General features: G+C 43.2%; 1 protein-coding gene across 1 annotated transcript; it reads right to left on the bottom strand.

Moving 5' to 3' along the window:
- Positions 1–10,143: 10,143 nt before the first annotated feature.
- Positions 10,144–68,535, bottom strand: LOC106571664 (transmembrane protein 121). The gene is made up of 2 exons (XM_014144978.2): positions 68,035–68,535; positions 10,144–12,240 (listed from the first exon to the last, which is right to left on the bottom strand). Exon 2 carries the CDS (start codon positions 11,470–11,472, stop codon positions 10,507–10,509), a length of 966 nt encoding a protein of 321 aa, XP_014000453.1. The 5' UTR covers positions 11,473–12,240; positions 68,035–68,535; the 3' UTR covers positions 10,144–10,506.
- Between the last annotated feature and the right edge of the window lie 53,361 nt (positions 68,536–121,896).

Genomic DNA, 121,896 nt, shown 5'->3' with positions numbered 1-121,896 from the left:
CAACGTCCACAGTGTAGAGGCGACTCTGGGATGCTAGCCTTCTAGGCAGAGTTGCAAAGAAAAAGCCATATATCAGACTGGTCAATAAAAAGAAAAGATTAAGATAGGCAAAAGAACACAAACACTGGACAGAGGACACTGGACTCTGCCTAGAAGGACAGCATCCCGGAGTCGCCTCTTCACTGTTGACTTTGAGACTGGTGTTTTGCAGGGACTATTTAATGAAGCTGCCAGTTGAGGAATTGTGAGGTGTCTGTTTCTAAAACTAGACACTCTAATGTACTTGTCCTCTTGCTCAGTTGTGCACCGGGGCCTCCCACTCCTCTTTCTATTTTGGTTAGAGCCAATTAGCGCTGTTCTGTGAAGGGAGTAGTATACAGCAGTGTACGAGATCTTCAGTTTCTTGGCAATTTCTCGCATGGAATAGCCTTAATTTCTCAGTACAAGAATAGACTGACGAGTTTCAGAAGAAAGTTCTTTAGAACACAAGCATTTCGCTACAATTGCAATAACATCTGCATGTGACCAATAAAATTAGATTAGATTTTGTGAAGCATTTATTTGGGCTGCAATTTCTGAGGCTGGTAACGCTAATGAATGTATCCTCTGCAGCAGAGGTAACTATTGGTCTTCCATTCCTGTGGCGGTCCTCATGAGAGCCAGTTTCATCATAACACTTGGTTTTTGCGACTGCACTTGAAGAAACTTTCGAAGTTCTTGAAATGTTCCATATTGACTGACCTTCATGTCTTAAAGTAATGATGGACTGTCGTTTTTCTTTGCTTATTTGAGCTGTTCTTGCCATAATATGGACTTGGTCTTTTACCAAATAGGGCTATCTTCTGTATACCACCCCTACCTTGTCACAACACAACTGATTGACTGAAATAATTAAGGAGGAAAGAAATTCCACAAATGAACTTTTAACAAGGCACCTGAAGCTGGTTGAGAGAATGCCAAGAGTGTGCAAAGCTGTCATCAAGCCAAAGGCTGGCTACTTTGAAGAATCTCAAATATTGTAACGGCCGTCGTTCAAATGAGACCAAGGTGCAGCGGAGGATGTGTTCATCCTTAGGAATTTATTAAAGAAAGAACACGTTAGACAAAAACAAGAAACTGACAACCAAACAGTCCTGTCAGGTGCAAACACTAAACAGAAACAATTACCCACAAAACCCAAAGGAAAAACATGCTCCTTATGTGTGACTCCCAATCAGCAACAACGAGCTTCAGCTGTGCCACACACGGCCCAAAACAAAGAAATACAAAACATAGAGAAAGGAACATAGAACGCCCACCCAATGTAACACCCTGGCCTAACCAAAATAAAGAACAAAAAACCCCTCTCTATGGCCAGGGCGTTACAAATATAAAATATATTTTGATTTGTTTAACACTTTTTTGGTTACTACGTGATTCCATATGTGTTATTTCATAGTTTTGATGTCTTCAATATTATTCTACAATGTAGAAAATAGTAAAAAAGTAAAGAAAAACCCTAGAAAGAGTAGGTGTTCTAAAACTTTTGACCGGTAGTGTATAGAAAACCTAGTCAGAGAGTAGAAAAAAAGAATGGATACCTCCAGGTATCTGTTTCACAACATACAGCATATCGTTTTTTGCAGAGGATATGGTTTGAAACTTTCCTCAATCCTGTTTTTTTTGTATTAGATATAAGTTTTGTTTTATATAAATCTTTACATTAATAGAAATTAATCCGTAACAGATTGTAAATTCCATTCCATACTTTACTAAACTGATCAATGCACACCATATAGCCCAGGGGCCTTAGAAATGCCTTCCTAAGAACTCTAAATATGTATTTTCTAAACCTCCACCCCAAACCTTGTTGTTGTAGTATTGTCGTTTTGCGTACAGTATATTGCATATTTAACGCTGTATTATATTAAGTGTTTTGATAGTTTAGGATTTTACTATTTGATAATTGTATGATTGTAAATTGGTTTATAATTCAGTCTATGACCGCGAGAAACCAATGAAACCTAATACTACTACCTGTCCCAGACCTGCTGTTTTCAACTCTCTAGAGACAGCAGGAGCGGTAGAGATACTCTGAATGATTGGCTATGAAAAGCCAACTGACATTTACTCCTGAGGTACTGACCTGTTGCACCCTCGACAACCACTGTGATTATTATTATTTGACCCTGCTGGTCATCTATGAACATTTGAACATCTTGGCCATGTTCTGTTATAATATCCACCTGGCACAGTCAGAAGAGGACTGGCCACCCCGCATAGCCTGGTTCCTCTCTAGGTTTCTTCCTAATTTCTGGCCTTTCTAGGGAGTTTTTCCTAGCCACCGTGCTTCTACACCTGCATTGCTTGCTGTTTGGGGTTTTAGGCTGGGTTTCTGTACAGCACTTTGTGACATCAGCTGATGTAAGAAGGGCTTTATAAATATATTTGATACTACTTCAACTACTAATATAAATGTCAACCCCAATAATTATTTTACAGAGCAGACTTTGAACTATACATTTTTTCTTTGATGTTCAAATAAGGACAGAAGGGTACATTTTCTCTCAGGGACTTAACCGTTCTTCCAATATCTCACTCAGTATTCTGAACAATGCTCTTTCTGGCACCTTCAAGGTCTCTCGACTACCTCCAAAAATTCCTAAGTGTCTCTGGGTCTGAATACTGTTCCATTTAAAATTCCAATTTGACCTTCATGCGCCTTCTAAAACTGTCTGGGAACCTTGCATTTAGATTACATTAAAAAGTTGAGGTCAGTGATTGTGGCACCCATTTTGAAAAGCAGATTTATTAAAGATAGATTAACAGAGACACATACCATATTAATTCTTATTTGTGTTTATGACATTCCAATTTAGGCATTTAGATCCCACATGCAGGGAGAAATTACCATGACACTGAATTAATAGGCTAATAGATCATAGTGCAGTGTGACTCTCCGAGTTCGATTGTATTAGGGCACGTAACAGAAAACGTTTTTAAACTGTCCTGCAACAGAAAACGTGTTCCATGGTTCCTTGAGATGTATATAGGCTTTGGGCTTCGCCCAGGTCACTTCTTAGCCACACCTATAATACAGATGAATAATACAGATTCTTCTGGAAACCAATCTGGAAGCCATCACTACCTGTCCGTTCAGTTTGAAGAACGTTTTGGGGATAAGTGTCGTTCAGTTCAAACCTTTACGCAACTTTGCAAATTTTCATCAATGTTCTTGAACAGACTGAGGTAGGTTTCGGGGTGTGGCTTAAAGCAATGATTAACGTATTCAAAGGGAATGCTGAAAGCTTTCTCCAACCCACAACCTGGGTCTTCCTTTCCTGTGGCGGTCCTCATGAGAGCCAGTTTCATCATAGCGCTTGATGGTTTCTAGATTGACTGACCTTCATGTCTTAAAGTAATGATGGACTGTTGTTTCTCTTTGCTTATTTGAGCTGTTCTTGCCATAATATGGACTTGGTCTTTTACCAAATAGGGCTATATTCTGTATACTTCCTACCTTGTCACAACCCAACTGATTGGCTCAAATGCATTGAGGAAAGAAATTCCACAAATTAACTTAACAAGCCACACCTGTTAATTGAAATGCATTCCAGGTGGTTGAGAGAATGCCAAGAGTGTGCAAAGCTGTCAAGGCAAAGGGTGGCTACTTTGAAGAATGTCAAATATTGTAACGTAGACGCTGGGAGTTGAGAAGCAGGTGGTAAGTTAAATACAACAAAGAACATGGAACGCCACTACATAGGAGTAGCGTCTTGAAGTGAAATACTACTGCCTGGGGAATGAACCTAAGGGTGTGCCAGATAAAGGGAAGGTAATGGAGTCCAGGTGTGCCTCACAATGATGCGCAAGTGCGCGTAATGATTGATGACAGGTGTGTGTAATGGTTGCCAGGACTGGTGATTAGTAAACCGGCAACGTCGAACGCCGGATGGGAGGAGTAGACGTGACAGTAGCCTCCCCTCCGACACATGGCTCCATCTGCAGGACGGACCCGACCAGAGGGATGGCCCCGAGGACGAGGAGCGGGCCGATCCTGGGGGCGAAGATAGAAATCATTGATGATGTTGGGATCCAGAATGTCCTCCACCGGAACTCAATACCGCTCCTCTGGGCCGTGCCCCTCCAAGTCCACCAGGTACTGAAGCCAACCCCCACGACGTTGGGAGTCCAGTAGGGATCTGACGACATAGGCGGACTGACCCTCCGGAGAACGTTGAACGGCCCCACAAACCAGGGGCTCAGCTTCTTGCAGGGCAGGCGGTGTGGGAGGTTTCTGGTAGAGAGCCAGACACGATCCCCAGGATGGAACACAGGGGTTGCACTGCGGTGGCGGTCTGCCTGCTCCTTCTGACGGTGGACGGCGCGCTGGAGTCTCACGTGAGCGTCGCTCCACACGTCTTCTGCACACCTGAACCACTCATCCACCGCAGGAGCTTCGGTCTGGTGTCATAATGCCGGAAGACCTGCTGGAATAGTGCCTCAGCGACCTGGAGAGCAGTAGGCAGACCAGAGAAAAGGATGAAATGACAGGATTTGGAAAATCTATCCACACCCACCAAAATGGTGGTGAACCCGTCAGAGGAGGGGAGATCAGTGACAAAGTCAATGGATAGATGAGACCAGGGACGCTGAGGCACGGGAAGGAGTTTCCTTGCTGGAGCGTGCCGGGGGGATTTGGTTTGAGCACATACGGAACAGGAGTTGAAGTAACGAATAACGTCCTGCGCCAAGGTAGACCACCAATACTACTCAGAGATAGATTGAGGAGTACGAGATATACCTGGTTGTACAGGGACAACAGCCGTGTGCCCAGGTCAGCAGCTGATCCCTTATCCCTTTGGGAACGTAGATGCGCTCATGAGGACAGGTAGTGAGTGTGGGCTCCCTCTCCAGAGCCTGGCGAATGTCCACATCCCAGACCACAGGGGCAACGACTTGAGAGGAAGAGATTGTGGGTGCATTCAGGACAGGATCCTCGCCCGAATCGTAGAGAGGGGCCGGTGCATTGACTGTGGTGGTCAGCGTGAAGTCAAATCTTGTAAAGACAAGTTGCAAAATAAATGTAAACATACATGTATTCAATTATTGCACCCACACTGCTCGCGTGCGCCAACGAGCATCTGCGTTGCCAAGTACTTAAATAGAAGTCAGTTCTAGAATGAGAGATAACTAGAAAGGATTCGGTTGACCATTTTATGTGTGGAATAATTGTCGGAGTAGACGACCTTGTGCATTTCAGGTAGAATAACAAGTCAACGTTTATTTCCCATTTGAATTAGCAAGCAACAGCAAGCTAGCTAAATAGGACAAATTAGCTAGCAACTGCAAGCTAGCTAGCTAAATTGCCATACATGTTTAATGCTTTTTGACCTGTCCCCAAATTAATATAATTGGTTCAGAGTTTGTTTTGATATTTCAACCTACGTGTCGTGATCACGTTTGGTGTGGGGGGACAAAATCTATTTGCACACGATGGTGCACGCCGGTTTGGGTACGGTGTTAGCCACCATTACACACTGTAACAACATTTCTAGGCCATACCAGTCATTTACAATTCAACCAAAGGTGGTGGTAAAATGCCCCCCATGTATTTCTCACGGGGATAATTGTAACAGGCTGCAGGGTTAATTATTACACGGTCTTCAATGGCAAAAATTAGAGGTAATTGAAATCTTCTCTGATTTGAATCTGATATAAAAATATTTTCATGTTATCTTTTAGGCATGTAATATTACCCTAAAACAGAGTAATCAAAAATATACTTTTAGAATTCAAAAGTATGAATATGACTTGAATATGAATATACTTTTTCTAAGGTATTATCTTAGTTGTATTGGCAAACTTGATGTAAAGAAGTGACAGTTTATTTCATTATGTGAATGTGTCTAAATACCATTGCCTTTTAGGTTAAGGGTTCATTGTAACAAATGTTACAATGTACTCCCAATACAAATCTAATCAAAGGCTTGTGAGAAAATATAACAATAACTATACCAATCAAAAGACCACTTCTTACTGATAAAACAATTATTGCCTTTGTTTTTTTAATTAATCATCGTTTATACAACGGGTGGGTCTAATCCTGAATGCGGATTCGTTAAAACCGCATTCCAGCAGGTGTCTATTCCACAAGTTACCACTGGCTAAATCTATGACGTTAAAATGACTATTTACACTGTTCCATCTGACTGCGCAATCCACTGTCTCATCAGCCCATCCAGGCAAGTTATCAACTTGATCGCCACTATAAAAGCATCTAGACATTATCTTTCATTTCTTTTAGACTAACATTTAGTTTTCAACAGCGGGGAGATTTGTATAGACCTTGCTGTCTGTCTCTCCAACATTTGCTACATTATTTTAATATTGAAATTCGACTTCCAGTCCAGCTGTCCCATAGTAATGAACGTGTAGGGGTCGGTAGTGTAGACAAGACAGACAGACAGACAGACAGACAGACAGGCAGGCAGGCAGTCGAAATCATGAATCAGTTGGCATCCTTTTTATGGATATATACAAAGAAATGGAAATGGAAAAAAAGGTAAAAACGAAACAAAGTACAGCTAGTTTGCAGTCTTTCCAGCTTCAGTTTGAAGTTGGCTAGCTCCTCTGAACAACTGTTTCCTGATGAGAGAGTACATTTTATATGCCAGGAGAAATCGCTACTTATTAGCTCATTGTTACGGATGTATCCAAATGTCACTAGAAAACAGCTTAAACAAATGCAGCTACTTTGCCGTTATTCTGTCTGCACTGTTTGACGTGACTGTAAGTTAGCCGTAGTTGGCTAGCTAGCAAGCAAGGGATAAGAATTTTGCCAGCCAGTATGGCAATGGAACATTTAGAATGAACGACTGATACAGAAAGATAAGAATGAAATGGGCATGGTCTAATTATCTGAACAACCAAGTTTAGCTTTCTTAATGAACCAGAAAATCTATAGTTATTTCTGGCTGTCTGTTGATGTTAGCTGGCTAAGTCATTGAACCTGCTTTGTAGTATACTCCTGTGTTTCTATTTTTATTTGTAAGTATTGTACAGTCGCTGGCTAGTATCTCCACTTACAAATAAAAGCCTCACTCTGGGCAAGAAAATATGCTCAACATTGTTGCCACCTCACTAAAACCTCCACTGCTAGGGTGCCCTCTGTTGCAGTTGAAGAAATATATACATTTTAGTCTATTTTTCCATGTTTTGAAAATATATTTTGATGCATTTCATCCATAGCCACTTGTTAGGAACATTTGTCACATCATTCATTTAAAAGTGTTGTGTTTCTGTGAAACCCAGAGGCTGAGAAATTGGCGCTTGAGCTAATCTGACATACCGACCTAGAGAAAGGAACTAATCTTGAGTCATGAACTCCAGCAGTTTCTGCAAGGTTAGACGGAATGTCTGGGCAGAGTTCTAGTAGTGTGCTTTGCATTTTGAGTGAAAATGTATGAAGACGAAAGCCAAGCGGGCACATGGAGTTATTTCATTTGGATGGATAGGACAGAAAGATATGCAGATATTTGATCTGAAAGGTGGGTGAAATGTTTGCTTCAGTATACATTTCTTTAGTGTTATAGTTATGTGTTGTGTCGCTCACGGGGATTTGAGCATTTTTTGATTGGTTTAGGCTACAGAGAAAGGCATTGAAAATGAGAAATGGCTTCTGACTAGGCCTACAGGAAAAGGTGTGTTGTGTTGGGTGAGGTGGTAAAGTCTTGATGTATTTTGAAAACTTTTCGGTGACAGTGTTGTTTATTTCCCTTGTGCGTGTGTTATTACCCTGGTCAAAATATGTGTGCACTATAAAAAGAACAAGGCGTCATTTGGAATAACCCACCCTTTCTCTCAATTTGTTGATGAGGTCTCTAGTGGCAAAAGCGTGAATGACATGTACCCACCAGAGGCAGAGCTCCAGTACCTGTATTTCCATATAGATGGGGCTCCTTCTCACACAGTGGGAAGTGGTATTGGGCTCAGGGCAGCTAGCGTGGCTGGCTAAGTGATTCAAGGGTTTGGGGCGTAGTAGAGCAGAGGATAGACCAGCCGCATGGAGATTGGAGAAACAGCCGAGTCAGCAAGGTTGGTCAACACCTACAACACCCGCACTACAGTAGCTCACCTGAGTCCCCTTATCTCCTCTATGCATGCCGTCCTGAATTAATGTTGTCGAAATTGAATATTTCACAAAGTTATGGATGCAAAATAAATCACAGGTAGGTAGAGATAGAAAGTGCTTTCAAAAACCTTATTACATATGGAGGGAACACAATTAATTTCCTGATGCACAGGCTCTGGTTGATTTGTGAATGAGTCTCGCCCTGCAAGAGTTCTCGCTAAGGTGAGCTCTTGCTGAGGCGGCTACAGGTAATTTATTCCTATTTCCAAGTTTGCCATTTACTTTCTCTCCCCTCTGCCAAGATTTTTTGAAACAATCTTGTCAATCTGTGGTGGTGTTAACATGGTGTTGTGTGTTATTGGAACAACTGTGCCCTGAGCTGGAGACACACTGAGAGCAAGGCTTAGATGTAACAAACCCATATTTATACCTTCTAGTAAGCTGAATGATCTTCACAACAGTATTTCTGGCATGTATCCTCTTTAATCTTAAAGCAACACTGTAAATTTGAAAGGGCACTGCTCATTTTCAAAGAATGGAAGAGAATTGTCATTCTTCCATTTGCTGTCGTCAGGTGCCGCCTTTCTTTTCTTTCTGTAGGTTAAAGGGTACTGTCACTGAGTTCCAGTCAGTTATTGTTGATGGGGTCAAAGGGCCCTGAGGATTCTCCATTGTGTCTTGGAGTGCTGTTACCTGTAGTTGACCTGTGCATGGATCATTCCGGTTACATAATAGTACATTGTTCACATGGCTGAACTCTCTCTGTAATGCCAGGGTTGGCCCATGTAACAATGTTTCCATGGCAACGTCAGAGTTCACATAGCGTTTGAAGTGAGATTTGACAGGGGCCATGGAAGAGTTCAGACAATAGGAGAAAAGATAGAATACAACATGAGGGGGGTTAGAAAAATATGAAAGTGCTATTTGGAAAAAGTGCATTCAGTGGAGTTGTCAATTATTTTTTTTGACATCGGTTTTCTTTAGAAAAACTGAATAGTGAATTAATTAATTTTCTTGTAGACAAAAGTACATTTTGGATCCTTTTTAACCTGGCTTTTTCAAGGTTAAATTCCTCTTCTGTATAATGCTGAGTACTACAACACGTCCTCGGTTATGTAGCCTCCAAGTCAGAGATTGTGGTTTAAGAGAAAGACAAATCTCTCACATTCTTTGGATACTTTTATTAAAACATTACCTGCCTCCAACGTAACGTTTTTGTAAAGAATGTACATAATAATAATATTAATCATATGAATAATACTTTAACACTCACTTCATCAGTTAAGTAGAAATAGTTTGCAGTTTTCAGGTTGGATTGTACATTTATATTTTAACGTTGGTCAACGAGGCCATGTTTGCGCTTCTCTGCATTCTTTGACTTCAAGGCTGTACAGTAAGGGAAATCAACATGATCTTTTTCCCTTCTGTTTCTCTGACATGAACACATCTCTTCTCCCCTTTGCTGTTTCTTTCACACCCACATTTTTTAAGCCACACGCTTACAGTACATCAAAATACAGTTTCACACGAATCCCCCCCATCCGCCCACACACATTTAAGTCACACACACACACACACACACACACACACACACACACACACACACAGACACACAGAGAGTTGGCTGCCTTGAGTGGAGTGTATAGTGCTGAGCTCTGGTGCTTTTTATCAGACATTTGGTCATAAAACATCACACTGACAGAGGCAGCAGGCTCCTTTCTCAGCAGAACTAAGCAGAGGCTAAATTTCACTCTTCTATTGCCACCCATCCCCCCCCCACCACGGCTCAAACAAACCTTCTTATTAACCCTTTCTCCTTCATTTTCTCTCCATCATCTCTTTCTCCACTTCAACTGGAGTGCTTCTTCGGAGCGAGTGGTGTACCTCCGTTTCTAAGGACCACAAAGAATAAAAGCCACGCAATGGACGGTCAAAAAGGGGCATTTGAAAAAAATCCCATATATATATATATATATATATTCAGGGAGGAACACGTTTTCCAATTTACTGTTTCACAACATACGTACATCACTGAGCTGCAGAATATGGAGATTGTCCGATATTATTAATAAAGTTTTAAAACGGTTAATTTAAAAACACAATTCGATACACAATTCAATAAAAACCATGTCAGTTCCTTCTTTTCAGAATCAAGAAAGTGAATCTTTCTCCTTCTCCAACAGACAGTCTAGGCTATAAATATCCCTCTAGTTGTTATATCCACAGTTGTTCACAGTTGTATGACAGGAAGAACAATACAATCCTGTCTTGAAACCCATTTCTCTCTTAACACCAACCTCTCCACGGCTGGATAGATAGAACAAGTCCAACCAGAACTTAGGGTTTTGGTTAGTCACTGATCACAACGGTGGAGTGGCTCATGTGTCTGGCGGTCATGTGTCTATGTCACGAGCTGGCGAGGGTTCGTGGGGCAGGTTGGTGGAGTTGGGCAGGGTCTGCGTGTGCGATGTGTGGCGCGCATGTCCGTGGCACACCGAGTTCTGCTGCAGCTCCAACGCCATGGTGTTCTGCGGTTGAGGGAACTCCTTCACTTGACGCCGGTACTCCAGGAACGTGGACGCCTTCGTAGCGATCGCCACCACGTTCTTGCCCACGAAGATGGTCGAGACTCTACTGTCCTGGAACAGGACCATGTTAACCCCACGGATCAGGATGGTGACCACGTTGATGGTGACTAGGCTGAGGATGGGATAGAGCATCATCTTCTGGGGCGACACGTGCTCCCCTTGCATGGAGATCTCACTGAGCGAGACGCAGGGCAGGATGAGGAGGAGGATGTAGCAGTAGAAAAACATCAGCCCCTCGGCCCAGATGGGCAGTCCGGTCCGCTGAGGCTCCCACAGGTTGGCCTGGATGTCCAGAAGATCCAGAAGATCTAGAGCCACCCAGAAGAGCCTCCCCCGCATGTCCTCCTTCTTCCTGAAGGTCTTCACGTACTCCATGTTGTCCAGAGCCACTAGAACCAAGTAAAGCCCTGGGACGCACACGGACAGTAAAAGAGTCAAGGCTTTCCGGGCCACAGTCTCCAGAGACTTCCTATCCGCCTTGCAGTTCTGGAAGACGAAGTAGAGCTTGATCTCCAGCACAAAGATGTAGAGGAACCAGAGGATCATGGCGTAGCCGCGGCGGGCCGTGCGCACCTCGGCGCCCACCCATACGGCCACGTAGCGCAGCACGATGAGGAAGCAGATGTCCCCGACCAGCACGATGATGCACACGCCGATCTTCCTGGGCCCCTCGTTCTGCTCTACCAGGTAGGCGTCCATGAAGGCCATGCTGGTCATGATGACGATGGTGGTCAGGCACACGTGGCGTTTGTCCGGAGGTGGCAACACCATGGCGAGGACCGGACCCGACCGCCTTCTGGCTCTCACCTCCAGTTCACGGTTTCCGAGTTTAGAAAAAGAACGGGTTCCTGTGGGAACACCAGTGAGTCATACAGTTAATCTATTGAGAGTCAGTCCAGTGAGTAAAAACAGTGAAGTTGTGGGGGGGGGTCGTCAGTCTTTGCAGGGCTGCTGGTAGGTCATTTCTCAGGCCATGCGAACACAGGAACATCATCTCATCACTCAGCGCAGTTCCATTGATCCCCCTCTGCTAGTAAAGCAGGCGCCACAGTGAGGTGCTATATGGCTGACGGTTCATGACTGATACTGGGATGCTAATCCATACACTGAGCGGGAGTGGAAGATACACAGAGGGGTGTGTGAGGGGCATGTATAGGACACAGAGTGCAATGTGAGGTTCTATGGGGTAGAGAAAAGCAGTGTGTTTGTGCTGCTCAGGCCCTCAGTGAGTGTGGAGGCTGAGAGAGATTCTGTTATTCAGTGTGTGGCGGAATCACCCTGTGGGGCAGCACTGGCGAAGGTGGTGCAGTGTGTGTGTGTGGCTCTGTCCATTGGTGCAGTGTATGTGAATGTGAAAGCGAAAGAGGATTCTGCAGTGGCCAGATCCCCAGTAGCCATAAATCACAGAGACAAGGGGGGGGGGTCAGCGGCCCATTGGGCACCGCGTCCAACACCAGCTTCCCCGGAGGGAGGCTCTCACACTGGGCCAGAGACACAACATCCTCTCGCCCCTCTGCCACGTGCCGGCCTCGCCAATGCCTGGGGGAGAGAGAGTGAAAGGTAGAGAGGGGGATGGGGAAAGGGAAAGGGAGAAAGAAAGAGAACTGTCAGTGCAACTGGGCTATATAATGCAGCGCTCATTGCCAAAGACAGCAGGCTGTCCACAAGCTAGAAGCCTGGAAGTGTGTCAGTATGGTTAAGATGTGGTCTTGTTTGTTACAGTGTTGGAAGGGAGGAAGATGCTGCACCACTCAGGATCATTTTAGACCGTCTGTCATCGCTATCTCACTGTGTAATAGGGAGTGCCTGAAGACTTGGTCCAAGTTAAAATAACTTAGAATGGCAGGCAGGGGAGACTGGGGGAAATTGTAACAGGGGGCAAGTGTAACACAAGCTAGAGCGATAAAACTCACACGGTACATACCCATTTAGATTCTCTCTCGTCTAGCATAATTTTCATCACTATATGTTGGCCAAACATTGACATGAATGACATGTGTCAATATTGTTGTCTCTTGCTAGGCATATGAGGTTTTGTCATGGCTGTTGGGTTGGGGGCAATTGTAAAATGACCCTGAGCCAAGCAGCCAAATGATGATGATAACAAGTCATTTGAACTTTAGGATTGTATGAATTATACAGTGCCTTAGGAAAGTATTCAGACCCCTTGACTTTTTCCACATTTTGTTACGTTACAGCCTTATTCTAAAATTGATGAAAGACCTTATTTATGTAAGTATTCAGACCCTTTGCCATGAGACTCGAAAATGAGCTCAGATGCATCCTGTTTCCATTGATCATCCTTGAGATGTTTCTACAACTTGTTTGGAGTCCACCTGTGGTAAATTCAATTGATTGGACATGATTTGGAAAGGCACACACCTGTCTATATAAGTTCCAACAGTTGACAGTGCATGTCAGAGCAAAAACCAAGCCATGAGGTCAAAGGAATTGTCCGTAGAGCCCCGATACAGGATTGTGTTGAGGCACACATCTGGGGAAGGGTACGAAAAAATATCTGCAGTATTGAAGGTCCCCAAGAACACAGTGGCCTCCATCATTCTTAAATGAAAAAGTTTGAAACTACCAAGAGTCTTAGGGCAGGCCGCCCATCCAAACAATTGGGGGAGAAGGGCCTTGGTCAGGGAGGTGACCAAGAACCCGATGGTCACACCGACAGAACTCTAGAGTTCCTCTGTGGAGATGGGAGAACATTCCAGTGAAAGGCACATGACAGCCCGCTTGGAGTTTGGCAAAAGGCACCTAAAGACTCTCAGACCATTAGAAACAAGATTCTCTGGTCTGATGAAACCAAGATGTGACGCTTGGCATTCAGGCCAAAGAGTTCAGTCTGGAGGAAACCTGGCACCATCCCTACGGTAAAGCATGGTGGTGGCAGCATCATGCTGTGGTGATGTTTTTGAGCGGCAGGGACCGTGATACTAGTCAGGATAGATGCAAAGATGAATGGAGCAAAGTACAGCGAGATCCTTGATGAAAATCTGCTCCAGAGAGCTCAGGACCTCAGACTGGGGTGAATGTACACCTTCCAACAGGACAACAACCCCAAGCACACAGCCAAGGCAACGCAGGAGTGGCTTTAGGACAAGTCTCTGAATGTCCCCGAGTGGCCCAGCCAGAGCCCGATCTAACCTCTCTGGAGAGATCTGAAAATAGCTGTGCCACGACGCTCCCCATCTAACCTGACAGAGCTTGAGAGGATCTACAGAGAAGAATAGGAGAACTCCCCAAATACAGGTGTGCCAAGCTTGTAGCGTCATACCCAAGAAGACTCAAGGATGTAATCGCTGCCAAAGGTGCTTCAACAAAGTACTGAGTAAAGGGTCTGAATACTTAGGTAAATGTAATATTTCAGTTAGCTTTGTCATTATGGAATATTGTGTGTAGATTGAGGGAAAAAAAACAATTTATAACATTTTAAAATAAGGCTAACATGTGGAAAAAGTCAAGGGGTCTGAATACTTTCTGAAGGCACTGTACATGAATTATACAAATAATAACTTTAAATAGCCTTGGGGTCCTGTAGAGTGACAAAGAAGTTGTAAACACATATAATCTGGGCGCCATCAGAGAATTCAGATGTTTTGAGAGGAACTGAATGACCATGCAAAATAATGGGTGTTACTATAATTATTGGTTTCATACAAAGACATACTCATATTTCTTTCAAAATCATTACATACGTCTATGATAATAGACAATTCATATTTTTTTTAGTTGCTACATTTGACCCCAGCTACTGCAGCTACCCCTAGCACCGGGGCAAATGTAGCAGACTTCCGGAATTTTCTGATTCAAATCAATACTGTGAGCTGACCGTCTTATGTATAGACATATACATGGTATGAATGATTAGGAGACAGATGTAAGTTTCTTTTTATATATATATATATATATATATATATATATAAAAAGTTACTAGACTAGTTCAAGTGGTCTCTGAGCAAAAGAGTAAAATACAAAAACTGTCACAATTGCCCTCAGTCTCCCCTATCATATTGTGATAAAAGATGATAGCTCGTAATACAACAACTTCATAACTGTTTGGACCTTTGGCCCATTTACCCCTAGATCATTCACAGGATCTGCATTAATACCAAGTGATCAGAAGTGGGTACACAATATCATAGAATAGACTTCTTAATACACACTTTCACAAGTTAAATAGACAGGATATGTCTATCTATGTCCAATATGCCTCCATAGACAGGAGAAAACGTATTTTCTCAATTAAAAACAGAATTCTCAATGCCAGTCAATGAAGTTAGAACATTCAGCCATCCTGCAGAGTGTTACTTGTTATATCAATAATGTATCAAGCTTTCCCTCTGACTCTGTTGAATGATGTTTGAAGGTGTGTGTGGTTTGACCTGCTTAGTATTCATATTGACGTGCACGTTGAGCGCTATGACAGGTGAGGTCACAGGTGCACTCGTCAACCGTCTGCTCCGACATTTACTGCACTTTGTAAAAAAATAATTACGCTGGGCGCTAAACATTACCAGCATGCGCCAGCCACTCGATCTCGCTCGCTTTATCCATAAATAACACACCAGCATATAAATGTTAGAAGGGAGAAGAAACGGAACGGGTTAATTGAGCAGAAATGTCTTCCATTTTAATTGGAGCGTCAGTCGTCACACTGTTACGTTCGACAGTCGTGACGGGTATACAAAATCGAGCACACAGCCATGCAATCTCCATAGACAAGCATTGGCAGTAGAATGGCCTAACTGAAGAGCTCAGTGACTTTCAACGTGGCACCATCATAAGATGCCACCTTTCCAACAAGTCAGTTCGTCAAATTTCTGCCCTGCTAGAGCTGTCCCGGTCAACTGTAAGTGCTGTTATTGTGAAGTGAAAATGTCTAGGAGCAACAACGGCTCAGCCGCAAAGTGGTAGGCCACACAATCTTACAGAATGGGACCACTGAATGCTGAAGCACGTAGCACGTAAAAATCATCTGTCCTCAGTTGCAACACTCACTACCAAGTTCCAAACTGCCCCTGGAAGCAACATCAGCACAATAACTGTTCGTTGGGAGCTTCATGAAATGGGTTTCCATGGCCGAGCAGCTGCACACAAGCTTAAGATCATCATGCGCAATGCCAAGCGTCGGCTGGAGGGGTGTAAAGCACGCTGCCATTGGACTCTGGAACAGTGGAAACACGTTCTCTGGAGTGATGAATCACGCTTCACCATCTTGAAGTCCGAAGGATGAATCTGGGTTTGGCGAAAGCCAGGAGAATGCTACCTGCCCGAACGCATAGTGTCAACTGCAAAGTTTGGTGGAGGAATAATAGTCTGGGGCAGTTTTTCATGGTTTGGGCTAGGTCCCTTAATTCCAGTGAAGGGAAATCTTAAGCTACAGTATACAATAACATTCTAGACGATTCTGCCCTTTCCTGTTTCAGCATGACAATGCCCCCGCACACAAAGTGAGGTCCATAGAGAAATGGTTTGAGTTCAGTGTGGAAGAACCTGACTGGCTTGCACAGAGCACTGACCTCAACCCCATTGAACACCTTTGGGATGAATTGGAACGATGACTGCGAGCCAGGCCTAATCGCCCAACATCAGTCCTGGAACCTCAGTAATGTTCTTGTGCCTGAATGGAATTAAGTCCCTGCAGCAATGTTCTAACATCTAGTGGAAAGCCTTCCCAGAAGAGTGGAGGCTGTTATATCAGCAAAGGGGGGACCAACTCCATATTAATGATATGAGATGCACGACGAGCAGGTGTCCATATACATTTTGTCATGTATTGTATGTAGCGTTTCAATTTCATGTACAATGCAGCATTCAAAATATACCTGACCTACTCTTTAACAAAGTTGTTCAACATTGAAATGATTTGGTCAAGAAAATGAATAGAAGTGCATATACTGTACATATCCTACATTACTCATCCAATAACATTCTGTCTTTGTTTAACACTGCAAGACAGAATATCTCAGCGCTATATTTTGAGACTCAGAGCTGCGTTGGACACAAACGTAGATTGCCACTTGTGAGAGGAAGCTTCAAGCAAATACCATCTGGTGATACAGACAGTACTGTAGTTTCACTTCTGTTTAGGAGAAACACAAGGCCACGCTGCTATGTGCTTTTGAAAATCCGAATGTGTTAATGCTGGAGGGATGTTCAACAAGCAGTATTAACCAACATTGATCTACAAATCATTAGGGACACATTCAGTCAGACAAATGTGTGCTTCCTGAAGCTGACTGCATGCATTGCCATGAAAGGATAAAGCTTACATTTTAAATGAGACATTGCCCCTAAAAGAAATGGAATTATGAAACTATGAAAATCATTTTGTTACTGTATGTACCTGGCCAAGAATATGTTAACACACTGTATTGTGATGATAATTGCCTGTTGAATAGTAGGCCTTCAAGGCTGAAGCTATAGGTGTGGTTGGAGGTGTGACCAACTCACAGGTGCCATCTTGAATTGGGCTGCAAGCCCAATGTTTGGGTGGTCAGTAGTTACCACAGCCACAAAGTCAAAATTGGCTATATAGTAAAAATGTATGAAAACAAAAATGTGCTTTTTGTTAGTGTCTTAATGTTTGTGCTTTTTGTTTGTGTCTTAATTTAAGGTTAGGGTAAGGCATACAGTTAGCAGTGGTAAGGGTTAGGTTTAAATCCATATTTTAAGAAGAGAAAATGTATAAATAGGCTGTGGTTACAAGTAACGACCAATTGTTTGAGGAGAGCCTTGTCACAATGCCTCAATTGTCTAGGCAACGCCAAGCACATTCACATAGAAAACCCCCCAACTAAATGTCCCTTCTCTGTCACGAATGTTGAATACAGGTATTTGAACTTACTCTGCCGATTGTCCGTGGTGTTGGTTCTTCAGCTGGTCGAAATTGTAGACAAAATATCCTCAGGAAAGTATTATTAAACTGACTTTGTGTGTGTGGCAATCAAAATGTTTGCTCATGACCGAAGTACATGCACGCGATGCATGCTTACTAACAGGCGTTGCACCTGAGCCAACTGGCACGCTAAAAACTTTGAGCAGATGAAGGATCAACTGGTAGAGGTAGTTCAAATATAATTTTATTAAACATTCTGGCTTGTAAGGAAAATGTCCTCTATTTTGCAGTGCTTTGTTTCAGACTGTATACCAAGAATTGGTATCAAAGTCTGATTTATTTGGGCAAATGAGAGTCTAGCATTGTTTGCTAAAAATAGTGATTTTAGGCCACTTTTCTCACATATTCCAGACTGCTTTAGTGGAAAATAGACAGAGCTATCCATTTCCATTAGACCTATTGGATTTGTGTTGGATAATTGACTTTATATCTTTGTTTTTAATTGGACCGAAGACCCAAAGACTCAAACAGATGTTCAGGTAGGGCCAAGGTTTTCATTTACATCTTTGGACAGTTGGCTCTGACAGGACTACTCATTTGTTGAACCCCTATGATGTTCCTATCGATAGACTGATATTGCAAAGACCAAGTTCCCTAATCTTTCATTTCTGACAAGTTTGTGGTTTATGAAAGTAACTTTGCCTTGTGTCGAGCCCTATTTCTTGTTAGTTATTTTTGTTTAGAAGAAATCGATAGATACACATGGTAAGAAAATGAAAGGAATGTGGTAGGTTTTGGACAACACAGTGGATAGAAGAAGACTTGTAAGGGCACTGTGCACCTCGTTTGTAATCCTATCGAGTGTTTGAATATTTAAAACCTATTATGTAGAACAGGGCCAAAGTGAGAGATTAAATTCATAAAATGTTGATTAATTGACTGATTAGCTGACGCCTGTGTGTCATTCTCATGCTATAAGGGACAGTGCACCCACATATATATCACATAATCATTTAACTGACATTAATTATAAACTTCGTCAGAGATTTGTTTTCCTAATGAACGGATTAGCGTCTATATGCCTGTGATAACAAGAGCCCGGTTAATTGGACGGTTTGAACCTCTTCAGGAATGAAATGGGGAGAACCGTGAGATGTCATCAATGTTTCAGTGCTACGTAGTGAAGCGAGAACAGAAAATGGTGATACATTTTGGCAGTAATGGATGATTGTTAATCTGCTCTGTCACATTGGCTGCTAAATCGCCTTAGTCTGCAGAAATGTGGAGTGAGGCGTGTGTGGCAGCACTTTGCATATCAATTCTATTAGCACATCCGTAATGTGTAGCTCATCCACTGTAGATCCATCTTGGGGTTTAGTATAGAGTACAATGATCCATTGTGTGGATTGGCAGCCATATTTGGTGTATTATGTCAAAAGTTTGATGAAAAATGCTTGATGAATCACTTTAGGAATTGATATGCAATCAATCACAGTGCCTTCAGAAAGGATTCACACCCCTTGACTTTTTCCACATTTTGTTGTGTTACAGCCAGAATTTAAAATTGATAAAATGAAAACATTTTGTCACTGATTTACACACAATATCCTATAATGTCAAAGTGGAATTATGTTTTTTGAAATTTTTACAAATTAATTAAAAATGAAAAGCTTAAATATCTTGAGTCAAGTATTCAACCCCTTTGTTATGGCAAGCCTAAATAAGTTCAACAGTAAACGTGCTTAACAAGTCACATAATAAGTTGCATGTACTCACTCTGTGTGCAATAATAGTGTTTAACATTATTTTTAAATGACTACCTCATCTCTGTACCCCACACATATGTAAGGTCCCTCAGTCGAGCAGTGAATTTCAAACGGATTCAACCACAAAGACAAGGGAGGTTTTCCTTCCAAAGAAGGGCACCATTTGGTAGATGGGTAAAAAAAATATCCCTTTGAGCATGCTGTAGTTATTAATTACACTTTGGATGGTGTATCAATATGCCCAGTTACTACAAAGATACAGGCATCCTTCCTAACCCAGTTACCGGAGTTCAATGGCTGTGATAGGAGAACGCTGAGGATGGATCAACAACATTGTAGTTACTCCACAATACTAACATAATTGACGGAGTGAAAAGATGGAAGCCTGTACAGAATGAACATATTCCAAAACATGCATACTGTTTGCAACAAGGCATTAAAGAAATACTGCAAAAAATGTGGAAAAGCAATAAACTTTTTGTGCTGAATACAAAGTGTTATGTTAGGGGGCAAATCCAATACAACATATTACTAGGTACCACTCTCCATATTTTCAAGCATAGTGGTGCCTGCATCATATGATGGGTATGCTTGTAATCGTTAAGGACTCAGGAGTTTTTCTGGATGGAAAAGAAACAGAATGGGGCTAAGCAAAGGCAAAATCCTAGAGGAGAACCTGGTTCAGTCTGATTTCCAAATTACGAAGAAAGACATAGCTGTAAACACTGCCAAAGTTTCTTCTACAAAGTTGTAATGATTATCTTTAGGAGAAGTAGAGGAGTCAGGCGCAGGACACAGGGTTCAATGTAAACAAACGTGTTTACTTGAAAAAATCAATAAATCTTCTCCTAGGAAAATACATATTGCGGAGAAACACCTCCGACCACACAAAACAGGAAACAATCACCGACAAGACAAACAGGAAATGCAGAGGTTTAAATAATGAACATAATTAGGGAAAATCAAAAACAGGTGTACACAATAAAGACAAAACCAAACGAACAGTGAAACATCGATCGGTGGCAACTAGTAAGCCGGTGACGTCGACCGCCGAACGCCGCCTGAACAAGGACAGGGGCCGACTATGGCGGGAGTCGTGACAAAAGTTAAACATTTTTGCAATAAATTTTTTAAAATATTGTTTATTTTAATACATTTTTTACCCCTTTTTCTCCCCAATTTCATGGTATCCAATTGGTAGTTACAGTCCTGTCCCATCACTGCAATTCCCATACGGACTCGGGAGAGGAGAAGTTCGAAAGCCGCCCATCCTCCGAAACACAACCCAGCCAAGCCGCACTGCTTCTTGACACAACGCCCGCTTAACCTGGAACCCAGCTTCACCAATGTGTTGGAGGAAATGTACACCTGGCAACCGTGTCTGCGAGAATTGTGCCCGGCCCGCCACAGGAGTCGCTAGTGCGCGATTGGACAGGAACATCCCTGCTGGCCAAACCCTCCCCTAACCCGGACGACGCTCGGGCAATTATGCGCCGCCCCATTGGTCTCCCGGTCGCGGCCAGCTAAGACAGAGCTTGGACTCAAACCAGGATCTCTAGTGGCAGTGCCTTAGACCACTGCAGCACTTGGGAGGCCCTTCTACAAAGTATTGACTTCGGGGTGTAAACTCTATATTTCATTTTCAATTAATGTGCAAAAAAATGGGGAATTAAATGTTGATGGGTGAGAAACAACAATGCAATCCATCTTGAATGCAGGATGTAACACAACAAAATGTGGAATAAGTCAACGGGTATGAATACTTTCTGAGGGCATTGTATCTCTATGCTTATCACATCATCTCTCAGAATGCTTTGTTCTTCATGCAACAACAATACTATGGAACACTATCTATTTTACCCATTCTATTTACACTGAGGAAAACATTCCTAATATTGAGTTGCACCTCCCCCTTTTGCCCTAAAAATAGCCTCAATTAATTGGGCATGGACTTAACAAGGTGTCGAAAGCCTTCCACAGTGATGCTGGCCCATGTTGACGCCAATGCTTTCCACAGTTGTTGCCTGGATGTTCTTTGGGTGGTGGACTATTCTTGATACACACAGGAAACTGTTGAGTGTGAAAAATCCAGCAGAGTTGCAGTTCTTGACACATTCAAACCGGCACGCCTGGCACCTAGTACTATACCTTGTTCAAAGTCACCTAAATCTTTTGTCTCAGCAATTCACCCTCTGAATGCCACACATACACAATCCATGTCTCAGTTCTCTTAAGGCTTAAACATCCTTCTATAACCGGTCTCCTCTCCTTCATCTACACTAATTGAAGTGGATTTATTAACAAGTGACATCAATAAGTGATCATAGCTTTCACCTGGATTCACCTGGTCAGTCTGTCATTGCAAGAGCAGGTGTTCCTAATGTTTTGTACACTCAATGTACATGGCAGCCACAACCTTGTTATCTTGTTGTCGTTCTAGACATCCAGGGTCCTATCTAGACACTTCCTCAGGCCCAGCTATGTATCACACCAATGACAGAGGTCGGGGCAGACAGTGGTAGTAAAGCACCAATTTGTTTCTTTGCCAACTGCTCTACAACACCACTGCCTGGAGAAGGGAAGACAGGACAGGTGTAACAGGTGATGAGGGAGAAGAAGACGACAGAAAGGTTGCAGAGCTTTTATAGTTAGCAATCTAGGTTTATCAAACACAGAACTTCAGGGGTTTAGAAAAGGATTTACAGGTAGCTTATTTGAGGTATTTTTACATTTTCATTTCAGGTTTTTCCTTTCTTGTTGGATTAGTGTGTTCTCCGTTTGCACTTTTCATTACACTTGATTGTGTGGCGTGTACAGTGTGTTAGCTTTGTGCCCAAGGGAATTCAAGTCTTTGAGAACTACTAGGAGTAGTTTCCACAGAAGTAAATGTTTTCTTTTCGTAAAGTTTGTTTGGTGAACTGTTGCCTTGAGATAGACGTGCGTTTGTGGCACCAGCACCTTAGAAACTCCATCCCTCATATCAAAGCTTTGCGTATCTGCCTCTTTACCTGTGGCTCGGTGTCTTCAAAAACGGCGTACTCATTTATCGGAGTCGTGATGTTTATGCTGTTGGGAAGATGTATTGTTATGCATTAAATAACTATCATAGTATGCAGCTTGGCTACACCCGCGAACCAGCTTCCTCCTCCCACTCAAAATACCTCAGGTCGAATATACAGTTTGTTCGCTTCAATGTTTGATTTAATTATGTGGTTTACTACTTTACTTACTTCAATGTCAAAAACACTGCAGTGGGGGGACAGCTTCGATTTGCAGTGACTGAGGAGCTGAGAAGGCGCAGTCCGTTTTGTGAGATACAGTTGAAGTTGGAAGTTTATATACATCTTAGCCAAATACATTTAAACTCAGATTTTCACAATTCCTGACATTTAATCCTAGTAAAAATTCTCTGTCTTAGGTCAGTTAGGATCACCACTTTATTTTAAGAATGTGAAATGTCAGAATAATAGTAGAGAGTGATTTATTTCAGCTTTTATTTCTTTCATCACATTCCCAGTGGGTCAGAAGTTTACGTACACTCAATTCGTATTTGGGAGCATTGCCTTTAAATTCTTTAACTTGGGTCAAATGTTTCGGGTAGCCTTCCACAAGCTTCTCACAATAAGTTGAGTGAATTTTGGCCCATTCCTCCTGACAGAGCTGGTGTAACTGAGTCATGTTTGTAGGCCTCCTTGCTCGCACATGGTTTTTCAGTTCAGCCCACATATTTTCCATAGGAATGAGGTCAGGGCTTTGTGATGGCAACTCCAATACGTTGACTTTGTTGTCCTTAAGCCATTTTTCCACAACTTTGGAAGTATGCTTGGGGTCATTGTCCATTTGGAAGACCCATTTGCGCCCAAGCTTTAACTTCCTGACTGATGTCTTGAGATGTTGCTTCAATATATCCACATAATTTTCCTTCCTCATGATGCCATCTATTTTGTGAAGTGCATCAGTCCCTCCTGCAGCAAAGCACCCTCACAACATGATGCTGCCACCCCGTGCTTCACAGTTGGGATGGTGTTCTTTGGCTTGCAAGCCTCCCCTTTTTTCCTTCAAACATAACGATGGTCATTATGGCCAAACAGTTCTATTTTTGTTTCATCAGACCAGAGGACATTTCTCCAAAAAGTACAATCTTTGTCCCCATGTGCAGTTGTAAACCGTAGTCTGGCTTTTTTATGGCGGTTTTGGAGCAGTGGCTTCTTCCTTGCTGAGCGGCCTTTAAGCTTATGTCGACATAGGACTCGTTTTACTGTGGATATTGATAATTTTGTACCTGTTTCCTCCAGCATCTTCACAATGTCCTTTGCTGTTGTTCTGGGATTGATCTGCACTTTTTGCACCAAACTACATTAATCTCTAGGAGACAGAACGCGTCTCCTTTCTGAGCGGTATGACGGCTGTGTGGTCCATTGGTGTTTATACTTGTGTACTATTATTTGTACAGATGAACATGGTACCTTCAGGTGTTTGGAAATTGCTCCTAAGGATGAACCAGACTTGTGGAGGTCTACAATTTTTTTTCTGAGGTCTTGGTTGATTTCTTTTGATTTTCCCATGATGTCAAGCAAAGAGGCACCGAGTTTGAAGGTAGGCCTTGAAATACATCCACAGGTACACCTTCAATTGACTCAAATTATGTCAATTAGTCTTTCAGAAGCTTCTAAAGCCATGACATTTTCTGGAATTTTCCAAGCTGTTTAAAGGCACAGTCAACTTAGTGTATGTAAACCTCTGACCCCCTGGAATTGTGATACAGTGAAATAATTTGTCTGTAAACAATTGTTGGAAAAATGACTTGTATCATGCACGAAGTAGATGTCCTAACCGACTTGCCAAAACTATAGTTTGTTAACAAGAAATTTGTGGAGTGGTTGAAAAACGAGTTTTAATGACTCCAACATAAGTGTATGTAAACTTCTGACTTCAACTGTATTTACGTCTCGTTGTCTTCATTAGTCTCCAAAATGAGATCCATATGTCGGCCTGGCTCTCCGCCATCGCTATCCCTCCCAGCAGGTGCTTTCTGATTCTGACGTCCTTTTGTGTTTGGGCTGAGCAGGGAACACTGCCAGTTTTGCTGATAGGTGGCAGATTGCCTCAGACCCTCCCAGTGGAACACAGAGGAACTTTGCACACAGCTCTCTCTCTACCCTGTTAATGTCTCATTGAAGGGGAGGAGGATGCTGACAGGGTGGTTATCATTGGATCATGTCTTTCTCACATCCACGTCCATCACTTCCCGATCACATGCTGTAACCACATACACCCCATGTTTTTTTACAGCAGTAAAGCATCATAGTCCAACCACCTTAGTATGTTTGTTATACCACCTGCTGGGGCTAGTCATAAAAGGCCTGAGTAAGAGACCTGGGTTCAAATAGTATGTGAGGGTTTGATTGAGCCTGCCTGTAGTGCCATATCGGGCAGGGGTTTGCACTTTTGGGACTCTTCCATGGGTTCCATTGCACCAGACAAGCTCGGGCAAGCTCAGTGGAACACAGTTAAATTACATCAGAGAAAGCAAATACAATGGGATTACCGATATTGCATTACTGTATGTGTGGTAATCTATTTACTTAACATATGCAAACTGCAGGACTCAGGGCCCTCATGGGCCTAAGCACTGCTCCTAATGCATAATCATTCCAATTGCATATTTATTTATTGGCTTGAAGTGGGTGTGGAAATTGCCTGCTCTCTTTCGTTCCCTCGCATTTTGTTATCATTATTTCAGGCGCATTTGTTTTCAGTCGTTTTCTGCAAAAAACATTCATGCAATTTAATGCGAGGCTTGGGTGTTTCGCGCGAACACAACACCGTGTTCAGCTATTTAGGCACACCTTAAAACCCCATTCTTCTCTCGGTTGCTTTACATTATTAGTGTGGTACTGCGGTATAATTTGGCTATAATTGCTTGGGAGGTTGCGGTGGGGCGGAATAATGAGTAGGACAACCTTTGAGTAAAGAGGCTTGTGGTGTTTGAAGCTGTGGCTACGCTTATTTTACCATCCATTACGGATGATTAAGGTTGATGTTCCCTCTCTAAAGCACTCTGTCATATTGTATGTTCAAAGAACTTGAGTGTTTCAATGCACTCTCCTGTGATCAGGATTCCTGAAGCGTATTCAAGAGCTTTTCTTTAACGATTGTTGAAATAGGATCAAACGTAATTCCCCAATCAAATATATCGAACATGACATGCGTTGGACGTGCAAAAAGACATTTATGTTTAAAGCCCTTCAGAAATCTCTCACTCCAACTCAATCTCAACAGTAAAAACCGGGTGCTTTTCAACTTGACATACGTGTATTTTTCATCAAAATGCTAGAAATGCGTGAAAACCGTCACACGTGGCGCATTCTTTACTCAAGAAGCTAGGGGAAAGAATCTCGGCGAATTACGGCATTAAGAGTCATCATCAAATGGAAAGCCACAGCCCTCTGACATCACATTTCTCCTGACAGTATAAGTCACTCATGCAGGGGAGGAACAAATAGTACTTGTAAGGGCCAAGGTCCTCATACGTACAGAGTGACACTGTGTGGGAGTATTCATAAAGTCCTTCAAAGGAGAGGGGAATTTCAATCTCCTTTGGTACTTTTATTACAGTATGGTTGGAAAGGAGAGAAGAGGAGGATACTTGAAAAAGATTTACATCAACATTTTAACCCACGTAACCCAGGGTAAATGCATATTCCAGTGTCGGCAGAGCTACCACCAGACCCCTTGTAAAGTAAATAGTCCAAACAGCCAACAACAACAACAAAAAACGATTTGAAAGTTCCTTTCTATTGAAGTATCACATGGTATCTTTAAGTTTTACTGGTTAGCTAACACTGGGCCATTTTTTTGCCATGTGTTGATAGGGGGGGGAACCTGCACCCCTCAGCATAGCAGCAAAAAGAGGATGAAGGTTTGGTGCTTCACACAGCAAACAGCGAATAAATATACTGTGGTTATAGTGGTTAGAAATATGCTGTAGTTATTCCAGTTCTTGGAAATGTCTTGTAATGATTCACATCCATCCTTCGTGTCTTAAACTGGTAACAAGCTACTGTATGTAATAAAGCAGCCTACTGCTTAAGTGGAATTCTCCCTCAGTGAGAGTTAGAAACATATTGATTTTGCCTGTGCAAAACATGGCACAGTTCTCTAATGATGATTTGGTGCTCTGATCACCTCAGGCCAGTAGTGATTTTTATCCACTGGTTATGCAGGGGAGATCCACTTAATCTTTGTGTCGATATTTCCCCCCAACTTCCTCTTTGGATGTGCCTTGCCCTCTCTCTCTCTCTCTCTCTCTCTTTCTCTCTTTCTCTCTTTCTCTCTCTTTCTCTCCCTCCTTTCTCTCTTTCCCTCCCCATTTCTTTCTCTTTATTTCAGAGAGTTGCCATTTCTGCTCTTGCCCCACTACGGGAGTGGCGTCTAACTTCATTGTATTCATGTTGCATGGCATTCTTGGTATCATCACTGCCTCACGATATCGACGAAAATTACTCTCAAAAGACGGACACAATCCCCGAGGCCTAGCACAATATAAAATAAAGCAGTAATGGATTTAAATGCTGTAATTATTATCTGTTTAAAAAAGTCCTTATTAAAGTTTTGAGTTTCGTTGTTGCCCCCAGGCCAGACGACTCCCTGTAGTTCCTATCCAAGGTAAACACACACACGCCACACACAGTCTCCCTTTGCCCCCATGGCATGCTTAAGACCAACGTGTAGTGAAGGGTGAAGGGGAGAGAGCAGTCACTTTCATGCACAGGCGCAACGGTGTAGAGGTGGAGTGAAAATAAAGGAGTGGAGAAGAAGATACTGAGGGAGAGAGAAGGAGGGAGGGAGAGATGAAAGAGAGGGAGAGGGAAAAAGAGGGGGGGAGAGAACGATACAGAGAAAGGAGGGAACTACCATGAAAGGGGAGAGGCGCCAATACAGAGAAAACGAGACAGGAAATCTCTCAAACTGATTGAGTGCCAGCCAGACACACAGGGAGAATCATCTAAAGCACAGGTATAATGAACCAGCCTATGTAGCAGTCCCAGGAAGCTTTGTAAAAGAGAACAGAATGAATGTACTTTTTTTCTCCAAGAGACTTCCGCGGAGACCAACAAATGAGACAGTGTGGATATGTCAGACAGGTCTTCCAACCCCTTTGTGTGATTCATAATAATATGTTGGATGTTGTCCTGGGAATAACTCCAAAACAGGAGTTTTGATAAAATGACACTCAACTGTCGCTCTCTCGCTCCCCACGGCGACACCTGCTCTGTACGATAATGAAATGGAAAACAATATTTCACTCAGGTTTAGAGATTCCTGTTTGCACGATGACAAGACACCACCTCATGGTGACTTCCATAGCAACCGGTTTCCGGCGAGGCATGAGAGAAAGAAAGAATGAAGTAAAGTTTGGTAATGTGTGTTGTATGTGTGTCATACAATTCATTCATCCCATGGGAACTGCATCCCCGAACATGCTATTTAAAGAAAATCCAAATATAGCTACACTCTTAGAAAAAGGGGTTATTTGAGGAGGGACAGGGTTTTGCTCTTTTTGGAAGATGAGAGTTCTTTGTTAGGCAACGGGTTCTACCTAGACCATTTTTCATTCTAAGAACCGTTGATGATTCTTTGAAAGCCAAGAAGGAATCTACATAGAGCCCTTCTGCATCTGAATAAACTTTTAGTTTTTTTGTACATTTCTTTTTACCTTCATACGACCAATATACACTGCTCAAAAAAATAAAGGGAACACTAAAATAACACATCCTAGATCTGAATGAATGAAATAATCTTATTAAATACTTTTTTCTTTACATAGTTGAATGTGCTGACAACAAAATCACACAAAAATAATCAATGGAAATCCAATTTATCAACCCATGGAGGTCTGGATTTGGAGTCACACTCAAAATTAAAGTGGAAAACCACACTACAGGCTGATCCAACGTTGATGTAATGTCCTTAAAACAAGTCAAAATGAGGCTCAGTAGTGTGTGTGGCCTCCACGTGCCTGTATGACCTCCCTACAACACCTGGGCATGCTCCTGATGAGGTGGCGGATGGTCTCCTGAGGGATCTCCTCCCAGACCTGGACTAAAGCATCCGCCAACTCCTGGACAGTCTGTGGTGCAACGTGGCGTTGGTGGATGGAGCGAGACATGATGTCCCAGATGCGCTCAATTGGATTCAGGTCTGGGGAACGGGTGGGCCAGTCCATAGCATCAATGCCTTCCTCTTGCAGGAACTGCTGACACACTCCAGCCACATGAGGTCTAGCATTGTCTTGCATTAGGAGGAACCCAGGGCCAACCGCACCAGCATATGGTCTCACAAGGGGTCTGAGGATCTCATCTCGGTACCTAATGGCAGTCAGGCTACCTCTGGCGAGCACATGGAGGGCTGTGCGGCCCCGCAAAGAAATGCCACCCCACACCATGACTGACCCACCGCCAAACCGGTCATGCTGGAGGATGTTGCAGGCAGCAGAACGTTCTCCACGGCGTCTCCAGACTCTGTCACATGTGCTCAGTGTGAACCTGCTTTCATCTGTGAAGAGCACAGGGCGCCAGTGGCAAATTTGCCAATCTTGGTGTTCTCTGGCAAATGCCAAACGTCCTGCACGGTGTTGGGCTGTAAGCACAACCCCTACCTGTGGACGTCGGGCCCTCATACCACCCTCATGGAGTCTGTTTCTGACCATTTGAGCAGACACATGCACATTTGTGGCCTGCTGGAGGTCATTTTGCCGGGCTCTGGCAGTGCTCCTCCTGCTCCTCCTTGCACAAAGGCGGAGGTAGCGGTCCTGCGGCTGGGTTCTTGCCCTCCTACGGCCTCCTCCACGTCACCTGATGTACTGGCCTGTCTCCTGGTAGCGCCTCCATGCTCTGGACACTACGCTGACAGACACAGCAAACCTTCTTGCCACAGCTCGCATTGATGTGCCATCCTGGATGAGCTGCACTACCTGAGCCACTTGTGTGGGTTGTAGACTCCGTCTCATGCTACCACTAGAGTGAAAGCACCGCCAGCATTCAAAAGTGACCAAAACATCAGCCAGGAAGCATAGGAACTGAGAAGTGGTCTGTGGTCACCACCTGCAGAACCGCTCCTTTATTTGGGGTGTCTTGCTAATTGCCTATAATTTCCACCTGTTGTCTATTCCATTTGCACAACAGCATGTGAAATGTATTGTCAATCAGTGTTGCTTCCTAAGTGGACAGTTTGATTTCACAGAAGTGTGATTGACTTGGAGTTACATTGTGTTGTTTAAGTGTTCCCTTTATTTTTTTGAGCAGTGTATTTGACATACAGTGTATTCGGAAATTATTCCGACCCCTTGACTTTTCCCGATTTTGTTACGTTTCAGCCGTATTATGAAATGGATTAAATTAAATTTTTTCCTCATCAATCTACAGACAATACCTTATAATGACAAAATAGGTTTTTATAAATGCTTGCAAATTTATAAATACAAAAATGAAATGCTGTATTTAAATACGTTTTCAGACTTTTTGCTTTGAGACTTGATATTGTGCTCAGATGCGTCCTGTTTCCATTGATCATTCTTGAGATATTTCTACAACCTGATTTTAGTCCACCTGTGGTAAATTCAATTGATTGGACATGATTTGGAAAGGCACACACCTGTCTATATAAGGTCCCACAGTTGACAGTGCATGTCAGAGCAAAAATCAAGCCTTGAGGTCAAAGGAATTGTCTGTAGAGCGCAGAGACATTTTTGCAGCATTGAAGGTCCCCAAGAACACAGTGGCTTCCATCATTCTTAAATGGAATAAGTTTGGAACCACCAAGACTCTTCATAGATCTGGCCAAACTGAGGAATTGGGGGAGAAAGGCCTTGGTCAGGGAGGTGACCAAAAACCAGATGATCACTCTGATAGAGCTCCAGTGTTTATCTGTGGAGATGGGAGAACCTTCCAGAAGGACAACCATCTCTGCAGACAGAAGCTACTCCTCAGTAAAATGCACATGACAGCCCGCTTGGAGTTCGCCAAAAGGCACCTGAAATACTATCAGACCATGCGAAACAAGATTCTCTGGTCTGATGAAACCAAGATTGAACTTCCAAATGGAAGTTTTGTTGCCTGTTCATCCAAGTGCTCCATTCTGACATTCACAAACACCCCCTGGAATCGGCGTTTGAGTGACTACTGCAGTGCTTTTACTAGACTGACTAGGTGACGACTTGTGCTCAGTATACTTTGCAGATGATAGTTGAGTGACAGTACACAAGGAAGGGCAGCACTGAGAGTCACCACTTTCTCCCCCTGAGTAAGGTCGGTGGCCTGGACAAAAAGGGTCCAAAATGTCCACTAGCTCCAATAGCTGGCTCCATTCCCTTGGTGATAAGCAGAGATCCTTGTTTCCCTGGGCCTCAAGTAGAGTATTGAGGCTTTGTTGATTCAGATTGGTGACTGCTTTAACAAGCCGGAGGATGGAATTCCATCTGGTAGACACAGCAGCAGGGATACTACGATTGGCTCCAAACTCAGCTTCAAATGCTTCTTTCAGACCACAGGTAGTATGTAGTAAGCTGCAAAGTTTAGTTACCTTAGCCATCACACTGTTTATGTTTTTTGTTTCCTTCAGTCCTTCTCTAATCACCAGTTGTAATGAATGGGAAAAGCACTGTAAGCGCTGTTGCCTGCAGTTGGTTTGGATAGCTTCTACATCAGCATTGTACTCTTCACCAAATTCTTCCCATAGGCTGGGGTTATCCACATCATCATCATCATCATGGTCATTGCTTGCTTTGGGGAAACAAACTGTGAAGGCCTTTTTCATATTTGCAGCATTATCACATATGATATAATGAAATGTATGTATTATGCCAACATTATCACAGATTACTTCACATGTATGACTGATTCTTTCCCCAGTGTGTGACCCTGCGAATCTATAACAGCTCAACAGAACTGACTCCAGCCTGGGTGTTTTTTTTCTCTTCCATGGCCATGTAATGGGCCGTTACTCTCATGAAGCCCCTCATGGTCCTGTCAGTCCATATATCTACAGTGACAGACACTGATTCTGTCTTCTCTAGGGCACTTTTGATTGTAGCCTCTTTGTTCAGTGTTAAGTCATGCAGGCGCCTGGTCAACGTGGGCCTACTTACTGGTCTATATTTGTCATCTACCACTGACATGAAATGCCTGAAGTGAGGGTTGTCCACTAAGGACATAGGCGGGTTGCAGGAAATGATCAGGTCTTGCAGTGTAGCCTCTGTTATGGCCTTCTGCCTGTGGTGGCCCTGGCTGTACACATGGACACCTGTGGCGGTCAAGAATGAGTCAATGCTGCCCTGTCCTTCTGTCCCTGCGCTGATCACCTTTGCTTTTGCAGAATTCCGTGAACCTGCAGATGAACAACATGTTCGATAGTTATTGCTGACTTGAGATCGAAGTACAAGGACACAAACAAATATATATGGTCTATGAGATTTTTCAGCAGAAATGTCCAAGAAGTTGCATGCTTTGAACTCTCGTTTTATACTACGTTACTTCCTAGGACCAGGCTACAACAGAAAGTACATTAAATCTCAGAGTGGTATGCATGTCGCCGAGATGTAACTTAATAATCTCTGCTAACAAGTAGACATTTCTAGTTAGCTAAAAGATGACACACAAGAAAGATGGCTGGCATCTGCTTAATAGACTACTATTAGTCTAACCACATTGCAACGTTGTTAGCTAGCTAGCCAAACTGACCTTTCGCAGTGAGTTTTCAAACGTTGGATGAAGTTAGATGTAGTTGCTTCAGCATCTTTGTTAATTCCACATGTTTTGCAAAACGGCATTTCCTTTTTTTGCCACTGGCATTACACTGCAGGTTCTTGTAACCAAATGTAATAACGAAAGCCTCACCACCTGAAGACATTATTGCTGATGTACGATTGTTTAGCTGTAGTACTACAGTGACGTACAAATGACGCAGACATTCCAGAATGTTTTTCAGCCTTCTGTATTAAACTACTTTCTCCGTGTTACAATGCCGCCTGTTCCATGTTATCTGACAGCATGCACAACAAAAACGTATCCCAGTACTGACTTGCATTGTTCACAAGTCTCATCTAGAGTCCAAGTCAAATTTCAAGTCAATTGATCATGAGTCTAAGTCAAGTCGCAAGTCCTTTTCTGAGACTCGGACTCGAATTTCCATCTCTGGCTTGTAGTGTTATACCCAAGAAGATTCGAGGCTGTAATCGCTGCCAAAGGTGCTTCAACAAAGTACTGAGTAAAGGGTCTGAATACTTATGTGAATGTGATATTTCATTTATTTTTTTATAAATTAGCAAACATTTCAAAAAAATCTGTTTTGTTTTGTCATTACGAGGTATTGTATGTAGTTTGATGAGGGAAAACATGTATTTAGAATAAGGCTGTAACTTAACAAAATGTGGAAAAAGTCAAGGGGTCTGACTACTTTTAGAATGCACTGTACATGGATTACCTAGAAGCAACAATCATAGCAAAATATCAACATAATTCTTATCAAAACATCATTAGACAAGTAAATGATGTTAACTGAAATAAAAAATAAACAAAAAATACATATTTCAGCAAAATTACAATGTAATATAATGTAAAATGAAAATACTTTTTCCCTTAAGTAATGTGCAGCTTTTACAATCCACATAAGTACTAAAAAGCTGATTTACAATAATTTGATGGAGGTTGACTACCATTTAGTATTTTTTTTTACCACAGCATTCTGTAGCGATACACCATCCCATCTGGTTGGGGTTTAGTGGGACTATCATTTGTTTTTCAACAGGACAATGACCCAACACACCTCCAGGCGCTCCCATTTCAGACGCTTTGGGATGAATTGGACGGCAGAGTGGAGGAAAAGCAGCCAACAAGTGCTCAGCATATGTGGGAACTCCTTCAAGACTGTTGGAAAAGCAATCCAGGTGAAGCTGGTTGAGAGAATGCTAAGTGTGTGCAAAGCTGTCATCAAAGCAATGCGTGGCTACTTTGAAGAATCTCATATCAAATGTATTTTGATTTGTTTAACACTTTTTTGGGGTACTACATGATTCCATGTGTTATTTCATAGTTTTGACGTCTTCACTATTATTTTACAATGTAGAAAATTATAAAAATAAAGAAAAATCCTGAAATGAGTAGGTGTGTCCAAACTTTTGACTGGTTCTGTATGTGATAAAAACGCCAGGGGCAGTACACCAAAATGTTAAATATACTTAATTTTATTGACAGTAAGTGATTCATCCATTGATATTGTGAGAGAATGACCAAAACTTTGGCTTAGTTGCCTTTATTTACTTACCCCACAGCTAGCATTAGCATCGCTGCTAGTGAAACAATGGGAGTGGTAGGGCCTATGGCAGGGTGCTTCAAATATTCATGGCTACTTCCTCAAAGTCAATTCAAACCAAATGTTATAGCAACCACAATACCATAAGATGCACATATAGAATACTGGAGGATATTATGGGAATTCTGGTATTTATAGAACATTTCCCGCAAAATAACTATTTTTCAGAGAATTCGTACGTACAGTTCTACCATGTATTCATACCGCTGACATACTTTTATAAGCTGTTTTGACTGCAGCTAAGCATATATGAAAGGTAATTTAGATTTTGTACACACTCAGGCCTAGTTGTAACCATAGGTGAGTATGTAATCTGCAGGTGATCTGTATCTGGTCAAAATCATGATACAGGTCCCCCTCCACCCTCTGGTAGTATGGATAACTTGTTATCATGTCTCCAGAGAAACCTAGATTCAAAGAAAGGTCCTATCTATGAAATTGCTATTGGTGGAATTAGGTGTTTTTGGCTGGAACTTGATTTTAAAAAAAGTCCATACTGATACGGAAACACTAAACAATGATTTAGATTTATAAAGAACTTGTTTATTGGCAAAGTCATGAAAAACTGGAAGAATTGAATGAACCACCTTTTGGGATATGATTAAAAAAAAAGATTCCTCTGGGGTCATCGGTAGTATGAGGGTTATGTAGTGCCTGAGCATTAGTGTTTATACTTTAACATCAAGAGTTTGAGTAATCTGAAACTGTTAAAAAGATAGCTGTGAGAATGTTTTTATCGGTACCTAGAGTATAGGAATTTTTGTGCATGTATCTGGTATTCCCTTAATCATTTTACATATCCAGTACTGACATAGTTATCTTTGCCATGATCTGTCTTTAAAATTAGTTTTTTTTTTCTGTGATTTTATTGAGCGGAGAGTAGGAGAATAGAAGCGAATCTGAGTGAACAAGCAGCATATTGTATGATACACAGCAAATTGGCAAGTGCTACCTAGGTTTTTTTGTGACTCAGTGGTGTTAAAGAACCCCAGCATTGAGTGTGATTACAGTATGTCATTTGTACTCTGAATACTCAAATCCATGCCATCATTATCATATTTCCCTGCATCCTCTATTGTAGGTTGATTTTCAGAATTGCTTGTTTTAATATCTGTGTTTTTGCATGTACATTGATTGGTTTATTAATCTTATGCTGCACAAAGATAAATAACATACATTTTTACAAACAAATTAAATCTGTTAGTAACGGGTGCAATAAATCCAACTACTGAGATGGTTGTTCCAGTTTGATTACTAAGGACGTCTCAGTCATCTAATCTTTCATACCCTGGCAGTCATTCTAAATGGTGGTTGTGGGTGATTCAAAGATCCAGTTGTTAAATATCTTCACTTTAGCTGGATTCTAATAGGAATGACACATAATTTTGCAAGCCAGTATAATGTGACTTGCAGGCCTGATTTTGGCCAGGTTAGACCACTGTGTTAGGGTATAACTAGGCCCTCAAAGAAAGGACTTATAATATACAGTATGTGATGTATTGTCAGTTACATTTTTTAAATGACTAAATAAAAGGGTTATTGGCAGAACCGTTCATAGAGGGTTATAGGAAGAATCTTTAGACGATGAAAGGGTTATTGGTAGAACCATTTATAGAGGGTTCTATGAAGAAGCCAAAGAACCCAACATGGTTATACTTACCTTTTTTTCTAAGAGTGTAAACACAACTTACAAATCGATACTCTATGTACACTATTCAGTAAAATACATCCTTATCAGTCTATTTTATTCCCCTAAGAGGCAGTTATCTACCACTGAGGCCAAACAAAACAACAGAAGTCTTGTTTGGCATCAGCAAACACAAAATGGCAGCTCAGTGGCAGCTTTCCCCATTGAAAAGAACAGACATCTCCTGCCACTGTATTACACAAACAGATGGTTATTAAAGGGACTTGCAAGGCAATCCCCACAGAGACAGATGCCATGCGCCATCCACAGTCAGGGAGATCCAGCCAGTCTGTCTGGTCTCAATCCCCCCTAGAGGGCACCTAACTGGGGAAGGATCACAGAGGAGTCTTTAACCCACCCACCCCTCCTCCTCACCAGACGAGAGTGCTTGTCAGCTGATCGATTGATGTCTGCGCCTGATAGGCTGGACAGTGTGTAGTCGGTTAAAAGCCAAAGTGATCAATCAACCACCTGCTAACAGCCTCTCCAGAATGAGGACGGATCCCTCCTCTACTCCTCTCCCCCTCTCCTCCTCCAGTACATTGTACTGATCTATACCAGACCTCCCACAGAAGCAAAGTGTGAACGACCGGTGTTCAAACCCAGGTCTCCTGTGCACCTCAAGATTTGGTTAGCCCCCTGAGCTAAAGGCCCTTAGCTTGAGCCAATGTGAGTATTCAGGTCTAATGAAATGGTCACCCTTCATCACACGAATAGAAAGGGAGATGCCAGTTTTTCACAGGTCACTATTACACTATCCCAAAAGGTTCACCATTCATTCTCAACAGTATCTCAACAGTCTTCGCTCTCATCCCAATATGCTCATTTTTAGGGTGTGGGCTAGTCTAATGAACCGATTAAATGCCAAAGTGTAATTGAGAAGGAGGAATTAATCAAAAGAGCATTGGCTGTCGGGCCCTGCCAAAATGGGACTATATCACTCTTGAAGATGTCGTCTCATTTTAGCCGCTGTATTATTAAGACCGCTCATCATTTTCTTGGAAGGAAAGACAGTAGAAAGACACCGTAGTATGCTAGTTCATGTTGGGTCTTTGTAATGGCCTTTGACAGAAACTGGCCTGTATTTAACTGCCTCCCACATACAGTGCCTTCAGAAAGTATTCAGACCCCTTGACTTTTTCCAGATTTTGTTAGGTTACAGCCTTAATATAAAATCGATTAAATCGCTTTTTCCCCTCATCAATCTACACACAATACTCCATAATGACAAAGCAAAAACAGGTCTTTAGAAATGTTGGCTAATTTATTAAAAAAATGTCTGGGCTCTGGCTGGGCTACTCAAGGACATTCAGATACTCCCGAAGCCACTCCTGCGTTGTCTTGGCTGTGTGCTTAGAGTCGTTGTGTGAACCTTCACCCCAGTCTGAGGTCCTGAGAGCTCTGCAGCAGGTTTTCATCAAGGCTCTCTCTGTACTTTGCTCCGTTCATCTTTGCCTCGATCCTGACTAGTTTCCCAGTCCCTGCCGCTGAAAAACATCCCCTCACCATGCTTCACTGTAGGGATGGTGCCAGGTTTCCTCCAATACACTTGGTATTCAGGCCAAATAGTTCAGGCCAAATAGTTCAATCTTGCTTTCTTCAGACCAGATAGTCTTGTTTCTCATGGTCTGAGAGTCTTTCGGTGCCTTTTGGCAAACTCCAAGCGGGCTGTCATGTGCCTTTTACTGAGGAGTGGCCACTCTACATTAAAGGCCTGATTGGTGGAGTGCTGCAGAGATGGTTGTCCTTCATGACGGTTCTCCCATTTCCACAGAGATGGAGCTCTGGAGCTCTGTCAGAGTGACCATCGTGTTCTTGGTCACCTCCCTGACCAAGGCCCCTCTCCCCTGATTGCTCAGTTTGGCCGGGCGGCAAGCTCTAGGAAGAGTCTTGGTGGTTCTGTAAGAATATTTCAAAGATAAATACACAACTCAGAGGACTAAAGGTCAAGAGGGAATGAACGATCAATGGAAATAGCATTTTAAAAAAAATTTATGATCAATGAGTCAGAGACATGGGAGGAATTTGTCTGTACATTGAGCCTGAAACAGGATACTTGTTATTTGGCCATTGGCCCGATTTTACTGCAAGGAATTCTAATTGGTCAACCACAGGCTAGAGTTGGGGGTTATAAATTGCATCCTGTCACTTTGTTCTGTGGATAAAGTCACTGAGGACAGGGGAGAATGAACATCGACCCTCTACTCCCCAGTATGATTCGTTCTCTTTGAATAAACCTATTTTTCTCCCCCTGATTTGCTTTGGGGTCTGTGTCATTGAAGAGTAACATCAACTGCTAACAGTTCCAAACTTCTTCCATTTAAGAATGGAGGCCACTGTGTTCTTGGAGACCTTCAATGCTGCAGAAGTGTTTTGTTACCTTTCCCCAGATCTGTGCCTCAACACAATCCTGTCTCGGCGCTCTACGGACAATTCCTTCAACCTCATGGCTTGGTTTTTGCTCTGACATGCACTGTCAACTGTGGGACCTTATATAGACAGTTGTGTGCCTTTCCAAATCATGTCCAACTAATTGAATTTACCTCAGGTTGACTCCAAGTTGTAGAAACATATCAAGGATTATCAATGGAAACGGAATGCACCTGAGCTCAATTTCAAGTTTCATAGCAAAGGGTCTGAATACTTCTGTAAATATGGTATTTGTTTTTTATTTGTAATACATTTCAACAAAACTGTCTTTGCTTTTTCATTATGGGGTTTTGTGTATAGATTGCTGAGCATTTGTTTTTATTTCATCAATTTTTTAGAATAAGGCTGTTTGGAAAAAGTCAAGGGGTCTGAATACTTTCCAAATGCACTGTAGACACGCAATTTAGTTTTTACCAACTATAAGTTGCGGTCTCTATTTCTCTCTCTGTGTCTATGTCTCTGTCTCTGTCTCTGTCTCTATGAGACACACAGTTACCAACCTATGCCTTTGAATACAAATACCAAAGCCAGCTGTTTCATGTTATTTATCAATGACCTGATTCGAACTGCTTTCTCAAATCAGTAGACAACCAAGTCTCTAGTCTGAAAGAACTGCAGGTCTGCTTTTGAAGGATAGGCAGGGAAGGTGAAGGTGAAACAAAAGCAACGCAACAACTGCAAGAGAAGAAGACGACAAGAGGAAGTAGGAACAGCTGGAGACATCCAATTACTGTAACACTGAGACGCTTGACACGAATCCGCCGTGACACGTTGTGTTGCTTGTTAGTGAACGAACGCATCGTCACAACAGACGGCTTGTGCTAACTAGAATCTAGTATTTTAAGAATGGAATTCTGAACTCCACACATTTTTTGGGGGGCAGGAAAGGAGCAGAAGCAAGGAGGCAGAGTAGAGGGAGCAGAAATGCATAGGGCTCATGCAGGGATCGAACCGGGATCCCTCTGCTGCAAGGGGAAGCAAATGTTTCCGGAGGCGAAAGTGTTACCCACTTGACCAGACTCTGGTTCGAGTCTAACGTTTCTAATGGGATAACAAGGAGCTGTCAATCTATTCCAGATACACTTGTATTGTTATTTATTACAGTTAGTGGAACTTTGTTAATTAAGCATTATCAGGGCTGTTGTAATGTGTGTGTGTGTGTGCGTGTGGTTCAGTAAGTGTGTGTGTGTGTGTGTGTCTGTGTTCATGGGCGTCCATGAACACAGGTTATGACTGTTAATCGATGCTGTGTTGTTCTGTATGTCTTTCCCAAGTCCTAGTCATCTCTCCCCAGGCAGGCTAAGACCTCTCCTGCTATGTTGAGGCCCAAACTGGCTGAGCTCTGGAGAGAGAGGGATTTCAAAGCTGTAACATTAATGGAAGGGGTAGAGAAAGAAACCATAAAGCTGCAATGGATAAAAGGAATCAATAAACGTTCACGCTCACATGTACACACACACACACACACACACACACACACGAACACACCTCTCACATACCTGAGCTTGAATGATGAGTATCCACCAGGGAAAAATGCTCAAATTCTCCAATTTCTCCCCTTGACTGAACCCCCGCTTTCCTCCCTGCTCCCTCATGGCTCTCTTCTCATCAGAGAATGTTTTTTTCTTCGAAAAGACAGATCTGCCCTCAACACCTCAGAGTTCACACTCATTTTCATTCAAACGTCGTCTGCTGAACATTTACTGAACGTTTACTGAATGTCCATATGATGTAGCTCAAGCCTCAAGGTCATTTACCAGATAATGAAGTACAAGTTATAAATCTTCTTAGGGCTAGGGTCCTTTTTTCAGAATTTCCGCCTGACTGACGTGTCCAAAGTTAACTGCCTGTTACTCAGGCCCAGAAGCCAGGATATGCATATAATTGGTACCATTGGATAGACAACACCTTGAAGTTTGTAGAAATATTAACATAATGTATGAGACTATAACACAGTTGATATGGTAGGAGAAAATCCAAAGAAAAACCAACCAGAATTATTTTTTTGTTTTGAGATCCCATGCTCTTACAATGGAAAGCTATGGGTCCTATGCAATTCCAGCTCACAGATTGCAATTCTTATGGCTTCCAGTAGATGTCAAATAGTCTTTGTTCAAGGTTCCAGGCTTGTTGCTTCCAAAATGAGGAAGAATTTTGAGTTTTGGAACTGGGAGTCTGTGGGCGCGCACTTGCTAATTTTATATTTCTATTGAACGTACTTCTTTGAAGTATGAAATATTATAGTTTAATTACATTTTAGGGTACTTGATGATTAAATAGAAACGTAGTTTGACTTGTTTTAACAAAGTTTAGCGGAAGCTTTTTGGATTCCTTTGTCTGCATGTTGAACTCAAATCGATGGCGCCAACGAAACTGACCTTTTGGGATATAAAGAAGGATTTTATCTAACAAAACGACCATGCATGTTGTAGCTGGGACACTTTTGGATTGCAAATCAGAGGAAGATTTTACAAAAGTAAGTGAATATTTAATCGCTATTTGTGATTTTATGAAGCCTGTGCTGGTTGAAAAATATGTTGATGTGGGGCACCGTCCTCAAACAATCGGATGGCATGCTTTCGCTGTAAAGCCTATTGTAAATCGGGCAATGCAGTTTGATTAACAAGACTTTAAGCTTTTAACCGATATAAGACACTTGTATGTACCTAGATGTTTAATATCCATCATTTTTACGAATATATATTTGAATTGCGCGCCCTCCAATTTCACCGGAGATTGTCGACAGGTGTCCCGCTGACGGGACGCCTAGCCCTATAAATTATATATTAATTGTATTTATTTTTTATTTCCCCTTTATTTAACCAGGTAGGCAAGTTGAGAACAAGTTCTCATTTACAATTGTGACCTGGCCAAGATAAAGCAAGCTGTTTGACTCATACAACAACACAGAGTTACACATGGAGTAAAACAAACATACAGTCAATAATATAGTAGAAAAATAAGTCTGTATACACAGTGAGCAAATGAGGTGAGATAAGGGAGGTAAAGGCAAAAAAGGCCATGGTGGCGAAGTAAATACAATATTGCAAGTAAAACACTGGAATGGTAGATTTGCAGTGGAAGAAAGTGCAAAGTAGAAATAGAAATATTGGGGTGAAAAGGAGCCAAATAAATAAATACATAAATACAGTAGGGGAAGAGGGAGTTGTTTGGGCTAAATTATAGATGGGCTATGTACAGGTGCAGTAATCTGTGAGCTGCTCTGACAGCTGGTGCTTAAAGCTAGTGAGGGAGATAAGTGTTTCCAGTTTTAGAGATTTTTGTAGTTCGTTCCAGTCATTGGCAGCAGAGAACTGGAAGGAGAGGCGACCGAAGGAGGAATTGGCTTTGGGGGTGACCATTGAGATATACCTACTGGAGCGGGTGCTACAGGTGGGTGCTGCTATGGTGACCAGCGAGCTGAGATAAGGGGGAACTTTACCTAGCAGGGTCTTGTAGATGACCTGGAGCCAGTGGGTTTGGCGACGAGTATGAATCGAGGGCCAGCCAACGAGAGCGTACAGGTCGCAGTGGTGGGTAGTACCTGTATATGGGGCTTTGGTGACAAAACGGATGGCACTGTCATAGACTGCATCCAATTTATTGAGTAGGGTATTGGAGGCTATTTTGTAAATGACATCGCCGAAGTTGAGGATTGGTAGGATGGTCAATTTTACGAGGGTATGTTTGGCAGCATGAGTGAAAGATGCTTTGTTGTGAAATAGGAAGCCGATTCTAGATTTAACTTTGGATTGGAGATGTTTGATGTGAGTCTGGAAGGAGGGTTTACAGTCTAACCAGACACCTAGGTATTTGTAGTTGTCCACATGTTCTAAGTCAGAACCGTCCAGAGTAGTGATGCTGGACGGGCGGGCAGGTGCAGGCAGCGATCGGTTGAAGAGCATGCATTTAATTTTACTTGTATTTAAGAGCAGCTGGAGGCCACGGAAGGAGAGTTGTATGGCATTGAAGCTCGTCTGGAGAGTAGTTAACACAGTGTCCAAAGAAGGGCCAGAAGTATACAGAATGGTGTCGTCTGCGTAGAGGTGGATCAGAGACTCACCAGCAGCAAGAGCGACATCATTGATGTATACAGAGAAAAGAGTCGGCCCAAGAATTGAACCCTGTGGCACCCCCATAGAGACTGCCAGAGGCCCGGACAACAGGCCCTCCGATTTGACACACTGAACTCTATCAGAGAAGTAGTTGGTGAACCAGGCGAGGCCTGTTGCCCTATCACCAGGTGAATTTAATAATTTGTTACGTACCTTATTGTACCTTACGTACCTTAACAGTTACGTACCTTATTGTGATTGTTTTAAATTAAAATGGTCAACAATAAACAAAAATAGCTTCTTAGCAAAGAGCAGTTTCTCAAGCAAGAATTTTGCTAGGACCGTCTGGGAGTGGGGTGGGGAAAACTGAAAATTAGCTGTTATTGGTAGAGAGGTTTGGAACGCTCTTTCTTATTAGTCTATTAACAAATTTAACGCGTAGTGATGACTCCATCACACCAAAAAAGTATATCTTACACTAAAAGGGCATTATCATAATTTTCACAACATTCTTACAATATTATTACAACCAACCTCTTTAAGTGGCGCTTAGGATTCAGCCCATATAGACAAAAGGGCATTAAATGTATTATAAATTCTGGTGTGATATAACTAGTAATATGACCTAACAGGGGTGGAGGGGACAGACCTGAGGTTGAAAAGTCCAACTGAGCAAACACAACTGTGGGGAAAGTGCATATTCCTTGGTTGCTGGGGCAACCGGTCTCTCGGTAGAACAGTCTTAGCGGTGGGATATGGAAGTGTGGAGTGTGTGTGTGACAGAGAAACAGAGAGAAGGTGTGTGTGTGTGAGAGAGAAACAGAGAGAAGGTGTGTGTGTGTGTGTGTGTGGGCGGGGAGGGAGGGAGGGTGCATAGGTGCGTGTGTCTGTGTGTATGCAAGAGAGTGATTGTGTGTGTGTGTGAGCGAGAGAGCGAGAGAGAGAGAGAGAGAAAACGAGAAAGAGAAAATGTAATAACAAAGACTCCGACTGACCCAGAGACTGTAAACAACGAACCCCCCTCGGTGTAGAGCAAGGATCTAGATCTACCCATGTAACAGTCAACATGCGCTACGTTATCCGTCCTACTCATCCTTCATGTTGAATATACCTCCATCCACTCTCTTATAGATTATTCAAATGATGAGTCCCTCATCTAAGGAATTAGAGTGGTGGACATATAAATTGGCTTCATCTGATAGCACATTCTAGCTGAGCGAATCTCTATGATATACTGACACCTGTGTGTCCTAATGCACTATTACTTCATTCTGAGCTAGGTAGTGCCTGCGTCCCAAATAGTGACCTATTTCCTACATGGTGCACTACTATTGACCCGAGCACTATGGACCCTGGTCAAAAGTAGTACACTAAATAGGGAATACGGTGCCATTTGGGACGTAGGCCAGTGAGAGCAGTGAGAGCTGCATCTGTGTCACCCAGCAAGATTAAAGTCATAAAACCTTGCAGGGAAATGACGTGACATTTCGGCCAAGCAGTAAAACCTCTTGGTCTCGGCTGCTACTCTCTTTCACACTGTACTGTAAATCCGCCGCTAGCAGCAAGAGGTTACAGTCAAGTAGATATTTGCATGGAGTTGAAACATGCTAATGTGAGGTTAGGGGACTGGAGAATTGTGTGTGTGTGTGTGTGTGTGTAGAGAGAGAGACTGTGTAATGCACAGTGAGTATCTGTGTGTGTGCCTCATCCATCAAGTGGAAAAAGAAGAGACAATGAATGACATTGAAAAGCAGCAGCAGATGTATTCTGTAGTACATCACTCACTCATTCTCTCTCTCTGTCCTCCTCTCTCTCGCTCCCTCTCACTTTCTCTCTCTGTTCTCCTCTCCCTATCTGTCTTGCTCGCTCGCTCCCTCTCTCTATCTCCCTGGGACACAGAGGCCGATCACTGATAGCAGATGTCTCTAATTGCCGAGGGGAACTCCGGCCATGTCTCTGTCTCCTCTCCCTCTATCCCTCTCCTTCTGGCCCTGCCAGAAGCTAACGACCCCAGAGCCCCAATCACAGCATCTGCCCATAACTGGCCTTATCTCCCACCTTCAGCATGCCTCTGCAGCCAGCCCCACACTACTAGGGAGGGACAAGGAGAGGGGAGATGGAGGGCGAAGAGTGGGAGGTGGGGGTGGAGGTAGGTACAGGGGAGAGGGGGAGATGGCGAGAAAGTGGGGGATATGGAGGGAGGAACATGGAGTGGAAGAGCAGGGAGATGGAGGGATAGACAGAGTGGAAGAGGAGGGTGAAGGGGGAGATGGAGGGAGAGACATGGAGTAGAGGAGGAGGAGATGGAGGGAGGGCCGTGGAGGGAGATGGAGGGATAGACATGGAGTGGAGGAGGAAGAGCTGGAGGGAGAGACATGGAGTGGAGGAGGAGGAGATGGAGGGAGGGACATGGAGTGGACGAGGAGGAGGGAGATGGAGGAAGTGACATGGAGTGGAAGAGGAGGAGAGAGATGGAGGAAGGGACATGGAGTGGAAGAGAGGGAGATGGAGGGAGAGACATGGGGATGAAGGGGGAGATGGAGGGAGGTTGAAGGGGGGTAAAAATGAGGCAGACTGGCTGGGAGAGGAAGAAGGAAAGATGGAGTTAGGGATTAGGAGCGAGATGGGAGGGACGGGGGGAGGAAGATGGAGGTGCTGGATGGAGAGGGGCAGAGTAGCTGGGAGAGAGCAGGGTTGAGGGACGGGATAATGAAGGAGATAAGTAAGAGTGAGGAGAGGGATCAGTTAGAGAGGAAGTGGGAGGAAGGAAGGTGAAAAACATGATAGAGTGGGATGTGAGCGAGAGAGCGCAGTAAGGAGGAGAGATGGAAAGACACATTGGGAAAGAGAGAGATAGACAAGGAGATACTGAGAAGGAAAAATAGCTAGAGAACTTTGTCACAGAGCGAGAGACAGCCAGTGAGTTAACGAGAGCGAGATAGAGAGATAGAACGATGGAGGTAGGGAACTTAGGAGTCCATCTCCTGTGCACTGCTCCCGCTGTCTGAGCACCTCTTTAAAATCAATTGAAGAAATTACCATGCAGCCAGAGTTCCAGCATTAGGATTTAATAATTTCATCTTCTTCCTCCGGTGCCTTTATCCCCTGGCCTCTCAGTTAATCTCTGCAGCACAGCCCCAGTGAATAATTAACCACGGCAGTGAGCAGCGAGACGATGAGCAACATACACACACACACATTCTATCAGTCACACACACCCACACACGCACGATGAGCAGCGTACACACACACACAGACACACACACACGTGTACACAAAAGCAGGCATTGACGCACACACACATTTAGGAATACACATACACTATCTTTGATGAACACACACACACATACATCTAAGAACACAGACACACACTCTACAGTGCATTATTGATGCGCACACACACGTATTCAGGGATACACATACTATCGTTCACACACAAGCACAGACCGCGGCAGGCACAAATACACACAGTGTACACACACGCGTGCACGCAAACTACTCTTATCGCCCGGCATGGCACACCACACCGTCTCTCTCTGTTTCCTCTCTTTCTCTCTTCTATCTAATTCCCCCTGGCACTTTAGTAGATATCACAGTGGGAGTAAAGGCAGGGGAGGGGAGAGGAGGAGGCGAGGCTTCGTCCTTCACAGCTTCAGATCCCTGCATGACATAGCTGCTGGCTTGGCCTAGGTCTAGAGAGACTTAGCACGCTGGGTCTGGGTCTGACAGAGAGCTGACCTGGTCTGTGTCGTTACTACCAAGGGCTTAGCTTTAAGTTCAACTGTGGGGGAGCCTTTATGTCAAGGCAATAAATACTGCAGACTCAAGTGGCTGTCTTTGGATTGCTCCTGCAATTCAAACCACTTTCAGAGTCAATGCTGACACTCCAGTGGCTGTCTAGCTTCGGCTATCCACTCTCAGAGCCTTTTTGGAATAATCTTATATGGCCATTACACTCTGTTTGGCTAATATGATATCCTACCGTCTAAAGTCCTATTCACACCGGACTTCTACTACTAAATTACTAGGTATATCCCCTGGTATACAAAAACCCTCCACATACTACAGGGTGACACTATTTTGTTTCAAGGTCCTTCCTGCCCGAGAGGAACCAGCGACCTAACTACAAGTAGTGTAAATGAGGCTTAAGATGTGGCTCTCGAGTTAAAGATCTGTCACTCTCATTGAAAACAAGTTTAATAAGCTGTAGATCTGGGTCCGTATTTACAAAGAGGCCACGGACAGAGTGAGCTGAAACTTCACTGCTTGACATGTATGATGAAATCCTGGTTGAGACTGAACAAATGAACAACGAAACAGTACAGCAAGTAAGTGAAAGAAATAGGTTTTACTGGTAATGGGGACATATGTAAATACCAACAAAATAACTTTTTGGTCAGTGTGTGTGTGTGTGTTTCAACTATACTGTACTAAACTGTACTAAAATGCTTAAGGCCGCAAAAATGTTTTTCTTTTCTTTTGGCACGGAAAATATCGGATATTTGTAGTGACCAAAAATGTAATATCGGTGCGTCTCTAATTTTACCAAAATTTGAATTCTGCATGTTAGTGTCTCAGTACTGAAGTAGTCTCACATTAGATATGCAACCTCCTTCCAAACCTATTGATTAATACCAATAATACTCATGAAAGGCCTGTGGAGGACACGTGTAATAACCACCGGACTCCATCTGTTTTGCAGCCTATAAACTGTTGGGCAATTACAATTAGATCCAGTGTGTAGAAGTTATACATTATTCGCATTAGCCCAAGTGTTGACTAATTGTGACCATTAGAATCTTGACACTGCTGGTTAATTTGTGTCCCTGTATATTTATAGTGATAATTTGTTCCTGGGGAAGGCTAGCTCCCAATGAAACATGAGGTGATTATTAGAGGAAGTGAATTTGATGAAGTTGGAGAGGGAGCTAGGTTGGGGTATGGTTGTGTGTGTGTGTGTGTCACGCAGACCACACAGTCCACCACTTCATCCTTCATACAGCAGGTTTGTTACCCGGACAGGGACAGCTAGCTACACAGAAATAGAAGCCCAGCATCATTAAATCCATCAGCGATGGCGTAGGCACTTTGATCTTTGTGTGAAATCCATGATGAGAATACACAGGAATAGCATAATTAGTGTGTGATAGATATGAGGAAATTGGAACATTGATCAGGTAAGCTACAGTGCAGACACAGGTTGCTTCCCAAATGGCAGCCTTCTCCCTATATAGTGCACTCTTAGTTGCCCATGTTTAACCAGAGCCCTTTGGGGAATATGGTGCCATTTGTGACACACACGTGCTGTGAAATGAGAGATGTCAACCTAATAAAACATGGACCAGCTGAACAGAGTCTGCCTTATGATTAACCTCATTGTCACAGCGTCCACAGAAGGTGGCGCCTCTCCCCGGTCGGGCGGTGCTCGGCGGTCGTCGTCGCCGGCCTACTAGCTGCCACCGATCTGTGTTTCTGTGGGTCTATGGGTGAAGTGAAAGTAGATAAGGGTATGACGGTTATGTTTGGGCATTAATTCAGAGTGGTTAAGGTAAGGGTTAAGGTTTTGGACAGGGTTAACACGAAACAAAACAATAGTGCCTAGCACTGGGATTGAACCCATAACCTCGGAGCTGTAGCTCGCGGTTTAAGCCCAGCCTTTATCAACATCCAAGCCGCAATGGTATTGGATGGTAATAGGCATTCATGTTGCCCATAGTGGATGGTATTGAAGGCATCTCCCGACGTCCTGGGGACCTGGACAAACGTCTAATAACGCAGTGGATCTGGTGTGACCTGGCTGAATTGCCACCGCATTTATCTGGCTGGTGGATGAGCTCACCTCAAGATACATCTCTTTAAAGGACACAATGTAGTTTTGTGTACCACCCGACTGATTTCAGATGGAAATGCGAGTTAAAGATCTGTCACTCTCATTGAAAACAAGTTTAATAAGCTGTAGATCTGGGTCCGTATTTACAAAGCGTCTCAGAGTAGAAAATTGGTCGTAAGTGCTGAGAATGGAAACATTTTACTCCTATTCTTATGGGTAAAAATAAAAGCTATGCATGAAGTCTCTTTAGTCATAAGAGTCCTACCTAGTTGACCGATATTTAGGATGTGTCCTAACCAGGTAAGAGTTACCAGCAGGTGTCTTGATAATAGAAAAAGTAGTCAGTGGTTCCTGCACCACATGCAATTGCTTTGGAGTTGTTAAAATAATGTTTTTATATTTCTCTATGATAAATAATGTAGACATACATGCTTTTGAAAATGATTTCACATGAGTCCTATTTCACATGATATGCCTAAATGCTTATAACCACATAGGCTAATAAATAATTATTTAATTAACCTACTGTCAATATCGGATATATGAGAGGCGAAGTCAGGTGCAGGAGAGAAGCGAAATGTAACCAAGCGCACTTTATATTACTTCCAAAATACGAGAGCACGTCATAAATAAAAATGCGCTCAAAACCACGGAACATAACCAAAGTAAAACGCGTAAATCAAACACCACGAAAACATGAAACAATTACACACAAAACATGATGGGAAACAGAGGGTTAAATACAAGTAGATTGATTGGGGAAATGATAACCAGGTGTGTATGGAAACAAGACAAGACAAATGGATAATAGAAAAGTGGAGCGGCGATGGCTAGAAAGCCGGTGACGTCGATCGCGGAACGCCGCCCGAACAAGGAGAGGAGCCGACTTCGGCGGAAGTCGTGACACCTACATCATGTTATTTCAAGTTATCCCTAAGGGGCGCAACATCACATTGTGTAAAACTATTCCTTAAGTGGTCATGCTTATAAGTTATCAGCAAGTGGTTTGATGCCAACTGTGCCAAAGCAATTTAGAGTTGTTAAATGGGAGTGACGAGTGTGTTGATAACGAGTGTGACGAGTGTGTTGATTTGAACAACTATCAGAATTGTGGCAAAAAAATATGCACATCAACATTTTAGCAAATAATTAAGAGTAGGCAAAGTGATTGTGTCAGGCGAAAATGATATCAAACATTTTATCTAGGCATGCACGATATAACAGTAAGCATATTGGAATCGGCTAAAAATGCAAAACATCGTCTATTTTAACGCCGATGTGCAAAACCGATGTAAAAGCTAACGTGCATACCTATATAACGTAAGTAGATGGCGTAATGACGCCATGAAAAATACAGCGCTACACAGAACAAAAGCTGAAAAATACTTCCAACAACTAAACAAGTTCAAGTCGAGCAGTCATTTGAAAGAGTAAGAAAATGTCAGCGAGACAACTCAATGGCGAAATCCTTTAACGCCAAAATAATGGAATTCATTGCCCTTGACAATCAACCGTTCTCTGTCGTGGATGATGTTGGCTTTCGCCAACTGAGCTTCTTGCTATGGGCGTCACTGCTATTAGCTTCACAACTGACATTTGGACCAGCGATGTCAGCCCCATGAGCATGCTGAGTCTTACAGCACAGTGGGTCGATGTGGATTTCGTACTGAGGAAAGCCATATTGCATGCTCAAGAATGTGCTGGTTCTCATACCGCTGCTGCCATTTCAATGGTATTAGAGAACGTGTTTGAAACTTGGAAACATGAACACACTCCTAGCTACATTCAAACAACTGACTCGAGAACTAAGCTCATCAACTGCGTCTGTAGCAGACGTGAAACCCTCTGTCATGGCACTGAAACGCCTGCTCAACAAAACTGCCGATACAGACCGTGGAGTTAGAACTTGCAAAAGTACACTACAAGGGGCTGTGAACATGCAATTCGGTGGCATTCTTTTGAGCCTCTTTACTATGTCGCCACCATGCTCAATGCTAGATACAAGGACCGCTACTTCGATGCAGACAAAGAACAGGGTTTACGTGAACTCTTACAGACACAGCTGGACAAGATGGAAACGGACACAGTGACAGTGCGCACCGAGGGAGAGAGGCCACGGACAGACAGAGCTGAAACTTCACTGCTTGACATGTATGATGAAATCCTGGTTGAGACTGAACAAATGAACAACGAAACAGTACAGCAAGTAAGTGAAAGAAATAGGTTTTGATGATGTTTTACTGGTAATGGGGACATACGTAAATGCCAGCAAAATAACAATTTGGTCAGTGTGTGTGTGTGTGTGTGTGTGTGTGTGTTTCAACTATTTAACTGTACTAAAATGCTTAAAAGGCTGCAACATTTATTTTAATTTTTTTGGCTATTTGTATCGGCCAAAAATGTCATATCGGTGCGTCCCTAAATCTTACCAAAATTTGACAGTCACATTCACCGTGTTTATCTGAAGCGTGCACAGCTGGCGATGCCTCATCACGATTGGTTAATTCACATCATTTGCAACAATGTCAATGAGTGTCATCACTATTTTTCCTTTGCGGTACCTCAAACTGTTGTGATTACCAGCTGAGAAACATTTCGGAGTTGATTTTACTCCTGGCTCAGCGTTTGTCTGAGCAGTGTCTTAACATCATCCTAAAACCTACTCTGAGCTGGGAGGTTTTTTGTTGTTGTTTTAAAACAGGTTTTAACAGGATTCCTAAGAGCTTTTCTGAGCTGCTTTGCGGATACGGGCCTTGTTCTATTAGCAATATTTTTCTATGCTTCTTCTCCGTAAGTGTCATGTTTTTTGTTGTTGTTTTTTTTACTTCCTGTTTTGTACCTCAGCTGAAAATACAATATTTTTGATTATTCAAAAGATATTTCACAGGGGTTTAGAATGTACAATGATTTTCTACAGTACTTGTTGTGTTACATAAATTGAATTCAGACAAACGTTTCAGACACCAGGAAATAGCAGAGCTATTTCTACATATTACGCCTTTAACACAGAGGCTTCTGACATGATTTGGAAAAGACCATCACCAGACAGACCTGCGTTCCAATACTATTTATTCAAGAACTTTAGCTGTTATTGATTTGAGTTTGCCCGGTTGCAATAGAACCAATGGAACAGTTCCACAGGTAATCTGGTACTCCAGACAAACTCAATCAAATGCTCAAAGTATTTAGAGGATATCAAATACTACACTCTTAGAAAAAAGGTAAAACCCTTTTGGGTTCCATGTAGAACATTTTCCACAGAGGGTTCTACATGGAACCCAAAAGGGTTCTCTATGGGGACAGCCGAAGAACCCTTTTGGAACCCTTTTTTCTTAGTGTAGCTATTTCAACACAGGTCTGCCACCAGACTAATACTCTAAAATGTATTTTAAAATGAAAGCTTGTTGTCTGGCTGTTTACAGTTAGTTTTGGACTTCTCTTGGTATTCCTAAGTTCGCTCCGTTCTTCTGCATTGTTAGATATGAAAACTATATGATGTGATGTTACACTCCTATTTTGATCAACAGATCACATTCAGATCACATTCTTCAACAGGCAAGCACAAGACATTCTCCAAACACCCGACAGTGCCATAATCCCAGTTATTTGCAAGAGGAGGTGATGCAAGTACAGAGGACAAAGAGCCGGATGCCTGGTCAGGACCCAGAAAAGGCGAGTGGGAAAGTTGCCGTTACCGTCAATACTACTCGTCAACCTGCAATCATTGGACAATAAACTAGACGGGGTACGATCACGAATATCTTACCAACGGGACATCAAAAACTGTAATATCCTATGTTTCACAGAATCGTGGCTGAACGACGGCATGGATATTCAGCCAGCGGGATATACGCTGCACCGGCAAGATAGAACAGCACACTCCGGTAAGACGAGGGGGGGCGGTCTGTGCATAATTGTAAACAACAACTGGTGCACGAAATCTAAGGAAGTCTCTAGATTTTTCTCGCCTGAAGTAGAGTATATTGTGATAAATTGCAGGCCACACTACTTGCCTAGAGAGTTTTCAGCTATACTTTTCGTGGCTGTTTATTTACCACCACAGACAGATGCCGGCACTAAGACCGCACTCAGGCAACTGTATAAGCAAACAGGAAACTACTCACCCAGAGGCGGCGTTCCTAGTGGCCGGAGACTTTAATGCAGGGAAACTTAAATGAATTCTACCAAATTTCCATCAACATGTTAAATGTGCAACCAGAGGGAAAACAATTCTAGATCACCTGTACTCCACACACAGAGACGTGTACAAAGCTCTCCCTCGTCCTCCATTTGGTAAATCCGACCGCAACTCTATCCTCCTGATTTCTGCTTACAAGCAAAAATTAAAGCAGGAAGCACCAGTGACTCAGTCTATAAAAAAGTGGTCAGATGAAGCAGATACTAAACTACAGGAATGTTTTGCTATCACAGACTGGAACATGTTCCGGGATTCTTCCGATGGCATTGAGGAGTACACCACATCAGTCACTGGCTTTATCAATAAGTGCATCGAGGACATCGTCCCCACAGTGACTGTACGTACATACCCCAACCAGAAGCCATGGATTACAGGCAACATTCACACTGAGCTAAAGGGTAGAGCTGCCGCTTTCAAGGTACGGGACTCTAACCCGGAAGCTTACAAGAAATCCTGCTATGCACTGCGACGAACCATCAAACAGGCAAAGCGTCAATACAGGGCTAAGATTGAATCATACTACACCGGCTCCGACACTCGTCTTATGTGGCAGGGCTTGCAAACTATTACAGACTACAAAAAGGGAAGCACAGCCGCAAGCTGCCCAGTGACACGACGCTGACCAGTCAAGCTAAATCACTTCTATGCTCGCTTCAAGCCAAGCAACACTGAGGCATGCATGAGAGCATCAGCTGTTCCGGACAACTGTGTGATCACGCTCTCCGTAGCCGACGTGAGTAAGATTTTTAAACAGGTCAACATACACAAGACTGCGGGGCCAGACGGATTACCAGGATGTGTGCTCTGGGAATGTGCTGACCAACTGGCAGGTGTCTTCACTGACATTTTCAACATGTCCCTGTCCGAGTCTGTAATACCAACATGTTTCAAGCAGACCACCATAGTTCCTGTGCCCAAGAACACAAAGGCAACCTGCCTAAATGACTACAGACCCGTAGCACTCACATCCGTGGTCATGAAGTGCTTTGAAAGGTTGGTAATGGCTCACATCAACACCATTATCCCAGAAACCCTAGACCCACTCCAATTTGCATACTGCCCAAACAGATCCCAAGATGATGCAATCTCTATTGCACTCCACACTGCCCTTTCCCACCTGGACAAAAGGAACACTTATGTGAGAATGCTATTCATTGATTACAGCTCAGCGTTCAACACCATAGTACCCTCAAAGCTCATCACTAAGCTAAGGATCCAGGGACTAAACACCTCCCTCTGCAAGTGGATCCTGGACTTCCTGACGGGCCGTCCCCAGGTGGTGAGGGTAGGTAGCAACACATCTGCCACGCTGACCCTCAACACTGGAGCTCCCCAGGGGTGCGTGCTCAGTCCCCTCCTGTACTCCCTGTTCACCCACGACTGCATGGCCAGGCACGACTCCAACACCATCATTAAGTTTGCAGACGACACAACAGTGGTAGGCCTGATCACCAACAGCGGCGAGACAGCCTATAGGGAGGAGGTCAGAGACCTGGCCGGGTGGTGTCAGAATAACAACCTATCCCTCAACGTAACCAAGACTAAGGAGATGATTGTGGACTACAGGAAAAGGAGGACCGAGCACGCCCCCATTCTCATCGACGGGGCTGTAGTGGAGCAGGTTGAGAGCTTTAAGTTCCTTGGTGTCCACATCAACAACAAACTAGAATGGTCCAAACACACCAAGACAGTCGTGAAGAGGGCACGACAAAGCCTATTCCCCCTCATTTTCCACACTACAGAGGTATCACGTCCAGTACATACTCAAGCTGCCTGCCATCCAGGACCTTTCCCAGCGTTCAGAGGAGCCCATTTCAAAGACCCCAGCCACCCCAGTCATAGACTGTTCTCTCTACTACCGCATGGCAAGCGGTACCGGAGTGCCAAGTCTAGGACAAAAAGGCTTCTCAATAGTTTTTACCCCCAAGCCATAAGACTCCTGAACAGGTAATCAGGTAAACAGGTAATTTGCATTGTGAGCCCCCCCCGCTACTCTCTGTTTATCATATATGCATAGTCACTATAACTATACACTCATGTACATACTACCTCAATTGGGCCGACCAACCACTGCTCCCGCACATTGGCTAACCGGGCTATCTGCATTGTGTCCCACCCACCACCCGCCAACCCCTCTTTTACGCTACTGCTACTCTCTGTTCATCATATATGCATAGTCACTTTAACCATATCTACATGTACATACTACCTCAATCAGCCTGACTAACCGGTGTCTGTATGTAGCCTCGCTACTTTTATACCCTCGCTACTGTATATAGCCTGTCTTTTTTACTGTTGTTTTTATTTCTTTACCTACCTACTGTTCATCTAATACCTTTTTTGCACTATTGATTGGAGCCTGTAAGTAAGCATTTCACTGTAAGGTCTATCTATGCCTGTTGTATTCAGCGCACGTGACATATAAACTTTGATTTGATTTGATCTCCTTGCTCCACAGCTCCGATACCTAACAGATACATTATGGTTAAAACTCTGATGTGTTGATAAGAAAAGATTCCTACTGAGTCTTCAAATCCAACAAAATAAATGTCAGCCCTTTACAATGATTATATGACAGATAGAATAGCATATAATATGATCAATTTGCCAGGTCTGAACATAACCGTTGTATGGTGCAGGATGAAACATCATGAATCCTAGTTCTTAATTCTCATGGTGAACTCATGCAAAAAGTAAAGATTTCCAGGGCAGAAAAAAATTGAGAACAGGAGGGAGAGAGGGAAGGGTAGAGAGGGAAGGGTAGAGAGAGAGAGGGAAGCGAGAGGGAAGCGAGAGAATAAGGGAAGATAGTTAAGATAGTTATGAGAAAAAAAGTGAGCGAAACGGGGAAGGAGAGAAAACGAGACAACTATATATAGTGAGAGCTATCTGTTTATCACATATAGCCATCTCTTTTACCCAACATGTCTGCTGCCACTGGAGGGCTGGAGTTGGATGTGTTGGCTGGATGATTCCTTCCCTCAGTATTGCTTTCAACCAGGGCTGCTGCAGCCATCCCTCTCCCTCTGTCAGGCTCTCAGATGAAACCATGGGCACTAGTACTGGGTACCTCCTGCAGTTGGCCAGAGAGCTGTGGATATGGATGGGTCCAAGGTCCAGCTATCCAACTATAATAACCAACAAGCCCAATCTGGCACCCAAAACCATTATTTAAAACGCTATATGGGTTTTACTCCTTATTGGAACATGCCTGATGTTTTGATGTTGTTCAAGGCCAGAGTGAGTCGGGTTGCTTGTTTGTAATTAGTGAATAAGCTTACACCTGTGGAAACTGAAAATGTCTAGTTGTAATGATAGTGCTCAGTAGCAAAATGAAGGCTAGGCGTGGATTGTTTCATCTTTTGTTTGTTGATGTTTTTCTATGCTTTTCCAGGCTAATTACAGAGCGCTTCTGCTGCTCTCAGGATGCCTTGAGAAAGAAAATGGAACAGCTAAAGAGAACATGCTAATCACTGAACTGGGATCGACACACAGAGACACAGACTCAGATATGCGTACCAATGCGCACCAACATGGCACAAATGTCGCATAAACATCACAAACAAACACAGCACTAGCGGCAGTGGTGGCAGCCTGTGTGTTAGTGTGTGTGTGTGTGTGTGTGTGTGTGTGTGTGTGTGTGTGTGTGTGTGTGTGTCCTTGCATTCTCTCAGCAGCGCAGAAAGACTTATTGCAGCCGTGGGAGAGGAGCCGTGGTGTCTCAAGTGACACAGGAGCCATAGCAGTCGAAGGAGCCACAGCTCAGAGCCCAGAGGCAGTGACGCTGCTGCAGCTAGTAGAGCTACTGCCCGTAGTCAAGTCAAGCAGGCTGATTTTCCCCAGTCAGTAGACAAGCCAGACCAGTCCAGACCAGAAATGACCAGTTCAGACCAACTGCTTAGCCTTCTACCCCAGCTAGGCTAATATAGTGTTGCTCAACCTGTGGTTCGCAGACCAGTATCAGTCCCGAGGGTGTTGCTGACCGGTTCGTCAGATGGCTCACTATGACCAATTCAGTCAGTTTTTGTACCACAGCCTGGTACAAAAAAGTTGACAAGCACTGGTCTAGTACATTTCACCCACCTAGGCCTGCTACTGCTGCTATACAGCTCCATGCTCAATGGGGCGAGACGCACCACCACACAGGCAATAATGTCCGACAAGCAGGTCACAGAGACCCAGACAGCAGGGGCAGCAGGGGACAAACGAGGGAGGGGGGGTCTGAGCGGGCACTGAGTGTGTGTGTGTGTTTGCACGGGCACACACACACATAGTATGTGTGTGAGAGAGAGAGCGAGAGAGGTAAAGACAGAGAGAGCGAATGTGTGGCTGTGTGTGTGCTTGCATGACCGTGACTGTGTGTGTGTGTGTGTGTGTGTGTGTGTGTGTGTGTGTGTGTGTGTGTGTGTGTGTGTGTGTGTGTGTGTGTGTGTGTGTGTGTAATTAAATAACCCAGTGTTCTGAGACAGCATAGAGGGACCCCAGAACACCAGCCAGTTTGCTGACACTGTGGACCTGACTAAATTACACCCAGAGTATAGAATGTAATTACACCTGCACAGCAAACACTGCTTGGGCCTGGGGACGTTCTAGCCTGGTCCTGCAACTGATTGTGCTGTCTTGCCAGCACAAACTGATCTGGGACCAGGCTAGAGACATTCCCACCAGAGAGTCTAGCCTAGTGGTTTGAGCGTTGGGCCAGTAACCGAAAGGTTACTAGATTGAATCCCCAAGCTGACAAGGTAGGCTGCAAAGTAATGAGAGAGCATCATTTCATTTTGTATAGTGCCATTTTGTATTTCTGCTTACATGACATAGCTACAGAGGACATTCCAAAGTCATTGCCGCAACGTTATTGGAACATAGCTTGTTAGCTGGACTGGCTGCAGCATATCATGATCAATATAATCTTAAAAGGCAAATCCATCTTTACACATATTGTAGCTTGTCATGCGGAGTTAGGATAATGTTTCTCAGTATTCGCTGGCTGTGTTGAGTCAATGCATTCATACCTTATTTAATCGCCCCTGCTAAATGTGCAAATGCAAGTGTATAGCTAACAGTTTTTTTTCTTCACACCCAAACTCCTGTTCTTACACAGCATGAGCATGAACCATAACACAACTTTACCTCTAATATTCCATAACAAGAGTAACCAACCGGACACAGGAAAAAAACAGGCGTCCAACCTCATTTGTTTTTCTCTTTTATTATGCAGTGCAAACAGCGCCGCGTTTCGCTATCAGTTTCATCAGGTTCACCTCTGTCGGTCTGCACAGCTGCGCCGTAACACAACCTAGCCTCCATCTGTACCCTGTACAGCTGTACACACAAATTAATGTGAGCACAACCATCTGTTGATGTACACAAAGCAGCTGAGCTGGGCTTGCCTGATGCCTGATTTACAGATCGTCACACTCTAAGATGATCTCCATTCGACTTGCGTCTTAAACGCCGTGGCGGCAGGGGCACCAGACGGCCTAGCCTCGTATTCACCCCCGAGCCCGAGACACACACACACACAAGGATATAGTGTTATATTTTACAGCGAACGCTGCAGTAGAAGTGAACTCCTTCGTGCACTAGTCTTTCGTCCGCATCACACCTACTCATACGCTAACTTCCACTAAGAGGATAGCACTCTATGTCCTGGTGAAAATGGGTTTATATTCATCACTTTAATGGATTGTAAAAGAAACAATCTCTTTGGGATTACATGCTTTATTAATGTTTATGGCCACTTGGACTGCAGCCACCATTGCCTCTGGCTAACTCACCGTCCCTACTCTGTCCCCTGGCCAGTCCGAAGCAGCTTGCCAGCCACTGCATCTGTCCCCCTACCTCTGTCCCCCTGCCTCTCTTCCTCTGTCCTCCTTCCTCTGCCATTAATCCTTTGAGGTATGGCCTCTACTTTGAGTGTTATCCCTTTTTACAATCACCCTATGCCAGGGTTCCCCAATTGGCGGCCCGCCGGACGAATTTGGCCTGTGGGTGATTTTATTTGGCCCCTCAAGTTTTCTGAGCAAAAAATAATAATTATATTTGTTTTATTGCTGGACATAAAAGACTGTAAAAACACCAGCAAATCAGCTCCAAATGATTTTCATTTTGGAAATCGGTTTCAAAGTATCCCCACGCATGATAGAGCGATGTATTTGATCGTATAGAAATATAAGCAAGATTTGAAAGGATTATGTTTTAGTCAAATGTTAGATCTGTTTGGGCTATTTGCGGTCAATTTGCGGTCTACAAATAATTTGTGGATGGCCACCTGACCATCAGCTAAAGAAACAATTGTCCCAGCGCTGAATTTAGTTGATGATCCCTGCCCTATGCTACCAAATCTTTTTCTGAGCAGGTTTCACCCTGCATAGACATGCATAGGGCAATATAGTACATACATAAACTGGTCACATAGCAGTCATAAATGAATGGTGGAGTAGTGAGAGAGCAAGCATAGATTAGTCATGTACTTTATCAGACATAGAACAGTCATAGACCAGGCACTCTATAGTGGAGTGGTCTCTCCTCTCCTCCAGGACAGGGCACACCACTTCAGCTGACTGATTTCCCATCAGCCCTGTATCTCTCATAACTGCATGAGAGATACAGGTGCAAGGTCTCCACTGTTTCACCCTGCACCACATCCCTGCGCAGCAGCCATGCTCTGTTTCGTGTGTGTGTGTGTGTGTGTGCACGCAAACGTGTGTGTGTGGTGAGTTTGTGTATGTGTGTGTATGTGGAAAATGGTCTGGGAACAAGAAAAAATTACATTTTTTAATGCTGCGATTATATTGACATAATAAACACAGATGACACATCCATTTATAATAAATGGCTCATTAACGTTATGTTGATTTTAAAACTAAAAGCTACTTTTTTCTCTAGTCCCGATGCTGAACTGAAATAGCCTTGAGCTGCCACTTCCACCCTGTCTCTAGCATTACCGCGTTTTGTACATTACGGTATCTAGGCCTATTGATTCCTGCTGCCATTTGGCTATTGATTGGAGTGGATGTCATTATGCCAGTGAGATTATAGCCCTGCAGCACTGTTTCTGAAGAGACGAAAACCAGTGATGAGATGACTGCTGACTGTTAAAGCAGCTGTGTGTTTCAGCCAAGATACCAAAGCACAGCACAGTACAGTACAGCATTGCACAACACAGCACAGCAAAGCACATCACAGAAAAAGAGCACAGTGCTCCAAAATACATCCTACCATGCACCTTGCTCTCTCTCTGTACTCTGTAGAAAAGGCTGACAATGTGCACAGCGGAGTGAGTAAGCGCATTCTGTATTCTGAACACACGCGTCCCTTATTGGTATGGCTCATTGCAACCTAATATTCTCTGAGACAGCCACATCCAGCGCTACTGAGTTTGGCTTGCTCTGATTATTCAAATCGACCACAATTGATTAAGAGCGAGGAAAGGGAAAGGGTTCAGGGGGTTGTTTGTATGTATCAGTGGAGGCTCCTCAGACAAGGAAGGGGAAGACCATCCTTTTCTGATTCTCATAAAAAAAATTTTTATTGTGAAACATTAAAGTTATCCTTTTTAGATAAAACTATACTAAATGATGTTCACGTCACCAAATAATTGATTAAAACACACTGTTTTGCAATGAAGGTCAACAGTAGCTTTAACTACACTCTTTAGGCCAGCACCATGGTGTAGCCGGAGGACAGCTAGCTTCCGTCCTCCTCTGGGTACATTGACTTCAATACAAAACACAGGAGGCTTGTAGTTCTCACCCCCTTCCATAGACTTACACAGTAATTATGACAACTTCCAGAGGACGTCCTCCAACCAATCAGAGCTCTTACAGGATGAACTGACATGTTGTTCATCCAATCAAAGGATCAGAAAAGGAATCTAGTACTGAAAGCATAAGCTACAGCTAGCAAGCACTGTAGTGCATAAAATGTCGTGAGTAGTTGACTCACGTAGAGAGAAAGACAATAGTTGAACGGTTTAAAAAAAAAAATCTTTAAAAAATTAAGGAGAGAGAGGGGAGAGAGAGCTATATGTAGTATTTTATATGTTTTTTAACTTTCACTTCATTTGCTAGCAAAGGCTATCCAACACTGGAACTCTTCCAAGTCAAGGTAAGCTTTTGGTTGTACATATTTATTGCCACCGGGGCCTTCTGGTGTAACTGCTGAACTGCTTGCTGACTATACTGCATGATTGTAGCAAGTTTACTAAGGCATTAGTTCTAGTAGCTATGTTGACTATGACGTTACTATGTTGACAACGTTGTAGGCTGTGTGTAGCGGTTAGTGGTTATGATATGGCTTGGAATGTTTTTTTTTTCACCTGGTCACAGACAGCTGACGTGTTGTGCACTGAAGTCCAGAAGCGAAGGGAAAAGGTGAGGAGGAGAGCGCATAGACGCGAAAAGGAATTATACAACGATCAAAGGGATCATGCTGTTTGTATGTGGCTGCTATGAAATTGAACTGTGTTTGCGTGTGATCAGGGTTGTATTCATTCTGCCGATTCTGTTGAAAAAAGTTTCTAAAACAGAAGCAAACTGAACGTAACAGAGATAAACATACTTGAATTTGTTCAAGAGAAAACTCTTGTTTGCAACTGTTGGACTAATGGTTCCAATCAGGCCCTCGATGACTGGAATTGCCCATCATATGTCACAGTTTTGCCTCGGCCCCAGCTAACACACCTGACTCCAATAATCACCTAATCATGATCTTCAGTTTAGAATGAAAGTTGATTAATCAGCTGTGTTTGCTAGGGATGGAGAAAAAGTGTGACACCGATCAGGCCCCCGAGGACTGGGGTTGCCCACCCCTGGTACACCCTAGATCAGCTAGATGCAGGCAAGAGTGTGCAAGGCATTATTGAATGTGTCACTGTCTGTCACCTTGATTACTCAAATTTCACTCAACCTGTGTGCACCTATTTTGTGAACTTTCAATCATAGGCTAGTTAGTATCAACCTCATGATGGGTATTGGGAAATTTTGAGTATCATGTAGCAGCCTACATCTATCGCTGTTACATTGAACTGGGGGAATGGAATATGAATGACAGTCATCCAATATGCTGCAATAGAAAATAAATAAAAAACCTCCTCCCTCATCTTAAACGGCACCGACCACCACTGCTGTGTACAGTATTTGTGTGTGTGGGATGGTGTGTGTTTACTTCAGCCTTCTCTCTGCATGTTCATACCTGCCTGCTATACTGTATGTAGTTATAATGACATCCGCCTAGCAGGGTTTGAATTTAAAGAGACTGATAAATGTGATTTGGGGCGTATAGGAACACAAGCCACAGTACAGTTAGCATGCACTCTCATGAAAACGCTCTGACCTGAAATCTAGATTATGGAAAAACCCCAGTGAACACACTTATCAAACTGTCAGCCAGTCGTATTGGGTCCCTAGTGCTGTTTTTGAGATGTGATGTGTAGAACTTTGTGTGTGTGTGTCATATAGGTTCCTAGAAGAGTGTGTGTGTGTGTGTGTGTGTGTGTGTGTGTGTGTGTGTGTGTGTGTGTGTGTGTGTGTGTGTATAACTACTCACACCACCAGGCCATGTTCTTCATAGAGAGGAAATCCAAGGCAGTGCACCATGCAACCCATAACCCTATTACTCTCGCAGGACATCAGGATGAATACAGAGCTGATTTTGGTATTAGGAGACACACACCTAGCAAGTTTACTGTACCCTCTGTACATTATGTTCATTTTCAAGTCAACAAAATGCAGTTGAGAAGAAATAAGAGGTACATGAATATCATTGGCGGTCAGTGCCGTTTAAGATGAGGGAGGAGACATTTGTTTTCATGACCATGGCCTTATTTCCATTACAGCATATCGGGTGACTCATTCATATTCCATCCACCCAGCTCAATGTAACATTGATAGGTTTAGGCTACTTACTACATGATACTCAAATTTTCCCTATACCCATCATGAGGTTGCTACAACCTAGCCTATGAACGAAAGTTTACAACGTAGGTGCACACAGGTTGAGAGACAAATTTGAGGTGACAGACAGTGACACATGGACAGACAGTAACATTCAATACCACCTTGCACACTCTTGCCTGCATTTAACTGAGATCGGGTGTAATCATTAGTCCAACAGTTGCAAACGAGAGTTTCTATTGGACAAATTCAAGTACGTTCTTTAATCAAGTGGTAGTTGTTTATCTTTAGCTTTTGAAAATGCCCAAAGAGCATTTAACATGATACAACAATTTGTATGATTTAAAACAAAATGCATGGTATTTTCTAATGCCAGGCATGTTACTAATCATGTCATTGCTACATTGGCTGGACATACTATAGAGCAAGTCAAAGTGTACAAATATTTGGGTGTGTGGGTTGATGATAAGCTGAGCTTCACTGTGCATGTAGAGAAGGAAGCTCAAGCTGAAAATAGGTTTTTATTACCTGCACAAGGCTTGTTTTTCTTTGGAGGCCAGGAAGGAGCTGGTACGATGTACATTACTGGCGGTTTTAGATTTTAGTGATGTTATATATATATGCAGGCCTCAGTCACTACCCTGAGAGCACTTGATTCAGTGCATCATGCGGCCCTCAGGTTCATTACAAATCAAAAACGTCTAACACATCATTGTGATCTCTACAGTGCTGTTGGCTAGTCGTAGGCTTAAACACTGGTATACACTGATTTATAAGGCCATATTGGGTAAAATGCCATTTTATCTCTGTTCTTTTTTAATCAGGTCGGTAAATAAATATCAATTACGTTCCCATTCTCTTTTCCTTCTGACAGTACCAGAAATTAGAACAGGTCATGGTAGAAATAGTTTTAGTTACTCAGCTCAGTGGTCCTGGAATTTTCTCCTGAACATTTTAAAATTTGATGATCTAGTTTTGTTGGCAGAGTTTAAACACTTGATCGATGTATATATCATAGAAGAGTGTAATTGTCTTTAGCACAGCTGTTTTTTAGTCAAGAATTTCGTGTTTGTTAACATAATATATAATTGTTGTACTGTATGTGTGTTTTATAATTTTGTTTAATGTTGTGTTACTGTATGTAAGTTGTTTTGTCTGAAATGTTGTTCCCTCTGCTGCTATTGGACCAGGTCTCTCTTGGAAAAGAGATGTTATCTCAATGAGAAAAATTATTTTCCACCATAATTTGCAAATAAATTCATAAAAAATCCCACAATGTGATTTTCTGGATTTTTTTTTCTAATTTTGTCTGTCATAGCTGAAGTGTACCTATGATGAAAATTACAGGCCTCTCTCATCTTTTTAAGTGGGAGAACTTGCACAATTGGTGGCTGACTAAATACTTTTTTGCCCCACTGTATAATACATAACAGACAGCAACTGCTGTGTCAACAGTTTTCATTGTAAAGACCAGTGTCTGGTCCTCCTACTCCAAACTGGAACCGTCTCTCCCTGGTACGGTATAGAACAGAACCATTATCTCATGTTCTCTGGAATGCCCTTTAGGCTTTATTACCCAAAGACATCGTAAATCTCCTCTGTCAGTGCTATCCCATAGAGGCCCTCCTCAGTAGAACACACACACAATAGTTAACAGAATACTCTATTTTGTCGAATAAACAACCATTATAATACAAGCATTATAACATAATCTTGCAATTTCCATGACAACGCATAAACACAGTTCACTTTCATAGCAGCCACGTTGTATTCCTTCTCGCATCTATACTCTCTCCTCCTCTCACCTCTTCTCTTAGCTTGTGGACTTCAATGCACAACACATCAGCTGTATGTGACCAGGCAAAAAAAACTTTCCAAGCCAGTAATACCAAAAGCTTACCTTGACTTGGAAGAGTTCCAGTGTTGTGTTGGAAAGTCATAGCCAGCTAGGTAACATAGCATCCCTCTGTTTGAGCAGGGTGTTTCACTAGGCTAAACTAGCTAGCTGCATTTGCTAACTAAGTAAGTGAAACTAAAGTGAAAAGAAAATGGCAATCTCGCTCTTTCTCTATTTCTCTCCTGCTTCTCCTTCATTTTGGGAGAAATTAATTTGTTAACTGTTCAACCACTGTCTTTCTCTCTCTTTAAGTCAACCACTCACCACATTTTATACACTGCAGTGCTTTCAAATCAAATCAATAAAATGGTATTGGTCACATACACATGGTTAGCAGATGTTAATGCGAGTGTAGCGAAATGCTTGTGCCTCTAGTTCTGACAGTGCAGTAATATCTAACAAGTAATCTAACAATTCCACAACAACTACCTAATACACACAAATCTAAAGGGATGGAAAGGAATATGTAAATATAAATATATAGATGTGGCATAGGCAAGATGCAATAGATTGTATAAAATACAGTATATGCATATGAGATGAGTAATGTAAGATATGTAAACATTATTATAGTGGCATTAAGTCACTAGTGATCCATTGATTCGAGTCTGTATGTAGGCAGCAGCCTCTCTGTGTTAGTGATGGCTATTTAACAGTCGTCTGGCCTTGAGATAAAAGCTGTTTTTCCAGTCTCTCGGTCCCAGCTTTGATGCACCTGTACTGACCTCGCCTTGTGGATGGTAGCAGGGTGAAAAGGCAGTGGCTCAGGTGGTTGTTATCCTTGATTATCTTTTTGGCCTTCCTGTGACATCGGGTGCTGTAGGTGTGCTGTAGGGCAGGTAGTTTGCCCCCGGTGATGCGTTGTGCAGACCTCACCACCCTCTGGAGAGCCTTGCGGTTGAGGGTGGTGCAGCTGCCGCACCAGGCGGTGATACAGCCTGACAGGATGTTCTCAATTGTGCATCTGTAAAAGTTTGTGAGGGTTTTAGGTGACAAGACACATTTCTTTAGTTTCATGAGGTTGAAGAGGCACTGTTGCACCTTCTTCACCACACTGTCTGTGTGGGTGGACCATTTCAGTTTGTCCCTGATGTGTACGCCGAGGAACTTAACTTTCCTCCTTCTCCACTGCTGTCCCATCGATCCTCTGCTGTTTCCTAAAATCCACGATAATCTCCTTTGTTTTGTTGACGTTGAGTGAGAGGTTGTTTTCCTGACACCACACTCCGAGCGCCCTCACCTCCTCCCTGTAGGCTCTCGTCGATGTTGGTAATCAAGCCCACTACTGTTGTGTTGTCTTGATGTTTGAGTTGGAGGCGTGCGTGGCCACGCAGTCATGGGTGAACAGGGAGTACAGGAGGGGCCTGAGCATGCACCCTTGTGGGGCCCCAGTGTTGAGGATGAGCGAAGTGGAGATGTTGTTTCCTACATTCACCACCCAGGGGCGGCCCGTCAAAGTCCAGGACCCAATTGCACAGGGCGGGGTTGAGACCCAGGGCCTCAAGCTTAATGATGAGCTTGAAGGGTACTATGGTGTTGAATGTTGAGCTGTAGTCAATGAACAGCATTCTTACGTAGGTATTCCTCTTGTCCAGATGAGATACGACAGTGTGCATTGTGATGGCGATTGCATCATCTGTGGACCTGTTGGGGCGGTATGCAAACTGAAGTAGGTCTAGGGTGGCAGGTAAGGTAAGGTATAGGTGATATGATCCTTGACTAGTGTCTCAAAGCACTTCATAATGAAAGAAGTGAGTGCTACGGGGCGATAGTCATTTAGCTCAGTTATCTTTGCCTTCTTGGGTACAGGAACAATGGTGGCCATTTTGAAGCATGTGGGGACAGCAGACTGGGATAGGGATTGATTGACTATGTTCGTAAACACACCAGCCAGCTCGTCTGTGCATGCTCTGAGGACGTGGCTAGGGATGCCATCTGGGCCGGCAGCCTTGCGAGGGTTAACACGTTTAAATGTCTTACTCACGTTCGGCCACCGAGAAGGAGAGGGAGGGCCTGCAGTCCTTAGTAGCGGGGCACTGTATTATCCTCAAAGTGGGCATAGAAGGTGTTTAGTTTGTCTGGAAGCAAGATGTCGGTGTCCGTGTGGCTGGTATTCATTTTATAGTCTGTAATTGCCTGTAGACCCTGCCACAAACGTCTCGTGTCTGAGCCGTTGAATTGCGACACTTTGACCTTTGTCCCTATACCGACATTCCGCTTGTTTGATTGCCTTGCGGAGGGAATAACTACAGTGTTTATATTTGGCCATATTCCCAGTCATTTTTCTATGGTTAAATGCGTTTTTTCGCGCTTTCAGTAATGCCGCCTTCTATCCACGGTTTCTGGTTCGGGTAGGTTTTAATAGTCACAGTGGGTACAACATCATATTGTGCAACATATGCACTTCCTTATAAACTCACTCACCGAATCAGCGTATAAATCAATGTTATTCTCTGAGGCTGCCCGGAACATTTCCCAGTCCTCGTGATGAAAACAATCTTGAAGTGTGGATTCCGATTGGTACTAATGTAATTCTCTGATCCTTTGATTGGGTGGACAACATGTCAGTTCATGTTTCAAGAGCTCTGATAGTCTGGAGGACGTAAGCTAGCTGTCCTCCAGCTACACCATACAGTAGTGCTGTTGAGGCTACTGTAGACCTTTGCAAAATAGTGTGTTTTAATAAATTATTTGGTGATGTGACGATATTTAGCATCATTTTTTTAGCTAGAATGGATAACTTTAAAAAAAAATTACCACTTACATTTTTAGGAATTTCACTGAGGAGGATAGTCCTCTCCTTCCTCCTCTGAGGAGCCTCCACTGATCCATATTTTCTCTGATGTTGGGGTGGCTATTGAACTTGAAATACTTCGGCTCTTTATTGTCCAATAAATTGAGCATGACATATTCGTTTGTCATTGTTTCACATAGTAAAGATAAAATGAAGTGTTTACAGACAATAGCACTGCAGACTTCATAACCCACAACTCCTACTTTACAGTCAGAGCTCAGACTGTTTTCAGTCCTCAAGGAAGCCAGAGTGCAGTCTCCTGGAATAATGTCATTTCTGTTGGTTGCTTCTTTTCATTTCCGTCAGTGTCTGCACCCCTACTTAACAACTAACATTCTTTTCACTCACCCAGTGTGAAGGACCATATCTTTGTTGTTATGCGTTTACTAGGAAGGAGATTTATTTTCATATTCAGTGTTATGGAAAATGTAAAACCGCAATCGGCGTATTTGAAGCTGCAACCGAAACAGTTCCTCTCACTGGAATAGTGGAAAGAGAGAGTGGGAGAGAGAGTGAGAGTCAGTGAGTGAGAGCAATAGAGAAATAGAGAGTGAGAGAGAGGCCTGTCATTTTTCGAATGTTTGAGAGGTTGATGAGGTAAGTGGTTGTGCTAGAAAGGGGAGTCAGAACCGCAGGTAATGCAAGGTGTCAGGGTGTCTGCATGTTTCCAGATTACTGGACACTGAAGGACAAGGTCCATTGGTTAGTGCTGCTATCTCCAGCTCATTTGTAGGCCTATGTATTGTATGCAAATAAAATATTTTATGATGTCAGTGTATTCGTGTGTTTTTTTCTTTTTCTTTGCCAGACATCGTTTAATAGCCGGTTTGAATTAGGATTCGGGGGCGTGAGTGCAGCACGCGCCGTTTCTGATTCTTTTTTTTTGTGGGGTGGGGAATTCTCTTGGCTCCGTGCCAATGGGAAGAAACGTCTCGCGCTGAACAAGAGATGATTTTCTCAGTGGAGACTCGGAGGCATGAGCTGCTTTTTGCTGCTGAGTGGACACGGGCTGACTCCTCAGAATAAATAGCTGCCTAAAATAAAATTAGGGTTTTTCTCCCTCACCCGCCTCCCCCAAACGGAAACACCGTCCTTTGACAATTCTGCACGCGCAATTTTTGGTTTACAATCACTTGAAACTCTATTCACTCTCTCTCATAGTGAACAATATTCTTGACCATACACACATCCAGTATCGAAATAGATAGTGCGTACTAACTTCATATTTATTCTTCTGAATGTTATGTTGAGTAGCCTAATAAACTTGAGAGCGCAGAGGCAGGGACTCTAGGAAATAGAGCCGCAGCAGCGTTCATATTCAAACAGTCTGCATCCTTTGGAATATATTACAAACCACCCTCATTGACCTAACTCCCCCGAAACCCAATTATCGCCTTTGTGAAGGTCTCACCCTCCTCGAATTTATTCAAGGTATGCTAATATTTTGACATGTCTCATTCAAATGCAATAATGCACTTTTCTCCCTTACAACTGTGGTAAAACATTACGCAAAAGACATTTGAAAATCTACCACTAGCTGATAAGTTTAGCGGACCCGCTTACCTCAACTGCTAGTCGCTGTCCAGGGTGCTGAAATCCCCCTATTCCTCTGCAGCAGGCTCCGGAGACGACCGTTTAATCCACTGAGAGCTAGGCACAGCACACAATGTAAAACGCGGTCCAACTACTGTGGCCGTAAATTACCTTCAAAAAAACTCAATTCAAGCCAACACCATCGATAGAATAAGCCAACTCTGAAAATAATATCTTCAAAATTCAGATTTATAAAACCGACGATGCAGAAGTAGCCAAGTGGCTATGCTCTCCACGGCTCCGGGCCGATTTTGCCGGTCTAATTGGCGTCTCTTTGCTATTTGCTTCTTTTTTCCCGGATTTTTTTCTTCTCTCTCTCTCTCTCTCTCTCTCTCTCTCTCTCTCGCGCGCTCTCTCGCTCTCTCTCGCTCTCTCTCATTGGATTTATGGTCAATTTACTTAGGCGGTCTCCCCAGCCTACATGTTTCGTAGAATATACACCACCTGCTCTCTTTCCCCCCTTTGCCCCTCTTTTCCTCTACAGTCCTGTGGTTTGCTTTTATTATAGCAACAGTTTCCTACATGACGGTTAGCGAAACCAGTGAAGGGGGTGAGGGAATGTCTTTCTCCTTCCCTGGTGGGGGTACTGTGCGCGCTCTCTCTCTCTCATTAGCTTTCATCACCACATGAAGTTGACGGCACCGACTGCTACAGTAATTATACGAACTTATTGAGGATAGGACCGTCCTTTTAAACTTATTCAGGAATCACTTATCCGACACACTGATGCTCCTCTCGCGTTCCGACTCATTTTCTCTGATTAGGCCTAGCTAATCAGTGTAAATTAGAATGATTGGCGCGATGTGACGTAAATGCATGAGTGTGATTGGAGAACTGAAGGTTATATAGGCCTACCTTGGCTCAATCAAAGTGAATTATCTATTAGATGTATCAAATCAAAGTTTATTGGTCGAGTACACAGTTTAGTAGGTGCAACGAAATGCTTACGTTACTAACTGTGTGTGTGTGTGTGTGTGTGTGTGTGTGTGTGTTTGTGGTTTGTGTGTGTGAAATAAGCTACTAAGGATTTTGCTTCTTTGGTCACTGTATCACAGTTCTATAACCCATTTTTCGGTATCAGAGTAATATTTCATTTTATATACAGTACTAGTCAAAAGTTTGGACACACCAACTCATTCCAGGGTTTTTCTTTATTTTTACTATTTTCTGTATTGTATAATAATAGTGAGGACATCAAAACTATGAAATAACACATATGGTGGCATGTAGAAACCAAAAAAGTGTTCAACAAATCAAAATATATTTGAGAGTCTTCAAAGTAGACACAGCTTTGCACACTCTTGGCATTCTCTCAACCAACTTCACCTGGAATGCTTTTCCAACAGTCTTGAAGCGGGCGGTCATGTGCCTGTTACTGAGGAGTGGCTTCCGTTTGGCCACTCTACCATAAAGTCCTGATTGGTGAAGTGTTGCAGAGATGGTTGTCTTTCTGGAATGTTCTCCCATCTCCACAGAGGAACTCTGGAGCTCTGTCAGAGTGACCAACGGGTTCTCGGTCACCTCCCTGACCAAGAGCCTTCTCCCCCGATTGCTCAGTTAAGGCCGGGCGGCCAGCTGAAGGAACAGTCTTGGTGGTTCCAAACTTCTTCCAATTAAGAATGATGGAGGCCACTGTGTTTTTGGGGACCTTCAATGCTGCAGAATGTTTTGGTACCCTTCCCCAGATCTGTGCCTTAACACAATCCTGCAACTGATCTCAATTTCGAGTGTCATAGCAAAGGGACTGAATACTTATGTAAATAAGGTTTTTCTGTTTTTTATTTTTAATACATACATGCTGTGGGGATGTCTTTCAGAGGCAGGGACTGGGAAAATAGTCAGGATTGAGGGAAAGATGAACGGAGCAAAGTACAGAGATCATTGATGAAAACCTGCTCAGAGCGCTCAGGACCTCAGACTGGGGCGAAGGTTCACCTTCCAACAGGACAACGACCCTAAGCACACAGCCAAGACAAAGCAGGAGTGGCTTCGGGACAAGTCTCCTAATGCTCTTGAGTGGCCCAGCCAGAGACCGGACTTGAACCAGATCGAATATCTCTGGAGAGACCTGAAAATAGCTGTGCAGCAACGCTCCCCATCCAACCTGACAGAGCTTGAGAGGATCTGCAGAGAAGAATGAGAGAACATTTACAAATACAGGTGTACGAAGCTTGTAGCATCATACCCAAGAAGACTCAAGGCTGTAATCACTGCCAAAGGTGCTTCAACAATGTTCTGAGTCAAGGGTCTGAATACTTATGTAAATATCATTTCAGTTTTTTTATTTGTAATAAATTAGCAAACCTTTCTAAAACCTGTTTTTGCTTTGTCATTAAGGGGTATTGTGTGTAGATTGATGAAGAGCAATATATTTTTAATCAATTTTAGAATAAGGCTGTAACCTAACAAAATGTGGAAAACGTCAAGGGGTCTGAATACTTTCCGAAGGCACTGTATTTCCTTTCGAAGTTGAAACACTACAGTAAGAGTAGTTCTTCGGGATGTATTACATTTTCTATCTAATAAATCATATCTACCAATAAGTAATGAAAACCTCTGTGGTACTGCAACAGAATAAGTCAACGTTCCTTTGACTATAATAATAATTACTTGTGGAATTGCCTTAAGCGCTGTAGTCTACTGGTGCAAAGAATATTATTTTTCTGAATGAAATCTTTATACAATAAAGTTCTATGTTTTCTGTTTACTGTTCCAACCTCAGCCCCCTAACCACACTAATATGTGAAAGCAATTTTTGTGAACAAATGTTTCATTTTGTAATTATAACAAGGTTGGTAGAAACTTGTGAAAATCATTTTAGGAAGTCTGTTGCAGCTCAAGTCTACTACAAAACCCACAATCCAATGCTCTGTCTCTCTGGGCAGGCTGGCTAGCTAGCTAGGTTGCTAGCTAGCGAGAAAACATAGCTACACATAATAATGCAAAGTTCAATATCAGCATGTGTTGTAGCTAGCTGTAAGATCGCCTAAACAAACTGCACTATCAATTTAGCAGTCTTACTCATGAGTTCAACTTGCGGTAGAGGGAGACCAGAGTAATGTTGCTTTTCCACAGAGATACACTACTGGTCAACACTTTTAGAACACCTACTCATTCAAGGGTTTTTCTTTATTGTTACTATTTTCTATATTGTACAAAAATAGTGAAGACATCAAAACGATGAAATAACACATATGGATTTATGTAGTAGCTAAAAAAGTGTTAAACAAATCAAAATATATTTAATATTTGAGGTTCTTCAAATAGTCACCCTTTCCCTTGATGACAACTTTGCACACTCTTGGCATTCTCTCAACCAGCTTCATGAGGTAGTCACCTGGAATCCATTTCAATTAACAGGTGTGCCTTCTTAATGTATTTCAGCCAGTCAGTTGTGTTGTGACAAGGTAGGGGGTATACAGAAGATATACCTATTTGGTAAAAGACCAAGTCCATATTATGGCAAGAACCGCTCAAGTAAGCAAAGAGAAACGACAGTCCATCATTACTTTAAGACATGAAGGTCAGTCAAAACGGAACGTTTAAGAACTATGAACGTTTCTTCAAATGCAGTCACAAAAACCAAGTACTATGATGAAACTGGCTCTCATGAGGACCACCACAGGAAAGGAAGACCCAGAGTTACCTCTGCTGCAGAGGATACGTTCATTAGAGTAACCAGCCTCAGAAATTCCAGCCCAAATAAATGCTTCACAGAGTTCAAGTAACAGACCCATCTCAACATCAACTGTTCAGAGGAGACTATGTGAATCAGGCCTTCATGGTCGAATTGTTGCAAAGAAACCACTACTAAAGGACACCAATAAGAAGAAGAGACTTGCTTGGGCCAAGAAATATGAGCAATGGATATTAGACAGGTGGTAATTTTTACTTTGGTCTGGAGTCCAAATTGGAGATTTTTGGTTCCAACCACCGTGGCTTTGTGAGATGTGGTGTGGATGAACGGATGATTTCCGCTTGTGAGAGATGATGGAGTGCTGCATCATATGGCCTGGCCTCCCAATCCCAATCCCCGACCTCAACCCAATTGAAATGGTTTGGGATGAGTTGGCTCGCATAGTGAAGGAAAATCAGCCAACAAGTGCTCAGCATATATGGGAACTCCTTCAAGACTTTTGGAAAAGCATTCCAGGTGAAGCTGGTTGAGAGAATGCCAAGAGTGTGCAAAGCTGTCATCAAGGGTGGCAATTTGAAGAATCTCAAATATAAAATGTATTTTGATTTATTTAACACTTTTTTGGTTACTACATGATTCCATATGTGTTATTTCATAGTTTTGATGTCTTCATTTTTATTCCACAATGTAGAAAATAGTCAAAATAAAGAAAAACCCTTGAAGGAGTAGGTGTTCTAAAACTTTTGACTGGTAGAGTACTTTTAGCAGAGTCCTGCTTTTCCACTCCAGTCCTAACAAGGTCACTCTCAGCATTAAGGAGGAGATGGGAAACTCCATTGGAATAGTATTAACTCCCATTGTGTACTTTGCCCATAAGTTGACAATGGGCCGCACCGTGCATTCTGGTTGATTCTGGGACTAGGAGAGCTCTCCTTCAAGGATTGAATGAGAGTCCAAATTTGGCGTTTAGCTTAACAAGAAGTACAACATTGTAACAAGAAGTACAACATTGCAACAAGAAGTACCACATTGCAACAAGCAGTACAACACTGCAAATATTTTCCAAGATGTGAGATAATTAACGTGTTGTCTGTAATATTGCATAGCTTTGGAATCGTGACATTATGTACTTTCGAGGAAGACAGGCACGTCTCTTGACTCATACTCTGACTTTGAGAAGGGACAATTAGCTTAGCAACCGCGTGACGCTGCATGACAACGTGAATGCGGTGGGTCGACAGTCAGTTGGGTGGGTCGTTTCTTTATTCCTTGCCCAATGGGATTTCTATCCCCTTCTTATTGTAATATCTCGGTTTCCCACAGACACGGGGCGCAGTGTGACATGGTAACTTGAAGTAGAAATGGAGTTGAATAATTTGGTATACTGTTTAGATTGAGCACATCTAAGCGAAATATATACTTTGTCATGACAGTATGAATGGATGGATGCATTCTCTATACTAATATGTGTATACCATCTATTGGTTGATTAGGTGATCTGGAGTGCAGGCAGTTGTTTTAAAAACATTCTGAAATGTGATAGTGTGTTATCCCCTATCTCCAGGGATGAGAATGACGTAGCTATGACACGTTCCTACACGTTCTCCTGATTTTCACAGACTGACCACTTAGAAGTTATATCACAGGGATTTTTTTTTTTTTACACTGACAGAACATAGGTTTTCGCTAAATACAGGGGTTTCATCAAATTGACAGGAGTTTCATGATTTTTATTTCTGTGGGTGAATTATACCTTTAAGTAATGTCACAGGGCGCAGATTGTCTATATATCCTTGCGTTTCCTTATGTTGATGACTTTTTACCACGTTGGTTCATCGTCATAACATAGATTATTTTCTTCTTCTATGTAACATGGAAACAACATTGATTAAACCTTTTCCCCCCAGTGTCTATTCTCTATACATTATTTCAAAGCATCAAATAACACTTATTTAATATCTTCCCCGAATAATTAATATAAATTTGAGGTTCATCTTGTCCTGGTGCTTTCCCTAATGAGATTCTCTTAACAGCGGTGTCAAGTTCTTTCATACTGATTTCAGTGTAACAGTTCTCTTTAAATGCTAAGTGGATTTCTCTCCTGTCTCCTTTTTTTTATAAACCTCTAATGTAAGAACACTTGTTTTCTCCTTCCTCTATCCATCTAGCGTGAGACCTACATGAACGTTTTTTCCTGTATTCAGATTGTAGCCTACTGAACACAGACTTTCCTGTTGAGACACAGAGGAGGAATCCTCTTTCCTCATCTGACAGGCTGAAATTATGATTAGTATTCTTGAGTCCTCCTGCAGCAAATATGCATTTCACGCTTGCATGCACACAGAGTGGCAGCTGCGAAGGACCCTCCAGTGACCAAGCGCTGTAGCCAGTCACATAGTCTCTTCAGACGTGTCCTAAATTTGCTCATGCTTTGAAACGCAACTTGAGCTTATGAGCCTTGGGGAACACCAGTCAAAAGAAATAGCTAACGGGATCATGTGTCACAGACTGTTTTGCATGGTTAGCAGTTAGCGCTACAGCAAGTACTGGTAACTCATCATCAGACTTGGACCTCCAGTGCCAAAATGCAAATATCTGTCTGTTCCTCCTTTGCTAGATTAGAGAGTGTGTGGTCACATCATTATTTTTGTACCACATAAAAGTGTAATTCCTCAGCCCCATAACAACCCTGCTTCTGGTCTTATTACTGTACACACACACACACACACACACACACACACACACACACACACACACACACACACACACACGGCATAGCTAGGGGATTGTGCCACTAAAAAAGTAAAGAGAAATAGAATGGGGAGATGTTCTGATCTTCATCTAAGTCACAACAATAGACACACATAGTGTGCTTCAACTAATAACACACAAAGTGTTGTATTTTTCTTGTCTATATTGAATACATCATTTAAACATTCACAGTGTAGGTTGGAAAAAGCATGTGAACCCCTAGGCTAATGACTTCTCCAAAAGCTAATGGTGTTCGTTGGAGAACACCACAGAAGAAGCCACTGCTGTCCAAAAAAAAAACATTGCTGCACGTCTGAAGTTTGCAAAAGTGCACCTGGATGTTCCACAGTGCTACTGGCAAAATATTCTGTGGACCGATGGAACTAAAGTTGTGTTGTTAGGAAGGAACACACAACACTATGTGTGGAGAAAAAAAGGCACAGCACGCCAACATCAAAACCTCATCCCAACTGTAAAGTATGGTGGAGGGAGGATCATGGTTTGGGGATGCTTTGCTGCCTCAGGGCCTGGACAGCTTGCTATCATCAACAGAAAATGATTTCCCAAGTTTATCAAGACATTTTGCAGGAGAATGTTAGGCTATCTGTCCGCCAATTGAAGCTCAACAGAAGTTGAGTGATGCAACAGGACAATGACCCAAAACACAGAAGTAAATCAACAACAGAATGGCTTCAACTGAAGAAAATTGACCTTCTGGAGTGGCCCAGTTAGAGTCCTGACCTCAACCCGATTGAGATGCTGTGGCATGACATCAATAGAGCAGTTCACACCAGACATCCCAAGAATATTGCTGAACTGAAACAGTTTTGTAAAGAGGAATGGTCCAGAATTCCTCCTGACCGTTGTGCAGGTCTGATCCACAACTAGAGAGAATGTTTGGTTTAGGTTATTGCTGCAATAGGAGGGTCAACCAGTTACTAAATCCAAGGGTTCACATATACAGTGGGGCAAAAAAGTATTTAGTCAGCCACCAATTGTGCAAGTTCTCCCACTTAAAAAGATGAGAGAGGCCTGTAAGTTTCATCATAGGTACACTTCAACTATGACAGACAAAATGAGAAGAAAAAAATCCAGAAAATCACATTGTAGGATTTTTAATGAATTTATTTGCAAATTATGGTGGAAAATAAGTATTTGGTCAATAACAAAAGTTTATCTCAATACTTTGTTATATACACTTTGTTGGCAATGACACAGGTCAAACGTTTTCTGTAAGTCTTCACAAGGGTTTCACACACTGTTGCTGGTTTTTTTGGCCCATTCCTCCATGCAGATCTCCTCTAGAGCAGTGATGTTTTGGGGCTGTCGCTGGGCAACACGGACTTTCAACTCCCTCCAAAGATTTTCTATGGGGTTGAGATCTGGAGACTGGCTAGGCCACTCCAGGATCTTGAAATGCTTCTTACGAAGCCACTCCTTCGTTGCCCGGGCGGTGTGTTTGGGATCATTGTCATGCTGAAAGACCCAGCCACGTTTCATCTTCAATGCCCTTGCTGTTGGAAGGAGGTTTTCACTCAAAATCTCATGATACATGGCCCCATTCATTCTTTCCTTTACACGGATCAGTCGTCCTGGGCCCTTTGCAGAAAAACAGCCCCAAAGCATGATGTTTCCACCCCCATGCTTCACAGTAGGTATGGTGTTCTTTGGATGCAACTCAGCATTCTTTGTCCTCCAAACACGACGAGTTGAGTTTTTACCAAAAAGTTATATTTTGGTTTCATCTGACCATATGACATTCTCCCAATCCTCTTCTGGATCATCCAAATGCTCTCTAGCAAACTTCAGACGGGCCTGGACATGTACTGGCTTAAGCAGGGGGACACGTCTGGCACTGCAGGATTAGAGTCCCTGGCGGCGTAGTGTGTTACTGATGGTAGGCTTTGTTACTTTGGTCCCAGCTCTCTGCAGGTCATTCACTAGGTCCCCCCGTGTGGTTCTGGGATTTTTGCTCACCGTTCTTGTGATCATTTTGACCCCACGAGGTGAGATCTTGCGTGGAGCCCCAGATCCAGGGAGATTATCAGTGGTCTTGTATGTCTTCCATTTCCTAATAATTTTTCCCACAGTTGATTTCTTCAAACCAAGCTGCTTACCTATTGCAGATTCAGTCTTCCCAGCCTGGTGCAGGTCTACAATTTTGTTTCTTGTGTCCTTTGACAGCTCTTTGGTCTTGGCCATAGTGGAGTTTGGAGTGAGTTTGAGGTTGTGGACAGGTGTATTTTATACTGATAACAAGTTCAAACAGGTGCCATTAATACAGGTAACGAGTGGAGGACAGAGAAGCCTCTTAAAGAAGAAGTTACAGGTCTGTGAGAGCCAGAAATCTTGCTTGTTTGTAGGTGACCAAATACTTATTTTCCACCATAATTTGCAAATAAATTCATTAAAAATCCTACAATGTGATTTTCTGGATTTTTTTCTTCTCATTTTGTCTGTCATAGTTGACGTGTACCTATGATGAAAATTACAGGCCTCTCTCATCTTTTTAAGTGGGAGAACTTGCACAATTGGTGGCTGACTAAATACTTTTTTGCCCCACTGTACAGTGTGTTCAAAAACGACATGAAAATGTATAATTGTTTGTGTTATTAGTTTAAGCAGACTGTGCTTGTCTATTGTTGTTATGTAGATGCAGATCAGATCACATTTTATGACCAATTTATGCAGAAATCCAGGTATTTCCGAAGGGTTCACATACTTTTTCTTGCCACTGTACAAGGTAGTTGTGGGGATTGATTGAGGTAATATGTACAGTGCATTCCGAAAGTATTCAGACCCCTTGACTTTTTCCATATTTTATTATGTTACAGCCTTATTCTAAAATGGATTTTCCCTCATCAATCGAAACACAATACCCCATAATGACGAAGAAAAAAACTGGTTTTTAGAAATGTAAGCAAATGAAAAAAAAAAACTGATATCACATTTACATAAGTATTCAGACCTTTTACTCAGTACCCTGTTGAATCACTTTTAACAGTGAATACAGCCTTGAGTCTTCTTGGGTATGACGTTACAAGCTTGGCACACCTGTATTTGGGGAGTTTCTCCCATTCTTCTCTGCCGATCCTCTCAAGCTCTGTCAGGTTGGATGGGGAGTGTCGCTTCACAGCTATTTTCAGGTCTCTCCACAGATGTTCGATCGGTTCAAGCCCGCTCTGGCTGGGCCACTCAAGGACATTCAGAGACTTGTCCTGAAGCCACTCCTGTGTTGTCTTGGCTGTGTGCTTAGGGTCATTGTCCTGTTGGAAGGTGAACCTTCGACCCAGTCTGAGGTCCTGAGTGCTCTGGAGCAGGTTTTCCATTAAGGATCTCTCTGTACTTTGGTCCATTCATCTTTCCCTAGATCCTGACTAGTCTCCCAGTACCTGCCACCGCTGAAAAACATCCCCACAGCATGATGCTGCCACCACCATGCTTCATTGTAGGGATGGTGCCAGGTTTCCTCCAGATGTGATGCTTGGCATTCAGGCCAAAGAGTTCAAACTTGGTTTCATCAGACCACAGAATCTTGTGTCTTATGGTCTGAGAGTCATTTAGGTGCCTTTTACTGAGGAGTGGCTTCCGTCTGGCCACTCTACCAGAAAGGCTTGATTGGTGGAGTGCTGCAGAGATGGTTGTCCTTCTGGAAGGTTCTCCCAAGGTTCTCCCTTTTCCACAGAGGAGCACTCTCAGAGTGACTATCGAGTTCTTGGTCATCTCCCTTTCCAAGGCCCTTCTCCCCCGATTGTTCAGCTCTAGGAAGAGTCTTTGTGGTTCCAAACTTCTTCCATTTAAGAATGATGGAGGCCACTATGTTCCTGGGGACCTTCAATGCTGCAGAAATCTTTTGGTACCCTTCCCCAGATCTGTGCCTCAACACAATCCTGTTTCAGAGCTCTACGGACAATTCCTTCGACCTCATGGCTAGGTTTTTGCTCTGACGTGCACTGTCAACTGTGGGACCTTATATAGACAGGTGTGTGCCTTTCCAAATCATGTCCAATCAATGAAAACAGGATGCACCTAAGCTCAATTTCGAGTCTCATAGCAAAGGGTCTGAATACTTATGTACATTTCAGTTTACATTTTTTTTATATTATCAAAAATGTCTAAAAACCTGTTTTCACTTCATCATTATGTGATATTGTGCGTAGATTCATGAGAAAAAGCATTAATACATTTTAGAATAAGGCTGCAATGTAACAAAATGTGGAAAAGTCAAGGGGTCTGAATGTTTTCTCAATGCACTTTACATGTAGATTTGGTTAGATGACTGATTAAAGTACTATGCACATGTAGGTAGGAGGTGAAAAGCAGAAAGTCCACGTAGGCGTTTAATAAATTAACTGTTCAGTCTTATGGCTTTGAGGTAGAAGCTGTTCAGGAGCCTTTTGGTCCCAGGCTTAGCCCTCTACTACCGCTTGTCATGTGGTAGCAGAGGAACAGTCTGTGACTTGGGAGGTGGGAGTCGTTATGTCCTTAGTTTAGTGATGAGCTTGGAGGGCACTATGGTGTTGAGCTCTGAGCTGTAGTCAATGAACAGCATTCTCACAGAGGTGTTCCTTTTGTCCATGTGGGAAATGGAAGTGTGGAATGCAATAGAGATTGTGCCATCTTTGGATCTGATGGGGTGGTATGCAAATTGGAGTGGGTCCATGTTGTTCGGTGTTGATGTGAGTCATGAACAGCCTAGCAAAATGTTCATGGCTACAGATGTGGGTGCTAAGGGGCGATAGTCATTTAGACAGGTTGCCTTAGCATTCTTGGGCACAAGGACTATGGTGGTTTATTTGAATCATGTGGATATTACAGACTGGGTCAGGGAGAGCTTAAGAATCTCAGTGACATAAATGATGAGCTTTTTGAACAAAACTACATTCGTTATGGACCTGGGATTCCTGGAAGTGACATCTGATGAAGAGAATCAAAGGTAATGGATTATTTACATAGTATTTTCGATTTTAGATCTCTCCAACATGGCCGTTTGTCTGTATCGCAAAGTGTATTTTTCTGGGCGCAGTGCTCAGATTATTGCAAAGTGTGATTTCCCAGTAAGGTTATTTTTAAATCTGGCAAGTCGATTGCGTTCAAGAGATGTAAATCTATAATTCTTTAAATGACAATATAATATTTTACCAATGTTTTCTAATATTAATTATTTAATTTGTTGTGCTGACTTGACTGCCGGTTATTGGAGAAAAACGATTTCCTGAACATCAACGCCATAGTAAAACGCTGTTTTTGGATATAAATATGAACTTGATAGAACTAAAAATGCATGTATTGTCTAACATAATGTCCTAGGAGTGTCATCTGATGGAGATTGTCAAAGGTTAGTGCATCATTTTAGCTGGTTTTATGGTTTTGGTGACGCCTGTCTTTGAATTGACAAAACATTACACACAGCTATTGTCAATGTACTCTCCTAACATAATCTAACTTTATGCTTTCGCCGTAAAACCTTTTTGAAATCGGACAACGTGGTTAGATTAAGGAGATGTTTATCTTTCAAAGGGTGTAAGATAGTTGTATGTTTGAAAAATTTGATTTTTGACATTTATTTGGTTTCAAATTTGCCGCTCTTGAAATGCACCTGCTGTTGATAGGGTGCACCACGGGTGGCACGCTAGCGTCCCACATAGCCCCAAGAGGTTAATAGTCTTATTCTCATTGGCTATGGAGAGCATGATCACACAGTCATCCAGAACAGCTGGTGCTCTCATGCATGGTTCAGTGTTGCTTACCTTGAAGTCAGCATAGAAGGCATTTACCTTCTCTGGTAGGCTTGTGTCACTGGGCAGCTTGTGGCTGGGTTTCCCTTTGTAATCCTTGATAGTTTGGAAGCCCTGCCACATCCGACAAGTGTCAGAGCCGGTGTAGTAGGATTCGATCTTAGTCCTGTACTGAGCCTTTGCCTGTTTGATGGTTCGTCTGAGGGCATAGTGTGATTGTTTTTTGAAAGCGTCCAGAAAAAAGGGATTTTTTGAAAGCACCACCTCTAGCCTTTAGCTCAGTGCGGATGTTGCCTGTAATTCTTGGCTTCTGGTTAGGATATGTTTGTACAGCCACTGTGGGGATGACTTCGTTGATGCACTTATTAATGAAGCCAGTGTTATGTAGTAAAGTCCTCAGATGAATCCCGGAACAGATTTGAATCTCTGCTAGCAAAATAGTCCAGTAGCTTAGCGTCCGCTTTATCGGACCACTTCCGTATTGAGCGCATCACTAGTACTTCCTGTTTGAGTTTTTGCTTGTAAGCAGGAATTAAAATGATGGAGTTATAGCCAGATTTGCCAAATGGAGAGTGAGGGAGAGCTTTGTATGTGTCTCTGTGTGTAGAGTAGGTGTGATCTAGAGATTTTTTTCGCTTCTAGTTGCGCAGGAGACATCCTGGTAGAAAAAAGGATTCCAAAAAGGTTATTTTGTCCCCATAAGATAACCCGTTTTGGTTCCATGTAGAACCCTTTTTTGTTCCATGTAGAACCCCCTACATGGAACCAAAAAGGGTTCTACCTGGAACCAAAAAGGGTTCTTCAAAGGGTTTTCCTATGGGGACAGCCAAAGAACACTTTTAGGTTACATTGCCAACAGCATACCACCCTGCATCCCACTGCTGGCTTGCCTCTGAAGCTATGCAGGGTCGGTCCCTGGATGGGAGACCAGATGTTGCTGGAAGTGGTGTTGGAGAGTCAGTCGGGGGCACTCTTCCGTCTGGTCTAAGGAGAGCCCAATACCCCAAGGCAATGAAGGGGACATTGCCCTGCGTAAGGTGATGTCTTTAGCTGATGTGTGGTGAGCGTTCTGGCACAAGCAAATGGTTGCTGTGCATCACCCAGGTGGGTGCTACACTTTAGTGGTGGATAAGGTGAGTTCCCCCTACTATGTAAAGTGCTTTGAGTACCTCATTTGGGTGAACAGCGCTATATGAATTCAATCAATTATGATTTAATAGCGCCTTTTTATCTAAGAGTGTACCGGTATGGATCCACATTCTGGTATGGATTTTTACAATACTGTCTATAACAATATTTTGATACAGTGCTAAATAAATAAAAAGCTCTACAAATTGGACTACTTCAATGTCAGTTTTGTCCTAGTTTGGTTCGTTATTAAACAATCAGAATAGAGAAAGACCATTGAAACCACGTATAATTAATTTGTTGTCATCCTACAGTCATCAACTATTCATTAAACAAGGGATGTAGTGGAGGGTAAACGCAGGTAAACGCCGTTTACGCACCTTTTTATTTGGTTACTTAGCATTTACCCACTTATTCAAATTTTTAAGGTCCCACGTCTCCAGATGTTTCTACAGACATCCCCCAAACAAACAAAAAACCTGACTCTTGAAGAATGAGTGCACAACTGGTAAATAGTTGCTTATATATATACACACACTAAGTAATATGAGGGGAGGGGGTGTGTGCCTCCTTGTCAACAACAGTTGTGCGCAATCTCTAATATTAAGGAAGTCTCGAGGTTCTGATCGCCTGAGTTAGAATACCTCATGATAAACCGTAGACCACACTATTTACCAATAGAGGTTTCATCTTTATTTCTCATAGCTGTCTATGTACCACCACAAACCAATGCTGGCACTAAGACCACACTCAACAAGCTGTATAAGGACATAAGCAAACAAGACAATGCTCAACCAGATGCGGTGCTCCTAGTGGCCAGGGATTAAATGCAGGGAAACAAATACATTTTACCTAATTTCTAAGAGTGTATACCTTAAAATACAATATATTGCCCAGCCCTAGCCCTAGACTTTAGTACAAAACCCAGTCTGTAGCCCTACCCTACCTAGTTCTCTGTATGACCTCCATGGTCTTGGTTGTGCTCTGTAGGGTGATCTGTGTATCTAATGAAGTAGCCCCCTGGCACTACATCAGCATACAGTCCTTTCATCCGTATATCTTTCATAGCGAGCGTGTTTCTTATCCTCTGGCAAGAAGAGGTGTCAAATAGAAGGCTATGTGCTCCGGAGGAGAGGAAAACAGCTCCCCCTCCTCCCTCCCTCCCTCCTTCCAGCCTCGTGCTTCTCCTCGCGGCTCTTTCATCTGTGCTGCTCTATAAACAAACCTCTTTACCATTTCAAAGATTCCACCTGCGTGCTCTTTATCCAGTTCTACAGCACTGCATCACATCACACCATGCCATGGGGAGGGGCAGGCCTGTGTCACCCACTGGCTATGTGGCAAACCAGGTGGTGGTCATTTGGAAAAGGAGGAGGTAGGTGTAGGTATGTTTTTTGGGGATGTGAATATAGGTATGTCTATTTACTAAAGGTATTCAGTGTTCATGTTTGTTTGCAAATCTACAATATGTGAACAGTACAGTAGTTATGTGAGAACACTGTATGGTGTGTGGGTGTAAGTGTTGAATAAAGAGAGACAGTGTTGGAGAGAATCTGTCATTATGTCGTTATTTGTATATGTGAATGGGTTTCTGTGAAGGAGAACAAGGCATAGAAGAGGCATTGTGAACTGTAAAAATGTGTGTGTGTTTGTTTGTGTGTGCGAATGTACCGTGAGTGTGTGTAGATGTGCTGTCGGTGTGGGAGCGTGGAGGTGCGTTAAAAGGTTGGCTGGCAGAGAGAGAGAGAGAGAAGGACCTGTTCCAGGCTAGGACTCGGCTTAGATCAGCATGTTGAGTTTTTGCCAGAAATGTTCTCCCTTTCCATTAATAATAATTTCCTTACTAAAGCCATATCTTATCAAACCAATTCCTTTTGTCTGTCACAGCACTTGTTAAAGGGAAAGTTCAATATTTTATAACTCAATGTTAGATGGTTCCTCACCCTGACAGCAGTCTATGAACCAGGCGAACCATGGGTTACAGTTTCTACATTAACTTGGAAAAAGCTGAACTTCCCCTTTAATAGACAATGGAGACTTTTCTCCCAAATGTTCATTTATATTTCATTTTAAGAATATTATTCCTTATTTCTAAAAGTATTTTTTGTGGTTTTATATGAATTGAATGGCTTACTATTTAATCCTTCATACTTGCTTAACGTTGTTTTACGCGTTACATCTATTTGTTAGGTAAATACTTGGGCACAGTAAGCATTTTGTAAGCCATGACAATATAGCAAATTGTATTTAATTTCGGGACTGAATTTAATGGAAGTGTGAGAGTGCGATAGAATCTAGAGAGAGAGAACGAGTGAGGGAGAGAGATTATAAAGTGGAGAGGGAGGTCAGAGGGGTATTAGAGGCATGGGGAGAGAGAGAGAGAGAGAAAGGAATGATAGGTGAGAGCGAGAAAGAAAGAGAGCGAGAGACAGAAAATAATACATTTGTGAACAGAATTTTGTTAGCAGGTGAGTGAGTATGAGAGAGAGAGTTAGATATGTCATATTTTACTTTACTTTGAGCCTTGTCAATAAAGTATATGAGAGAGAGGCAGTCATGTAGATGAACAGCTCCTGATTTGTTGTAACTTTCTAGTTATTTAGAGTGAGATTACAAGATTAAATGAGCAAGAAAATATATAGGTAATCAAATTGTTCAACTGAAGATCAACACAGGAGGAAAAGATTGGCATAGTGTGAGTTAAAAGACCAGTCTTAATCGTGCTAGCTAGCTAAATTAAAATTTGTCAGCTAGCTTACTGGCTATCTTCAACTCTTTACTGGTGGTAACAATGGCAACCTGGCCACTGAGGCAGCAGCAGAGACTGAGAGCCCCCCCCCTTTTTTTTGAATTTCCATCAGAAATCAAATCAGAGAAGGTAAGAATCAATTTTAAACTGATTTCAGAGGGAAAACCCAGAAACGTTGTTTACTGACTGCTCAAAAAACAGGAGTGTTACGAACCTGTTATTTTACACAGACCACACTGCCTGGCATACAGCTGTAACCAGGCATTTCAGCTATACAACAAAGAAAGGCATCTGCAAGGGAAGGCAAATACACATTTTTGACAGCGAAAAGGACCAGGAAAACATGTTTCTGACGGTAAATATGTACCAGAACGGCACTGTCATGGTCCAGGGCAGTGAGGCTGCACTCAACTCTTTTGTGCAGGACTTCCCCACCCTAAGGAAGATAGCAGAAAACAAAAAGGACAAGGACAGCACCCCGACCTCTCCCCTCACCTCAGTCACTCCAGCAGCAGGAGCCCAGGCCCACACCCACACAACAGGTCTATCCTCCCGCCTGCATACGGCCACACCACCATCAGCCTGCTGAGAAACAGGCGGGCTCAGTTAGAAGTATGGGTTACTGAGCTAAAGGAGCAGCCCCCCAGCTACACCACCTCCAGCCCAGACACATAGCTTCTACAGGACCAGATCAACCAGTGCAGGACCCAGCTGAATAACTCTGTTCAGGAGCTGAGAAAGAGCCTTGCCACAGCGCTTGAGGTGGTAAAGGCCACCATGAGGAGAGAGTCTTACCACAGTGCTTGAGGAGGTGAAGGCCACCATGAGGAGAGAGCCTTACCACAGTGCTCGAGGAGGTAAAGGCCACCATTTTACATTTACATTTAAGTCATTTAGCAGACGCTCTTATCCAGAGCGACTTACAAATTGGTGGATTCACCTTATGATATCCAGTGGAACAACCACTTTACAATAGTGCATCTAAATCTTTTACGGGGGGGGGGGGGTTAGAATGATTACTTTATCCTATCCTAGGTATTCCTTAAAGAGGTGGGGTTTCAGGTGTCTCCGGAAGGTGGGGATTGACTCCGCTGTCCTGGCGTCGTGAGGGAGCTTGTTCCACCATTGGGGTGCCAGAGCAGCGAACAGTTTTGACTGGGCTGAGCGGGAACTGTGCTTCCTCAGAGGTAGGGAGGCGAGCAGGCCAGAGGTGGATAAACGCAGTGCCCTTGTTTGGGTGTAGGGCCTGATCAGAGCCTGAAGGTACGGAGGTGCCGTTCCCTTCACAGCTCCGTAGGCAAGCACCATGGTCTTGTAGCGGATGCGAGCTTCAACAGGAAGCCAGTGGAGAGAGCGGAGGAGCGGGGTGACGTGAGAGAACTTGGGAAGGTTGAACACCAGACGGGCTGCGGCGTTCTGGATGAGTTGTAGGGGTTTAATGTCACAGGCAGGGAGCCCAGCCAACAGCGAGTTGCAGTAATCCAGACGGGAGATGACAAGTGCCTGGATTAGGACCTGCGCCGCTTCCTGTGTGAGGCAGGGTCGTACTCTGCGAATGTTGTAGAGCATGAACCTACAGGATCGGGTCACCGCCTTGATGTTAGTAGAGAACGACAGGGTGTTGTCCAGGGGCACTCCAAGGTTCTTAGCACTCTGGGAGGAGGACACAATGGAATTGTCAACCGTGATGGCGAGATCATGGAATGGGCAGTCCTTCCCCGGGAGGAAGAGCAGCTCCGTCTTGCCGGGGTTCAGCTTGAGGTGGTGATCCGTCATCCACACTGATATGTCTGCCAGACATGCAGAGATGCGATTCGCCACCTGGTTATCAGAAGGGGGAAAGGAGAAGATTAATTGTGTGTCGTCTGCATAGCAATGGTAGGAGAGACCATGTGAGGATATGACAGAGCCAAGTGACTTGGTGTATAGCGAGAATAGGAGAGGGCCTAGAACAGAGCCCTGGGGGACACCCGTGGTGAGAGCACGTGGTGCGGAGACAGATTCTCGCCACGCCACCTGGTAGGAGCGACCTGTCAGGTAGGACGCAATCCAAGCGTGGGCCGCGCCGGAGATGCCCAACTCGGAGAGGGGTGAGAGGAGGATCTGATGGTTCACAGTATCAAAGGCAGCAGATAGGTCTAGAAGGATGAGAGCAGAGGAGAGAGAGTTAGCTTTAGCAGTGCAGAGAGCCTCCGTGACACAGAGAAGAGCAGTCTCAGTTGAATGACCAGTCTTGAAACCTGACTGATTTGGATCGAGAAGGTCATTCTGAGAGAGATAGCAGGAGAGCTGGCCAAGGACGGCACGTTCAAGAGTTTTGGAGAGAAAAGAAAGAAGGGATACTGGTCTGTAGTTGTTGACATCGGAGGGATCGAGTGTAGGTTTTTTCAGAAGGGGTGCAACTCTCGCTCTCTTGAAGACGGGAGGGACGTAGCCAGCGGTCAAGGATGAGTTGATGAGCGAGGTGAGGTAAGGGAGAAGGTCTCCGGAAATGGTCTGGAGAAGAGGAGAGAGCCTTGCCACAGCGCTGAAGGAGGTAAAGGTCACCATGAGGAGAGAGATAGTGCAGGTAAAGGAGGAGATGGTAAAGGAGTTGTCTGTCATTAAGAGGGTGCTGCAGCACAGAGAACAGACTGTAGGGACTCCTAGAGAAGCTTCAGCCCCCCTCCCCTCCACAGGGCCCAACAGCAGGACCAGCGCATCTACGCAGAGGCCCTCAGAGGACAGGAGTACTCTGTAGGATTGATCAAGATTAAACAGCTGCACTTAACACGCACACACACACACAGCTATTGTACTAACAGTTTACTTGTTCAATGAATAGGAAGAAGGAAAAAATATAAAATGTTTGCTGTTAACTTAGTAGTTACAGTATTTTTGACTGTGCTATTCTTTCTTTTTGCACCGGGATATCGCTATCAGTTAGCATATGTAACATTCAGGGCCTAAACTCATCAGGCTTTGGATGTCATCATTCCGCAGCAGACATGGTGTAAGGCAGACATTGTCACTCACTGTCCCACAGGCTACAGAGATGTTGGCCATCACAGAAACACAGCTCTGTCAATACAGGCAGAGACTCTGGAGGATTGATCATTTGGTACAAATCCGAACCTCAAAATCTAATTGGTAAATATCAAATTTGGTTCAAACTGAAAAAAAATAACTTGTTCTGACAGAGAAAAAGATGTGTCCCTTTGCGCTATATATATCCCCCCTCAGAATCCCAGAGGAGATATTCCCCACCCTTGAGGAAGAGACATGCCATTTACAGGCCCAGGGAAATATGCTCATCTGTGGTGACACAAATGCGCACACAGGGACACTACCTGATCTAATGACCACACAAGGGGACAGCTTTATTACAGGCCATACTGTTTCTAACTGTCTTAATCTCCCCCATAGAAACAACAGTGACAGCACCATCAACAACAAAACAGAGGGGGATCTGTTGCAGCTCTGTAGAAGCCTGGGTCTGTACTTTGTCAGTGGTAGGTTACAGCGGGACTCTTTGGGGAGGATCACCTATTGCTCACCTCTTGGCCACAGCACAGTAGACTATATGAATACAGACATTGACCCTTTCTCTCAGCTCATTCACTGTCAAGCCACTAACACCTGTCTGATCACAGCCAAATTACTTTGTCCCCCAAAAGAACAGACATGGAAATTACCACACATTCACAGCCCAGTAAGCTGTACAACATCATAAATTAATACAGATGGGCCCAAAACAGCTCAGAATACCATAAAGCAACCAGTAACCAAAATACTCTTTGATAACTTTCTGGATCCAACCAGTGGCAATTTTAGCAGGTACATTTTTTTTTAATTCAATTGCTAAAAAAAATGTCTCTCTGCACTGAATGATGGGTCACCACTGGATACCACACCCACTCACAGTAAATAAGTCATCAATCTAGCAGTAAAAAAAACATGGAAACTGGAAAAGAAGCACAACTGAAATTGATAAAAAACAAAGCAAAAAAAGACCACAGATGACAACTGGTTCAGTGCAGGTTGTATAATTATAAGGAAGTAAATTAGAACACTATCAAACCAAAAGCACAGAGACCCAAATAATGGTGAATTACATACACTCAGAATCAACAAAAGCACAGTACCACAGCAAGCAGCTGACATTAATTGAGGAGTCCATAAACACAAACAACTTCTGGCAAAATTGGAAAAAACAAAAAAATGGTGACATATGGACAACCCATTTTAAAACACTCTACAACACCATTCAAATTGATGCAAACACAGAACAATTGTCACGGCTTCCATCGTGGATATGAAAGGACGACCAAGGCGCAGCGGAAGTGTGGACACTCATGTTTCTTTAATTTACAAAAAAACAAGCAAAGTATCCACCGAAAAACAATAAACCAAAACAATGAACAGTACACACGATGTGGCATGCTCAACCAAACAAAGCAGTGCTCACAACAATTCCCCACAACCCCCAGTGACAAACAACTCCTACATATATGACTCCCAATCAGGAACAACGATTCCCAGCTGTTCCTGATCAGGAGTCACAAGACACACACAAGACTGCCACGTCCTGACCCCCAAACTACTACACCAGCTCCATCTGCTGGTCAGGACGTGACAACAATGCCAAATGAACGAGTGAGGGAGATGGCTTCCTAAATGAGATGCTAAAATTCACGAGTGCAAAATTTCTATTGCCGATATTAAAAGTGTTTCATTTGATCCTGAATGTAGGTTATTTCCCTGACATCTGGAATCAATGACTCATAACCCCAATCTTTAGGAATGGAGACACATTTTACTGTAACAATTACAGGCATTTGCGTGAACAGTACCCTGGGGAAGGTTTTCTTTATTATTATAAATGTAAGAGTTCTAAACTTCCTTAATAAGCACAATGTCTTGAGTAAAAGCCAAATTGGATTTATATCAAAAATCAAATCAAATTTATTTATATAGCCCTTCTTACATCAGCTGATATCTCAAAGTGCTGTACAGAAACCCACCCTAAAACCCCAAACAGCAAGTAATGCAGGTGTAGAAGCACGGTGGCTAGGAAAAAGTCCCTAGAAAGGCCAAAACCTAGGAAGAAACCTAGAGAGGAACCAGGCTATGAGGGGTGGCCAGGCCTCTTCTGGCTGTGCCGGGTGGAGATTATAACAGAACATGGCCAAGATGTTCAAATGTTCATAAATGACCAGAATGGTCAAATAATAATCACAGTAGTTGTCGAGGGTGCAACAAGTCAGCACCTCAAGAGTAAATGTCAGTTGGCTTTTCATAGCCGATCATTGAGCATATCTCTACCGCTCCTGCTGTCTCTAGAGAGTTGAAAACAGCAGGTCTGGGACAGGTAGCACGTCCGGTGAACAGGTCAGGGTTCCATAGCCGCAGGCAGAACAGTTGAAACTGGAGCAGCAGCACGGCCAGGTGGACTGGGGACAGCAAGGACTCATCATGCCAGGTAGTCCTGAGGCATGGTCCTAGGGCTCAGGTCCTCCGAGAGAGAGAAAGAAAGAAAGAAAGAGAGAATTAGAGAGAGCATACTTAAATTCACACAGGACACCGGATAAGACAGGAGAAATACTCCAGATATAACAGACTGACCCTAGCCCCCCGACACATAAACTACTGCAACATAAATACTGGAGGCTGAGACAGGAGGGGTCAGGAGACACTGTGGCCCCATCCGATGATACCCCCGGACAGGGCCAAACAGGCAGGATATAACCCCACCCACTTTGCCAAAGCACAGCCACCACACCACTAGAGGGATATCTTCAACCACCAACTTACCATCCTGAGACAAGGCCGAGTATAGCCCACAAAGATGGGTAGGCAGACCATTCCATAAAAATGGAGCTCTGTAGGAGAAAGCCCTGCCTCCAGCTGTTTCTTAGAAATTCTACGGACAATTAGGAGGCCTGCGTCTTGTGACCGTAGCGTACGTGTAGGTATGTACGGCAGGACCAAATCGGAAAGATAGGTAGGAGCAAGCCCATGTAATGCTTTGTAGGTTAGCAGTAAAACCTTGACATCAGCCCTTGCCTTAACAGGAAGCCAGTGTAGGGAGGCTAGCACTGGAGTAATATGATCAAATTGTTTGGTTCTAGTCAGGATTCTAGCAGCCGTATTTAGCACTAACTGAAGTTTATAGTAGAGCATTAGTAGAGCATAAAGTAGAGCATTGCAGTAGTCCAACCTAGAAGTAACAAAAGCATGGATTAATTTTTTTCTGCATAATTTTTGGACAGAAAGTTTCTGATTTTTGCAATGTTACGTAGATGGAAAAAAGCTGTCCTTGAAACAGTCTTGATATATTATTCAAAAGAGAGATCAGGGTCCAGAGTAACGCCGAGGTCTTCACAGTTTTATTTGAGACGACTGTACAATCATCAAGATGAATTGTCAGATTCAACAGAAGATCTCTTTGTTTCTTGGGACCTAGAACAAGCATCTCTGTTTTGTCCGAGTTTAAAAGTGGAAAGTTTGCAGCCATCCACTTCCTTATGTCTGAAACACAGGCTTCTAGCGAGGGCAATTTTGGGGCTTCACCATGTTTCATTGATATGGACAGCTGTGTGTCATCCGCATAGCAGTGAAATGTAACATTATGTTTTCGAATGACATCCCCAAGAGGTAAAATATATAGTGAAAACAATGGTGGTCCTAAAACGGAACCTTGAGTAACACCGAAATTTACAGATGATTTGTCAGAGGACAAACCATTCACAGAGACAAACTGATATCTTTCCGACAGATAAGATCTAAACCAGGCCAGAACTTTTCAATCTCTCCAAAAGAATGTGGTGATCGATGGTATCAAAAGCAGCACTAAGATCTAGGAGCACGAGGACAGATGCAGAGCCTCGGTCTGATGCCATTAAAAGGTCATTTAACACTTTCACAAGTGCAGTCTCAGTGCTATGATGGGGTCTAAAACCAGACTGAACCGTTTCATATACATTGTTTGTCTTTAGGAAGGCAGTGAGTTGCAGCGCAACAGCTTTTTTTTTTTTTTTTGAGAGGAATGGAAGATTCTATATAGGCCGATAGTTTTTTATATTTTCTGGGTCAAGATTTGGCTTTTTCAAGAGAGGCTTTATTAATGCCACTTTTAGTGAGTTTGGTACACATCTGGTGGATAGAGAGCCGTTTATTATGTTCAACATAGGAGGGCCAAGCACAGGAAGCAGCTCTTTCAGTAGTTTAGTTGGAATAGGGTCCAGTATACAGCTTGAAGGTTTAGAGGCCATGATTATTTTCCTCATTTTGTCAAGAGATATAGTACTAAAACACTTTAGTGTCTCCCTTGATCCTAGGTTCTGGCAGAGTTGTGCAGACTCAGGACAACGGAGCTTTGGAGAAATACGCAGATTTAAAGAGGAGTCCGTAATTTGCTTTCTAATGATCATGATTTTTTACTCAAAGAAGTTCATGAATTTATTACTGCTGAAGTGAAAGCCATCCTCTCTTGGGAATGCTGCTTTTTAGTTAGCTTTGCGACAGTATCAAAAATACATTTTGGATTGTTCTTATTTTCCTCAATTAAGTTGGAAAAATAGGATGATCGAGCAGCAGTGAGGGCTCTTCGATACTGCACGGTACTGTCTTTCCAAGCTAGTCGGAAGACTTCCAGTTTGGTGTGGCGCCATTTCCGTTCCAATTTTCTGGAAGCTTGCTTCAGAGCTCGTGTATTTTCTGTATACCAGGGAGCTAGTTTCTTATGACAAATGTTTAAGAGTTTTTAGGGGTGCAACTGCATCTAGGGTATTGCGCAAGGTTAAATTGAGTTCCTCAGTTAGGTGGTTAACTGATTTTTGTCCTCGTACATCCTTGGGTAGGCAGAGGGAGTCTGGAAGGACATCAAGGAATCTTTGGGTTGTCTGAGAATTTATAGCACGACTTTTGATGCTCCTTGGTTGGGGTCTGAGCAGATTATTTGTTGCGATTGCAAACATAATAAAATGGTGGTCCGATAGTCCAGGATTATGGGGAAAAACATTAAGATCCACAACATTTATTCCACGGGACAAAACTAGGTCCAGAGTATGACTGTGGCAGTGAGTAGATCCAGAGACATGTTGGACAAAACCCACTGAGTCGATGATGGCTCCGAAAGCCTTTTGGAGTGGGTCTGTGGACTTTTCCATGCGAATATTAAAGTCACCAAAAATTTGAATATTATCTGCTATGACTACAATGTCCGATAGGAATTCAGGGAACTCAGTGAGGAACGCTGTATATGGCCCAGGAGGCCTGTAAACAGTAGCTATAAAGAGTGATTGAGTAGGCTGCATAGATTTCATGACTAGAAGCTCAAAAGACGAAAACGTCGTTGTTTTTTTTTGTAAATTGAAATTTGCTATCATAATTGTTAGCAACACCTCCGCCTTTGCGGGATGCACGGGGGATATGGTCACTAGTGTAACCAGGAGGTGAGGCCTCATTTTACACAGTAAATTCATCAGGCTTAAGCCATGTTTCAGTCAGGCCAATCACATCAAGATTATGATCAGTGATTAGTTCATTGACTATAACTGCCTTTGAAGTGAGGGATCTAACATTAAGTAGCCCTATTTTGAGATGTGAGGTATCATGATCTCTTTCAATAATGGCAGGAATGGAGGAGGTCTTTATTTTAGTGAGATTGCTAAGGCGAACACCGCCATGTTTAGTTTTGCCCAACCTAGGTCGAGGCACAGACACGGTCTCAATGGGGATAGCTGAGCTGACTACACTGACTGTGCTAGTGGCAGACTCCACTAAGCTGGCAGGCTGGCTAACAGCCTGCTGCCTGGCCTGCACCCTATTTCATTGTGGAGCTAGGGGAGTTAGAGCCCTGTCTATGTTCGTAGATGAGATGAGAGCACCCCTCTAGCTAGGATGGAGTCTGTCACTCCTCAACAGGCCAGGCTTGGTCCTGTTTGTGGGTGAGTCCCAGAAAGAGGGCCAATTATCTACAAATTCTATCTTTTGGGAGGGGCAGAAAACAGTTTTCAACCAGCAATTGAGTTGTGAGACTCTGCTGTAGAGCTCATCACTCCCCCTAACTGGGAGGGGGCCAGAGACAATTACTCGAAGCCAACACATCTTTCTAGCTGATTTACACGCTGAAGCTATGTTGCGCTTGGTGACCTCTGACTGTTTCATCCTAACATCGTTGGTGCCAACGTGGATAACAATATCTCTATACTCTCTACACTCGCCAGTTTTACCTTTAGCCAGCACCATCTTCAGATTAGCCTTAACGTCGGTAGCCCTGCCCCCTGGTAAACAGTGCATGATCGCTGGATGATTCATTTTAAGTCTAATACTGCGGGTAATGGAGTCGCCAATGACTAGGGTTTTCAATTTGTCAGAGCTAATGGTGGGAAGCTTCGGCGTCTCAGACCCCGTAACAGGAGGAGTAGAGACCAGAGAAGGCTCGGCCTCTGACTCCGACCCGCTGCTTAATGGGGAGAACAGGTTGAAAGTTTCTGTCGGCTGAATGAGCGACACCGGTTGAGCATTCCTACAGCATTTCCCTCCAGAAGCCATGAGAAAGTTGTCCAGCTGCGGGGACCGTGCGAGGGGATTTATACTAACGTTACTATCTGTACTTATTGGTGGCACAGACGCTGTTTCATCCTTTCCTACACTGAAATGACCCTTGCCTAATGATTGCGTCTGAAGCTGGGCTTGCAGCACAGCTATCCTCGCCATAAGGCGACCGTTCTCCTGTATATTATGAGTACAACGACTGCAATTAGAAGGCATCATGTTAATGTTACTACTTAGCTTTGGCTGTTGGGAGTCCTGACGAACCATGTCCAGATAAAACGTCCGGAGTGAAAAAGTTGAGTGAGGGAAAAACTAAAAATATAAACGGTAATTAAATAGTAAAAACCGTAAAGTTGTCAGGTAGCAAAGTAAGGTTGGCAACAAAACGCACAGAAGCACGTAAACAAGTTTGCAAGTTGTGACCGATCACATTGCATGACCGATCATATTTATACCCTACACACCCTGCCTGATGTCCACCAAAATAATACCAAAATATACACTTGCTTTGTCAACTTCCAAAAAGCATTTGATTCTATTTGGCATACAGGACTGTTCTACAAAGTTATTGAAAGTGGTGTAGGGGGTAAAATATATTACATAATTAAATCAATATATACTGGCAATATGTGCAGCATCAAAATTGGCAAGAAAATAACATAATTTTTATCCAGGGTTGGGGCATTCGCCAGGGTTGCAATCATAGCCCTGCACTCTTCAATATTTACATCAACGAATTGGCCACTATTCTAGAAAAACACACAGCCCCAGGTGTTAGTCTCCACAATTTTGAGTTTAAATGCCTGCTCTTCGCAGATGACCTGTGCCTGTTGTCACCAACTGCACATGGCCTACAGCAGAGCGTAGACTTGCTAGAGCAGTACCACCAGACCTGGGCCCTGTCAGTAAACTCCAAAAAGACTCAAATAATAATTTTCCAGAGAAGATCCAGATCTCAGGGAATTAGACCAAAGTTCTCAATTGGTATAAAATATATAGAGTACTGCACACACTACTATTACTTAGGTAAAAAAATAAGCTTAACTGGACACCTTAAGGAGGCAGTGAAAGAACTGAGATAGAATGCCTGCGTGCTTTCTACGCCATTAAAATACAAATTCAAATACCTATTAAAATTTGGCTAAAACAAATTAATTGTGTCTTTGAACCAATTGTACTTTTTGGCAGCGAGGTGTACAAAACTAGATTTCACCCAATGGTACAAACACCACATTGAAACCCTGCATTCAGAGTTCTGTAAGATTCTCCTACATGTCCAGAGGAAAATTACAAACAATGCATGCAGGGCAGAATTAGGCCAATATCCACTAATAATACAAATTAAAAAATGAGCAATGAAGTTTTGGAAACATCTAAAATGCAGTGACCCCCTCTCATACCATTACCAAGCCCTGCAATGCCAAGAGCTGAGCAAAGAAAAGAGTACTCTCATCCAGCTGGTCCTGGGGCTGAGTTCACAAAACCTGTTCTACTAACACAATGAGGCCTCCGGACATCCAATCAATCAGAATAAACCAAATTACAACACAGTCAAAACAAAACTACATTGTTTATTGGGAAGCACAACACAAAGCAAAATGCAGTGCTATCTGGCCTTAAATCGACAGTACACTGTGGCTAACTATTTGACCATGGTTAATTATCAAAACCTTAGGAAAAAAGTAAAGGCTGAGCAACCACTGCACCAACAGAACCTGAGACAGAGCTGCATTTCCTGACTAAATGTAAAAAATATAAAACAATTACAGAGTATAATTCCCCAAAATTTGAAACACCTTTTCAAGGTTTCAAAGACCTCTCTGATGAGAAGAGGCTACCCTTCCTGTTGAGGGATGTCACGTATACTCACTCTCCGGCCAGTAGGTCATCAGGCTGCTGATTACCCCACACACCTGTCACCATCGTCTCGTGCACCTGTGCCTCATGACACTCACCTGGACTCCATCACCTCCTTGATTCACTTCCCTATATCTGTCACTCCCCTTGGTTCTTTCCTCAGGTGTTATTGACTCTTTTCATGTCGGTGTGTTGTTTGTGTTTTGTGTTCGTTGTTTGTTCCATTTATTAAAACACACTCCCTGAACTTGCTTCCCAACTCTCAGCGCACTCGTTACAGTGGAGAACGCAGAGAGCTGTCGGTTGCACACTACATTGCTGCCTGCCGTAAGATGAGGGACAGTGTCTGACAGACCAACCAACCTGCACATATCCTCTATGCTTATTGTTATTGTTGTTCAACATATTTTGACACTTAATTATTGTTGTTACTATTGTCCCGTTGACAATATTGATTATTTTAATTGTGTTAATATTGTAAATCTCCAAAGTAAGCTTTGGCAATATGTACATTGCTACGTCATGCCAATAAAGCAAATTGGAGAGAGGGAGGGGGAGAGAGATGTGAACCAAAATGTGTTGCCAGGTTGAGTGCTGAAGTTGATGGGTCAAAAGTCAAAGCTGGTCACAGGGGGGACAATTTGTCTCCCACACCACAATCACCATAGTGACCCCATCATCAAGGTTTCTGCCTCATTACCCAGCAGCCCCTGGGCTCAGCAAGTTCTGACACTGTGCGCCAGGAGAGGGGGAGGAACCACAAAGAGAGGATGAGGGAGGGATGGAAGAAGAGCAAGGAAGGAATGAGGGAGGGCTGTCTAATCAGACACTAACATCAAGGATAGGTTTGTAACTAGAGAACCGTAGTGAAATACCTCCCATACATACGTAGCGACTGGCTAGAAATAGCACACTATGATGAAATGTATCATGATTAAATACATCATACGGAAGACTGTGTCCCTCTCAGGTTGTTTGGGATCTCTACTCAGGTTACATTATTGTCATCATCTCTCTATTGTGTGACGCTACGTGTGTTCTGTTGCAAATATTAATTTACAGGCATAACCTTAACAAATCCAATGATGCTACCTGTCTCATTATGTTATGAAAAGTTTGTCCAGAGAGAAATGCAGGTTGGGGAGGAAAGACATGGAGGAGAATGGAGAAGAGGATTAATAAAGAGAGGCCAATAGAAAAAGAGGAGGAAGGGGAGAGCAGGAGTCGGTAAGAGAATGAGAGCAGGAGTGTAAAAATGTGGAAGAGGATAGGAGAGCAGGAGACAAAGAGGAAGAGGATCGGCTTTAGACTAGTACACGCGGTAGGAGCCATTCAGCTCTATTTGTGTTAGCTCCGGGGCAGCGTAATGATAGATTTACACAACCCTCAAACGCTGACCCTTTCAGTCTCTTTCTCTCAGCAGCTCCACCAGACGCCCACTTTCCCTCTACTATCCTCCCCAGACTGAGCATCCCTTCTTGGGCCTACCGTAGCCCGGAGATCCCCGCCGCTTCCAAATTCCCACCCGCTTTCCACATCTCTTTGTGCTGATGATTGGAGAGTCGGACAGGGTTTGACCGCTGAGCAGAGCTGAAAGGAGAACAGAGAAAGAGAAAGGATCTGTGGGTTATTCATGCCATTTCTTTAGAGATTGTAGATACAGAATGGAACTGAGGGCCGAGGATCCGTTCATTTCTCTGGCTCTTTTCTCTGAAACCCAATCAGAATCACACTACAGTTGTGTAATCACGATGGCGTTTTACAGATACTGTATATCATAATAGCAGCGTAGTGTATGCTTGTCATTCTCTTTCTCTGTCCTTCTCTCCCACTCTTTTTCTTTTTTCCAATCTCTTGTTTTTGCTTGCTGTCTCTTTTGCTCTCCTCCTCTTTCCATCTTTCTCTCTCTTTCTCTGTCCCTTTCGCGATCCCCTTTCTCGTTTCTCTCTCTCTCCCTCTCTCTCTTTTTCTTTCTCTCCCTCTCAGGTTCTTTTTCTTTCTCTCCTACTTTCAAAAACATGGTAGGGTAAAATATCTTGGCCCAATAGCAGTGACCCAATTACTCTAAGAGTTGTCCCACCCCTGTAGGATGTCTCTGTCCCTGGGGATCAAATCTGCCATGGAGAAGCTATCCATCACTCTGCCCACTCTCTCGGCCAGACACCTCATACTTCCTCCCTTTATTACTGTGTCACATAGACACACATAGACACAAACACACACACACACACACACACACACACACACACACACACACACACACACACACACACACACACACACACACACACACACTCTCTCTCCCTATCCCTCTCTTTCCTGATATCAGGTTGTGTGGAGTCTGACATGTGTAGACAATTACTTCCTTAGCGCTGGCATCTCATCACACCTCCTGTCTTTGTTTGCATAATCTTGTCTGCGTTGTACAACCCTGTCATTATAATTTGATGAAGGGGGTTGATGTAGCAGCAAGTGGGTAACTATTAATTTGCAGAAATTACGTTTTGCTGTAAAAGTAATAAAAGTGGCGGCTGCTGAAAATAGGTGCTAATGGTTAGGAATGAGATTCTCATAGTGATACAAGGTTCATTACCAGAGTGCATATCTATTTAACATGACAAATTGAGAGTGCTTGATGTCAACCAATTTTGTAATGTTTATCTAAGACTGTCTTAGATTGAATCTCACCCGTACTGAGACGCATAGACAACCGACAGGCAGAGACACGTACGCATGCACGCACGCACGCACACTCACACACGCACACTTAGAGCACACACACACAGAGCATGAAAATAACAGTGTGATGACGTTAGCCGTTCTCAACCTGAGCATATCTTTCCTATCTGTCAGATCAGTGGAGGAAGCCTAGCAAATGGGGAGAAATGGGGGAACATGATGATCTTCCAGCCGCGAGACGAGTCAATAAACACTAATTGATAAATGGGAGATGTCAGGAAATGTAATTGTGGGTCTAATCATGCTCATTAGTTTAATGGGGAGAAATGCTGAAACAAGCGAAGAATGGTCCATTCTTTGTCTGTGGAGATAATTTCTTATGGGTCAGGATTAGGGTCTCAAACTACTGGTAATTTACCAAAGTTATCCAAACTTTCTGTAATTTTGGAAATTAACAGGTAATATATGGAAATCTATGGTAACTTTTGATAATTTTATACTTGAATAACAGACCAAAAAAAGGTATTAATTTCTGGTATAATTTTTTCCATTAACTGTGAAACTCTTCCAACTATTGACTTTTTTCACAACTGACACCAGTTTGGCACCACCACATTTACAACAATGACATACTGACATAGTAAAATAAATAAAACTGTGCAAAAAAATTATAAAGGATATTTCATGCTGAAGCTCTCATATTAAACACCAATGGTATTTACTAAGTTCAACAAAAAAAAATGTTTACAGCTTTGTTATAAAAAAAAATAATCTTATTTGATTATTTTATATATTTTACATGTTATAGGGCCACACAGAGGGCCAGAGATAATTATAGACACCTGTGATCATCTGAAGTACCCAAAAATGCCACTAAATTTCATGTGATAAAATTCCCCCCAAAACACCATTCATGTAGTTTACCGGTACACTTTGAAAGTTACTAGTAATATACCCTCCCTTTGCAACGCTAGTCAGAATAGAAGTGGACCCTTTAGAGTCTAGAATACCTTTTTAGAAGATCTTTGGTCACACTTTATTTGGATAGTCTGGATTTTATATCTGTAGATGCTCTACTGGTGGTCATACCATCAACAAACTATCTGCTGATAAGCAACTGCTTGATAAGGTTAGGGTTAGGTTTAGAATAAGGTTCAGGGTAAAGGTGTCAGCATGCTTCAGTTCGGCTGGTGACTAGCCGAAGTCGGCTAGGCGAACCGAACTAGTGTGCTCGCATAAAAAACCTTAGTTGAAAACCATTAATAGTACTGTTTGTCCTATTTGAGATGACATAGCCAGTATACACTTCCTCAAAAATAGTAAGAATTAATCTTAGATAACTCAATACATTTTTTTGTTTTTGCTGAGAAGATCTTAGTTGCAAAATTTTACATCAAACTAACGTTTGGTGCAGTATTTCTGGGGCAGCAGGTACCCTAGTGGTTAGAGTGTTGGACTAGTAACCGAAAGGTTGTAAGATCGAATCCCCAAGCTGACAAGGTAAAAATCTGCCCCTGAACAAGGCAGTTAACCTGCTGTTCCTAGGCTGTCATTGAAAAAAAAAAAAGTCCTTAACTGACTTGTCTAGTTAAATAAAGGTAATAACTAAAAATGTCTCAATTAATATAAAAACATATCTTATTTGTTTGTAACAGAATTGGGCCCTCAACAGTACCTTGAGGTACCCCCTCTTCCGTCTCTGTGTACAGCCTTTCTGTCCCTGTATACCGCCTTTCTGTCCCTGTATACCACCTTTCTGTCCTTGTTTAACACCACTCTAAAGCCCTCTGGACTTCTTCAGCCGCTCCTCTAACTTGCGAGAAGATCTTTCTCCCTATATACCACTGCTCTGTTTCTGTACCAGTCTAAAGCCCTCTGGACTTAGAAGGCTCACACAGCTACTCCTCATGCCCCTCATGGTTCCCCACCACAATCCTGACATCCGTCTAGAAAGCCAGATAACCTCTGGGCCCTATCTGTCCATCTGCCAATCAAAGACTGAGGTGGACTACAGGCACCTGACACAGAGGAGGACATACAACTGAGAGGAAGGACATGTTCACTATGGAATGGGGAGAATCAGGGTTTGACTGGTGGATTGTTTTCTCCTCGCCTCTTTTCCATAAGCGTGAATCTGATTTGTAAAAGAAGAAAGACCTTCTTGGCATATTGTTCCCTTCTTCTGTTAGAGAGACAAGAGAAATTGAGAGATTATGCAGAGAGTGGTTAATTTGATGTTGTGAGGAAGAGATGGCTGAGTGTGTGCGTGGCTGTGTCTATTTGTGTGGCTGTGTGTGTGTGGCTGTGTGTGTGTGTGTGTGTGTGTGTGTGTGTGTGTGTGTGTGTGTGTGTGTGTGTGTGTGTGTGTGTGTGTGTGTGTGTGTGTGTGTGTTTAAGGTGCTGGCATGTGCACATCTGAAAATGTCTGCGTGTGTGTGCGTATCTGACGGTGTTTGTGTGTCCCGCTGTGCTCCCCCCATATTGGAGTTGGGAGCTGCTTACGAGACAAAGCGCCCATTGAACCATTGCGCTCTCTAGCATTCTGCTAGGCGCCCATTAGAAGAGAGAGCTCCTATTCTCAGTCATGCTCCCATGCTCTCATTACCAGCCTACACCACAGCGGAGGCAATATGGCTGACATTTAGCCATGAACCATTATTCTCTACCCTACTTCCTATCTAACCTGTGTTAATTGACACAGTTAACAAGCGGGTTAAAGACTATGTAAAACTACATTAACGATACAGTGTGAACGTACCAAGTCAGAGTTGGTGGTTTATCCCAAAATGTGATTATTTCTGGTAAGCTTTTCAGTAGTATATCATCCCATACGTTGATGATGCATAGTTTTTGGGAAAAAGTGAATGCTTTCAAATGCAAGTACAACTTAGCAATTTTCAGTACTGTAAGTATGAAACATACGGCATGTCGTTAGTGTGAGCATGCAGTAGGTCATCATTATGGTGGCCTCTTGCGTAACCCCCTCTCATTACGGGTGGAGATGCAGTCTGGTTTTCATAATGTTTAAACCAGCTGGCTGAAACAAAGAGAAAATTACTAAAACACTGAATGAGTGTGTGTGTGCGTGTTTGTGTGTGGTTGTGTTCGTGCGTGTGTGTGTGTGTGAGAGAGAGAGAGAAAGGGAGAAAGGGAGCGAGAGAGAGCGAAGAAAGACTGAGCAAGAGAAAAGTGTGAGAGAGACGGAGTGATGGACAGGGAGAAGGAGCAAGAGAGATGGAAAGAGATGAAAGGAAGAGAGCAAGTGCCAGGGAGAGAGAAAGAGAGAGAGAGAGAGAGAGAGAGAGCATGCAACTGAGCAAACAAGCTGATACTCAGTCACCATGGCAACGCTTTGACGTGTAGGTGCCATACCTGCTGCCAATAGGGGAGTATGTGTAAAGTATGTTTCAGTTTGTCTAAGTTATGTGAGTGTTGATTGGGGCTTTTATTGTTTTGTATGTACAGAATGATCTGCGTGGGTATATTTCAATGTGTTTTCTCTGTGCATCATTCTATCGGGTGTGCAGGAAAGACAGACAAAGCTTGAAGCTTATTGGCTGATCCCTGTACATCCTTGCCCATACCCTCTCTCTATCTCTCGCTCGCGCTCTCTCTCTCGTGCTCTCTCTCTCTTGAATCCAATTCAATTTAAATGGGCTTTATTGGCATGGGAAACATACACTCAGGGATCAATTTATTTTGTACACCACCCTGTTCACAAAAGTGGTTCGCTCATACAGATACTGAGTCATGTGGCTTGCTATGTAAAGAAGGCAGACAGGCATCGAGGAATTCAGTTACTGTTCGATTGAACGTCAGAATGGGCAAAACGAGTGACCTGAGCAACTTCAGTGGGCACGCGATCACCAACACTGGGCAACTGAGGAGTGGAAAAACATTGCCTGGGCCGACTAATCCCGGTTCCTGTTGCGTCATGCTGATGACAGAGTCAGGATTTGGTGTAAGCAGCATGAGTCCATGGACCCATCCTGTCTGATGTCAACGGTACAGGCTGGTGGTGTAATGGTGTGGGGAATGTTTTCCAATTGAGCAATGTTTCCATGGCCTGAAGAATTCAGGCTATTCTGAAGGCAAAGGGGGGTCCGACCTGGTACACGATGGGTGTACCTAATAAACTGGCTACTATGTGTATGTTTACATTGCCAAAGCAAGTGAAATAAACAAAAATACAAAAAAAATGTACCGTAAACATTGCACTCATTAACACCTCTTAGTGACCCCTTAACACGCAAATCGCGTTAGCGGGATCGATTTGACAACAGCCAGTGAAATAGCACAGCGCCAAATTCAAAAAACAAAAATCTCATAATTCAAATTTCTCACACATACAAGTATTATACATCATTTTAAAGATAAGATTCTCCTTAATCTAACCACAGTGTCCGATTTCAAAAAGGCTTTCCGGCGAAAGCATAACATTAGATTATGTTAGCACATCACCTAAACAAGAAAAGCCAAACAGCCATTTTCCAAGTAACGAGAGGCGTCACAAAAAACAGAAATACAGCTAAAATGAATTACTAACCTTTGATGATCTTCATCAGATGACACTCCCAGGACTCAATGTTACACAATACATGCATGTTTTGTTTGATAAAGTTCATATTTATATCCAAAAACCCCATTTTACATTGGTGCGTGATGTTCAGAAAATGTTTTGCCATCAAGACTTCTGGTGATTTTGCAGAGAGCCACATCAATTTACAGAAATACTCATCATAAACGTTGATAAAATATTCAACAGTTAATGAAAGAATTATAGATAAACGTCTCCTTAATGCAACCGCTGTGTCAGATTTCAAAAAAGCTTCACGGCGAAAGCACACGTTTGCAATAATCTGAGTACGGCACTCAGAAAACAACCACAACCCAAGCAGAAACCCGCCATCTTGGAGTCAAGAAAACTCCGAAAAAGTATTATAAATATTCACTTACCTTTGATGATCTTCATCAGAATGCACTCCCAGGAATCCCAGTTCAACAATAAAATTGATACACTTCATCTTTATGTCTAAATACCTCCTTTTCGTTTGCGTGTTAGGTTCATTATTCCAGGTGCACGCTTGCTAACTTCAGACGAAAAGTCCAAAAAGTTATACTACAGTTTGTAGAATCATGTCAAACGATGTATAGCATCAATCTTTAGGATGTTTTTAACATAAAACATCAATAAAATTCCAACCGGACGATTCCGTTCTCTTTAGGAATGAATATGAAGTCAGCTCGCTCCCAAGCCTGCGTGCGTGACTGAACTCGTGCCTTATCCTGGGACACCTGTTTCCAGAAACTCTTGTTGGCTGTCTGTTCACAGTAAAAGCGTGAAACAACGTTTTAAAGACTGTTGACATCTAGTGGAAGCCTTAGGAAGTGCAACATGACCCCGTAAACACTACAAATTCTATAGAAATCCACTTGAAAAACTACAAGCCTCAGATTTCCCACTTCCTGGTTGGGTTTTTCTCAGGTTTTTGCCTGCCATATGAGTTATGTTATACTCACAGACATCATTCAAACAGTTTTAGAAACTTCAGAGTGTTTCTATCCAAATCTACTAATATATGCATATCCTAGCTCCTGGGCCTGAGTAGCAGGCAGTTTACTCTGGGCACCTTATTCATCCAAGCTACTCAATACTGCCCCCAGATCCCAAAGAAGTTAATAAATGATTATGGACTGTGTCTCCTGTCTGTTAGGTCGTGTCAGGTCACATCAGGGCTAACCAGGGTCATGCCATTTCTCCCCTCTCTTCATAGGAAGATCTGTAGCTTTCATTCACAGTAGCTACTAGCCCATTCAGCAGTGCTCTCTATATTATCTAGGGTTTGTAGTGGAGTTGGTATTGTAATCACTGTGTTTCTACTAATAATATGCATATCCTACCTTCTGGGTATGAGTACCAGGGATTTTACTCTGGGCACGTTTTTCATCCGGACGTGAAAATACTGCCCCCTATCCCTAAGAGGTTTTAAGGATTCAAATGTTATATAACCAGCTACAGTGTTTTTAACAATGTGCAAATAGTTGTAGTATGAATAGTAGGGGAAGACAAGTAAACAGATAAATATTGGTTGTATTTACAATGTTGTTTGTGTTCCACTGTTTTCATGACAATGGGTCACAAATCTTGCTGCTGTGATTTCACATTGCAGTATTTTGACTAACAGACATGGGAGTTTATCAATGTTTGATTTGTTTTCAAATTCTTTGTGGGTCTGTGCGATCTGTGGGAAATAATGTGTTTCTAATATGGCCATACCTTTGGCAGGAGGTAAGGAAGTGCTTCTCAGTTTCTACCTCATTTTATGGGCAGTGTGCACACAGCCTTTCTTCTCTGGAGAGCCAGGTCTGCCTATGGTGGCCTTTTTTTAATAGCAAGGCTAGTCTGTACATAGTTTTGGGTCTGTCACAGGGGTCAGGTCTTCTGCTACTCTGTACTCTCTGTTTAGGGCCAGATAGCATTCCAGTTTGCTTAGTTTTTTGGTTGATTCTTTCCAGTGTGTTAAATAGCTATATGTTTGTTTTCTTATAGTTTGGTTGGGTCTAATTGGGTTGCTGTGCTGTGGCTCTGTGGGGTCTGTTTGTGTTTGTATAAAGAGCCCCAGAACCAGCTGGCTGAGGGAACTCTTCTATAATTTCATCTCTCTGTATGTGAGGGCTTTATGGTGGAATGTGTGGGCATCTCTTCCTTTTAGGTGGTTGTAGAATTGAACATCTCTTTTCTGGATTAAAACATTTGCGTGTATAGTACATAATTCTGCTCTGCATGCAATGTTTGCGTTGTACATGAAGGATATTTTTGCAGAATTCTGTATGCCGTCTCAATTGGGTGTTTTTCCCATTTTCTGAATTCTTGGTTGGTGAGTGGACCACAGACCTTCAACCATGCAGAGCAAAGTATTTTTAGCCAGATCGTGATTGGGATGTCAAGTTTTATGTTCCTTTTGACGCTATAGAAAGCCCTTCTTGCCTTGTCTCTTAGATCGTTCACAGCCTTGTGGAAGTTACCTGTGGCGTTGATGTTTAGGCTGAGGTAGGTATAATTATTTTTGTGCTCTAGGGCAAACGGTGTCTAGATAGAATTAGTATTTGTTGTCCTGGCAACTGGACCTTTTTTTTAACACCATTATGTTTGTCTTACTGAGATTTACGATCATGACCCAAGTCTGACAGAATCTGTGCAGAAGATCTAGGTGCTGCTGTAGGCTTTTTGGGTTGGGGACAGAAGCACCTGATCATCTGCAAACAATAAACATTTGACTTCAGAGGCTAAGGGCAGGCTGGGTGCTGCAGACTGTTCTAGTGCCCTCGCCCATCATTGATATACAGTATATGTCGAAGAGGGTGGGGTTCAAGCTACATCCCTGTCTCACCCCACGGCTCTGAGGAAAGATATACAGTATGTGTGTTTATTGACAATTTTAACTGCACACTTGTTGTTTGTGTACATAGATTGTTATGGTGGTGTATATCCCCCCCCACGACACCGCTTTCCATCAATTTGTACAGCAGACCCTCATGCCAACATGAGTTGATTTCTCTCTCTCTCTCTCTCTCTCTCTCTCTCTCTCTCTCTCTCTCTGTCAGGAGACCGGGGGAAGTTATAACATATTTTGTATTTTAGTCTAATATAGACCTGTTTGGGTTAGTGATCAATTTGACACAATTACAATCGTGGACTCAGTCTTGACTCGGTCTCGGACCCCTAACCTCCCTCCGGACTTGATCTTGACTCGGACTCAATTTTCTCCGGTCTTGGTCTTGAATCGGTCTCGCTTTAGGTGGTCTCAAACACAACACTGCTATATAGTGCACTATTTTTGACCAGGGCCCATAGTGCATTATGTAGGGAATAGGTTGTCATTAGGAACACAGCCTGAGCAGCAGGTACTGCCTTAGGCTAGGCTAACACTCTACTGGCCTACAAAGCTGAACAAAACACTCACAGTCTTAAGAAACATCAACAGCCAGCAGACAAAGCCAGACCTGCAGAGAATATTTTTTGTCACATACACCAGATAGGTGCAGTGAAATGTGTTGTTTTACAGGTTCAGCCATACTAGTACGGTACCCTTGGAGCAAATTAGGGTTAAGTGCCCTGCTCAAGGGCACATTGACAGATTTTTCACCTTGTCGGCTCGAGTATTCAAACCAGCTAGCTTTTGGTTACTGGCCCTAAGCTCTAACCGCCCTATAATAATAATACTACCACGCTGTGACACACAAAACACTTGTAGAGACACACAAAACACTTGTAGAGACACATAAGCAGATCAATATACACACCACAACAACATACATAATACGCACAGCACACACACACACACACACACACACACACACACACACACACACACACACACACACACACACACACACACACACACACACACACACACACACACACACACTCTCAGACACACACACAGACAGACAGACAAATACAGTCAGGCACACACGCGCGCACCAAGACTCTCCCATAGCAGCACTCCACCACCCGCAGCAAAGTGATTCTCCTCAGGATCCTGCAGGGCAGAGTGAATAGGAGTGGTGTTTTCTGTCCCTTTCATGTTGCGGAGCCTGTACTGCCTGTAAAGCCTTTGAACACACACACACACACACAGCGATCAGTGACCGGCCTCAATAGGAATCATAAATACCCAGAATAAATACTGACACTGTCATATTCACCCGCCTCCACCCACGCCGAAGCTACTGTGCTCCTCATGCCGCGCCGCCTGTCACTCACTCCCTCTTCGAACGTATGAGTCGTTTACTCACACACGTGCCTGTCTGTCTGTGTCTGTGTACGTTCCAGAAAAGAAAAACGTCCCCAAGCGTATTATGACCTCTGCCATCTCACTAACCGGCTGCTGATTCTTAAAAGGCTACCTTCCTTCACTCCCTCCATCCTTCATCCCTCTCCTCCTCCTCCTCCTCCTCCTCCCTAGAGATGTATGCACCCCCTCATGCACTCTGGCAGTGTACAATATAAGACACAGGTAAGCACTACCACACATACAAAACATATACCTACCACAGGCGAGGCTGTCGATGAATGCCAACAAACACCCTCTATGAAGCATGTCTCACAGAGAGAGCTCAAACTGTTGGGATTTGTCGACTCATCGAATTTTCAAGACAAAAAAGTTTTCTCCAGAGAAGAGCCAGGCATATCACAGTTCCGTTGAGTATTTCACTCTCACAGCCTCAGCCTGTTCACATCCCCGTCAGACTTTGAGCAGTTGCGAGGGGGAATATCGAAAGTGTGTGTGTGTTTGTGTGCGTGTATTTGTGTATGTGTGAGCGCGTGTGTGCATGCGTGTGCGTCCACGCACACTCCCAAATGCACACCCTACAACTCAAGCATCATTCTCAGCAGTCTATGTTCTTTAACTCCATACAGCAACAGGGTTAGAGGGGCTTTATTTTCAGTTCAATGCACGATGTCAATAGACAATTAGACATTTACGTGATTCACCCCGAAAGCTAATTACAAGTCTGTAATTAGTGGGAGTGAAAGCTTAAGTGTTCCCAAAATTAAACAGCAGAGAGCCACTTCCCGAGTGCTGCGCTGTGCTTGAGCCTGACACTGCAGCCTCTCACCACGACCTGAGACCCAGGAGAGACACTCACTGTAGAAGGACTGGAGAGCTACAGTAGGAGACAGGAGGAGCACAGCAACACACACACACACACACACACACACACACACACACACACACACACACACACACACACACACACACACACACACACACACACACACACACACACACACACCACGGACACCCCCACCTAGACCTGAGAGCCATTCACTGTAGAAGAGGGACTGAAGAGATAGGAGATGCTCAGTGCTACATTGTGGTAGGCTAAGGAGTGACAGGGGGCTAATAAGAGTGCTGAATGAGACTATATTCCCCTCTTGGGAGGGGCACTATAGATGCTTGACCAGCAGTTATGGGGGTAGGGTGCCACCATCACGCTTCCTGCTTCCCTCCCTCACGCTCCCTCTTTCTCTCCTTCCCTCCCTCCGTCTTTCGCTCCTTACCTCCCTCCCCCTTCCGACAGCCCCTTGACAATCCTCTCCATACAGTCTGACTCCATTCCATTTCAATTCAATCCATTCAGGAAAATGAATTGAAATCCCAGTCGAGAATGTGAAAATAATTATCTTCTGTATTGACTTGACTGTATTGGAAAAATCCACCCAAAACAACTCATTCTTTTAATTTAATAACATGTGAGAACAATATGTTTTGTGATCAAATGATTCATTTTGGCATAATAATAAGGTTGGTAGTAACAGGGAAAATCATTGTGGAAATCTCTTGCAGCTCAAGTCGACCACAAAATCCAAAATGCAACGCCAGATAACTAGCTAGCAAACTTAGCTACACACAATAATGACAAAGACAATATCAGCATGTAAAGCAGCTAGTTAGATGTAATATCGCCTACACAAATTACACTATATATTTAAGAGCCTACAATCTCACCATGTTCAACCTGCAGATCGATGTGTCTCACAGAGTGGAGTCTGACATTCGCAACGGCAGATATACTTTTGAGGAGATGGGGAAACGTTGCCTATGCTACGTCAATGAGACGAGTGATGGATTCTGGGTAATTCTAGGACAAAGAGCGCTCTCCTTCAAGGAATTGGGCACCAGCTCAAATACCCATAATTAGCACGAATTTCATCACAACATTACAAATCTTTTCTGACATGTGAGATAATTAACTTGCTATCTGTAATATCGTAAAGCTTTGGAATCGTGACATTACATACAGTACCAGTGAAAGTTATGTTTTCTATTTTCTATGTTGTAGAATAATAGTGAAGACATCAAACTATGAAATAACACATATGGAATCAATTAGTAACCCAAAAAATATTTTAGATTCTTCAAAGTAGCCACCCATTGCCGTGATGACAGCTTTGCACATTCTTGGCATTCTCTCAACCAGCTTCACCTGGGATGCTTTTCCAACAGTCTTGAAGGAGTTCCCACATATGCTGAGCACTTGTTGGCTGCTTTTCCTTCACTCTGCGGTCCAACTCATCCCAAACCATCTCAATTGGGTTGAGGTCGGGTGATTGTGGAGGCCTGGTCATCTGATGCAGCACTCCATCATTCTCCTTCTTGGTCAAATAGCCCTTACACAGCCTGGAGGTGTGTTTTGGGTCATTGTCCTGTTGAAAAACAAATGATAGTCCCACTAAGCGCAAACCAGATGGGATGGCGTTGGAGTTGGAGTTGCTAGGGACTCTTTTGGAAGAAGCTAGCTAGCTAACGAAGAACAACAAAGAATATCTAGTTAACAGAAGAAAAGAAAGAGAAAATCAGGACAAAAGAAAAAGGATATCAAAGTGAAACAGTTCTCTAAAGACACAAGAGACAATAATACAAGAAACAACACTTCTGTAGCTTGTCAACTATGTGTCTGTCTATCCCTGTTCTCTCCCCTCTGCACAGGCCATACAAACGCTTCACACCGCGTGGCCGCTGCCACTCTAACCTGGTGGTCCCAGCGCGCACGACCCACGTGGAGTTCCAGGTCTCCGGCAGCCTCTGGAACTGCCGGTCTGCAGCCAACAAGGCTGAGTTCATCTCAGCCTATGCTACCCTCCAGTCCCTAGACTTCCTGGCGCTGACGGAAACATGGATTACCACAGATAACACTGCTACTCCTACTGCTCTCTCTTCGTCTGCCCACGTGTTCTCGCATACCCCGAGAGCATCGAGCCAGCGGGGTGGTGGCACTGGAATCCTCATCTCTCCCAAGTGGACATTCTCTCTTTCTCCCCTGACCCATCTGTCCATCTCCTCATTTGAATTCCATGCTGTCACAGTTACCAGCCCTTTCAAGCTTAACATCCTTATCATTTATCGCCCTCCAGGTTCCCTTGGAGAGTTCATCAATGAGCTTGACGCCTTGATAAGTTCCTTTCCTGAAGATGGCTCACCTCTCACAGTTCTGGGTGACTTTAACCTCCCCACGTCTACCTTTGACTCATTCCTCTCTGCCTCCTTCTTTCCACTCCTCTCCTCTTTTGACCTCACCCTCTCACCTTCCCCCCCTACTCACAAGGCAGGCAATACACTTGACCTCATCTTTACTAGATAATGTTCTTCCACTAATCTCATTGCAACTCCCCTCCAAATCTCCGACCACTACCTTGTATCCTTTTCCCTCTTGCTCTCATCCAACACTTCTCACTCTGCCCCTACTCGGATGCTATTGCGCCGTCCCAACCTTCGCTCTCTCTCTCCCGCTACTCTCTCCTCTTCCATCCTATCATCTCTTCCCTCTGCTCAAACCTTCTCCAACCTATCTCCTGATTCTGCCTCCTCAACCCTCCTCTCCTCCCTTTCTGCATCCTTTGATTTTCTCTGTCCCCTATCCTCCAGGCCGGCTCGGTCCTCCCCTCCTGCTCCGTGGCTCGACGACTCACTACGAGCTCACAGAACAGGGCTCCGGGCAGCCGAGCGGAAATGGAGGAAAACTCGCCTCCCTGCGGACCTGGCATCCTTTCACTCCCTCCTCTCTACATTCTCCTCTTCTGTCTGCTGCTAAAGCCACTTTCTACCACTCTAAATTCCAAGCATCTGCCTCTAACCCTAGGAAGCTCTTTGCTACCTTCTCCTCCCTCCTGAATCCTCCTCCCCCTCCCCCCTCCTCCCTCTCTGCGGATGACTTCGTCAACCATTTTGAAAAGAAGGTTGACGATATCCGATCATCGTTTGCTAAGTCAAACGACACCGCTGGTCCTGCTCACACTGCCCTACCCTGTGCTTTGACCTCTTTCTCCCCTCTCTCTCCAGATGAAATCTCGCGTCTTGTGACGGCCAGCCGCCCAACAACCTGCCCACTTGACCCTATCCCCTCCTCTCTTCTCCAGACCATTTCCGGAGACCTTCTCCCCTACCTCACCTCGCTCATCAACTCATCCTTGACCGCTGGCTACGTCCCTTCCGTCTTCAAGAGAGCGAGAGTTGCACCCCTTCTGAAAAAACCTACACTCGATCCCTCCGATGTCAACAACTACAGACCAGTATCCCTTCTTTCTTTTCTCTCCAAAACTCTTGAACGTGCCGTCCTTGGCCAGCTCTCCTGCTATCTCTCTCAGAATGACCTTCTTGATCCTAATCAGTCAGGTTTCAAGACTGGGCATTCAACTGAGACTGCTCTTCTCTGTGTCACGGAGGCTCTCTGCACTGCTAAAGCTAACTCTCTCTCCTCTGCTCTCATCCTTCTAGACCTATCTGCTGCCTTTGATACTGTGAACCATCAGATCCTCCTCTCCACCCTCTCCGAGTTGGGCATCTCCGGCGCGGCCCACGTTTGGATTGCGTCCTACCTGACAGGTCGCTCCTACCAGGTGGCGTGGCGAGAATCTGTCTCCGCACCATGCGCTCTCACCACTGGTGTCCCCCAGGGCTCTGTTCTAGGCCCTCTCCTATTCTCGCTATACACCAAGTCACTTGGCTCTGTCATATCCTCACATGGTCTCTCCTATCATTGCTATGCAGACGACACACAATTAATCTTCTCCTTTCCCCCTTCTGATAACCAGGCCGCGAATCGCATCTCTGCATGTCTGTCAGACATATCAGTGTGGATGACGGATCACCAGCTCAAGCTAAACCTCGGCAAGACGGAGCTGCTCTTCCTCCCGGGGAAGGACTGCCCGTTCCATGATCTCGCCATCACGGTTGACAACTCCCTTGTGTCCTCCTCCCAGAGTGCTAAGAACCTTGGCGTGATCCTGGACAACACCCTGTCGTTCTCCACTAACATCAAGGCGGTGACCCGATCCTGTAGGTTCATGCTCTACAACATTCGCAGAGTACGACCCTGCCTCACACAGGAAGCGGCACAGGTCCTAATCCAGGCACTTGTCATCTCCCGTCTGGATTACTGCAACTCGCTGTTGGCTGGGCTCCCTGCCTGTGCCATTAAACCCCTACAACTCATCCAGAATGCCGCAGCCTGTCTGGTGTTCAACCTTCCCAAGTTCTCTCACATCACCCCGCTCCTCCGCTCTCTCCACTGGCTTCCAGTTGAAGCTCGCATCCGCTACAAGACCATGGTGATTGCCTACGGAGCTGTGAAGGGAACGGCACCTCCATACCTTCAGGCTCTGATCAGGCCCTACACCCAAACAAGGGCACTGCGTTCATCCACATCTGGCCTGCTGGCCCCCCTACCTCTGAGGAAGCACAGTTCCCGCTCAGTCCAGTCAAAACTGTTCGCTGCTCTGGCACCCCAATGGTGGAACAAGCTCCCTCACGACGCCAGGACAGCGGAGTCAATCACCACCTTCCGTAGACACCTGAAACCCCACCTCTTTAAGGAATACCTAGGATAGGATAAAGTAATCCTTCTAACCCCCCCCCTTAAAAGATTTAGATGCACTATTGTAAAGTGGTTGTTCCACTGGATATCATAAGGTGAATGCACCAATTTGTAAGTCGCTCTGGATAAGAGCGTCTGCTAAATGACTTAAATGTAAATGTAAATGGCGTGTCGCTGCAGAAAGCTGTGCTAGCCATGCTGGTTAAGTGTGCCTTGAATTCTAAATAAATCACTGACAGTGTCACCAGCAAAGCACCCCCACACCATTGCACCTCCTCCATGCTTCACTGTGGGAACCACACATGCGGAGATCATCTGCTCACCTACTCTGCGTCTCACAAAGACACGCCGGTTGGAACCAAAAATCTCAGATTTGGACTCATCAGACCAAAGGACAGATTTCCACCGGTCTAATGTCCATTGCTCGTGTTTCTTGGCCCAAGCAAGTCCCCTTTTGTTATTGGTGTCCTTTAGTAGTGGTTTCTTTGCAGCAATTTGACCATGAAGGCCTGATTCTCCTCTGAACAGTTGATGTAGTTAACCCACTGTTCCCTGGTTGGCCGTCATTGTAAATCAGAATTTGTTCTTCACTGACTTGCCTGGTTAAATAAAATACCTTGTCACAGCACAACTGATTTGCTCAAATGCATTTAAAAGGAAATACATTCCACGTGACTACCTCATGAAGCTGGATGAGAGAATCCCAAGAGTGTGCAAAACTGTCTTCCAAGCAAAGGGTGGCTACTTTGAAGAATCTCAAATATAAAATATGTTTTGATTTGTTTAACACCTTTTTTGGTTACTACGTGATTCCAAATGTGTTATTTCATAGTTTTGATGTCTTCACTATTATTCTACAATGTAGAAAATAGTAAAAATAAAGAAAAACCCTTGAATGACTAGGTGTGTCCACTTTTGACTGGTACTGCACTTCAAGGAAAATAGGCACGTTTCTTAACATATATACTGATTTTGAGAAGGAATTGCGTAACGATTAGCTTAGCAACCGTGTGATGCAGCTTGACAACGTGAACACGATTGGTCGACATTCTGCTGGGTGGGGCGTTATACGTTCTGTCACGACTTCGGCCGAAGTCGGTCCCTCTCCTTGTTCGGGCGGCGTTCGGCGGTCGATGTCACCGGCCTTCTAGCCATCGCCGATCCACTTTTCATTTTCCATTTGTTTTGTCTTTGTCTTACACACCTGGTTTCAATTCCCCAATTACTTGTTCATTATTTAACCCTCTGTTCCCCAATGTTTGTTTGTGAGTAATTGTTTATTTGTGATACGGTCCGTTATCGTGGGCTCGATTTATTGTGTTGTATTTTGTATATTCTGAGTAAAACTACGTTTATTACTCATCTCTGCTGTCCTGCAACTGACTCCTCTACACCAGCTACACACAGGCATTATCACACGTTCTTTCATTCGTTGGATTCCTTTCTCCTTTCTATAGTATCTCTGGCAACGGCACCATGCAATGAACCATGGACTAAAGGGAGAAAATAATTAGGAAAAGTGTGCAAGACCCTCCGTTAAATTACAAATTTCTTGAGGTAGGAATATTGCAAAACTACGATCAATGGTCTCATTCGAGAGAAGACATCCTTCCCAGTTATGACATTGGCCAGTATTGAAATCTGACGTGTGATATTCGTTTTCGTGATGTAGAAGTCGTATTCCTATTAACTTCCAGTGTAGTGAGAGCGACTTAATCACAGTACTACGTCATACCGGACTGATTTCTGCCTGCTTTAATGCCAATAACTCAATACACCTAAAAACATGAAATGACACAGGGAATCGATAGAACACCATTCAGAAATGCACAAAAACAATTTATCATTCAAAATGGGTGACCCTTTCCTTTAATGGAAATGGAACTGACCCCATTCAAACCTTGTATTCTCAATCCTCTTGACACCCCTTGCACCTTTGCTCCCTTCCCTTCTAGGTATCCCCTTTCCTTTCCATTCTCAATGATTTCACTCTCTCTTTGAGTCCATGTGTGGTGACTCCTCTCTCTCTCTCCTTTCAGATCATAATGAATACGATTATATCGACAAAGGGGATGTGATCTAAGATCAGCTCTCCTATTCTGAGACGCTTTATGAACATGGACCCAGGTGTCCCAACTCCCTAATTAGAAGAAAGAATGCAAGGACTATGACTTCACAGTAACCTTATTGCCTCCTTGTTAGTTCTCTCTTTTCCTCACCTCATCATTAGTCTTTTTCTCTTCTAGTGGTGTCAGTGAACCTTCCAACAGCAGACCAAATCCTTCAAATCATTCCGCCAAACCAAATTACTCCTCCCAGCACCACAGCAACATTCATAGTCCCTCTCTCAAACACTTAAACCAATCAGAACTTCTTTCTCTTAGCTTGTATCTGTCTCTCTCTCTCTTCCTCCATCATTACTCTTCCTCTTTTTCTCCCCCTATTTTCCTATGTGTGTGTGTGACAAGATTGTGTGTTCTCTCTATCTCCTCCTGTGTCTGTGTCACAGGAGTGTGTGTTGCTTTCCTCCTGTGTGTGCGTGTGTTGTCTCTCCTCAGGAGTGCGTGTTGGCGTGACAGAATGAAGAGTCATTGGGCTTGTTGTGGCATTGTGTAGCTGTCAGCCCCGTGGCTGGAGGAAGACGTATAGAGACACAGAGACAGGAGGACAGGAGTGCGTCAGAGAGGATTGAGCTGTCACTGATTCACAGCAAACTGCTCGGTCATCAAACTGCTGCTCCTCTGAGCAGGTCAGTGAGAGAGAGAAATAGTGGGTGTGGGGAGTATTTCTGTGTGTACTATAGGCTATCCCTGACTATGAATATCTCTGTGCGTTTTTGTGCCTGAGTGTGTGAGAGAGAGACAGAGATGTGACAGAGCAACAAGCTCTCACAGTCTCACTACAGAATCCAATGTCAAATGTTAAAGGTTAAGTTTAGGCATTACTTCCGAATGTTTAAGATAAGGGCTAAGGTTTGGGATACAGTAAAAATACATTTGAAAAAAGAAATAAGTGCCTAGCCCTGGGATGGAAAACGCGACCCTCGGAGCCGAAACTCGCTGCTTACGCAGAAAATTTGCCAATTTTTACAGTATCTGTCTCTGTGTTTGTGTGTATGTGTGTGTATGTTTCAATACATTTTCAAGAAAATCTAAGAACATGTTTTCATTTTGTCATCTTTGGGTATTGTGTGTAGATGTTGATGTTGAAAAATCCATTTTGAATTCAGGCTGTAACCACAGGAGACTGGTGGGACCTTAATTGGGGAGGACGGGCACGTGGTAATGGCTGGAGCGGAATAGGTGGAAAAGTATCAACAACATTAAACATATGGTTTCCATGTTATTGATCCAATTCCATTTGCTCCGTTCCAGCCATTATTATGAGCCGTCCTCCCCTCAGCAGCCTCCACTGGCTGTAACACAACAAAATGTGTAATAAGTCGAGTGGTATGAATACTTTCTGAAGGCAATGTATGTGGGTGTATGGATTCATTAAAATGCTTCTATGTTTTATACGTGTTGGTGTACTTACTATTTGAATGTGAGTTTTAATGTGTGTACTCTACGGGCGCACGTGCGTGTGTGTGTGTGTCTGTCTGTACAGTATGTGTGTGTGTGTGTGTGTGTGTGTGTGTGTGTGTGTGTGTGTGTGTGTGTGTGTGTGTGTGTGTGTGTGTGTGTGTGTGTGTGTGTGTGTGTGTGTGTGTGTGTGTGTGTGTGTGTGTGTGTGTGTGTGTGTGTGTGTGTATGTGTTTGTGCTCTATCCCTGTGTGTGTTTGTGCCTGCATCCATGCTTGTGCTATTCCTGCTCCTGTGTGTGTGTTTGTGTGTTGGACCTAGGCAAGTGTTTAAATACTTCCCTACACATATATCTTAGACATGTTTTACCTTCTATAGCTTCCATTTTGATATTTAAATTATGAGGTAATATTCTAGAACCAAACCGATGAGAATTCTTGATTACTCCTAGAATCCTCTCTTGTTTCGGTTCCAAATCTATTTCTGTTGTCTAGACAACACAAACCGATCTGGTACCGTCAGTCTAATGCCCTCCTCCACTGTCCAAAAGCTATGTTTGTTTTGATGCGTTGATTGAAAATAGCCTGTATCGCACATTGACACTGATAAATGTCTGTGGCTCTTTGAGGAGCGACGCAGAGAGCCTCAATCCCTCCTGCCTGCCTGTCTGTGCTCATTGCGCCCTCCTATTATTTATTAGTGAGCTAGGAGCCTAGCTGCAGCCTGGAGCGCCTGGGTGGGGCAATCTGTCTGCAGTAAGACGCCTCAGTCCTGTCGGAGAGGGAGTCACAGAAACTGTGCAGATACTTTCTCCCCTCTGCTAATTTACTCACTTGGAATGATACTGCTCAAAAACAGATGGATAGAGATACAGAGCTTTGTAGTCTACCCACATCCAATTATTTCCACAGGCGAATAAAGCTTTCCGGGGTACCACTTTCCTGCCCTGTGACTTGAGGTCCTTACAATTCACATAATATACCTTTCCTGGCTTGGTAATACTGCTCCAAATACAGAGTCTTGTGTCAGTATTGCACAATTATTTCCGGAGGTGAATAGAGTTTTCTATAGTACCACTATCCTGCCTTTATGAATTGAGTTTCTTACAATTCCCATATCATACCTTTACTGACTTGGAATGATATTACTCACCAACAGTTAGAGTCACAGAAAGAGCTTTGTATCACCCATTTCTTTCCAGAGGAGAAACGCTTTCTAGGGTAGCCTTTGACAATTCTGGCATATGACTTGAGGTCCTTACAATTCACATATTATTATACCTTTCCACACTCGATACTGAATGATACTGCTTACCAACAGATGGAGATGGAGAGTGAGGACCTTGTACCATCACCACCTTTCCATTTGATGAATCCAAAGGGCATAAAGCTTTCTAGGGTATGTCTATTTTGCCTTATGACTTGAGGTTCATGTGCTATAGTAGACAATAGACATACTGTATACTATTTTTGTTGCTGCTATATGATACTGCCTCTGTGCTGTATAATGTGTACAGTGAACTGTGTGCTTACTTAAGCCTATTTAAAAGCAAAGAGAAGGGTAGCCTTCCCTGTAGCTCAGTTGGTAGAGCATGGTGTTTGCAATGCCTTTCCAGGGGGAAAAGGAATAAAATGTTAAGATGAGAGAATGAATAGGCTGTTGTATCTTCAAAGTGATAATACACCGTCCCACCAGTGTTTAAATGAACTGGGTCATGGACCTCTTCCATTCTTTCTGTTTTACCCGTTGTGTGTCTGCATGTGTCTGTGTGTTTGTGTGTTTCTGTGTACATATTTATGGGTGCGTTGTTACCTATTTGTACAGACACAGAGAGAGAGTGAACAAGAAAGAGAACGAGAGAGAGAATGCAAACAAGAGAGAGAGAGAGAGAGAACGAGAGACAGAACGAGAGAAAAACAGGAGAAAGAGACACAAACAGAGAGAGCGAGAGAGCGAGAGAGAGAGAGAGAGAGAGACAGATATGCATAAACAACAACCAGTTCTGCCTCTTGGTGTTGCATGTTATCTGATCCAATTTTCCCTCAACAGTTCCAGATATGGCCCATCCATTTTGCACGACCAGCTGGGTAACGTAGAATGAGGAAGTCAAACGGTCGTTCAGCTGTCTTTATCAGAAAGGAATGACAGTTTTCTGTAGAGACACTCTATACTGGGCCACTGTGGCTGACGGATGGCTCCTTTTAGAGCCCAGATGTTGCTTTTCTGCTGCTGTGATTCTGTTGAGCTGGCCCAGGTGTCGGGAAAAGGGAGAGAAATGTAGAGAGAGGAGGGGCACACTCGTTTGCTCGTTCCTTTGGCACTCTTTCTCTCCGGTCTCGTACTCTGTTTGGCATTAGCTTTGGAGATTCATTCCCAGAATCAGGACCGGTTTCTGCCAGCCTGCCTTTTGTTCTGAACACGACCTTTCACACTCAATCATAGCTAGGGGATTTACTCTGGACAAGTGTTCTCCTGTCCACCTTTTATGGTTGTTTATTCGGTACAGATTTTGATTAAATAGCTGAAAAGGCTTCATCTAGACCTAATTAAACCATTTCTGTGTGTGTGTGTGTGTGTGTGTTTGCATATTTCCGTGTGTGTTAGTTGTTACCTGTTTAGTTTAAATGCATATAGCAAAAGTCCAGAAAAACAGTGCTCATTTCCAAGATGTATCATAGTCTGTAAACTATCTCCTTTAAATACTATTATCTTTCCTCTATAATATTTCCTTTCCTCTCTCTGTGCCACTGACCAACAGTTAGTTAAAAGGTTGACTGTTCTAGAGTATTCTGGGTGTTCTTGCCTGTTAAAGGACTGTCGTGGAAGTGACCACGAAGGACTCCCGGGCAGCCCACAGTGAGTGTCTGGTCTGGGCGGGTCCTCGTCGTCTTTGGTCAGACGGGAATTTCCCTTGCACCACTTCACATGGAACGCACCAGCGGTGATCCTTTACAGACACTTACTGCTGAGCCCCACAGGTAGAATCTATCATCCTGTTTCATGACGCCAAATTGTCATGGATATCACCACTAAGGACTCCAAGTTAAATGAACAGATCTTCATCATCATGGCCGGAGAGGTTACAACAAACGTCATACTCAAAGTACAAGTCTGTCAGAAGCTGTGAAAGGGATGCTCTCCATTCAGCACTCTTTATACTCATGCACAAACTAGGCGTCTCTGCTCTCAGGGTGCAATAGGCTGATCATGACCTTGCACACATAGTTTATAGGCGTTGGGCCAAAGTAACAATGTGTTCCCTTCTTTCTGTTTTTCTTCTATCAGTCCTTTCCCTGACAGCAAAGTCAACACCAGAGGAAGTTGCCACCACTATTTCAATGAAATGTCATGCCCTAGAGAGGAAATGCAAGTTTAACTTCTACCTCCTAAAAATGATGAAGGCTACTTATACATATTCACAAATTGGATGTAGGAATTTCCACGTGGAGTTGATAAACATCAACAAATGGGGCACTGACAGTCGTCAGTGTAGCTAGCTAGCATGCTAACTTTATCTAGCTAGCTAATGTTATCTAGCTACACTGTAAAGATTATCCAGTTGGCTCTATGTCTGGTTCTGGAGCTAGATTGGTCATACGCATTGATTTAGGGAAAACTTTGCCACAGATGTAAACCACTGGTCTATCTTTGACTTTGCCATCTATTGTTATCTCTAAAGTTTTGGCATTGTCCATAATTTGCAGTGCGAATCCGCCATAGAAATAGTTAGAAAGAATAAGATGAATAATATGAATAACTATTTAGAGATAGCTGATATGTGTTTTTCTACACTGTAATGGACAAGGTGCTACCTTGGTAGAGGACCGTTCAAACTCTAGGTGTCATAGAAAAAAAATGCAACCCCCTCCCCAATGTTCAAAATATTTTAGATTTTTTTAAAATAAATTATTTATTTTACCTTTATTTAACTAGGCAAGTCAGTTAAGAACAAATTATTACTTTCAATGATGGCCTAGGAATAGTGGGTTAACTGCCTTGTTCAGGGGCAGAACAACAGATTTTTACCCTGTCAGCTTGGGGATTCGATCTTGCAACCTTTCGGGTTACAAGTCCAATGCTCTAACCACTAGGCTACCTCCTCTTGTACTGTAAACAAATTTGCACACCCGCCCCCCTAATAAAATGTACTAATAAATAATTATGACCACCATAATTAAAGATAACTGTAGCAACCCTGTGTTTATAAACGTGGATATGGACCTTACCACTTCAGCATGGTTTTGTGGTACAGTAGATGGCATGCAGTGCTAAGAGGCCAGAAGGTTTGAGGGTTCGCGGACCACCACGAACGAGGCCATTCTCCCTCCCTTTCTCATTACACTATAATCAGAGCGGGCTTCAGACAATGATCAGCTTGGGGGAAATCTGATTTTCTACATTTTGATGCTATATTTCTGCCCTTTTAAAATATGTAACACATTTTCCACCAACAGGTTTCTGTGCCAATGCACCACACACAACCAATAAGCAACGCATAACTGCATACCGATTATCGACTTCATCAAGGTTTACGTTTCCAACACCACAATCAAGTAGAGTGTCAATCTCGACAAACACAAAATGCATTGCTCCCTACTAAGTATCGAAGGCTTGGTTTGACAACCTACAAATGTCATTCAACTTTATGTTGTTTTGTAACGGATGTTTCTTTCCATGAATCGAATGCCCGATGCGCAGTTTGGATGCTGGAATGATATGAGTGGAGTGGATGAATGTGCGCAGGTAACCTACAGGAGACTTCTGAAGTAGCCTAATCAGACGAAAACTTTGTGACTAGTTGTGTTTATGCCACACACAAAAGGTAATACATTTTAAAAGTTAAATGACAACATTTTATTTGCCTGTATTGAATCGTTAGGTTCTAGGTCGAGGAATAGCTGATCGGATCGGAAAGGAGGCAGAACACGTGTTAAGCTTTCCTTAATAACTGGGCCTGCATGGGAACATAGGACGACGTCAGTATCAGAAGTAAGAATACAGCCAGACTGGCCTGCTACTGTGCCTTTCTATAATCTTTCAACCCACAACTGATCCAAATGGAATGAAACATTCAAACAACAGGGCTTTTGCGGCCTTTATTCAAATTCCATTTTCACTGCAGTATACAGCCTAGAGTAGAGCTGTACTCACATAAAAACAGTAATGCAATTATTCATTGGATTGTGGTTTTATAGAATAGTCTAGGTGGGATAATTTTATTCTCCCTAAAGAAGGTCAATAGGGGAGCTTTTTGAGCTGCGTGTCTTCACTGTTCATTCATGTGCAATGCTTCTTCTGTGTCTTTTTGTCGAGCAAAACTTTTTGGCTTTCCACTAGATGCCACAATGTGAACATGGGCTATATCGTAAAATTAGCTATTTGGTCTTAATTTAAGGTTAGGTTCAAAATCACATTTTCAGAAGATAAACTGTTGAAAAGGTTGGGTTTATGACTTTGTGGCTATGGTAATGATTTTGTGGCTGTGGTAGATCAACTTTAATATTGCAGATATATTGCAGGCTCTATCATTTTACTTGTTTGCATAATTTCTAATCACCCTTATTTTATTTTTATTTTTTTATTTTCTCTATACGACCAACTATTTGTGGAAGGTACTATGCTTCGTTCAGACCCCCGTGTACTCAACGTTATCGAGATGCATCAAGTTTCCTTGTAAGCCTATTTGGAGTGATACCTGTGAAGCGAGCTGTTGCCTTTTGCCTGAGTCTTTTGTTAACGAATGTGAAACAATGTTGTCCATTTGCCACTTTTCATTAAATCATGCAGCCAACAAGTGCTCAGCATATGTGGGAATACTGTTGGAAAAGCATTCCAGGTGAAGCTGGAATT

This window comes from Salmo salar, chromosome ssa15 (assembly GCF_905237065.1).
Source record: "Salmo salar chromosome ssa15, Ssal_v3.1, whole genome shotgun sequence".
Lineage (NCBI taxonomy): Eukaryota > Metazoa > Chordata > Actinopteri > Salmoniformes > Salmonidae > Salmo > Salmo salar.
The sequence above is the reverse complement of the archived record's forward strand: the minus strand, read 5'-3'. Positions and strand labels throughout refer to the sequence as shown.

Bases quoted from the DNA above. Each gene is read 5' to 3' on its own strand.
- LOC106571664 (XM_014144978.2), bottom strand. From the start codon at position 11,472: ATGGTGTTGCCACCTCCGGACAAACGCCACGTGTGCCTGACCACCATC.